Here is a 119,857-nt window from a genome sequence, read left to right on the forward strand (position 1 = left end):
GGTTAGCTGAGGCATATTGGGCAGGGCTGGAAGCTCTACAGTGAAATAAGACAACAATCACTAACCAAAACAGCAATGGACAAGGCATATTGACATTAGGGAGAGTCATGCATAGCTGAGTGACCATAGGGTCCAATGAGTAGCTGGACAGGCTGGAGACACGGCGATTCAGACAGCTAGCGGGCCGGGGTTAGCAGGCTAGCAGAAGTGCCTTCGAGGGACGTTGCGATGGAAGAAGACTATTGTAGCCCCCTTTGTGTGGTTACGACGGCAGACCAGTCGTGATGGATCAGCAGGGGTCCGTGTAGTAAAAGGGTCCAGGCCAATTGGCAAAATTAGGTACAGTAGCCCAAGAAATTGACTGACAGACCACTTCAGCTAACAGCCCTCTATGCTCTAGACAGCTAGCGGGCCACGACTAGCAGGCTAGCAGATGGGCATTCAGGGGACGTCGAAGGAGGCTGTTGAAAAACCCCCTCGGGCGGATTACGTCAGTAGTCCAGTCGTGATGGATCGGCGGGGCTCTGTATCGGCAATAAAAGGAGTCCAGGCCATTTGGCAAAATAGGTATTGTAGCCCAAGGAGTGGCCTAGCATAGGTTAGCTCCAGGCTAATTGGTGCTTGCTTCGGGACAGAGACATTAGCCAGGAGAAGCCAATCAGATAGCAGCTAGCTAGCTGCGATGATCCAGGTGAAGAGGTTCAGAGCTTGCGGCAGGAATCTGGTGATATGGAGAAAAAGGAGTCCGATAAACTCTGGGTTGAATCATGCTGTGCAGACTGGCAGGAGTTGTCCGGGCTAAAGCTTAGCTGTTGACTGCTAACAGTGGCTAGCTGACTACTGGCTTTGGGGTTCCGGTTCGAAATGAAAGAAAACAGCAGATCCATACCACATTGGGTGAGGCGGGTTGCAGGAGAGTATGTTGAAGTTGGGATTAAGAAAACTATTTATATGCAAAGAAAAAAGATAAAAATATATAAAAAGATATACATAAAGATATATACACGGAACACGACAAGACGAATACAAAAGACACCTGACCGGTAAGGGCTTGAGTTATTGGCTCTTCACAAGCAGAATAATACATCTGTAGCTTTTAACAGCAATGAAACTAGGTGTTGGCTTATGATCAGGCTGAAAGAGAAATCCCTCTTGTACATGTAACAATTCAAAACACTTTATGTGTATGCAAAGATGATGAAGATAACTAACCAAAGATAGGACAGAAGGGGCTTTTACAATGGGAATGATAACTAACCAAAGATAGGACAGAAGGGGCTTTTACAATGGGAATGATAACTAACCAAAGATAGGACAGAAGGGGCTTTTAAAATGGGAATGGTAACTAACCAAAGATAGGACAGAAGGGGCTTTTACAATGGGAATGTTTTACGTAGCAATTATTATTTTGCAAACTGCATAGAGGGACACAGTAATAAACACTGTACTGGCCACATCTCCAGTGAATCAGACTTGTGGTTCATGAAGAAGATTATTTTGAAATCCAACATGGCAGAAAATCTAATGTGGCGGACCTAATGGGTCCTGGAGGCAAATGTGTTCCTTATGATGATAAACACTGATATTCCAAGTTTCGTGGTTGTACTGTACATCAAACAGGGCGCGAGGCTGAGCGTTAGACTTTGAATGCTTATTACAGAGCAGTTTTTTGTCTCACCCTAACTCTAGAAGAAAGTGTGGGACAAATGGCTTAGCAACCATGTGAAACTTTATCAATTCATAAAAGCTCTTCAGATGAATTATTATTTGAAATATTGTCCACAATAATGTCTATATTAAATTGTTTTAGTGTCACGCTCACTGTCTTCAAACTCCCTGTCATAGATGAGCCAAGGCACAGCATGCATGTAAGTCCACATCTTTTAATAAAGTGAAACTTCCATAAAAAAAACAAGTAAACAGAAACCAAACGTGACGCAACCGTGGCGCACAAACACACACGGAAAATAAATAATTACCCACAACATTAGGTGGGAAAAAGGCTGCCTAAGTATGATTCCCAATCAGAGACAACGATAGACAGCTGCCTCTGATTGGGAACCACACTCGGCCAAAAACAAAGAAATAGAAAACATAGAATGCCCACCCAAATCACACCCTGACCTAACCAAATAGAGAAATAAAACGTCTCTCTAGGGTCAGGGCATGACATTTAGCTTTAAGATAATGTTCATAGTGAACAAATACTGTTTTTAGTTCATCTTTAAATTGATGGCAAGTTTTTCTGAATTAGCTCGCAAACTAAACCAACAAGAATTTGGGCTAATAATGTAGTCAGCAAACCACCACAGAACAGGACAAACAAAAATGCACACAACCATTCCCTCATTCACTCAACAGATTTTAGATCTTAAAATAGATTTACACACAGGCTACCGGGACTCTGAGATACCAACTTTGAGACATTGAAAGTATACACTGAGTGTATGAAACATTAGGAATACCTGCTCTTTCCATGACAGACTGACCAGGTGAAAGCTATGATCCCTTATTGATGCCATTTGTCAAATTCACTTCAATCAGTGTAGACGAAGAGGAGGAAACAGGTTAAAGAAGGATTTGTATGCATTGAGACAATTGAGACATGGATTGTGTATGTGTGCCATTGAGAGGGTGAATGGGAAAGACAAAAAATGTAAGTGCCTTTAAATGGGGTATGGTAGTAGGTGCCAGGCACAACAATTTGTGTCAACAACTGCAATGCTGCTGTGTTTTTCACACTCAACAGTTTCTTGTTTGTATCAAGAATGGTCCACCATTCAAAGGACATTCAAACATCTTGAAATAACTGTGGGAAGCACTGGAGTCAACATCGGCCAGCATCCCTGTGGAATGCTTTCGCCACCTTGCAGTGTCATTGTGAATAAGAATTTGTTCATAACTGACTTGCATAGTTAATACAGGTTAAATAAAATAAATAATAATAACCATTTTACATTTCAACTTCAATTGGGTAGGGATGTCCCAAGGATCCCGGATAGCACTGACCAATTCGTGACTGAGATGAGCCAACAGCCTTTCAACATCCACTGGCCTGAGCCATGGAACAAATTCAAATAGAGGGGGCAAACTTATGTCTTTGCACCTCCACATTTTTAACCCAAAATTATAGTTTCACTTATATTTTAGCTTGTCTGTATAAAAAAATATCTCACCATTTTATAAATGGTTTATTTGCTCGATATGATTGCATTTTGCAACCCCGCTCCCCTGTCAGCCCAAGATGAATGCTTTTGGCCACTACATGCTCTGCTGTTTTGATTGGAGCAGCTAAAAACCACAAGTGTCTATTCTTTAATGAAAAAGCACCCGCGGCTGTATCACATCACATCCGGATGTGATTGGGAGTTAAACAAATCTATCTGGTTCGTCAATGACAGATGGAACAGACATGTTTAACTTTGATTCTATACAAGTAAAGGCAAAATAAAATCCAACTTATTACATGGAATGTGCATGGGCTTCATAATAGCACAAAACATCCTAAGGTTCTTTAACATTTAGAAAAAAAAATCTGCAAGAGCAACACAAAAAATGAAAAAAAAAATGAATATTTTAAGAGAAGCTGGGTTGGAGGAGGAGCTGGGTTGGAGAGGCCTATGCTGCCACCTATTGTAGTAACAGCTGAGGAGTAGGCATCCTGATAAATAAGAATACACCCTTTTGCATTATATCCCAGCTTACAGATCAAGAAGGGTGTTTTCTCATTTAGAATTGTACCTTACATGGGCAAAAATATACATTGATTTAATTGTATAAACCCCCAGGGACAAACCTGGCCTTCTTAGAATTCGAGCTCCTGCATATTAGATCAATCCCAGACAGGAACTATTATTTTATCAGGTGTCCTAAATCAAGCGTTCAGAAAGTTAGACAGACATAGCAATAAAAACAAAAATTCAAGGAACCTCCAGAGGCTGAAATATTTAATCTCTACAAATATTTCACAGGACACATGGAGATTATTATTCCCAACTACAAAATACTACTCCTTCTTCTCTCAAAGTAAGAAAAACTGTTCAAGAATTGACTACAATTTATTTCCAAAAATGCACTCAACAATATACTGGGTTCTAAAATCCATGATATAGTGATATAGGATCATTCTCCTGTATCATGCTTAATTACACCAATACAAAATACACTTAGTGACAGAATATGAGGAATGAACAGAGCGCATCTTCAAGACCCGAAATTAAATATGTAAACAAAAATATAAAAACCTTTCTCATTACAAATGTAGACATAGAGGACAGAGAAAAGCTGACTCCAGACATAATTTGGCATGCTTTTACAGTGTACATTAGGGTGACAATCTCATACTCTAGAATCTGAGATAATTATTTATTTTTCTTAAATATGAACTTAAATCTCAATTTCTGCCTAAAATGATACCCAAATCGAATTGACTGTAGCTCAGGATCTGAAGCAGAGTTGCAAAGAAAAAGCCATATCTCAGACTGACCAATACAAATATAAGGCTAAGATGGGCAAAAGAACACAGACACTGGACAGAGGAACTCTGCCTAGAAGGCCAGCATCCCGGAGTCACCTCTTCACTGTTGACATTGAGACTGGACAGAGGAACTCTGCCTAGAAGGCCAGCATCCCGGAGTCACCTCTTCACTGTTAACATTGAGACTGGACAGAGGTACTCTGCCTAGAAGACCAGCATCCCGGAGTCGCCTCTTCACTGTTGACATTGAGACGGGTCTTTTGCGGGTACTATTTAATGAAGCTGCCAGCTGAGGACTTGTGAGGCATCTGTTTCTCAAACTAGACACTCTAATGTACTTGTCCTCTTGCTCAGTTGAGCACCGGGGCCTCCCACTCCTCTTTCTATTCTGGTTAAAGCCAGTTTGTGCTGTTCTGTGAAGGGAGTAGTACACAGATCTTCAGTTTTTTGGCAAATGCTTTCATGGAATAGCCTTCATTTCTCAGAACAAGAATAGACTGACGAGTTTCAGAAGAAAGTTATTTGTTTCATTATGAGCCTGTAATCGAACCCACAAATGCTGATGCTCCAGATACTCAACTACTCTAAAGAAGGCCAGTTTTATTGATTCTTTAATCAGAACAACAGTTTTAAGCTGTGCACATGATTACAAAGGGGTTTTCTAATGATCAATTAGCCTTTTAAAATGATAAACTTGGATTAGCTAACACAACGTGCCATTGGAACACAGGAGTGATAGTTTCTGATAATGGGCCTCTGTACGCCTATGTAGATATTCCATAAAACATTTCCAGCTACAATAGTCATTTACAACATTAACAATGTCTACACTGTATTTATGATCAATTTTATGTTATTTTAATGGACAAAACATGTGCTTTTCTTTCAAAAACAAGGACATTTGGCAGTGACCCCAAACTTTTGAACAGTAGTGTACATTGTCAAGTATTTCACACGTATTATCCAGATACTGACTGTTAGCACTTGGTGGTCTATAGCAGCTTCCCACAAGAATGGGCTTTAGGTGAGGTAGGTGAACCTGTAGACATATTACTTCAACAGTATTTAACATGAGATCCTTTCTAAGCTTTACAGGAATGTTTCTCTGAATATAGACTGTAACATTGCCCCTATTGGTATTTCACCATGTATTGCTACCACTGTATCATCAAAGGTATTATCTAAGTGAGTTTCAGAGATAATCAGAATATGAATATCACCGGTTACTATGTCACAGGTTATCGATTTCATGAACCTTGTTTCTTCCTCATCAATCTACACACAATACCACATAACAACAAAGCAAAACCAGGCTTTAGATTTTAAAAAACAAACAGAAATATCACATTTACATAAGCATTCAGAGCCTTTGCTCAGTACTTTGTTGATGCACCTTTGGCAGCGATTAGAGCCTCAAGCTTCTTGGGTATGACGCTACAAGTTTGGCACCCCTGTATTCAGAATGTTTATCCCATTGTTCTCTGCAGATCCATTCAAGCTCTGTCAGGTTGGATGGGGAGCATCACTGCCCAGCTATTTTCAGGTCCCTCCAGAGATGATCAATGGAAACAGGATGCACCTGAGCTCAATTTTGAGTATCATAGCGAAGGGTCTGAATACTTATGTAGATAAGGTATCAGTTTTTTGGTTTTAATACATTTGCAAACGTTTCTAAAAACTTGTTTTCGCTTTGTTATTATGAGGTTTTATTGTTTTGTTATTATGAGGTCAACCTGTTTTGAGTCCCACAGGGCTTGCCTGTTTTGCATGTTATTTTGGCATTAAAACGTGTCACATATCAGGTTGAAAACAATGTATTAATAAAGCTGTATACAAACATGGTTTCTTTTTAGTTTTCTTGAGTAAGGCAGCTCCAAATTGCAGGTGTTTCAGCCTAGCTCAGGCTTTCTGTGGTGGTGGGGCTACCAGCAGAAAATACGGAGCATTGCGCCGTGATTGGCTCAGTGTTTTGTCACTCAGGTGGATACAACGTCACCGCCACTTCTAAGGTTAGGACCTCAAAAATTCGAGTTACATTAGAAGTGCCCATGCAAGAAGGCTCAAGATCATTAGCCACAGATAAAATGACGTCAAATCACGTTATATGTACAGTAGCTTTGATTGGACTGATTATGTCAACATCATACTTTCAAAATCTTAGCTAGCAGTCATCATCATGAATCAAGTCGACAATCTACTGGCAAATCCTTTTTAATCCTTGTCATATGAATAGAAGTAATGAAGAGAAATTATAGATAAAACGGATCGGTGCTCATCGTCCATTGGACATAAACATTCCACAACAAGTTGAAAATCGCAAATTCAACAATGAGTGGTTTGGAAGGAATCAGTGACAGTGGCTGTGTGGTCCAAAACTGGGATTAAGGGGCTCTTTTCCTAGTTTAAAATGATAAACATTATTGGGCATACTGTCAATGAAGCTGTTAATTAATCAAAATTACTGATAGCCTCTTATCTGCTTGTTGTCCCCTTATGCCAAAGTTTGTACATCTCAATTGTCATTAATAACCACATTTGTTTAAGCAAGTCAGCCATAACAGCTATGTTTTTTTTAAGGCAGTAAATGAGGCTGAATGAACTGTTTCGCTGCCAGACAAAGCTCTGCTGATAGCCAGGTGTAGCAGTGGTAAGATGTTGGGACTGCTGTTGGGACGGCTTTATGTAGGTCCTAACAGGTTGCGGTGTGCATCCCACTTGTTTAACTTTTTTTGCTCCACCAAGATTTACATGCTAAAATCTCCACTGGGTGTTGTCTGTAGATTGATACGGTAAAACATTTATTTAACCCATTTTAGCATAAGGCTGTAACATAATCACATGTGGAAAAAGGGAAAGGGTCTAAATACTTTCCAAATGCACTGTATGTTAATGTGGGCAATTTATAGAAGTTTTCTGGGAGACTTGATTGTTGTTATTGCTTTACTGGGAAGCTTATCAGAAGTAGACATGCCAATGTTATTTATGTTTGAGCTGATAGTGTAGGGTGAGCTGCACACAGTGGACTTCCTACTAGGGCACAATGCCTCAGTGCTAACAGTATAACTGGTTCATAGGCACATGATAGTTGTAGGATCGACAGAGGCATTCAGGGGAGTTTAAGGGGCATAAATGAGGTTACTTACATTGTGACTGCCAACGCCCCTGGGATAATGTACATTTGTTGCAGCATTACGACAACTCAGAGACACAATGGTAGGGATTACCTGAGCTGGGCTTGGGTCATTGATAAGTAATTGTCTCAACGCAGCCTTGAAATGCGTGGACAGAGTCCAGGAGCCAAGATGATTTGGATGGACTCTGACATTTCCAGAAAGTGTCAAAGTTATCTATAAAAGGTATTCCAACAAAGCTACAGTAATCTTTTAGCCAGATTTTTAATGCCAGTAGCATCTTTCAGCCAGGTGTGTAATGCCAGTAGCATCTTTTAGCCAGGTGTGTAATGCCAGTAGCATATTTTAACCAGGTGTGTAATGCCAGTAGCATTTAGCTACTGCCAGTAGCATATTTTAGCCAGGTGTGTAATGCCAGTAGCATTTAGCTACTGCCAGTAGCATCTTTTAGCCAGTTGTGTAATGCCAGTAGCATTTAGCTACTACCAGTAGCATCTTTTAGCCAGGTGTGTGTGTGTAATGCCAGTAGCATCTTTTAGCTAGGTGTGTAATGCCAGTAGCATTTAGCTACTGCCAGTAGAATCTTTTAGCCAGGTGTGTAATGCCAGTAGCATTTAGCTACTGCCAGTAGCATCTTTTAGACACGTGTGTAATGCCAGTAGCATCTTTTAGCTAGGTGTGTAATGCCAGTAGCATTTAGCTACTGCCAGTAGCATCTTTTAGCCAGGTGTGTAATGCCAGTAGCATTTAGCTACTGCCAGTAGCATCTTTTAGCCAGGTGTGTAATGCCAGTAGCATTTAGCTACTGCCAGTAGCATCTTTTAGCCAGGTGTGTAATGCCAGTAGAATTTAGCTACTGCCAGTAGCATATTTTAACCAGGTGTGTAATGCCAGTAGCATTTAGCTACTGCCAGTAGCATCTTTTAGCCAGTTGTGTAATGCCAGTAGCATTTAGCTACTACCAGTAGCATCTTTTAGCCAGGTGTGTAATGCCAGTAGCATCTTTTAGCTAGGTGTGTAATGCCAGTAGCATTTAGCTACTGCCAGTAGCATCTTTTAGCCAGGTGTGTAATGCCAGTAGCATTTAGCTACTGCCAGTAGCATCTTTTAGCCAGGTGTGTAATGCCAGTAGCATCTTTTAGCTAGGTGTGTAATGCCAGTAGCATTTAGCTACTGCCAGTAGCATCTTTTAGCCAGGTGTGTAATGCCAGTAGCATTTAGCTACTGCCAGTAGCATCTTTTAGCCAGGTGTGTAATGCCAGTAGCATTTAGCTACTGCCAGTAGCATCTTTTAGCCAGGTGTGTAATGCCAGTAGAATTTAGCTACTGCCAGTAGAATCTTTTAGCCAGGTGTGTAATGCCAGTAGCATCTTTTAGCTAGGTGTGTAATGCCAGTAGCATTTAGCTACTGCCAGTAGCATCTTTTAACCAGGTGTGTAATGCCAGTAGCATTTAGCTACTGCCAGTAGCATCTTTTAGCCAGGTGTGTAATGCCAGTAGCATTTAGCTACTGCCAGTAGCATCTTTTAGCCAGGTCTGTCATGCCAATCTTTCATACCTGCAGCACAATGATGGTACTGGACATTAAATAATTGACAGCTTTTTGGAATCTTTCAGAGATAGAATCAGGTCTTTAACTGGCTGCAATTTATAGAAAATGCCCAAACTTTGGAGATTTCTCTAAATGGTACACTGTGACAAATCCAGAACCAGCCATAGCCTTATTTCCACTGTAGAACAGGAATTACGTCGAAATTGCTCTCTGGTTGGCACCTGACGGTAACATCTTCAGAGATAACTAAAACACAGGAAAAGTTCTAAAATCAGGGAGTGGAGCATTGGAATAAAGCAACAATATAGCATCAACCATTTATTTTACAGATTCAGTTACATCATGAACAATTATGTTTCCATCTTCAGCTCAAGGTACATGTTCCAGAGAAGCTCTGGTACACAGTCCCTATAACCAGACATAAATTCAAATTATATAAATATACTGAACAAAAATATAAATGCAACATGCAACAATTTCAACGATTTTACTGAGTTACAGTTCATATAAAAGGAAATCAGTCAATTGAAATACACATATGCACAAAAAGCTTATTTCTCTCAAATGTAAAAATTTGTTTACATCCCTGTTAGTGAGCATTTCTCCTTTGCTAATATAATCCATCCACCTGACAGGTGTGGCATATCAATAAGCTGATTAAACAGCATGATCATTACAGAGGTGCACCTCGTGCTGGAGACAATAAAAGGCCACTCTAAAATGTGCAATTTTGTCACAGATGTCTCAAGTTTTGAGGGGGTGTGCAATTGGCATGCTGACTGCAGGAATGTCCACCAGAGCTGTTGCCAGAGGATGTAGTGTTACTTTCTCTACCATAAGCCGCCTCCAACGTTGTTTTAGATAATTGTGCAGTACGTCCAACCGGCCTCAAAACGGTAGAGCACGTGTATGGCTTTGTGTGGGGGCGAGCGGTTCACTGATGCCAACGTTGTGAACAGAGTGCCCCATGGTGGTGGTGGGGTTATGGTATGGGCAGGCATAAGCTACAGACAACGAACATAATTGCATTTTATCGATGGCAATTTGAAAGCACAGAGATACTGTGACGAGATCTTGTCGTGCCATTCATCCACCTCTATCACCTCATGCTTCAGCATGATAACGCACGGCCCCATGTCGCAAGAATCTGTACACAATTCCTGGAAGTGGAAAATGTCCCAGTTTTTCCATGGCCTGCATACTCTCCAGACATGTCACCCATTGAGCATGTTTGGGATGCACTGGTTCGATGTGTACGACAGTGTGTTCCAGTTCCCACCAATATCCAGAAACTTTTGACAGCCATTGAAGAGGAGTGGGACAACATTCCACATGCCACAATCAACAGCCTGATCAACTCTATGCGAAGGAGATGTGTCGCACTGCATGAGGCAAATGGTGACTGGCACTGACTGGTTTTTGGATCCATGCCCCTACCATTTTTTAAAGTATCTGTGACCAACAGACCAACATATCTGTGAAATCCATAGATTAGGGCCTAATGAATTTATTTCAATTGACTGAGTCCCTTATATGAACTGTAACGCAGTAAAATCTTTGAAATTGTTACATGTTGCATTGTATATTTTTGTTCAGTGTATTATATTAATAATATTATATTAATAATAATACTGTCCATTGACTTCTATAATCAATTTAAACAAATGAATCAACAACATGGGTTTTGGTACTGCTTAGATCTCTTTTGACTTTGCTGAAACCCCCTTTCTTTTGGAGTTTGTGTGGCAAAGGAGTTCCTATCCTGAGTTGTCTCTTCTATACTTCTCTGACAGAGAACATGCCTCTGATCTGACATCTAGGGTTACAAACACAGCAAAACCACTAATTGGGAAAAAAAGAAAGTGTTACTCTATCTACCTCTCTCTTTGACTAAATACAAAGAAAAAAGACCTGACTGACAATTTTAGGATGTCTCTGAAATCTTAACTGGTCAATTGAGCTTTTCCTTCGTAAAAACGAGATTATTTAGCTCCAAACTGAAATAGGCTTTATTTGGCTGTAGGATGTTAGTGATGAACATTACCATCTTCTGGTACAGCATGTGAAGTCTCTCTGCTGAACTACTAACACTGAGACTCTGTGTTTGTACATTTGGCTAATTTCCTAAATAATTATGTAGTACAGTAAGCAGACCCCCATCATGTATTGCAATGCTGATAAGCTTATTATTTTCTGAATTTGTGTATTTTTTACACTTTTGAGCTATATTCTTATTAGTTTTTAGGCGTATTGTGTGTTCAATTTGTGCTCGCCTCTCACTCCTTCCTTCCCTTAATCTCTGTCCCTCTCTCTCTGTAAAGTCAGTCTTATCTGCTAGGCTTGTGGCCAGCGGTGTTGTTCAGCAGGTTTTCATCAAGGATCTCTCTGTACTTTGCTCCGTTCATCTTTGCCTCGATCCTGACTAGTCTCCCAGTCCCTGCAGCTGAAAAACATCCCCACAGCATAATGCTGCCACCACCATGCTTCATCATAGGGATAGTGCCAGGTTTCCTCCAGAAGTGACACTTGGCATTCAAGCCAAAGAGTTAAATCTTGGTTTCATCAGACCAGAGAATCTTGTTTCTTGAGCTCTGTCAGACCATCAGGTTCTTGGTCATCTCCCGGACCAAGGCCTTTCTCCCCCAATTGCTCAGTTTGGGGGTGCAGGTCAGGCTGCCTTCTGAGAATCCGTAGGCGAGCGAGTAAACTCCCACTGCCCTCCGTTAACCTGGCTAGCATACAATCATTGGAAAATAAAATTGATGACCTACGATTACGATTACCCTACCAACAGGACATTAAAAACTGTAATATCTTATGTTCCACAGAGTCGTGGCTGAATGACAACATGGATAATATAGAGCTGGTGGGATTTTCCATGCACCGGCAGAACAGAGAAGAAGCTACGTCTGGTAAGACAAGGGGTGGGGGTGTGTGTCTGTTTGTCAATAACAGCTGGTGCGCAATGTCTAATATTAAAGAATTCTCTAGGTATTGACCGCCTGAGGTAGAGTACCATATGATAAGCTGTAGACCACACTACCTACCAAGAGAGTTCTCATCTATATTATTCGTAGCTGTGTATTTACCACCACAGACCGATGCTGGCACTAAGACCGCACATAACACACTCTGTAAGAAAACAAGAAAACAAATAAGAAAACAAGAAAATGCTCATCCAGAAGTGGCATTCCTAGTGGCCAGGGACTTTAATGCAGGCAAACTTAAATCAGTTTTACCAAATTTTTACCAGCATGTCACATGTGCAACCAGAAGAAAAAAATTCTCCATTTGGCAAATCTGACCATTCTAGCAAAGTGTCAATACAGGATTAAGATTGAATTCTACTACACCGGCTGCGACGCTTATCAGGTGTGACAGGGCTTGAAAACTAGAACGGACTACAAAGGGAAACTCAGACTTAAGCTGCCCAGTGACGCGAGCCTACCAGACGAGCTAAATGCCTTTTATGCTCACTTCGAGGCAACCAACACTGAAGCATGCACGAGAGCACCAGCTATTCTGGATGACTGTGTGATAACCCTCTCGGTAGCCGATGTGAGCAAGACCTTTAAACAGGTCAAAATTCACAAAGCCACGGGGACAGACAGATTACCAGGGCATGCGAGGACGAACTGGCAAGTGTCTTCACTGACATTTTCAACCTCTCCCTGACCGAGTCTGTAATACTTACATGTTTGAAGCAGACCACCATATCCCATGTGCCCAAGGAAGTGAAGGTAACCTGCCTAAATGATTACCGCCCCGTAGCACTCACGTCAGTAGCCATGAAGTTCTTTGAAAGGCTGGTCATGGCTCACATCAACAGCATCCTTCTGGATACCAGAGCCCTTGTGTTGTCTTAAGGGTTAAAAATGACTCGCCACTATGTTAAACAGCAGAGAAAACCCCTAAATGATATTTAATTCAACTTGAAATTTGTTGACTTTTCCTAGAGTGACCCCAACATTAGAAAAAGTGAAACATTGCCTTTGTTCATATTTCCATGAAAGCTGTACACCACCAGGGTACAAAGATTGTCTTAGGGTCATTTTTGACCTGGCAGTTATACAATCATTTACACACCACAAAAACCACAAAGACACACACACACACAATGAAAAATTGAGATTATGTGTGCTACTGATTGAACTCAGCCAGCAGCTCCTGAAGAGGAAGATCACCATAGTTGTCACAGTTAGAAACAACAAGCCTGAGCTCCCTCCTGCACTCCTCGCAACAAGGGGGATCAAAGCCTTCACCCCCACCACCACTCTAGTTTCTTACCTCCCAAAGAGGAACAAGAATGTGGTCCTCCTGAGCACTGCACAAAGCAGCTGAGTTCAGTGATCGTGAGGTCAGGAAGCCAGCCATCATCCTCGACCACATACTCAACAAAGGGGGCACAGACAACCTGTAAAAGGTGATTGGAACTTACAGCTGCAGGAGGATGATTGCCCGCTGGTCCCTGGCCCTGGTCATCTTCCATAACATCATTGATGTGTCCTCATACAATTCCTTTGTGATATGGAACAAGATCAACCCTACCTGGATGTCTGATAAGCAGAACAAGAGGAGGGTGTTCCTGGAGCAGCTGGGAAAGGCACTTGTAATCCCACACATTCAAAGAAGGGAGTGCCTCCCCCACACAGCAGCCTCTGCAGCGCTTATGAAAGCTGTTCAGGGGGCTGAATCTTGTCCTGATTCACCAGAGGCTGCAGCTGGGGTAGGCAAGAGGAGGAGATGCCAATTCTGCCCCCCAAAGAAGAACTGTAAAACAAATACTATGTGCTGCACATATGAGAAATACATCTGCAAAGTTCATGCACACACACTTGTATACTGTCCTACATGTGCTAATTAGAGTTGATTGATTTATGTTCTTCATGTTTTTGTTTTGTATCTATTATCTTATTTTATTCTTATTTATTGTTGTTATTTATAAGACTAGTATTTTGTAGTTGAATTCCTCATTGTACAGTATTTAAGAATATATCACTATGTTGCCAAAAAAGTTCAAGACTGTTATTGTTTCCCTTCAATAAAATGTCTTCAAAACTACTTTCTGCACATTTCTGCTACTTACATAAAAAAATGTGTTTACACCTATGCAGTACCTTTAGTAATAATAATAAACCTCTACTTTAGTAAAGCAAACAATTATGACAGGTGTATTGTAATAAAAAGAGTGGTGTCCACTGATTAAATGCAGTCTATCTGCATTGTGTACAGGGAAAACCCAAATATTTACAAAGTTTGTAATGAATGGCATGTTCTTTCTTCATGCAAAATAGATGTGGGGGTTAAAATCCAATTAAGCTGCTTTATTTTAGGGTTTTAGTGAAGGCAGGTTATTTTTTAACCTTAGGACAAGGGGAGTATACAAAATGTTAAGACTACACAAGGGCTAGACTCACTCCAATTCGCATACCGCCCCAACAGATGACGCAATCTCAATCGCACTCCACACTGCCCTTTCCCACCTGGGCAAAAGGAACACCTATGTGAGAATGCTGTTCATTGACTACAGGTCAGCGTTCAACACCATAGTGCCTATGAAGCTCATCACTAAGCTAAGGACCCTGGGACTAAACACCTCCCTCTGCAACTGGACTTCCTGACGGGCCACCCCCAGGTGGTAAGGGTAGGCAACAACACATCTGTCATTTGAATCCTCAACACTGGGGCCCCTCAGAGGTGTGTGCTTAGTCCCCTCTTGTACTCCCTGTTCACCCACGACTGCATTGCCAAACACGACTCCAACACCATCATTAAGTTTCCTGACGACAACAATGAGACAGCCTATAGGGAGGAGGCCAGAGAACTCTGTGCCGTGCCAGGACAACAACCTCTCCCTCAATGTGAGCAAGACAAAAGAGCTGATCGTGGACTACAGGAAAAGGCGGGCCGAACATGCCCCCATTAAGATTGATGGGGCTGTAGTGGAGCAGGTTGAGAGTTTCAAGTTCCTTGGTGTCCACATCATCAATGAACTATCATGGTCCAAACACACCAGGACAGTCATGAAGATGACACGACAAAACATTTTCCCCCTCAGGAGACCGAAAAGATTTGGCATGGGTCCCCAGATCCTCAAAAAGTTCTACAGCTACACCATCGAGAGCATCCTGACCAGTTGCATCACCACCTGGTATGGCAACTGCTCCGCATCTGACCGTAAGGCACTAGGTGCTCCTCTACTGGTCTTCTGCTTACCTCTTTAAATTAAGTATCTGTATCTATGACAAAGAGGAGTGCATGGGGTCCCAGAGGACACAGTGACACACTGTGCACAATCTCCTTTTGAACCAGCTCGATGGTGTTTTCTATAGGGCTGTATCGCCACTAGCCTGATGCATCGACCACAGTGACCTGCCCCCTAACACATTCTCTTGTCCCTTGACAAACTGGGCAGTTCTCTACAGTATTGAGTAGTGAAATTGAATGCTTCACGGGATGCTGTTTCCTACCGCACTCTTCCTACAATACCTGGAGCCTAGAACCACAATACTCTCTGAGAGATGAGGAATATCACCTAAACAAGGGAGGGAGTTGACCAAAATGAACATTAGTTTTAGATTGTTGAACTTCAAATCAATTTCAATCAATTTGTTATATGCGCCGAATACAACAAGTGTAGACTTTAAACGTGAAATGCTTACCAAAATATTTACCAAGTAGACTAAAATAAAAAGTAATAATAAAAAGTAAGACAATAAGAATAACGAGGCTATATACAGGGGGCACCGGTACCGAGTCAAATTGTCCGGTGGCGATTTTCTTAATTGTTCAGCAGTCTTATGGCTTGGGAGTAGAAGCTGTTGAGTAGCCTTTTGGTCCTAGACTTGGTGCTCCGCTACTGCTTGCCGTGCGGGAGCAGAGAAACCAGTCTATAACTTGCCAGTATCAGTCAGATACTGGCAAGTTACCAGTATCAGTCAGATAAATATCTGATTCAATAAAATAAAACATATTTTTGACATCTCACCACCTGATCTGGTTTGCATCCTCTTCCACCACTCATTTGATCTTTTGTTTTCTTCCTACTTTTTCTCTTCAACTTCCTGTAAAATCATTCTGTCGATTTCATAATGTTGGCCTCTGTTTCTTTCCACCATCTTCTTTATCTTCTTGAGCAGCTTTGTGACTTGAGTGCCATTACCGCTTTTCTGATTGTTGAAGACCTGACACCTCTGAAGAGCCTCCCCTTTACTGTCAACGTACTGCTCAATGGATGTCAGCTCGTCTCCTTTAGTGTACAGCACTATTGTGTGACACCAGACTCGCTCACTGAGAAGCTCCAAGTGCTCCTCTGCTACTCTTCAGAATTTCTCATAGAAGTTCTCTAAGTTCACATCAATGAATAGAAGGAAAGTATGGAGTCCTGGAGTACACCGAGACACACTGCACGCAATGTCTATTTTCACAGTGACCTGCCTTGCTGCTACTCTTCCCTTTCTCTTCACACACATAAGCGTTGCCCCCGAGTTAAAGGTTGCGCCTGTGTTAAAAGCCTCTCTGCCGAGAATGGTCTCTTCCCAACTTGTCTCGTCCCCAGCAGCTCAATCTTCAGTTCTGAAGGAAGGAGAGACAGAAATTATATACATAAATCTCACAAAATAAACTATAAGAATAGTTTCATAAATCAAGTAATCTCATTTACAAATGTTAAGATACTTTAGGACAAATTTTCTCACGACCTCTACAGGCCAGAATGCTGAATAAAATGACAGTTGACCAGTTGTCTGTTTGGTTGGTCCTTTTTGCAGGTAGAAATGTGCGACAAAATATCCACAAATTAGTGTAGTCAACTCGACCTTAAGTCTGCTGGTCTGTATAGCGTTTGCATTTCCGTTTTTTATTTTCAATACTGTTGCAAATCAAACGTGACAAACACTTGTGTAATATGGCTGAGCCTAACAGTCGACTACATTCGGTTACATTTCATTATTGTTTACACATTGTGCATCGCGTGCAATGCGGCAACAGATTGAAAATGCAAGTGACCGAATTTACCGGCGCCACAAACAGTAAACAACGCTTTCCTGTGGATACCCTACCTCCACCTCCTACCGTCAAAAGGACCAACAGCATGTTCAACCGGCAAAGTAAGTATAAATATACTTTTATTCAACATTCTGCCTTGTAGAGACTATTTCGTCTTTTTTACAGCGACTTCTTTCAGACTGATAGTCATGGAGTAACCATGGTAACAGTCTGATATTTAAGCAACTCCATACTCTTTCACTGTTCTACAAAAAAAACGTTTTTGTCTCGATCATTACTGAGATTGGGGGAATTCCATCCTCTGTCAGCCAATGATCTATCTACAGTGACTTCAGAATGTACTCACACCACTTGACCTTTTCCACATTTTGTTATGTTACAGTCTGAATTTAAACTGGATTAAATTTAGATTTTTTTTTGTCACTGTTCTACACACAATACCACAATGTCAAAGAAATTATATATATTTTTCCCGAAATGTTTACAAATTAATTTAAAAGGAAAAGCTGAAATGTCTTGTCAATAATTATTCAAGGACTTTGTTATGGCACGCCTAAATAAGCTCAGGAGAAAAAAGTTGCTTAACAAATCGCATAATAAGTTGTATGGACTCACTCTGTGTGCAATAATAGTGTTTAACATGATTTTTGAATGACTACTTCATCTCTGTACATCACACGTACAATTATCTGTAAGGTCCCTCAGTCAATTAGTTAATTTCAAACACAGATTCAACCACAAAGACCAGGGAGGTTTTCCAATGTTTCGCAAAGAAGGTCACATATTTGTAGATGGGTAAAAAAAAATAAAAAGCAGACACTGAATACCCCTTTGAGCATGGTGAAGTTATTAATTACACTTTGGATGATGTATCAATACACCCAGTCACCACAAAAACACAGACTCAGGGATTTCACCATGAGGCCAATGGTGACTTTAAAACAGTTACATAGTTTAATGGCTGGGATAGGAGAAAACTGAAGATGGACCAATAACATTGTAGTTATTCCACAATACTAACCTAATTGACAGAGTGAAAAGAAGAAAGACTGTAGAGAATAAAAATATTCTGTTTGCAACCAGGCACTAAAGTAATATTGCAAAAAATCCACTTTTTGTCATGAATACAAAATGTTATGTTTGGGGCAAATACAATATTTTCAAGCATAGTGGTGGCTGCATCGTGTTATGGGTATGCTTGTAATCGTTAAGGACTGGGAAGTTGTTCAGGATAAAAACAAAACAGAATGGAACTAAGCACCGGAGAAAATCCTAGAGGAAAACCTGGTTCAGTTTACACCAGTTTGCACCAGACACTGGAAGATTAATTCACCTTACAGCAGGACAATAACCAAAAACACAATGCCAAATTAACACTGGAGTTGCTTACCAAGACAACATTGAATGTTCCTGAGTGGCCTGGTTACAGTTTTGACTTGAAAATCTGTGACAAGACTTGAAAATGGTTGTCTATATAATCAACAACCGATTTGACAGGTCTTGAAGAATTTAGAAATTAATAAATGGGTAAATGTTGCACAATCCATTTGTGAAAAGCTCTTAGAGACTTACCAAGAAAGACTCACTATAACTGCTGCCTAAAGTGCTTCTACAAAGTCTTGACTCAGGGGTGTGAACATATGTAAATGAGATATTTCTGTATTTCATTTTCAATACATTTTCAATAAAATCGCCTGCATATAAGTTACCCTTGTTTATTGAGGTGACAAGACATGTGTGCCCATTGACTAATTGGAACGTTATCTCAGGCTGAATGATGCTGGGGATACTTCAGTAGTGGAATGGTTAGTTGTCTGGTTGTGAAGGAGAGTCTCTGAACGGGCTGTCACAAACAGACCTGCTCTTAGATCTTTCCAAAGCCTAATTGACCTGTGGGTGGAGTTTTTTATGTTGAATGTGGCAAAAATCATGCAGGTTATTATTCCTTCATATTCCTTTAGAAGTCGGGTAGGATGATAACGTGGCCGATAGTAACTCTGGGTGGTTGGCTGGGATTACGGTCTAGGGCAAGCCTAGAAGGAGATAAGGAGAGTGACGGAACCGGTGAGGGTGTTCTCAAGATAACTAGAGCTAACTTGGAGTGTAGGTCATAGACTACGACTAAGAAGCGCTAAAGTTTTTGCCAACTCTGTAAAACATCAACTCCGTCAGAGTGCTAAAAGATCTGATAGAATGGTTATGTTTTTATTAATAATTTTCCATATTTTACTAATGTTTGTATTGAACTTTTGTTTTTAGAGGCAAAAACAAGTCTGTTTTGAGTATTTGTCAACTCTGTCATTGGCTTGTCAACTCCATCAATAATGGCTAACCTCCATTGAATGGTAATCACCATTCAGCAACATATACTATTTGCTGTGCTAGACCTAAGGGATAATGTTTGCTTTATAAGTGTTGTTTTATGTTCTAAATCTAAAAAAACATGACAAAATGCTAACACATTTAGCACTCGAGCCTTTAATAGTGCTAAAATAAAATTAAAATAAGCTTGGAGATTTTTATTACATATTTCAATAATCTCATGTTATAATTAAACAATCAATGCCTTTAAACACTTTTTGGAGAATAATTGTACAAATGAAATACCTTTTCTGGTGGCTGACAGAGTCGACATAAATAGCCCCAATGTTTTTTTTTTAAATGGTTGTTCCTTTACATGGTGTGATAGCGGATACTTCGGTCTATCAAAATATATATCTCTAATTTTGTTAAGACAAATATTTGAGATTGTACCTTCTTTCAAGAATCCCTGAGCTCTAAAACAGCAATATTTTCTCTCAGTCTCATTGCAAAATAGCATGAGATTGGCTACAAAACTGCACATTTTCCCCTTTGCTCCATGGCAACAGAAAATATGTATACAAAAATAAATACAAATAATAATTGTTCTTTTTTTGTGTTGGGGGGGCTTGCTCGAACCTCGCGAAACTGCGCTAAAGCACTGATGTTCATAATACAATCTGTATGAGGAACTAATTGATACATTTTTTAAAAAGATGATAGCTCTGCATTATAAGAAAATAAGTAAAGCACAGGTTAATATTCATTTGACAGGTTTGCAAAAATGATCTTCCTTTGTGTTGCTTCAAGTTAAGGAAGGTTTGAAAGATACAGCGCAAAGTTCATTTCTCCCTCATAGCTACACGATATAGGTTTAACCAGTCAAATGAGAGGAGTCTCTCATGAAAAGATACTGTACCTATGCCTAAGACATATAACTTGAAATAAGAACGCACACCTGATAGACATAGACTAGTCAATAGAAAAAAACTGTGAAACAAATGTTGTTGTTTTGTATCACAATGACTTTGCTGGAGTTCCTATCCTGAGTGGACTCTTCTGTACTACTCTGAGAGAGACATGCCTTTAGTCTGACATCTAGTGATACAAACACGGCAAAACAACTAACTGGGAAGAAAAAGTGGTATTCTGTCTTCCTCTCTTTTTATCTACAGCTAAACACAAAGATAAAATGACCAGATTGACAATTTTAGGATGTCTCTGAAATCTTAAGAAAAAAATCACCACTGGTCAGTAAAAGCTTGTGCTTGGTAAATAAGATTCTTGAGTTGAGCTTCAAACTGAAAAATACTTTTCTCAGGCTGTAAGAAGGTTACATGGGTAAACATTGTCACTGTCTGGTGTGTTGGGGAAGTACACAGTATGAAGTCCCCCTTCTAAAATTACATTTGGCTCATTTGGCAAAAACGAATTGTGAGGTGTGGTAAGAAGATCACATAATTTATTGCAATGCTGATCTACTGATTATTTTCTGAAATTGAGTCTTTTTCACACTTTTGAGCTGTATGTGCACTGAACATTTGAGGCTTAATGTGTGTTCTATTTGTCCCTCCCTCCCTCCCTCCCTCCCTCCCTCTCTATAAAGTCAGTCTTACCTGCTGGGCTTGTGGCAAGAGGTCTTGTTGGTAGAGCAGAAAAAAAAGAGAAGAAGACAGGTGGGAGGAAGGAAGAGGCAGAGCAGAGAGGGAGAGGAAGGAAGAGGCAGAGCAGAGAGGGGGAAGGGAGAGGCAGAGCAGAGAGGGGGAATGAAGAGGCAGAGCAGAGAGGGGGAATGAAGAGGCAGAGCAGAGAGGGGGAATGAAGAGGCAGAGCAGAGAGGGGGGAATGAAGAGGCAGAGCAGAGAGGGGGAATGAAGAGGCAGAGCAGAGAGGGGGGAATGAAGAGGCAGAGCAGAGAGGGGGAATGAAGAGGCAGAGCAGAGAGGGGGGAATGAAGAGGCAGAGCAGAGAGGGGGAATGAAGAGGCAGAGCAGAGAGGGGGAATGAAGAGGCAGAGCAGAGAGGGGGAAGGAAGAGGCAGAGCAGAGAGGGGGAAGGAAGAGGCAGAGCAGAGAGGGGGAATGAAGAGGCAGAGCAGAGAGGGGGAAGGGAGAGGCAGAGCAGAGAGGGGGGAAGGGAGAGGCAGAGCAGAGAGGGGGAAGGGAGAGGCAGAGCAGAGAGGGGGAAGGGAGAGGCAGAGCAGAGAGGGGGGAAGGGAGAGGCAGAGCAGAGAGGGGGGAAGGGAGAGGCAGAGCAGAGAGGGGGGAGAGTAGAGAGGGGGGAAGAGGCAGAGCAGAGAGGGGGGAAGAGGCAGAGCAGAGAGGGGGGAGAGAGGCAGAGCAGAGAGGGGGAGAAAGAGGCAGAGCAGAGAGGGGGAGGAAGGAAGAGGCAGAGCAGAGAGGGGGAATGAAGAGGCAGAGTAGAGAGGGGGAATGAAGAGGCAGAGCAGAGAGGGGGGAATGAAGAGGCAGAGCAGAGAGGGGGGAATGAAGAGGCAGAGCAGAGAGGGGGAAGGAAGAGGCAGAGCAGAGAGGGGGGAATGAAGAGGCAGAGCAGAGAGGGGGGAATGAAGAGGCAGAGCAGAGAGGGGGGAATGAAGAGGCAGAGCAGAGAGGGGGAAATGAAGAGGCAGAGCAGAGAGGGGGAAGGAAGAGGCAGAGCAGAGAGGGGGAAGGAAGAGGCAGAGCAGAGAGGGGGGAATGAAGAGGCAGAGCAGAGAGGGGGGAAGGGAGAGGCAGAGCAGAGAGGGGGGAAGGGAGAGGCAGAGCAGAGAGGGGGAAGAGTAGAGAGGGGGGAAGAGGCAGAGCAGAGAGGGGGGGAAGAGGCAGAGCAGAGAGGGGGAGAGGCAGAGCAGAGAGGGGGGAGAAAGAGGCAGAGCAGAGAGGGGAGGAAGGAAGAGGCAGAGCAGAGAGGGGGTGAGAGGCAGAGTAGAGAGGGGGGGGAGGAAGAGGCAGCATAACGAATTACACGTTTGTTAGGGCTAAAACTGTTAGCCCTCAGAGGTGTGAAATAACATGTATGACTGGGGGATATTAACACTTTCAGCTAGAAAGGAGGGGAAAGAACAAGCACAAAATGTAATCATTTCAATCAAAGTATTTTCTTACATCTTTTGGAGTATTTATGTACCTTTCTCCATGTAATAATGATGGATTACATAACATTTAAATAGTGCTTTTCACATGGTTTTCCAAGTACCTAACCTGAGTGATGCACGGCAGCCATTTTGTGCTAGAATGGGCCATGTATCCACCTGCTCCTCTCTGAATATTGTGGATGGGTGGATGATGGATGAGAGTAAGCAGCAAGCTCCACGAGCTCCTTGACCCTTACCTTTAACATTCGGAATTAATGCTTAAACCTAACCTTCAAAATCTCTCTGCCTCTCCCTCTCTGCCTCTCCCTCTCTCCCTCTCTGCCTCTCCCTCTCTGCCTCTCCCTCTCTGCCTCTCCCTCCCTACATTGCTCTTTAAACCTGCATCTCTCTGGTTGAGGAACGGTCCATTCTCTCTCCTCTTCCTCCCTGTCTTCTATAGCGCATCTGGATTGCATAATTCAAAAAGCTATTTTATCACTGAGAATTGAATTTGTATGAATGAAGCAGACTGAATGACACACACACACACACACACACACACACACACACACACACACACACACACACACACACACACACACACACACACACACACACACACACACATATAAGAAGGTTACATGGGTAAACATTGTCACCTGCTGGTGTGTTGGGGAAGTACACAGTATGAAGTCCCTCTTCTAAGTCCCCCCTTTGTAATTTTATTTGGCTATTTTGTGAAAAATAATTGTGGAATGCGGTAAGAAGATTACATCATTTATTGCAATACTGATCAACTGATTATGTCCCCCAGCTCTCCACCTCTCTGTCACAGCTGGCAGGGACAGCCCCGGTCCAAACATAACCAGAAACCCAGAGAGAACACGTCTTATACAGTCAGTTATGATAATTCATGGTAATAACCCGAGTCTCCAGCATATCAAATTGTCAGTTCTCCCAATTAATGTCACCACTCTGGGAGTACATTTAGCAGGCAGAGGAAAGAACAGTCACCTGTTTTGGCAACCTGAGCCTCACCACAGCAGACAGAGAGACAGATGTTTACCTACACCTGAAAACCTACCAAACAATGATTTACATGATTTTAACTTAAACCTATCCTATGCATTATATAATATTTGTGTATGATGATACGTTATGTAATAAAGCTTGTCAATAAGGAACCATAGAACAGGTTAACATTTAATCCATTGTTGAGGCTCTTGTAGGTACACACTAAAGCCATGTTAAAGTGAGGGAGTCGAGAAGAGTTGCAGAGTTTGAGGGGTATCTATAGATCAGATCTTTACTGGCCACATGTCCAAATACCTCCATGCCTCCACTCAGTTACCCAACTCTACCTAACTGGACTCAGGGGTAGACGTAACAGAGTAAATGTAAATCCGAGACACTCCAGTTGGTATGACATGTTCCCAAACCTTAAACCTTTAACATAACCATTCGGAATGAATGCCTGAACTTAACCTTTGAAATCTGACGTTTATGGACAAACCTCAGATTCTGCAGTGAGACTGTGAGAGCTTGTTGCTCTCTCTGTCTGAGGAAGGGTCCATTCTCTCTCATTTTCCCCCTTTCATCTCTGTCTTCTAAAGCCTCTTTCTCTGGATAGCATAATTAAAAGAGCCATTTTATCACTGAGAATTGAATTTGTATGAATGTTGCAGACTGAATGACACACACACACACACACACAAACACATCTTGTATAACTAACACAATTCAGTCCCATTCAAAATTCTATTTTCCCTAACCCCTAAACCTAACCCTAACCCCAAAACTTAACCCTGACCCTGACCCTAAACCTAAACCTAGCTCCTAACCCTTCCATAACCATAAACCTAATTCTAACCGTAACCCTAAACCCCTAGAAATAGCATTTGACCTTGTGGGGACTAACAAAATGTCCACAGTTTTGTTTGTTTACCATTCTTGTGAGAACTTCTGGTCCCAAAAAATATAGTTAAATGCATCCACACACACAGACGCACACACACACGCATGCACGCACGCACGACACACACAGGAATAATTGCCTCTCTGCGATCTTCCCTCCAGTCTTTGCTGTCACCATCACCAAATGGACAATAAAATAATAGTCTACAGTGTGGTTCTCCAGTATGTGGCTGTCAGAGAGTTACACTATTGTGTAAATAGACAATATTTTATACAGACAAGTGAATACATTATTACCTGTCAATACAGCATAATCATATTGAGAAACCACTACAAAAATGTACATTAATTATAATTCACATTTCCTTTTGGTGTAGGATTATTTTCCTGCTGTAGCAAACTGGTTCAAATTAAGATCCTACATCTGTAATTAGTCTAGGCTGGAGGGTTCCTTCCTCTGCCTCTGAGATTCATGTGATGCTAGTCATCTGCCCCTGCTTACCAAACGTGTGTGTGTGAAGCAGGAGACAGTTAACTCTACTGTATTTGGTGAAATATAGTCAGTTGATGGCGAGACTCTCCTCCCACACTCAGAACTCAAAGTCCTCTGAGTAATCCATGTGCAAACCACAATATTTCAGGCTAGTTTGCATTCATGTGTGCATGGTTGTGCATGGTTGTGTGTGAGAACATGTGTGTGATCTCCAACAACCCATTCTGGTCTTCAAACTGTATCCATCAGAAATCCTACTGGACATCCTACTGGCTCTTTACAGGCTATCCAACTGGTCCAGTTGACTTGGTTGATTTAAAGTGTTGGATTCAGCTCCTGCATTGGGCACACACAGTATATTGATTATACTAATTTCTGCCGGCCAAACCCTCCCTGACCAGGACGACGCTGGGCCAATTGTGCGTCGCCCCATGGACCTCCCGGTCATGGCCGGCTGCGACAGAGCCTGGGCTCGAACCCAGAATCGCTGGTGGCACAGCTAGCACAGCGATGCAGTGCCTTAGACCGCTGCGCCACCCAGGAGGCCCATCTCTGTTTGTTTATTAAATAGTAAACCCCCACTTTGATGCCAGCAGCTCCCTGGAATAGATTTACATTTACTGTTAAGTTCTTCTCCTAACCCAGCACTCTGTGTGTTTGTGTATGTTTCTGTATGTGTGTACACTCTGTAATGAAGGACACAGCCAATCTAATCAGTCTAAAGAATGTTCCAGGCTGAGCTCCTGGCAGTTGTTCCATGCTGGAATAGATTTACATTTTCTGTTATGTTCATCTCCTCATCCAGCACTGTGTGTGTGTGTGTGAGAGAGAGACTACATTTCATTCATGTGTTTATTTGTGTTTCAATGGATTGTGCTGTTGTAAATACAGTATAAGACCACATTACTGATCCTAATTCTATTTTGTTATTTATATGAACTAACAATGGTGATTCTAAATAGAGAATATAATGGACTATTCTGGGATAGAGAGCTGCTTTAAGAGCTGACCTTCCGGCCCTAATAATTATGTCATGAGCATAACCTTCTTTCTGCACTAATGACGACCTTAGCAAACAAGATGGATTGCTGTGATTTTCTATAAGGTACATTATTATTTGCGTCAGTTCCATCAATATCAGGAAACTGAGACCATGAGATGACTTGGGTTTCCTAGGCTGTGCACACATATTTAATGCAAGATCATACCTGTGCATTTAATTTGGCTGTGTCTCAAGTCATATGACACCTTATTCCTAGGGGGAAGTAATGCACTATATGAGGTATGGCAGATTTTCCCTTTGTGACCCACTACCCGTGGTGGAAAGTAGTTTAAAAGGACACCTCCCCCAGAGAGGGTCAGATAGCTCCCAACACCTTCTCTGTTCATTCAGGAACTAAGGTGGCTGTGGAGGGTAAAATGAAATTAGGTCGTTGAGGAAGGTGAGGTAGCTGTGGAGGGTGAGGTGGCTGTGGAGGGTGAGGTGGCTGTGGAGGGTGAGGTGGCTGTGGAGGGTAAAATGAAATTAGGTGGCTGTGGAGGGTAAAATTAAATTAGGTGGCTGTGGAGGGTGAGGTGGCTGTGGAGGGTAAAATTAAATTAGGTCGTTGAGGAAGGTGAGGTAGCTGTGGAGGGTGAGGTGGCTGTGGAGGGTAAAATGAGATTAGATCGGTGAGGTAGCTATGGAGCGAGAGGTGGAAGGTGAGGTAGCTATGGAGCGAGAGGTGGAAGGTGAGGTAGCTATGGAGCGAGAGGTGGAAGGTGAGGTAGTTGAGAGATGGTTGTGTTGATAATTTACCAGCAGAGGCGACGTAACAATGCACCGATGCAGATCAGTTATGTAGAACATGAAAACATAACAAAAATAGCCACTGACATACTTACTGTAGGTGGAGAGGAGAGGAGGAAAACATCACTTCTGCCCCCCCCTCCCTCCTCCTCTCCCTTCCAGACAGTCTTGCCTATGGGGACTGTTGCTAGTTACATTTTGAGGGATTTGTGTTAATTCCACTGCAAGCCAATAATATAATTAATCCTATAAGCATCAGCGGGCCTTTGTTACCCTACTTCCTGTTTTCTGGCCTCATTCCGGTCAGGAACTCTGATCCTGACATCTGAACCCTCAGCACCATTGCCATCAGTTACAAAACAATCTTATGCACCGCAAAGACCACTGTTCACACCGGTACACCTCCATTGAGAGGTTCAACACGTCCCGGAGTTATTCAATACTTTCATGTCTGAATGTCTATTAAATGTTGTTGGTTGGTTGTCCAATAGACAGTACCAGGTGAATATAGACAGAGGCAGGCACAGAAGAGTAGTCCTGTGTTGGCATCAAACATCTGGGGCCATATGGGCATAACCATGCCAATGGAATGCAGACAAGCCTGAATCAGATGCTGGGAGTTCGTATCTGTCTGAGGAATGTCCACTATGTTAAAGCAACATGAGCTCTACAGATAATTCAGAATTGTATTTTTCCTAGCTCTCCGTTCAAGCTCAGGTTTGGTGACCACTCACGGTTCTACAGACATAGTGAATGATTGTATGTCTCCTTTCAGTGGCCTTGTAAGTCATGACCACAATACAGTCTTACTGTCCTACCAAACAGCTCTCATGTATGACCATTCACATTAGCCAGCTGAGCTGAAGCCTAGATGTTAGGTTTTAAGGGTTAACCTGGGTATTCAGGTATCAGGGAAGGTTACTCATAAGGTGAGGATTGCTCAGGGAGCTACCCCTGCTACATTCACACGTCACTGAGCTCCCCACTCAATACTCATAGATGCTGACTCACACACACACTGCTGAAATGGGCTGTAGTGGAGCCGGTTGAGAGTTTCAAGTTCCTTGGTGTCCACATCACCAGCGAACTATCATGGTCCAAACACACCAAGACAGTTGTGAAGAAGGCAAGACAAAACCTTTTCGCCCTCAGGAGACTGGAAAGATTTGGCATGGGTCCCCAGTTCCTCAAAAAGTTCTACAGCTGCACCATTGAGAGCATCCTGACTGGTTGCATCACTGCCTGGTGTTACGAATCCCTTTTGGCCCGACAGTCTAGGGGGGATGGTAATGAGACCCGTAACATAACTCATGCAAATTATAATTGTGACAAAGTAAAAGTGTGAACGAAATAACCACGACAACTGAAATTATACCGTCAAACTCAGGGTTTATTGTAAAACACACGGTAATGGGGGGGAGCAGGAAAAGGGGCTGAGCTGGACCCAAGGAAAGAAACAATAAGCATCCAAAACACCCCTAAGCTAGACTAGCCTATTTTAACAGCTAACTAACTAACCAAAAATACAGTGGGTGGTCCACCCAGTTCTAACTAGTGTATTTAACAAAGTCTACCTACGGGTAGTGTATGCCCATGGGCGACTTGTCGTGGTTTCCCCTTTTCCCACCAGCAAACAAACAAACACCATAATCAAAAACAATACTCACAGGAGATGACAAAGTGATTTGGAGTTGCTCAAACAAAAGAGAGGTTTAATACACAAAGAGAGAGTGAAACACAGAGATCTACATACATGGCATTTACAGAGAGATTGAGCTCTAGAGCAAACAATTGATGGGGTTTTTAAACCAAGGGAAAGGAACTGTGATAGGGTAGGAAACAGGAGGAGGTGTGTCTTCTGATTGATGATTGATTGTTGATTGATTGGGGAGTGATGATTTTCACCTGTGAGGGGAGAAGGAGAGAAAAGAACACAGGATACACACACAGGATACTTGTATCCGTAACACCTGGTATGGCAACTGCTCGGCATCTGACCGTATGGCGCTATAGAGGGTAGTGCGTACGGCCCAGTACATCACTGGGGCCAAGCTTACTGCCATCCAGGACCTATATAATAGGCGTTGTCAGAGGAAAGCCCATAAAATTGTCAAACTCCAGTCATCAAGACATAGACTGTTCTCTCTGCTCCCGCACGGCAAGCTGTACCGGAGCACCAAGACTAGGACCAAAAGGTTCCTTAACAGCTTCTACCCCCAAGCCATAAGACTGCTGCTGTTTATCATCTATACATAGTCACTTCACCCCTACCTACGTGAACATGTTCACCCCTACCTACATCTAACCTGAACCCCTGCACACTGACTCGGTATATATACCCCCTGTATATAACCTTGTTGTTTTATATTTTTTTTATTACATGTTTTACTTTAGTTTATTTGGTAAATATTTTCTTAACTCTTCTTGAACTCCACTGTTGGTTAAGGGCTCGTAAGTAAGCATTTCATGGTAAGGTCTACACTTCTTGTATTCGGCTCATGTGATTAATAAAGTTTGATTTGAAATGGCTCTTCTAGATGATATGTCATTACAACTATCCCCAGTTCAAAAATGTGTATTTATTTTACCTTTATTTAAGAAGAAATTCTTATTTTCAATGACGGCCGAGGAACAGTGGGTTAAACAACAGATTTGTACCTTGGGGATCTGAACTTGCAACCTTTCGGTTACCAGTCCAACGCTCTAACCACTAGGCTACCCTGTCGCCCCGCCAGTCAATTGTCACCATGTTCAAATAGTTCTCTCTCCTGTCACACACACACACACACACACACACACACACACACACACACACACACACACACACACACACACACACACACACACACACACACACACACACACACACACACACACACAAGGAGGCATATTGAATTAGCTGATTAAAGTGAGAATCATGTCAACACTGCAGGGCTGGCTGAGGAAGGCTTGTGCTATGCTGAGCTGTGATTGGCTGTTGCTATAACAATGAGGGAGGGGGAGAGAGAGGTAGGGGGGCGGAGAGAGAGGCTGATTATAAAACCCTCCATATAGCTCTCTCTTTTCCTCTGGGGATTTTCTCTTCAGGTTTTCTTTTTCCTTTTTTCAGGCAGCGGAGTGATTGCATGCAGGAGGACAGAGGGTTTGAGTCGTGCGCTGTCAGAGGGGAAGACTGGAGTTGTTGTCTCTCTCTACCATTCTCTCTCTGTTTCTCGCTCTGGTCTGCGTCTTCAGCCTGCTCCGTCAGAATAACATTAAGGCACACAGACACACCTGGGAAGTCTTTGGACACCGTGAACAGAAGGAGAGCGGCTTCTGTTTCCTTTAGCAGACAACCTCTTCACTCCTGTAAGTACAACTGTTGCTGCTCTCGGTCTTTATCCCTCCCTCACTCTAGATCTTTCTCTGTATATCTCTCTCTCTGTCTCTCTCGCTCTCTTTCTATCTATTTCTGTCTCCTTACTTTGTCTTTCTATTTATCCCCCCTCTCTCACCCCTTCCCCCCTCCTCTATGTCTCTGTGATTGTGCTGGTCTGGGACATGTCATCCTGACTATGATTGATCAGAACCAAAAAGGTGACATCAGGTTTAGACTGACCCTTGGACAGTTCTAAGGGCATCTTCTCTACTGTGCTATGGACCATGCTCTGTTTTTACATATCTGGAACTTTGTGTGTTTCAGTTAATCCTGGTCACTCTGTGTTTGACTCCCGCAGTATTTTATTGTCAGAAATATTATTGTGGGAAGTGTGTGGGAAGTGTGTGGGAAGTGTGTGGGAAGTGTGTGTGTGTGTGTGTGTGTGTGTGTGTGTGTGTGTGTGTGTGTGTGTGTGTGTGTGTGTGTGTGTGTGTGTGTGTGTGTACAGTGAGTTCAAAAAGTTTTGGGACAGTGACACATTTTCTTTTTGGCTCTGTACTTGAGCACTTTGGAACGATACAATGACTATGAAGTGAAAGTGCAGACTGTCAGCTTTAATTTGAGGGTATTTTCAGCAATATCGGGAGAACTGTTTAGAAATTATAGCACTTTTTGTACATAGTCCCTTCATTTTAGGGGACCAAAGGTATTATGTTCACTTACACAGTAAAGTACCAGCCAGAAGTTTGGACACATCTACTGAAGGGTTTTTCTTTATTTTTACTATTTTCTACATTGTAGAAGAATAGTGAAGACATCAAAACTATGAAATAACACATGGAATCATGTAGTAACCAAGTGTTAAACAAATCAAAATATATTTTAGATTCTTCAAGGTAGCCACCATTAGCCTTAATGACAGCTTTGCACACTCTTGCCATTCTCTCAACCAGCTTCATGAGGTAGTCACCTGGAATGCATTTCAACAGGTGTGCCTTGTTAAAAGTGAATTTGTGGAATTTCTTTCCTTCTTAATGTGTTTGTGCCAATCAGTTGTGTTGTGACAAGGTAGGGGTGATATACAATTTCTAGAACTTTCAAGGTTTCTTCATTGCAGTCGCAAAAACCATCAAGCGCTATGATGAAACTGGCTCTCATGAGGACCACAACAGGAAAGGAGGACCAGAGATACCTCTGCAGCAGAGGATAACGTCATTAAAGTTAACTGCACCTCAGATTGCAGCCCAGATAAATACTTCACAGAGTTCAAGTAACAGACACATCTCAACATTGACTGTTCAGAGGAGACTGCTGAAGATATTTCTGATGAAACCACTACTAAAGGACACCAATAAGAAGAAGAGACTTGGTTGGAAAACGAGCAACGGACATTAGACCAGTGGAAATCTGTCCTTTGGTCTGATGATTTGAGATTTTTGGTTCCAACTGCCGTGTCTTTGTTAGACGCAGATTAGGTGAACGGATGATCTCTGCATGTGTAGTTCCCACTGTGAAGCATGGAGGAGGAGGTGTGATGGTGTGGGGGTGCTTTGCTGCGGACACTGTAGGTGATTTATTTAGAATTAAAGACACACTTAACCATCATGGCTACCACAGCATTCTGCAGAGATACGCCATCCCATCTGGTTTGCACTTGTGGGACTAACATTAGTTTTTCAACAGGACAATGACCCAAAACACTCCTCCAGGCTGTGTAAGGGCTATTTAACCAAGAAGGAGAGTGATGGAGTGCTGCATCAGATGACCTGGCCTCCACAAATACCCGATCTGAACCCAATTGAGATGGTTTGGGATGAGTTGGACTGCAGAGTGAAGGAAAAGCAGCCAACAAGTGCTCAGCATATGTGGGAACTCCTTCAAGACTGTTGGAAAAGCATTCCTCATGAAGCTGGTTGAGAGAATGCCAAGAGTGTGCAAAGCTGTCATCTAGGCAAAGGGTGGCTACTTTGAAGAATCTCAAATATAAAATATATTTTGATTCGTTTAACTTTTTTGGTTACTACTTGATTCCATATGTTATTTCATAGTTGATGTCTTCACTATTATTCTACATTGTAGCAAATAGTAAAAATAAAGAAAAACCCTGTAATGAGTAGGTGTGTCTAAACTTAGGACTGCTACTAATATATATATATATATATATTATATTATATATATATAATATACAGTGCCTTGCGAAAGTATTCGGTCCCCTTGAACTTTGCGACCTTTTGCCACATTTCAGGCTTCAAACATAAAGATTTAAAACTGTATTTTTTTGTGAAGAATCAACAACAAGTGGGACACAATCATGAAGTGGAACGACATTTATTGGATATTTCAATCTTTTTTAACAAATCAAAAACTGAAAAATTGGGCGTGCAAAATTATTCAGCCCCTTTACTTTCAGTGTAGCAAACTCTCTCCAGAAGTTCAGTGAGGATCTCTGAATGATCCAATGTTGACCTAAATGACTAATGATGATAAATACAATCCACCTGTGTGTAATCAAGTCTCCGTATAAATGCACCTGCACTGTGATAGTCTCAGAGGTCCGTTAAAAGCGCAGAGAGCATCACGAAGAACAAGGAACACACCAGGCAGGTCCGAGATACTGTTGTGAAGAAGTTTAAAGCCGGATTTGGATACAAAAAGATTTCCCAAGCTTTAAACATCCCAAGGAGCACTGTGCAAGCGATAATATTGAAATGGAAGGAGTATCAGACCACTGCAAATCTACCAAGACCTGGCCGTCCCTCTAAACTTTCAGCTCATACAAGGAGAAGACTGATCAGAGATGCAGCCAAGAGGCCCATGATCACTCTGGATGAACTGCAGAGATCTACAGCTGAGGTGGGAGACTCTGTCCATAGGACAACAATCAGTCGTATATTGCACAAATCTGGCCTTTATGGAAGAGTGGCAAGAAGAAAGCCATTTCTTAAAGATATCCATAAAAGTGTCATTTAAAGTTTGCCACAAGCCACCTGGGAGACACACCAAACATGTGGAAGAAGGTGCTCTGGTCAGATGAAACCAAAATTGAACTTTTTGGCAACAATGCAAAACATTATGTTTGGCGTAAAAGCAACACAGCTCATCACCCTGAACACACCATCCCCACTGTCAAACATGGTGGTGGCAGCATCATGGTTTGGGCCTGCTTTTCTTCAGCAGGGACAGGGAAGATGGTTACAATTGATGGGAAGATGGATGGAGCCAAATACAGGACCATTCTGGAAGAAAACCTGATGGAGTCTGCAAAAGACCTGAGACTGGGACGGAGATTTGTCTTCCAACAAGACAATGATCCAAAACATAAAGCAACATCTACAATGGAATGGTTCAAAAATAAACATATCCAGGTGTTAGAATGGCCAAGTCAAAGTCCAGACCTGAATCCAATCGAGAATCTGTGGAAAGAACTGAAAACTGCTGTTCACAAATGCTCTCCATCCAACCTCACTGAGCTCGAGCTGTTTTGCAAGGAGGAATGGGAAAAAATGTCAGTCTCTCGATGTGCAAAACTGATAGAGACATACCCCAAGCGACTTACAGCTGTAATCGCAGCAAAAGGTGGCGCTACAAAGTATTAACTTAAGGGGGCTGAATAATTTTGCACGGCCAATTTTTCAGTTTTTGATTTGTTAAAAAAGTTTGAAATATCCAATAAATGTCGTTCCACTTCATGATTGTGTCCCACTTGTTGTTGATTCTTCACAAAAAAATACAGTTTTATATCTTTATGTTTGAAGCCTGAAATGTGGCAAAAGGTCGCAAAGTTCAAGAGGGCCGAATACTTTCGCAAGGCACTGTATATACTGAACAAAAATATAAACGAGACAATTTCAAAGATTTTACTGAGTTACAGTTCATATAAGGAAATCAGTCAATTGAAATAAATTTAGTAGACCCTAATCTATGAATTTCACATGACTAAGCAGAGGCACAGCCATGGGTGGGCCTGAGAGGACATAGGCCTACCCACTGGGTGGGCCCCACAAAAGGGCTTTATTACAGACAGAAATACTCCTCAGTTTCATCAGCTGTCCGAGTGGCTGGTTTCAGACGATCCCACAGGTGAAGAAGCCGGATGTGGAGGTCCTAGGCTGCGTGGTACCTGTGGTGTGCGGTTGTGAGGATGGATGGATGTACTGCCAAATTCTCTAAAACGACATTTGGTAGCACACGGTGCACCTGTGTAATGATCATGCTGTTTAATCAGCTTCTTGATATGCCACACCTGTCAGATGGATGGATTATCTTGGCAATGGAGAAATATTCACTAACAGAGATGTAAAACACATTTGTGACAGACCACCTCGATTAGGTCTTTTGTAGCAACATTTGAAATGGTGTTTTTTACATTGGATAAAAGTAGAGACTAAGAGCTAGAAAATGGTATATCATACACTGCAGTTGAGGAACAATTGGAAAGTAATTCTGCTTTGAAAGTTCACACCTACTTAAGCCTGAGCCCCACCCATCTCTTTAAGGCCATGTGAATGGCAGGAAGCACCAGTGACTAGATCAATAAAAACATTCCTTGGTGTCCACATCACCAACAAACTAACATGATTCAAGCACACCATGGCAGTCGTGAAGTGGGCACAACAAAACCTATACCCCCTCAGGCGACCAAAAATATTTGTCATGGGTGCTCAGATCTTCAAAAGGTTCTACAGCTGCACCATCGAGAGCACCATCGAGAGCATCCTGACAGGTTGCATCACTGCCTGGTATGGCAACTGATCGGTCTCCAACCACAAGGCACTACAGAGGGTAGTGCGAATGGCCCAGTACATCACTGGGGCCAAGATTCCTGCTATCCAGGACCTCTATACCAGGCGGTGTCAGAGGAAAGCTCTGAAAATTGTCAAAGACTCCAGTCACCCTAGTCATAGACTGCTCTCTCTGCTACCACACGGCAAGCGGTACCGGGAGCGCCAAGTCTAGGTCCAAGAAGCTTCTAAACAGCTTCTACCCCCAAGCCATATGACTTCTGAACATCTAGTCAAATGGCTACCCAGACTATTCACATTGCGCCCCCTCCCCTCTCCACACCACTTCTGTGTTGTCATGTATACATAGTCACTTTAATTAACTCTACCTACATGTACATACTACATACTAACCGGCGCCCCCGCACATTGACTCTGTACCGGCACACCCCTGTACATAATTTTTTACTGCTCCTCTTTAATTACTTGTTACTTTTATCTCTTATTCTTATCCATATTCTTTTAAACTGCACTGTCGGCTAGGGGCTCGTAAGTAAGCATTTCACCTGTTGTATTCGGCGCATGTGACTAATAAAATATTATTTGACGTGGTAAACACACACTATATCAAACAAAATCTATGTTTATTTGTCACATGCACAGGATACAGAAGGTGTAAACGGTGCACTGACATGGTTACTTGCATAGTAGCAATATCAAAACAGAAAGTGTCCAGATAAAACTATTTTATAATTATTAGATGGTTACCCGACACCCTTTTCTAAATTGATGGGTCATGTGTTGGAAATGCGCTAACCCCCCCAGCCACATCTAGCTGAGTGGATGGGTCACTATAGTCTAGACATGTACACATATTCATGAAATACAATAGATGGACGTAATCACCCCCAGACACACCTGGCTAATGTGATGGGTCATGTAATAATAGGGCCAAAGTGGAGTCTTTTGTTTAGATCAAAGAACCGGCATAATCAATGAACCAGCATAATCCAATCCCTGTAGTATGAATCTGCAGGTAGCTAAAGCTCCTGTTAAATTCAGGGCATCAATGTTGTTGAGACAATTAGCAAAACTTGTGTAGTTCTCGATGGCTAACGTTATATCTTTCAAAAACGGCACTATAGAAAGTACTATCAACACGTACTGAACAGGTCATGTTACAGACAGAAGCGTGCTACAAGGCAGACCAACTCTCTAGGTTTATTCCTAGGTTCTGGCCTTTCTAGGGAGTTTTTCCTAGCCACCGTGCCTCTACACCTGCATTGCTTGCTGTTTGGGGTTTTAGGCTGGGTTTCTGTACAGCACTTTGAGATATTAGTTGATGTAAGAAGGGCTTTATAAATACATTTGATTTGATTTGAATCCAAACTCATCTCCCGTCGGCAGTGTATCAAATACTTGTTCTCCCCACTGTGTGTGTATATACAGTGGGGAGAACAAGTATTTGATACACTGCCGATTTTGCAGGTTTTCCTACTTACAAAGCATGTAGAGGTCTGTAATTTTTTATCATAGGTACACTTCAACTGTGAGAGACGTGATCTAAAACAAAAATCCAGAAAATCACATTGTATGATTTTTAAGTAATTCATTTGCATTTATTGCATGCAATAAGTATTTGATACATCAGAAAAGCATAACTTAATATTTGGTATAGAAACCTTTGTTTGCAATTACAGAGATCATATGTTTCCTGTAGTTCTTGACCAGGTTTGCACACACTGCAGCAGGGATTTTGGCCCACTCCTCCATACAGACCTTCTCCAGATCCTTCAGGTTTCGGGGCTGTCACTGGGCAATACGGACTTTCAGCTCCCTCCAAAGATTTTCTATTGGGTTCAGGTCTGGAGACTGGCAAGGCCACTCCAGGACCTTGAGATGCTTCTTATGGAGCCACTCCATAGTTTACCCTGGCTGTGTGTTTCAGGTCGTTGTCATGCTGGAAGACCCAGCCACGACCCATCTTCAATGCTCTTACTGAGGGAAGGAGATTGTTGGCCAAGATCTCGCGAAACATGGCCCCATCCATCCTCCCCTCAATACGGTGCAGTCGTCCTGTCCCCTTTGCAGAAAAGCATCCCCAAAGAATGATGTTTCCACCTCCATGCTTCACGGTTGGGATGGTGTTCTTGGGGTTGTATTCATCCTTCTTCTTCCTCCAAACACGGCGATTAGAGTTTAGACCAAAAAGCTTTATTTTTGTCTCATCAGATCACATGACCTTCTCCCATTCCTCCTCTGGATCATCCAGATGGTCATTGGCAAACTTCAGACGAGCCTGGACATGCAGTGGCTTGAGCAGGGGGACCTTGCGTGCGCTGCAGGATTTTAATCCATGACGGCGTAGTGTGTTATTAATGGTTTTCTCTGAGACTGTGGTCCCAGCTCTCTTCAGGTCATTGACCAGGTCCTGCCGTGTAGTTCTGGGCTGATCCCTCACCTTCCTCATGATCATTGATGCCCCACGAGGTGAGATCTTGTATGGAGCCCCAGACCAAGGGTGATTGACCGTCATCTTGAACTTCTTCCATTTTATAATAATTGTGCCAACAGCTGTTGCCTTCTCACCAAGCTGCTTGCCTATTGTCCTGTAGCCCATCCCAGCCTTGGGCAGGTCTACAATTTTATCCCTGATGTCCTTACACAGTTGTCTGGTCTTGGCCATTGTGGAGAGGTTGGAGTCTGTTTGATTGAGTGTGTGGACAGGTGTCTTTTATACAGGTAACGAGTTCAAACAGGTGCAGTTAATACAGGTAATGAGTGGAGAACAGGAGGGATTCTTAAAGAAAAACTAACAGGTCTGTGAGAGCCGTAATTCTTACTGGTTGGTAGGTGATCAAATACTTATTGCATGCAATAAAATGCTAATTAATGACTTAAAAATCATACAATGTGATTTTCTGGATTTTTGTTTTAGATTCCGTCTCTCACAGTTGAAGTGTACCTATGATAAAAATTACAGACCTCAACATGCTTTCTAAGTAGGGAAACCTGCAAAATCGGCAGTGTATCAAATACTTGTTCTCCCCACTGTATATATATATATATATACATATATATATACATATATATATATATATACATATATATATATATAGTGTGTGTGTGCATCTATCCATCTATGTCCTTAATCAGTATAAAGGAGGACATATTGCTTACTTGTTGAGCAAAATCAAAGCTGTAATACATCCTGATGTCTTTGCTTGTTGGTTCAGTAGGGACCCCCAGAGACAACTGCAGGTCTTGACAGGTGGCCTTGCAGTCAGCAACCATCTTCTGGTAGATAGACCGCTCACTGATTGGAGCCGTTAGACCATTCTCCTTGTATGACTGGTGGAGGAGAGTGAAGCATGTTCTACTGATGCTAAAAGACAAATTCCAGATACAAATATTTTAGCATTATTATACAATAGATAGCCGTAATCACCGTCGGACACACCTGGCTAACTTGATGGGCCATGGGATCATCTGGCGAAGTGGAGTCTTTTGTTTTAGACATGTAGCTAGCTAGCTAAACAATTAACCAAAATCCCAATCCATAGAGTATTAGCAATACAAACCGATTGTCATAGCTAGTTAAAGTTAACAAAATAGGTTAAGATAAGGCTAAGATAAGGCTATAACTAGCAATGCAAATGGCTTTGAGATAATATTACTCCACAGATCATACACGTAATGTTAGCTAGCGAGCCAGCCACCTAACATCAGCTAGCTAGCTAACAGTAAGCTTTATCTTGCAATGAAAACAACTTTCTGACAAAATTAGAAACGTATAACATCTGAAACTGTAGCTAGACTCTTGCCCGTATGTATACATGAATGAACTCTTCACGACAGACTGCAACCCCTTTCATTAAATAACACGTCCTGTGTCGTTTCCATTTTGTTTGTACAGCTTGCTTGGCTCATTGTGTCATGTCACTCTGGTTCACATTGTCTGATTCATTTTCAGAGTCAGAGAGAGCCTGCATGATTCGGTCGTCCTCCTGAAAGTAGTACATCACAAGTTCTTCCCACTGATAGCGGGAAGCGCCTGATAAGCACCTAGACATATAGCGGCCTAGACATGTAGCGCTATCGACTAGCCTGATAGTTCAGGGCAGCAATGTTATTGAGAGCAGTAGCAACACATTTGCACTTCTCCATGGCTAACATTATATCTTTAGAAAAAACTGCAGTTGAAAGGATTATCTACTCATAACGAGCATCTCATTATATAGACAGAAGATGCTATACGGCAGACCAATCCGAAACTCATCTCCCGCCGTATCCAGCCCATTCATTATCTCAGCCAGTCATGGCTAGCGGAAAGGTTCTTGTCTTTTTCTGAGGCTAAACCAACTAGGCTTGTAATGTAACAACTTCACTCGTATTTACAGATGGCATACAGGTTTGTTATTAAGGCACATGAAAGTTCAAATGTTGAAGAAGGCATTTCTGCCAAAAAACGCATTTTGATAAAAAATAAATGTTCAAACGCCTCTCCTGTGAAGGTAGTGACTTGCGACATATGCCTAGTTTGCTGAAATGAGTCACATTTGTGCATAACATTTGAGAGACATTTTTGGGGGGTTTGTTTGAAAACTTTCTGGGATCTTTTACTTCATCTCATGAAACAAGGCCCAGTGTTCATTGGCTGTGTGTATGTGTGTGTGTGTCACCTGCACTGACTCTGATTACAAGCAGGCAGTTGATTTGTGTCATGTTGGGTTGTATGGGGCACATTACACTATTTACATAACTCACGTCCTATTGTTGGCTCTGACTCATCGAACACCCTCAAACCCGTTGTTAATCATGTTAATATGAAGCAAGAGCCACGGCATAGAGAAACAATGGGCCTGGATTCTTCAAAAAAATACCACGGATATAAATACACTCACTGGGAATACAATCAAGCGCAGATTTATACACACATGCTAAGCCACACACCAAGCTGGTATCATTGTGTGTGCGGAAAAGCGTGTGTGTTTCAGTCAAACTTCTCACCTCTCCCACTACAAGATGTCCAGGCTCAAAAGTGATTCCCTTGGTGTGAGAGAGAGAGAGAGAGAGAGAGAGAGAGAGAGAGAGAGAGAGAGAGAGAGAGAGAGAGAGAGAGAGAGAGAGAACTGATCTGTTTCCCAAAACCATCGTTATCAAATCAAATTTATTTATATAGCCCTTCGTACATCAGCTGATATCTCAAAGTGCTGTACAGAAACCCAGCCTAAAACCCCAAACAGCAAGCAATGCAGGTGTAGAAGCACGGTGGCTAGGAAAAACTCCCTAGAAAGGCCAAAACCTAGGAAGAAACCTAGAGAGGAACCAGGCTATGTGGGGTGGCCAGTCCTCTTCTGGCTGTGCCGGGTGGAGATTATAACAGAACATGGCCAAGATGTTCAAATGTTCATAAATGACCAGCATGGTCGAATAATAATAAGGCAGAACAGTTGAAACTGGAGCAGCAGCATGGCCAGGTGGACTGGGGACAGCAAGGAGTCATCATGTCAGGTAGTCCTGGGGCATGGTCCTAGGGCTCAGGTCAGTTGAAACTGGAACAGCAGCATGGCCAGGTGGACTGGGGACAGCAAGGAGTCATCATGTCAGGTAGTCCTGGAGCTCAGGTCCTAGGGCTCGGGTCCTCCGAGAGAGAGAAAGAAAGAGAGAAGGAGAGAATTAGAGAATGCACACTTAGATTCACACAGGACACCGAATAGGACAGGAGAAGTACTCCAGATATAACAAACTGACCCCAGCCCCCCGACACATAAACTACTGCAGCATAAATACTGGAGGCTGAGACAGGAGGGGTCAGGAGACACTGTGGCCCCATCCGAGGTCACCCCCGGACAGGGCCAAACAGGAAGGATATAAAAAAATATATTTACACAGGTCAAAAAGAAAACAAAGATGATGTACTTTCCAGAAGAGAGAGAAAGGTGTGTGTGTTAGGTCTGTTTGAGTGGTGCAGCGGGTAGACTAGCTGAGGCCTGTTCCAGGAAGGCCAGGGGTCCAGGTGGAGGGAGAGAGAGGTGTGTTAACACTCGTAATCTTTTATTTATTTATTTCACCTTTATTTAACCAGGTAGGCAAGTTGAGAACAAGTTCTCATTTGCAATTGCGACCTGGCCAAGATAAAGCATAGCAATTCGACACATACAACAACACAGAGTTACACATGGAATAAACAAAACATACAGTCAATAATAGAGTAGAATAATATAATTTATGCTATGAAATCCTGAGAATTTATTAGGGCAATTCCCCCTCATATCAAATAGCTGGCAAAACAATCCAAGCAATGATGGCATGGCCTATGCCCCCATGGAGGCAGAGCTGCTGCTGCTAGCAGACACTAATGGGCAGAGAAGTAAGTAACTGAACAGCTTGTTTTGAACTATATCTTTTTTCAACGGGAAAATGTACACATTTACCACACTTTTATGAGCATTTAAAACATAATGGTGGGGCGCCACCCTTAACACCCTAATTGGTGGGCTGCCGCTGATTTAAATACATTTCATGTTCAATCAGTTGAGTTATATTTTGCTACTTGTAGGCTACTGTCTGTAATTTGTCTCAATATACTTCACGATGTGTAACAACATGTGCATAATAATGTGCCAAATCTTGATTTAGGGTAAGCATTAGAATAACCAGCCTCAATATTTGCAGCCATAGATGATATCTTTCCAGGAGATGATCCGTCATCAGTATTGTGGAATGATTCTAAAGTTAAGGTAAGCTTTCAATGGAGAAAGCTGATCCGAGCGCAGCTTGCCTTTCTTTTCATCCTATCAGCATCGACACATGCCTCAAAGACACATTTAGCGAACGTTCTCTCTGGGTGGTGTTTTGGGAAACGAATGTTACATTTTTGCCTGTTGTAGGAAAGATGCTGTGTTAAAACACTAGTAAGCCTAAGTTCCATCGCTATCGGGGAACCGGGCCCAGGTGTCTAAGCCAAGGTCAGTCTGACATTATCAACCAACTCAGTGGAACTGTGATCAAACACCATGCTAAATCCAGTGATCTCTCCCTCACTCTCCTGGGAGTGTGCTTGAGGTTAGAGGAGGAAGGGGAATACCTGCACACTGTATAGATACAACAGAGACACTAATGCAGCTCAACAGGAACAGTCAGCACATATGAGCTTTCATGAAAGAATAATAGCCTTAACCCTTACCCCCCCCAGCTGCAGCAAATCATGTGCTCCTCAGAGGCCCTGGCAGAGACAGCAGATCAGGTGTGCTGCTCATAACAACAGCCATGTAATTCACATAACCCTTGCAGTCTGCATGGGGTCAACTTTATTCCAGAACAATCAGTCATTTACACCTGAAAGCTACAGTGTTTTCACAGAAACCATCCGCCTGATGTCTTCTGCCTTGAGAAAAATATGTCTTAATCCGATGAGGTGTTTTCACATTTTCACATCCAGACACATAGTTGTTTATAGTAAGAGCTTCTAGTCTTCCAGCTTTATAGTCATGTTCAGTGACTTCTAATGAGATGCACACAGAAACTTATCTGAGGCAACAAATTCTCCACAATGATCATTGCAGTGACTTCTTCATCTTTGGCACTCTTGCACAATCACACTTTTTGATAATAAGGATCTTTGTGCTAATTGTCTCTTTCTGTTTTTTTCCCCTCTGAGTGGTGAAGTGAACTGTTGAGACCTCTGCCTGCTGGTCTGGTAGACTGTATTCTAATCTGGCTGGCTGTTCTGAGGCTGTCTGATGAGGTGATTTTAGATAATTGCCAGCTTGGTTCTCCAGAAGCTAACTCTAGCTGGGTAAGAGCTCATTAAAGACACTGGTTGTGTCCGAATACGCATACTACATTCTTAAACCGCATACTATTTACTCATCATCGCACACTATTTATCACGTACTGTTTAGTCAAAAGTATACAGTATGCCATGGCGGTAACGAAGTATGGGCTCCTAATTGGCTGAGTAGGTGTGATTTTTCCAAATTCAACAAACATGTAGTTGTTGAGCCAGCCAAATAATAAAGTCTGAATTGAATAGGAATGGATCTATAGGCCTACTCAGGTTGGTTATAGGCAGACTATCACATTCGACATACAGTGCCTTCAGAAGGTATTCATACCCCTTGACTTATGCCACATTCTGCTGTTATACTGCCTGAATTCAAAATGTATTCAATTGTTGTTTTTTCACCCATCTATAAACAGTACCCCATAATGACAAAGTGAAAACATGTTTATAGAAATGTTTGCATATTTATTGAAAATGAAATTCAGAAATATCTAATATATACTGAACAAAAATATAAACGCAATATGCAACAATTTCAAAGATTTTACTGAATTACAGTTCATATATGGAAATCAGTAAATAAATTCATTAGGCCCTAATCTATGGACTTGATGTGACTGGGAATACAGATATGCATCTGTTGGTCACAGAAACCTTTAAAAACAAAAGGTAGGGGCGTGGATCAGAAAACCAGTCAGTATTTGGTTTGACTGCCATTTGCTTCATGCAGCATGACACTCCTTCGCATAGAGTTGATTAGGCTGTTGATTGTGGCCTGTGGAATGTTGTCACTCCTCTTCAATGGCTGTGCAAAGTTGCTAGGTATTGGCTGGAACTGGAACATGCTGTCGTATGAGTATTTACACCCGAGTCAATACATGTTAGAATCACCTTTGGCAGCGATTACAGCTGTCTTTCTGGGTAAGTCTCTAAGAGCTTTGCACACCTGGATTGTACTACATTTGCACATTATTATTTAAAAAATGCTTCAAGCTCTGTCAAGTTAGTTGTTGATTATTGCTAGACAGCCATTTTCAAGTCTTCCTATACATTTTCCAGCTGATTTAAATCAAAACTGTAACTAGGCCACTCAGGAACATTCAATGCTGTCTTGGTAAGCAATTTCAGTGTATATTTGGCCATGTGTTTTGGGTTAATGTCCTGCTGAAAGGTGAATTTGTCTCCTAATGTCTGTTGGAAAGCAGATTGAACCAGGTTCACTCAAGGATTTTGCCTATGCTTAGCTCTATTCCATTTATTTTTATCCTAGAAAACTCCCTAGTACTTGCCAATGACAAGCTTACCCATAACATGATGCAGCCACCACCATGCTTAAAAATATGAGGTGGTACTCAGTCATGTGTTGTGTTTGCCCCTAAACATGCCTCAAACATAACACTTTTGTATTCAGGACAAAGTAAATTTATTTTACAATTTGGCCTATGCCTGCCTCTGGAGGCTCTGCAATTGCATCACACCCTCCATATGGAGCCTCCGACGACATTTTCTAATCAAGCATAAACTGTCTTTTAGCACTAGCGCTGAAACCTGTAGTGGCGGTCACTCCTCAACCATGATATGAGTAATGTTGATTTTTTGGTCTGAGGCACAGACGTATGGGCGAAAGGCCAGCAGTCAGCGCTAACCTTCTCTGGCCTCTATTTCTCTCACACACACACACACACACACACACACACACACACACACACACAGTGTTAGGTTATTGATTGTGAGAGAGCTGGGGGACAGATCGTAATAGGCAATTTGAGAGTACTCTGACATAAGGGCCAGATAAAACCATCAACAGAACCAATACGTCACCACTCAGCTGTCCAGGACATGATTACTTCACTTACAACTGATCACATTCAAATGGTCAGGCCGGTGACATCATCAATGACAATCAGTACCGTTTAGATGGCCAGGCTGTGACATCATGAATACTTTATGAAAGAGAATTGTTCAGCTAACTTAAGGCATTCCCACTGCCAGCCATTGTTATATTTGGGTCATTGTTGATTTTTTTTTTTACCATTATGATAATACTCCTACTGGTGGCATAATGTTAACACCAATGATGGTAACACTAATCTAATTTGAGTTCATGGCTCAACTTACCCCAAGGCAAACATTGACTATATTAGCCAACACAGCTACAATGATGCACTTTCATGCTAGGTTTAGGACCTCATATTCTAGCTTATAGAGACCAACTGATCTACTTTGATTGAGATACAAGCATCATGAAACCTATAATGCAATAAATTCCTTTGACATTGTGAAAATAATTTTTGAAACTAACTTGATTACCACTTTTTCTATGTGGTTTCTTCTTTCAGACTCCAAGAAATTATGACCTCTTCCTAAATCGTTGGTCACATTAATAATTGTGTGTATGATTTCCTAGAAACAAAGGGTGGCTCAAATAACCCTTTGGCTCAACTTATCCCACTCTCCCCTAGTTGGAATGCAAGCACACTGCTGAACATAACACGGGTACACATCATACCCAACTGTGTGTGTGGGCTTCAGAGCCATACTACTCATGATGACATCCCTAACATGTTCTTATCTGCTCTCTCCTGTGTGTGGTGGGACAGACAGATTGACAGATGTTGACTCTAAAGGCCCTATTCCCACTATTGAATAATGCAACCAAACCATACTACACTCTTGAATAATGCAAGAATTCACAAGTATGTGCAGACAATTAAAGGGTTTATCTCCTTGTCTGTAGGTTACACTCATTGCCTTTCAGCTTCAAGCCAAAATTACAGTTGCTAATAGCAGTCTTCATCAAGTAACAATAGACTAGACTATTAACCCTCTCATACGAATATAAAAGTACAGTAAGCCTACCATACAACATTACAACAAACCAAGCTTCATTTTTATCAACATCATGCAAATCATTGTGGTAAAAGCAAATTGTGAGTATTAGTGAATTCATTGCCACAAGCTGTTTTATATGGAAGATCATACCTGCCACAACAAAAAAATGTACTCATGATTTGTCAACGTGCACAATTAGTCTGATCAACTGTAGCCTACTGTTAACCACAGCTGCAGGTAGTCTAGAGAAACCACCTGGACCTGGCCAGTGCAAACGTAACGTCATATTTTTATAGCCTAAGCTATGTATTTATATCTTAAAATAAGCCCATTTATTTGTGTTCTGGAAAATGTGAACGTGATCAAATTTGGTTTATATTCAAACTTCGGCTGGCTGGTTACATAGGCCTTTTAAATGCAAAAGGATTGATTGACTGTATGAGTATATGTTTAAAGACAGATGCAAAGGCCTGAAACACTGCATACAGTGAGCTCAGCCCCGTTAGTTTTATTGTCCAATCGCAGTGGTTGTCTCTTTGTCCATGTAAAGGGTTTGTTTTCGTCTTCACTAGGAGCAGGAGTTTTTCCAGCCTCCTGAGCATAGTGAATGACACTCTGCAGTAATACCCTCTGCAGCACACTGCGGTCAACACAGCCAAGGTCGACATCGGATGTTCCAGGTGCAATCACATCACATGCATCTGCATAAGTACATGGACACACACACATACATACATACATATATATATACTTTTGCAGGCTCACAAACAGACATGCTCACACATATTTACAATATACACTTTTACAATATTTATACTTGCTAACATTGAGTGCACACAAAGCCCTTGTGATTACAAGCACAATATGACTATAAGCAAGAAGCAATTGACCAAACATGATAAGAAGTGTAACATAAATGACCCATTAAAGCTGTATGTTCAGGCCTGGAACACAATGTTTGCACTCTGATGTTGACCCAGCAGTGAGATATTTGTTTTTCACTCAGGCACATGGTTTACAGTAGGCCTTCTATTCAGAAAGAGAGAGCAAGAGAGACAGATACACAACAGACCAGAGGGGGAGAGACAGCGAGGGAGGACAAGAGAGAGACCAAAGAAAGGAGCATTTGTTTTATTACGAAGCATCACTGCCGCTGGCGAGAAAAATACAAAAGGTCATCTTTATTATTGTCTCACCACAGTTTAGGAGAGAGGGATGGTTGGGGAGGAGGGAGACAGCGGGGGAAAACTCCCACCATGCATTGTGCATCTCTAGAGTGCATGAGACACGTGACACTGTGATGTTGGACACATAACAACAGTCCCTATGGAACATGACCAGAGGAGAAACAACACAGCTCTTCACCATTGTACTTATTAATCTACAGTCACACACAATTACCACAACAGCCCTTTAGAATTAGAACATTTCATTAAAAGCAAATCAGTGCTTCCAATTCTCTCTGTTTTCTTTGTGCATAATCATTGTTTTATGTTCTGAGAGTAGCCTGCCTTTTTTTCTCTAGCACCTGGAAATAACCAACTTTCACAGGACAGCTCAGAGGCGGCATGTGTCTGCGTGAGCGCGTGTACATTGGTGCGTATGTGATCTGTACTCTGGTACATGGGGGACAGATGTTCAATGTTCCTGTGTGTGCCTTCTGTCTGCCGTCCATCTGCCGTCCTCTGGGGACATTCTCTGTTGGAGTGAGTTGTGCATGTTGCACATATGTGTAGAGACAGATTGTGTGTGTACTTGTTTTCCCACCTTATCAGGACCCCAGTGTCCTAACAATTCAAAAGTAAACTTTTATCATGTCCTGAATTTGTTCAAATGCTATTTTAAGATTAACCCTAACCTTAAAAAAAAACGTTAGAGTTAGATTAAGGAAAATATGATATTTAATGGTCAAACATTTTTACTCTCCAAAAAGTTCTGAGATTTCATGAAAATAAATGGAAATGTGTCTTCAGCATTTAACCCAATCCCTCTGAATCAGAGAGGTGCGGGGGGCTGTCTTAAATCAACATCCACGTCTTCGTCGCCCGGGGAACAGTGAGTTAACTGCCTTGCTCAGGCATTAAACAACAGATTTTTTAACTTGTCAGCTCGGGGATTCGATCCAGCAACCTTTTGGTTACTGGCACAACGCTCTAACCACTAGGCTCTGTGTGTGTGTGTGGCTATCGGCGGTTCCACAGGCAGCACTTGAATGACCAGTCTTTCAGTGCGTGTGAACTGTTGGTGCGAGAGTTAATATGACCAAAGGCCCAGCGTGATCCTTACTACTGCGCAGCTAGGCACACACACACTGCAGAAGAACAGTCTGTCCATAGTACAGTAGAAAGACACACACACATATTCATTATTCTTCCTGAATTTCATTTATAAAAATAAACACCAGTGCTCCATCTTTTCTCTTCTTCTCACACCCCCCTCGCATCACATGCCATTCCTGCTACATGTGCTTTTCATCTCTTTATAAACTCCTCTCTCATTTTGCAGAATTCCTAGAATGGACAAAGGCCATCAAACCATGTCAATGGAAACCCAATATGGCTGAGGTGGTATTCAGGATTGTGATGCATACTTGCCATGGGACATTGAACATCTATTTCAATTTTCTCATCCTCTCTTTTTCCAAGGAAATATCTGTCTGCGTGTGACTGTTGTCTCCTCTCTGGTGACCAGAGGTAATGTTATTATGTTGGAGTGGACAGAAAGTCTGCCAGGTTCATATGAAGTCATTTTAAAATCACACTCATCAGATTAGACTGCTGACACACTGGGTGGTAATGGCTTTTCCTACCACTCAGCCCAGAAACACATTTCAGCCTATTACAGGCTAGTTCAGGTGTGTATGAGCCAGAGAAGGAAAGGCACAGAGAAAGGCACAGAGAAAGGGACAGAGATGAGAGAAAGCGATGAGAGATGAGTCAGAGAGATCAGGGTAGCACCATTAAGGCCGTCTGTGTCCAGGAATGATCAGAGGGAATGAACGGCTGGACTGAGCACCCCAATACGACCAGATGCTCTTTGATAGTGTGACACACACACACACACACACACACACACACACACGAGACTAATAGAGAGTAGGAGACCATAGAAACCAGCCTTCACTGCTGCTCAGAGAAAGATGAGAGAATGATGAGGGAGCGAGAACGATTAGAGAGATGGCTAGAGAGAGATGTAATGAGTGTGAGGGGGGTATGGTTATATAAGGTATTGACACAGCAGTGTCTGGGTTGTGAACAAGAGGTGACTGTATTGATTAAATGCTATCCTGCTGTTTTTCTGCCTCATTATTCAATCCATCAGTGATCTGAGATTAGCGTCAACAACAGCCAGGGAACACCACACACAGAGTCTGCATCTTTGTCTCTCTGTTCCTGACCTCAACCAAAGACCACAAACCAATCACTGGCTGTTCTGTTTGGTGTGGAAGGGCATCCAGTGCACATTAGGTAAGGGAACATTGGCTCAGCAGAGGTCCGCCTGTGCAATGGGCTGGCAGGATGATACCATCCCTCAGTTATACAATTTATTCATTTAGCAGATGCTCTTTTCCAGAGAGATTTACAGTTAGCGCATTCATCTTAAGATAGCTAGATGGGCCAACCACATTTTTCCTTAATAAAGTAGCTTTCAGCAAAGTCAGAGCTAGTACGGGGGGAAAAAGTCAAGTGTTGGTTCACAAAAGGCATTTGGGGGGGATTAATTAAGATGCTCTTGGGAAGAGGTAGGGTTACAGATGGTTCCAACATTGGGGTGCCAGTACAGAGAAGAGCTTGGACTGGGCTGAGCGGGAGCTGTCCTCCCGTAGGGGTGGGAGGGCCAAGAGACCAGAGGTGGCAGAACTGAGTGCTCGGGTTGGGGTGTAGGGTTTGAGCATAGCCTGAAGGTAGGGAGGGGCAGGTCCTCTTGCTGCTCCGTAGGCAAGTGCCATAGTCTTGTAGTGGATGTGAGCTTCAACTGGAAGCCAGTGGAGTCGGTGGAGGAGTGGGGTGACATGAGAGAACTTGGGAAGGTTGAACACCAAGTGGGCTGCAGCATTCTGGATAAGTTGTAGGGGTTTGATGGCACAAGCAGGGAGCCCAGCCATCAGCGAATTTCAGTAGTCTAGACGGGAGTTGACTAGCGACTGGATTAGGACCTGTGTGAGGTAGGGTAGTACTCCATGGATATTGTAGAGCATTAACCTGCAGGAGTGAGTCACAACTTTTATGTTTTCAGAGAACAACAGGGTGTTGTGTAAGGTCACGCTAAGGTTCTTTGCACTCTGGGAGGGGGACACCGCAGAGTTGTCAGAGGTGATATAAATGTCTTGGAGCAGGCAGGTCATCCCTGGGAGGAAGCGCAGCTCTGTCTTGTCGAGGTTGAGCTTGGGTCATAGGATGAGGAAAGGGAGAAGAGTAGGGTCGAAGAGGCAGAATCAGGAGACAGAAGCATTTAACAGAAGGGAGAGATGATAGGATAGAAGAGGAAAGAGGGGGAGAGAGAGAGAGCAAAGATTGAGACAGTGCATTAACATCTGAGTAGGAGCTGAGTGAATAGGGTTGGAGAGGGAGACAAAAAGAAACAAAGTAGTGATCAAAGACCTGGGAACAAATTCTTATTTACAATGACGGCATAGGAACAGTGGGTTAACTGCCTTGTTCAGGGGCAGAACGACAGCTTTCTACCTTGTTAGCTCTGGATTTGATCTAGCAACCTTTCGGTTACTGGCCCAACACTCTGACCAATAGGCTACCTGCTGCCCCTAATATTAGTAGGCGAACAGCCTCTGGTAAAGATGAGGTCAAGCATATTGCCTGCCTGTGAGTGGGAGGGGACTGTGAAAGGGAGAGATCAAAAGAGGCAAGGAAGGGAAAGAGAGTTGGAAATAAATGAAGGCAGACATCAGGAGGTTGAAGTAGCCAAGTACGGCGAGTGGTAAGCCATCGCCAAGAAATGAGCTTATCAAGGGGTCAAGCTCATTGAGAAAATCTCGAAGGGCACCTGGTGGGCGATAGATGACAATGTCAAGCTTGAGGGGACAAGTGACAGCACAGAATTCAAATGAGGAGATGGACAGGTGAGTGAAAAAGAAAATATGATTGAAAATGTAGTGAGATTAAGAGAGAGCAGCTGGAGTAGCAGTGTTATCTGGGGTGATCCAGGTCTCCGTCAGGGCCAAAAAGTCAAGGAACTGAAGGGCAGCATAGACTGAGATGAACTCTGCCTTCTTGACCTCAGATTGTCAGTTCCAAACACTGACAGAGTCCAGGAATTCCACACAGGCTGTGCGCGCAGGGTACACTAAATGAGAAGGGTTGCAGCCAAGGGGTGTGGAGCAAATAACAAGGAAAGCGAGAGGGTGGTATGGAGCCTTCCTCAATTTTCCTTCCTCGAATAACTCCGCACAACAACGAGACCACCGCTGACACGGACACCGGTACACAGCTCCTGCTGAGAAAACAAAGGAGACTGAAGTACATTTATACGAATTGCCTTGCAGAGGTGAAGAGCACACATCCCGGTACTAATGACAAGTCATTTTTCCAACAACTGTTTTCAAATCGATTATTTCACTTATAATTCACTTTATCACAATTCCGGTGGGTCAGAAGTTTACATATACTAAGTTGACTGTGCCTTGAAACAGCTTGGAAAATTCCAGAAAATTATGACATGCCTTTAGAAGGTTCTGATAGGCTAATTGACATAATTTGAGTCAATTGGAGATGTACCTGTGGATGAATTTCATGGCCTACCTACATCTTTGCTCGACATCATGGGAAAATCTAAAGAAATCAGCCAAGACCTCAGAAAAAAATTGTAGACCACCACAAGTCTGGTTTCCAAACGTACGCAAGAATAAACACCATGGGACCACACAGCCGTCATACCGCTCAGGAATCAGACGCGTTCTGTCTCCAAGAGATGAACATACTTTGGTGTGAAAAGTGCAAATCAATCCCAGAACAACAGCAAAGGACATTGTGAAGATACTGGAGGAAACAGGTACAAAACTATCTATATCCACAGCAAAACGAGTCCTACATCGACATAACCTGAAAGGCCGCTCAGCAAGGAAGAAGCCACTGCTCCAAAACCGTCGTAAAAAAGCCAGACTACGGTTTGGAACTGCACATGGGGACAAAGATAGTACTTTTTGGAGGAATGTACTCTGGTCTGATGAAACAAAAATAGAACTGTTTGGCCATAATGACCATCGTTATGTTTGGAGGAAAAAGGGGGAGGCTTGCAAGCCGGAGAACACCATCCCAACCGTGAAGCATGGGGTGGCAGCATCCTGTTGTGGGGGTGCTTTGCTGCAGGAGGGACTGGTGCACTTCACAAAATAGATACAATCGTGAGGCAGGAAAAATATTTGGATATATTGAAGCAACATCAAGACCTCAGTCAGGAAGTTAAAGCTTGGTTGCAAATGGGTCTTCCAAATGTACATAGACCCCAATCATACTTCCAAAGTTGTGGCAAAATGGCTTAAGGACAAAGTCAAGGTATTGGAGTGGCCATCACAAAGCCCTGACCTCAATCGTATAGAAAATTTGTGGGCAGAACTGAAAAAGCATGTGCGAGCAAGGAGGCCTACAAACCTGACTCAGTTACACAAGCTCTGTCAGGAGGAATGGGCTAAAATTCACCCAACTTATTATGGGAAGCTTGTGGAAGGCTAACCGAAACGTTTGACCTAAGTTAAACAATTTAAAAGCAATGCTACCAAATACTAATCGAGTGTATGTAAACTTCTGACACACTGGGAATGTGATGAAAGAAAGAAAAGCTGAAATAAATGATTCTCTACTATTATTCTGACATTTCATATTCTTAAAATAAAGTGGTGATCCTAACTGACCGAAGACTGGGAATTTTTACTTGGATTAAATGTCAGAAATTGTGAAAAACTGAGTTTAAATGTATTTGGCTAAGGTGTATTTAAACTTCCACCTTCAAATGTATGTCCACTTAAGGCTAGGTGTCCCACTAGCGGGACACCTGTCGACATCCGGTGAAATTGGAGAGCGCGCAGTTCAAATAAATCATTTTTTTAAAGCGCTGTCCGGGTTAGAGAGGGCTTGGCCGGTAAGGGATATCTTTGACTCATCGTGCACCAGCGACTCCTGTGGCGGGCCGGGCGCAGTGCACGCTAACGAAGGTTGCCAGGTGCACGGTGTTTCCTCCGACACATTGGTGCGGCTGGCTTCTGGGTTGGATGCGTGCTGTGTTAAGAAGCAGTGCGGCTTGGTTGGGTTGTGTTTCGGAGGACGCATGACTTTCAACCTTCGTCTCTCCCGAGCCCGTACAGGAGTTGTAGCGATGAGACAAGATAGTAGCTACTAAACAATTGGATACCACGAAATTGAGGAGAAAAGGGAAAAAAATAAATCACTTACCTTTTGAAAATCTTCCTCTGATATGCAATCCAAAAGGGTTCCAGCTACAACATGCATGTTTTGTTAGATAAAATCCTTCTTTATATCCCAAAAACTCTGTTTAGTTGGAGCCATCGATTTGAGTAATCCACTCTTTAAACATGCAGACAAAAGGAAGCCAAAAAGATACCGCTAAACTTTGTTAAAACAAGTCACACAGACTGATTTCCAATTGTGACTCCCAGTACCAAAACTCAAAATTCTTCCTCGTTTGGGAAGAAACAAGCCTGAAACCTTGAACAGAGACTGTTGACATCTAGTGGAAGCCATGGGAATTGCAATCTGGGAGCTGGAATTGCATAGGACCCATAGCTTTTCATTGTACGAGCATGGGATCTCAAAAAAAAAAATCTGGTTGGTTTTTCTTTGGATTTTCTCCTACCATATCAATTATGTTATAGTCGCATACAGTATTTTAACATTTCTACAAACGTCAAGATCTTTTCTATCCAATGGTACCAATTATATGCATATCCTTGCTTCTGAGCCTGAGTAACAGGCAGTTTATTTTGGGCACGTCAGTCAGGAGGAAATTCTGAAAAAAGGACCTTAACATTAATAACTTCTTAGGGTTAACATATCATGTGTTATACAAATTTGGAATAATACGCGTTTCTAAGCAAATCACAATACCCACAATTCAGTGATTTCAGGTTGTGGAGGACTGCCCCGTGGAGGTTCAAAGAGGAAGGCATCCGATCAGCCAACATCAGCGCAGCAGAATAGAGCTAGCTAGCTTTCAGAATATACTGACAAGACATTCCAAAGCATTGACAAAATATAAGCTGGCTCATTAATTAATGAGTTCGTGCTGCTAGGCGACCTAAACTGGAACATGCTTAACACCCCAGCCATCCTACAATCTAAACTTGATGCCCTGAATCTCACACAAATTATCAATGAACCTACCAGGTACCTCCCCAAAGCCTTAAACACGGGCACCCTCATAGATATCATCCTAACCAACTTCCCCTCTAAATACACCTCTGCTGTCTTCAACCAAGATCTCAGCGATCACTGCCTCATTGCCTGCATCTGTAATGGGTCAGCGGTCAAACGAGCTCCACTCATCACTGTAAAACGCTCCCTGAAACACTTCTGCGAGCAGGCCTTTCTAAATCGACCTGGCCGGGGTATCCTGGAAGGATATTGATCTCATCCCGTCAGTAGAGGATGCCTGGATATTTTTTAAAAATGCCTTCCAAACCATCTTAAATAAACATGCCCCATTCAAGAAATTTAGAACCAGGAACAGATATAGCCCTTGGTTCTCCCCAGACCTGACTGCCCTTAACCAACACAAAAACATCCTATGGCGTTCTGCATTAGCATCGAACAGCCCCCGTGATATGCAGCTGTTCAGGGAAGCTAGAAACCATTATACACAGGCAGTTAGAAAAGCCAAGGCTAGCTTTTTCAAGCAGAAATTTGCTTCCTGCAACACTAACTCAAAAAGTTCTGGGACACTGTAAAGTCCATGGAGAATAAGAACACCTCCTCCCAGCTGCCCACTGCACTGAAGATAGGAAACACTGTCACCACTGATAAATCCACCATAATTGAGAATTTCAATAAGCATTTTTCTACGGCTGGCCATGCTTTCCACCTGGCTACTCCTACCCCGGTCAACAGCACTGCACCCCCAACAGCAACTCGCCCAAGCCTTCTCCATTTCTCCTTCTCCCAAATCCATTCAGCTGATGTTCTGAAAGAGCTGCAAAATCTGGACCCCTACAAATCAGCCGGGCTAGACAATCTGGACCCTTTCTTTCTAAAATTATCTGCCGAAATTGTTGCCACCCCTATTACTAGCCTGTTCAACCTCTCTTTCGTGTCGTCTGAGATTCCCAAAGATTGGAAAGCAGCTGCGGTCATCCCCCTCTTCAAAGGGGGGACACTCTTGACCCAAACTGCTACAGACCTATATCTATCCTACCGTGCCTTTCTAAGGTCTTCGAAAGCCAAGTCAACAAACAGATTACCGACCATTTCGAATCTCACCATACCTTCTCTGCTATGCAATCTGGTTTCAGAGCTGGTCATGGGTGCACCTCAGCCACGCTCAAGGTCCTAAACGATATCTTAACCGCCATCGATAAGAAACATTACTGTGCAGCCGTATTCATTGATCTGGCCAAGGCTTTCGACTCTGTCAATCACCACATCCTCATCGGCAGACTCGACAGCCTTGGTTTCTCAAATGATTGCCTCGCCTGGTTCACCAACTACTTCTCTGATAGAGTTCAGTGTGTCAAATCGGAGGGTCTGCTGTCCGGACCTCTGGCGGTCTCTATGGGGGTGCCACAGGGTTCAATTCTTGGACCGACTCTCTTCTCTGTATACATCAATGAGGTCGCTCTTGCTGCTGGTGAGTCTCTGATCCACCTCTACGCAGACGACACCATTCTGTATACTTCCGGCCCTTCTTTGGACACTGTGTTAACAACCCTCCAGGCAAGCTTCAATGCCATACAACTCTCCTTCCGTGGCCTCCAATTGCTCTTAAATACAAGTAAAACTAAATGCATGCTCTTCAACCGATCGCTACCTGCACCTAACCGCCCGTCCAACATCACTACTCTGGACGGCTCTGACTTAGAATACGTGGACAACTACAAATACTTAGGTGTCTGGTTAGACTGTAAACTCTCCTTCCAGAACCATATCAAACATCTCCAATCCAAAGTTAAATCTAGAATTGGCTTCCTATTTCGCAACAAAGCATCCTTCACTCATGCTGCCAAACATACCCTTGTAAAACTGACCATCCTACCAATCCTCGACTTTGGCGATGTCATTTACAAAATAGCCTCCAATACCCTACTCAACAAATTGGATGCAGTCTATCACAGTGCAATCCGTTTTGTCACCAAAGCCCCATATACTACCCACCATTGCGACCTGTACGCTCTCGTTGGCTGGCCCTCGCTTCATACTCGTCGCCAAACCCACTGGCTCCATGTCATCTACAAGACCCTGCTAGGTAAAGTCCCCCCTTATCTCAGCTCGCTGGTCACCATAGCATCTCCCACCTGTAGCACACGCTCCAGCAGGTATATCTCTCTAGTCACCCCCAAAACCAATTCTTTCTTTGGCCGCCTCTCCTTCCAGTTCTCTGCTGCCAACGACTGGAACGAACTACAAAAATCTCTGAAACTGGAAACACTTACCTCCCTCACTAGCTTTAAGCACCAACTGTCAGAGCAGCTCACAGATTACTGCACCTGTACATAGCCCACCTATAATTTAGCCCAAACAACTACCTCTTTCCCAACTGTATTTAATTTTTATTTATTTATTTATTTAGCTCCTTTGCACCCCATTATTTTTATTTCTACTTTGCACATTCTTCCATTGCAAAACTACCATTCCAGTGTTTTACTTGCTATATTGTATTTACTTTGCCACCATGGCCTTTTTTGCCTTTACCTCCCTTCTCACCTCATTTGCTCACATTGTATATAGACTTGTTTATACTGTATTATTGACTGTATGTTTGTTTTACTCCATGTGTAACTCTGTGTCGTATCTGTCAAACTGCTTTGCTTTATCTTGGCCAGGTCGCAATTGTAAATGAGAACTTGTTCTCAACTTGCCTACCTGGTTAAATAAAGGTAAAATAAAAAAATAAAAAAATTAAATGTCTATGTGATTTGTAACTTTGCAGGCTGACATTAGCTTCATTAGGTTACGTTAGCTAACCTTTAGCTAGCTAGTTAACCAACGACCACAGAGGTAAACCAACTGTTTTCTATTTAGAGTTTAGCTAAAAGAAATCCAGGTTAGCAGGCAATATTAATCTAGGGAAATTGTCACTTCTCTTGCGTTCATTGCACGCAGTCAGGCTATATGCAACAGTTTGGGCCGCCTGGCTCATTGCGAACTAATTTGCCAGAATTTTACGAAATTATGCCATAACATTGAAGGTTGTGCAATGTAACATGAATATTTAGACTGATGGATGCCACCCATTAGATAAAATACGGAACGGTTCCGTATTTCACTGAAAGAATAAATGTCTTGAATTCAAGATGATAGGTCATTAATATGGTCGAATCCGGAAACTAAGGCTTGCATTTCTGTGTGTTATGTTATAATTAAGTCTATGATATGATAGAGCAGTCTGACTGAGCGATGGTAGGCACCAGCAGGATCATAAGCATTAATTCAAACAGCACTTTCATGCGTTTTGCCAGCAGCTCTGCTGTTTATGACTTCAAGCCTATCAATTCCCGAGATTAGGCTGGTGTAATGATGTGATGTGAAATGGCTAGCTAGTTAGCGGAGTGCGCACTAATAGCGTTTCAAACGTCACTCGCTCTGGGAGTAGTTATTCCCCTTGCTCTGCATGGGTAACGCTGCTTCAAGGGTGGCTGTTGTCGTGGTGTTCCTGGTTCGAGCCCAGGTAGGAGCGAGGAGAGGTACGGAAGCTATACTGTTACACTGGCAATATTAAAGTGCCTATAAGAACATCCAATAGTCAAAGGTATATGAAATACAAATGGTAGAGAGAGAAATAGTCCTATAATTCCTATAATAACTACAACCTAAAACTTCTTACCTGGGAGTATTGAAGACTCATGTTAAAAGGATCCACCAACTTTCATATGTTCTCATGTTCTGAGCAAGGAACTTAAACGTTGGCTTTCTTACATGGCACATATTGCACTTTTACTTTCTTCTCCACCACTTTGTTTTTGCATTATCTAAACTAAATTGAACATGTTTCATTATTTATTTGAGGCTATATTGATTTTATTGATGTATTATATTAAGTTAAATTAAGTGTTCATTCAGTATTGTTGTAATTGTCATTATTACAAATACATTTTAAAAATCGGCCGATTAATCAGTATCGGCTTTTTTTGTCCTCCAATAATCGGTATCGGTGTTGAAAAATCATAATCGGTAGACCTCTAGTGCATAATTATGTCAAACACCCTCATCATCATGTAAGTAGACCCACCCCCAAATAGTGTCTAGTGGTGAAGTTTCCCTTTAAAGTAGATGGCCCTAGCTAGCAAAAAGACAGTACTAGACAACAGATGAAGACAAATTATACTTACCACTCCTGGAGATATCAGGAGTAATAACAACAAAGAAGTTACATATTCACTTTCCTCTGTTCAGACAGTCTAATCGTTATTCTTTTTCACCCAAGGGGTTATGGTTAGTGGTGGTTGAAATTATATTGTAATGAAACAGCAGGGAGCAGGTCTCGAACCCTCGACCTTTGGGCCCGAGGTCCGGCGCGCTATCGACTGTGCCGCAAAAGCATGCTCGTGCGGCAGGGTCGATTTCCGCACTTATAAACCCAGGGTCGTTACAATATAAATGTGGTTGTAGAGTTGGACTCTTCTACTGTAAAAGAGTAAAGGACATGGTGTTGTTTGAGTAACTTTGCTTTGGTTCTGAAAACTTGTAGCTCCTGGGCTAATGCTTTGGCTTTACCTCAGTGGGCTAACATGGCTTGGAGTAATACAGAAAAACAGGGTTCAATACCCAGTCATTTCCCTACACGTATGCCTTGTCTGACTGTCTCGCGCTCTCTTCATCAGGTACTGCTCCTCTGCAACATTAACAAGATGAAGAACTTTAAGCGACGTTTCTCTCTGTCCGTCCCTCGCACCGAAACCATAGAGGAGAACGAGTTCACCGAGCAAATCAACCAGCTCAACATCCAACACACTCAGGGTAAGACCTTTAACTCTACCCAACAATGCCCAATGACACATCAATTCTGTCCTTGTCTCCAGTGGGTCTTGCTGCTATGAGCGTTGCTAAGGAATGACCAGTCCCTTTCACAGCGTATTGGGACTATATTTAGACACAGGAAGCTCAAAGTCCTGATCCCAGATCTTACATTACTCCCTCCATTCATTCATGGATCAGGCCATTCTTGGATCCGTTTATAATCAAACCACCAGCCCAGTCATCTCTGTACCAGCCCCACTTAGTCTCCACAGCCTGATTAGTAGCACTGATTTCCGGCTGGGCTGAGGGAAGGCTGGGGGTTAGAAGAGGTTAAGACACATTTATACAAGCTCTGAGTGGAGAGATGGAGATGTGAAGGAGAAAGAGAGGTGTGAGAGTGTAATAGGGGATGCCAGGAGCCGAGGCTGATTAGCAGGGTTCAAGACACATTTATACAAGCAAATCTCCCTCGCTGTGGTCTACTGGGTCACACCCATCCTCTAATCTAGCACCAGTCTGCCCTGCAGCAGTGATATAAAACAATATTCACAATATTGATTATTATTATTTTAATTATATCAATATTGTAAATCTCCAAAGTGAGCTTTGGCAAAATGTACATTTTTACGTCATGCCAATAGAGCAAATTGAGAAGAAATTCAAAACCTTTTAAACAGTGTGTTCTTGGTGTTCATGCTGTTCACCATTTCTCATGCAGTTCACCATTTCTCATGCTGTTCACCATTTCTCATGCTGTTCACCATTTCTCATGCTGTTCACCATTTCTCATGCTGTTCACCATTTCTCATGCTGTTCACCATTTCTCATGCAGTTCACCATTTCTCATGCAGTTCACCATTTCTCATGCTGTTCACCATTTCTCATGCAGTTCACCATTTCTCATGCAGTTCACCATTTCTCATGCAGTTCACCATTTCTCATGCAGTTCACCATTTCTCATGCAGTTCACCATTTCTCATGCACACTTGACACAGCAACACTTGACACAGCAACACTTGACCTCATAGTTACTTCTCTCACTATTGAGGCAGCTAACCTTGTACAGAAGTTTAGTTTATTAGGATCCCCATTAGCTGGTACATGTGCAGCAGCTACTACTCCTGGGTTCCACATAAAATACATGTACATGAAAGATTACAGAACAGTTTTAGACAAGAACAACATGGAGCACACTGGGATTCAGAATAGAGGTCTGGATGGATGGGAATGTAGCGTTGTGTGATGCCAGCCGTCATCAGCTGTCTGGGGGAAGCAGCTGTGTCTGATCTAACCCCAGAGAGTCCTGTACCCCCTGATGCAGAGAGAACTCAAGGTCTGAGTGAGTGAGTGAGAGTGATAAAGTGTTAATAGGCTCTCTGTCAATCCAGACATTCTGCCCTTCACAACCCCTTCTTCCATCACAGCCTATTTCAGACAATAACTGAACAAAAATGTCAAAGTAATCCTTGATTTGAATCAGGGCAATGCTGTCCAACTGTCTGTCCATGTTTGGAGACAGACTTGGCTCACATTTTTCCCAGGATTAACCACATTCTCTGGATGTCCCTTTCAACTCCTAATGAGGTTGGGATACATCAGCAACAGACCTTCAAATAATGTTTTTTTTTCATGTTAAAATATAGTTCAATTCAATTCCCTGACACTTAAATACCATAACACACAATAAGTTGGTCACATCAGAGGAGCTGTCTTTACAGTGGTCACATTTATTGCAAAAAAAGAGAATAACACAATCAGCTCGCAGATCAGAATTACCATCTAGGTTCGTTAGGGAAGTTTTATCAACATAATATCCCCTTCAGTAGCCCTTCTCAGCTGGTAAGCAGCTAAATCAAACTTAAAATGACAAAGAAAAGTCAGTCACACCTGAATTAGGCTGATTAATTCAGGATTATATCCCACAGGCTAACAATCTCAGACATGCACACACACCGCACATCTACAGTGTTACAGCTAACCTAATGAGACATCCCAAATCAGTTTGGATTAGCACACAAGCCTAACACAATTACCACTCCACTACTGCAGGGCTAGCTGTGTGTGTGTGTGTGTGTGTGTGTGTGTGTGTGTGTGTGTGTGTGTGTGTGTGTGTACCAGGGAGGCCACCCGCCTGCCACTGCCAGTCTAATCTTTAAGTCAATCTAATACCTAGTTAATATCTAGTACAGCTTCTCAATTAAATCATCATTTTTGATATTCTAACAAGTGTACTGATGGAAAGATAAATCTAATCAAATCAGTTCAGATGATTACATCAATCACTGTCATACTAACTTTTAACAGAGCCAGCCAGAGAAGAATGGATGTAGAAACCTATTAGTAGCCTACAACGCCGTAGAAACCTATTAGTAGCCTACAACGCCGTAGAAACCTATTAGTAGCCTACAACGCCGTAGAAACCTATTAGTAGCCTACAACGCCGTAGAAACCTATTAGTAGCCTACAACGCCGTAGAAACCTATTAGTAGCCTACAACGCCGTAGAAACCTATTAGTAGCCTACAACGCCGTAGAAACCTATTAGTAGCCTACAACGCCGTAGAAACCTATTAGTAGCCTACAACGCCGTAGAAACCTATTAGTAGCCTACAACCATAAGTTTCATTAGAAATCACATGTAGTGAGGAACCTAAAGTCAGCAGACAGTTCAGGCTTCATTTGAACAAACCTAATGCAATAGTAAATCTAAGGGCTCCATTTGAACAAACCTAATGCATTAGTAAATCTAAGGGCTCATTTTAACAAACCTAATGCATTAGTAAATCTAAGGGCTCATTTTAACAAACCTAATGCAATAGTAAATCTAAGGGCTCATTTTAACAAACCTAATGCATTAGTAAATCTAAGGGCTCATTTTAACAAACCTAATGCAATAGTAAATCTAAGGGCTCCATTTTAACAAACCTAATGCAATAGTAAATCTAAGGGCTCCATTTTAACAAACCTAATGCATTAGTAAATCTAAGGGCTCATTTTAACAAACCTAATGCATTAGTAAATCTAAGCACAGGCGGTAGCACTATAGGTCCAGGGGTGAGTCCGAAATATTTGTAGCTATTTTCACTCATAATTCTATAACATTAATAATAAAACACAGCAGACTATGGAGGTTTTTACACACATCCAAACTTTTCACAGTAGCTGGAAAAAGATCCAATATGCAGCACCAGTCAAAAGTTTGGACACACCTACTCATTCCAGGGTTTTTCTTTATTTTTACCATTTTCTATATTGTAGAATAATAGTGAAGACATCAAAACTATGAAATAACACATATGGAATTATGTATTAACCAAATTTTTTTTAAATCAAAATAGATTTGAGATTCTTCAAAGTAGCCACCCTTTGCCTTGACAGCTTTGCACACTCTTGGCATTCTCTCAACCAGCTTCCAGTTTTATTTTTGAATATATTTTTTATTTATTTCACCTTTATTTAACCAGGTAGGCAAGTTGAGAACAAGTTCTCATTTACAATTGCGACCTGGCCAAGATAAAGCAAAGGAGTTCGACACATACAACGACACAGAGTTACACATGGAGTAAAACAAACATACAGTCAATAATACAGTATAAACAGTCTATATACGATGTGAGCAAATGAGGTGAGATAAGGGAGGTAAAGGCATAAAAAGGCCATGGTGGCAAAGTAAATACAATATAGCAAGTAAAACACTGGAATGGTAGATTTGCAGTGGAAGAATGTGCAAAGTAGAAATAAAAATAATGGGGTGCAAAGGAGCTAAATAAATAAATAAAATAAATACAGTAGGGAAAGAGGTAGTTGTTTGGGCTAAATTATAGGTGGGCTATGTACAGGTGCAGTAATCTGTGAGCTGCTCTGACAGTTGGTGCTTAAAGCTAGTGAGGGAGATAAGTGTTTCCAGTTTCAGAGATTTTTGTAGTTCGTTCCAGTCATTGGCAGCAGAGAACTGGAAGGCGAGGCGGCCAAAGAAGGAATTGGTTTTGGGGGTGACCAGAGAGATATACCTGCTGGAGCGCGTGCTACAGGTGGGTGATGCTATGGTGACCAGCGAGCTGAAATAAGGGGGGACTTTACCTAGCAGGGTCTTGTAGATGACATGGAGCCAGTGGGTTTGGCGACGAGTATGAAGCGAGGGCCAGCCAACGAGACCATACAGGTCGCAATGGTGGGTAGTATATGGGGCTTTGGTGACAAAACGGATGGCACTGCATCCAATTTGTTGAGTAGGGTATTGGAGGCTATTTTGTAAATGACATCGCCGAAGTCAAGGATTGGTAGTATGGTCAGTTTTACAAGGATATGTTTGGCAGCATGAGTGAAGGATGCTTTGTTGCAAAATAGGAAGCCTATTCTAGATATAACTTTGGATTGGAGATGTTTGATGTGGGTCTGGAAGGAGAGTTTACAGTCTAACCAGACACCTAGGTATTTGTAGTTGTCCACGTATTCTAAGTCAGAGCCGTCCAGAGTAGTGATGTTGGACAGGCAGGCAGGTGCAGGCAGCGATCAGTTGAAGAGCATGCATTTAGTTTTACTTGTATTTAAGAGCAATTGGAGACCACGGAAGGAGAGTTGTATGGGATTGAAGCTTGCCTGGAGGGTTGTTAACACAGTGTCCAAAGAAGGGCCAGAAGTATACAGAATGGTGTTGTCTGCGTAGAGGTGGATCAGAGACTCACCAGCAGCAAGAGCGACATCATTGATGTATACAGAGAAGAGAGTCGGTCCAAGAATTGAACCCTGTGGCACCCCCATAGAGACTGCCAGAGGTTTTATTTTATTTATTTATTTTACCTTAATTTAACCAGGTAGGCAAGTTGAGAACAAGTTCTCATTTACAATTGATCCGGACAGCAGACCCTCCGATTTGACACACTGAACTCTATCAGAGAAGTAGTTGGTGAACCAGGCAAGGCAATAATTTGAGAAACCAAGGCTGTCGAGTCTGCCGATGAGGATGTGGTGATTGACAGAGTAGAAAGCCTTGGCCAGATCAATGAATACGGCTGCACAGTAATGTTTCTTATCGATGGCAGTTAAGATATCATTTAGGACCTTGAGCGTGGCTGAGGTGCACCCATGACCAGCTCTGAAAACAGATTGCATAGCAGAGAAGGTATGCAGAGATTCGAAATGGTTGGTAATCTGTTTGTTGACTTGGCTTCGAAGACCCTTAGAAAGGCAGGGTAGGATAGATATAGGTCTGTAGCAGTTTGGGTCAAGAGTGTCCCCCCCTTTGAAGAGGGGGATGACCGCAGCTGCTTTCCAATCTTTGGGAATCTCAGACGACATGAAAGAGAGGTTGAACAGGCTAGTAATAGGGGTGGCAACAATTTCGGCAGATAATTTTAGAAAGAAGGGGTCCAGATTGTCTAGCCCGGCTGATTTGTAGGGGTCCAAATTTTGCAGCTCTTTCAGAACATCAGCTGACTGGATTTGGGAGAAGGAGACATGGGGAAGGCTTGGGCAAGTTGCTGTGGGGGGTGCAGTGCTGTTGACCGGGGTAGGATTAGCCAGGTGGAAAGCATGGCCAGCCGTAGAAAAATGCTTATTGAAATACTCAATTATAGTGGATTTATCAGTGTGACAGTATTTCCTATCTTCAGTGCAGTGGGCAACCGGGAGGAGGTGTTCTTATTCTCCATGGACTTTACAGTGTCCCAGAACTTTTTTGAGTTAGTTTTGCAGGAAGCAAATTTCTAACTGCCTGTGTATAATGGTTTCTAGCTTCCCTGAACAGCTGCATATCACGGGGGCTGTTCGTTGCTAATGCAGAACACCATAGGATGTTTTTGTGTTGGTTAAGGGCAGTCAGGCCTGGGGAGAACCAAGGGATATATCTGTTCCTGGTTCTAAATTTCTTGAATGGGTCATGCTTATTTAAGATGGTTAGGAAGGCATTTAAAAAAAATATCCAGGCATCCTCTACTGACGGGATGAGATCAATATCCTTCCAGGATACCCCGGCCAGGTCAATTAGAAAGGCCTGCTCGCTGAAGTGTTTCAGGGAGCGTTTGACAGTGATGAGTGGAGGTCGTTTGACCGCTGACCCATTCCGGATGCAGGCAATGAGGCAGTGATCGCTGAGATCTTGGTTGAAGACAGCAGAGGTGTATTTAGAGGGCAAGTTGGTTAGGATGATATCTATGAGGGTGCCCATGCTTAAGGCTTTGGGGAGGTACCTGGTAGGTTCATTGATAATTTGTGTGAGATTGAGAGCATTAAGCTTAGATTGTAGGATGGCTGGAGTGTTAAGCATGTTCCAGTTTAGGTCGCCTAGCAGCACGAGCTCTGAAGATAGATGGGGAGCAATCAGTTCACATATGGTGTCCAGAGCACAGCTGGGGGCAGAGGTTGGTCTATAGCAGGCGGCAACGGTGAGAGACTTGTTTTTAGAGAGGTGTATTTTTAAAAGTAGAAGTTCAAATTGTTTGGGTACAGACCTGGATAGTAGGACAGCCTGCAGAGTTCTATCTTTGCAGTAGATTACAACACCGCCCCCTTTGGCAGTTCTATCTTGTCTGAAAATGTTGTAGTTTGGGATGAAAATTTCAGAATTTTTGGTGGTCTTCCTAAGTCAGGATTCAGACACAGCTAGAACATCCGGGTTGGCAGAGTGTGCTAAAGCAGTGAATACAACAAACTTAGGGAGGAGGATTCTAATGTTAACATGCATGAAACCAAGGCTATTGCGGTTACAGAAGTCATCAAAAGAGAGCGCCTGGGGAATAGGAGTGGAGCTAGGCACTGCAGGGCCTGGATTCACCTCTACATCACCAGAGGAACAGAGGAGGAGTAGGATAAGGGTACGGCTAAAAGCAATAAGAATTGGTAGTCTAGAACAGAGAGTAAAAGGAGGTTTCTGGGGGCGATAAAATAGCTTCAAGGTATAATGTACAGAAAAAGGTATGGTAGGATGTGAATACAGTGGAGGTAAACCTAGGTATTGAGTGATGATGAGAGAGATATTATCTCTAGAAACATCATTGAAACCAGGAGATGTCATCACATGTGTGGGTGGTGGAACTAATAGGTTAGATAAGGTATAGTGAGCAGGACTAGAGGCTCTACAGTGAAATAAGCCAATAAACACTAACCAGAACAGCATGAACAGCATTTATGAAGATAATCCAACACATTCACACATCTCCAGAATGTGTACAATGCATCCAACGTTGTCACCATAAAACCAGGAAGGTGAATCATACTATTTAATATATATTTAACTAGTCAGTTAAGAACAAATTCTTAATTTCAATGACAGCCTAGGAACAGTGGGTTAACTGCCTTGTTCAGGGGCAGAATGACAGATATTTACCTTGTCAGCTCAGGGATTCAATCTAGCAACCTTTCAGTTACTAGTCCAATGCTCTAACCACTAGGATACCTGCCGCCCCAATGAGATAGGTTGTAATAAAATTAAACTGAAAAACAAGCAAATACATGTAAAATGTAATGATTTAATCGACAGGATAAAAATACACGCATTGCTGTTTGAAATGGAAAACAACCCATTTTTTTACAGGTTACAGTTTTCAGATAACTTCTAAATACGAGGTTCCCTGGTATTCAGAGGTACTCATCTCTCGTTTCATGATGGGCATGGACACGTAGCCTACATCATGGAGGGGGTTTTAATCACGTCCAAAACGGGACCTACATGGCTAAAATCATGTGGGCTTCCCATCTGAGCGCAAGCGAGCTGATATAAGACAGGCGAATTGCCGAACATGGCATTATGGCTGGAAAATGATATAAGACATTATGACGAAATTGACATGACGAAATTGCAAACTAACATACGTTTGACACGAAAGCCGCCTTAACGCCAGCAAGAAATAGAGCCCTTCATGTCTTTGTCCACTTCTCCAATGATTGTGTTTCCTAACTTGCCATGTGAGAGCCTGCCCTTTACTACATCATTCACTTCTATAGATATACATCTCCCATCTCAGACAGGATCGGACTACAACATTGTGTGTGTGCATGTCTCACCTGACCTGGCCCCAATTAAGAGCAGACAGATCAAAGGGTTGCTGTAACTGTGATATTTAAATGATGAGCCAAACAGGCTCCCTTTCTTTCTTTCTCTCTCTCTCTCTCTCTCTCTCTCTGTGCCCACTCACAGCAGGAATATTAATCAAACGTAGAACCATTCATCTATTGCCACTTCATTCCATCCAAATCCCCCTCTCTCTCCTTTGTTGATCTCTCTATCGCTCTTTTGTCACATCTGTTTTTGTCACCTTATTTTTCTAAACACTGAGAGCTACTTGCCTCCTAACTTTTAGCTCAACTCAAATCTAACATCTAAATCTACATCATCACCTGCATAGATGTACACCCAAAAATGGTCTCTGTGTGAGTCTCTGTGTATGTAGGAGTAGCCAGGGCTTTTTAATTTCCACTAATAACAGGCTGTGATACTGTATCTGTCAGAGAGAATAAGTAGACAGAGAGGGATACAGACAGCGAGCGAGAGCTCACTGAGCACACACTGGTTGAAACCATCCTCGACTAACCTGTGCCCTCGCACACTGACCGGTACCCCCTGCATATAGCCTCCACACCGACTCTGTACCGGTACCCCCTGCATATAGCCTCCACACAGACTCTGTACCGGTACCCCCTGCATATAGCCTCCACACCGACTCTGTACCGGTACCCCCTGCATATAGCCTCCACACCGACTCTGTACCGGTACCCCTGCATATAGCCTCCACACCGACTCTGTACCGGTACCCCTGCATATAGCCTCCACACCGACTCTGTACCGGTACCCCTGCATATAGCCTCCACACCGACTCTGTACCGGTACCCCCTGTATATAGCCTCCACACCGACTCTGTACCGGTACCCCCTGTATATAGCCTCCACACCGACTCTGTACCGGTACCCCCTGTATATAGCCTCCACACCGACTCTGTACCGGTACCCCCTGTATATAGCCTCCACACCGACTCTGTACCGGTACCCCCTGTATATAGCCTCCACACCGACTCTGTACCGGTACCCCCTGTATATAGCCTCCACACCGACTCTGTACCGGTACCCCCTGTATATAGCCTCCATACCGACTCTGTACCGGTACCCCTGTATATAGCCTCCACACCGACTCTGTACCGGTACCCCCTGTATATAGCCTCCACACTGACTCTGTACCCCCTGTATATAGCCTCCACACTGACTCTGTACCGGTACCCCCTGTATATAGCCTCCACACTGACTCTGTACCGGTACCCCCTGTATATAGCCTCCACACTGACTCTGTACCGGTACCCCCTGTATATAGCCTCCACACTGACTCTGTACCGGTACCCCCTGTACACTTTTTCTAAACTGCATTGTTGGTTAAGGGCTTGTAAGTAAGCATTTCACTGTAAGGTCTACACCTGTTGTATTCAGCGCATGTGACACATTGATTTGATGTTATCACTTCATTTCAATGAAATGACGTTGAATAGTCATTGAGTTGATGTCTTTGCCTTCTGAGAGAGAGAGGATATCTCCCTCCGTTTAGCCACATGCTCACACGCTTTTGTTAACAATCAGTGTCCCCATGGAAACACGGAGTTAAAGAGCTCACCGCAGTCTACATCAAACACCCCGAGAGGCAGCGGGCTGAACACACATACACAGAGGTGTCAGTCGATGCGATGGAACAGACATATCCACTCCAAACACATCCAACAGCAGCTAGACCAACAACCCATTCACACACAGGATCAAACCAAGGCTGAAACACAAGCTGTTCAGAGGACTGTAAACACATGCACATATTTCCACACTGTAGCTGATGCAGCCTTGTGTAGTGTCTGAATGAGTGCTGTGTCTTTTTTATTTGTAAAGTGTAATTGTCCACTCAATCTGCTGTGTACAACACTGAAGAGAGGATGTTCAAGCAAGCCTGTCCGTGTGTGTTTAAGGCTACAATATGGAGTATTTCTCAGCACCTGTGTGTTAAATGTTTTCCATAACTCTAAAGAGTGTGTTCTCCCTCTCCGTCTGACCTGCAGCACTGACTCCAGACAGCCTGACCCTGCCGTCGCTGCACCCTGAGGCCAGTCCCAGTCCAGTGAGCCCTGAGCCAGCCACGCCCGGAGCACAGTCCCCCTCCCAGCTCCAGTACCGCAGCAAAGCACCCCACCGACACTTCTCTATGGTGGTGAGACAGGGAGGGAGAGTTGGGGAGAAGGAGAAATAGGAACGTTTAGAAATGATAAAGTTCACATTGACATGCCAATTAGTATAGTCTAGCTCACAACACCAAAGTGGTTCCAATCTGAGAGGAACTGCTATACTGAGAGGGACACTAAAGCAAATGTAGCCTCCTGTACAAATGTAGGTCAAACCTTACTTGAAGGGGGTATACATAAGACATTCATTTACAAAACCAGTTATTACACCTTTATAATATAAGAGCTACTGACTGGGTTCCTCTCCTCCCTCTCAAAACGGAGTGGTCATAACTTCCTCTCAGCCTCAGAGCAGCAGCAGCTGCTACACAGCCCACAGGGAATTACAAGCCATCGTCTGAATGTTCTTTCTTTTCCACATAACCCGCCGGGCCAGACACCTTTAGTTCGAAAATTCAGCCATCTTACTTTTCAACAAAAATAACTGCAAAGAGCGACAGTCACAAACACGTGTTTGTGCATGCACACACACACACACACACACACCCTGGGGAAATTCACATACACACAAACACCTTATTTCAGACAGTTCCAGAAGTGTGGTGCAGAGGGGGAAGTGTGAGATAGATAGTCACTCACAGGAGAAACTGTGTCATAGGGTGGAAGAACAGATTAACAGAAGAGGATTGATTCGTCTTGTCCTACATTAAGACAGGTCTGCATTCAGAACCACAGACAGAATAGAAACACAAACAGAAGATGACTTTCTCAAACTAATGATTGTCTAATCATCCCTAGCTTTAAGTAGACACAATCACTCCTTACCTCTACACTGTAAAAACCGATCACAACATTAACCTAAAACTAACCCTACAAATAGCACTGTTGGCCATTTGGAAAGTCAGTCAATCATTTAGCATTACATAATAATACTGTTAGCAATACTCTTTGGATACTATGAGATTAGAAAGGTTCAGAGTTCAGAAGCACAGTTGAAAAATATATGGCACATGGAAATTGAGAAAGGATGGGCTACGGAGATAGGCGGGGTGGGCTACGGAGATAGGTGGGGTGGGCTACGGAGATAGGCGGGGTGGGTTACAGAGATAGGCGGGGTGGGCTACGGAGATAGGCGGGGTGGGCTACGGAGATAGGCAGGGTGGGCTACGGAGATAGGCGGGGTGGGCTACGGAGATAGGCGGGGTGGGCTACAGAGATAGGCGGGGTGGGCTACGGAGATAGGCGGGGTGGGCTACGGAGATAGGCGGGGTGGGCTACGGAGATAGGCGGGGTGGGCTACGGAGATAGGCGGGGTGGGCTACGGAGATAGGCGGGGTGGGCTACGGAGATAGGCGGGGTGGGCTACGGAGATAGGCGGGGTGGGCTACGGAGATAGGCGGGGTGGGCTACGGAGATAGGCGGGGTGGGCTACGGAGATAGGCGGGGTGGGCTACGGAGATAGGCGGGGTGGGCTACGGAGATAGGCGGGGTTGGATTAACAGCACATGATCTGTAATAGTTAGGACCAAAAATACCATATATGTGTAGATCAAACTATATTGTGTGTCATTTAATACGGTGTATAGAAGTACCATGTATGTGAAAGTTATAATGTGTATGTAAAAAAATTGCATTTATTTTAGTAAAACAAAGTCCTCCAAAGAGGGTGGTGGATGGAGGAATAAATAATAACAATAACAACAACAATAATAAACCTGTTCTGGTCCAATGTGTCATGTGAGAATATTGCCCATTTATGATGTGTGTATTTGCACAAATAATGATTGTGTGAGTGTTGCATATCGATGACTGATTGATTCTCTGCAGGATGTGAGTAAGCGTATGTCTCTGCCCATGGACATCAGCCTGCCTCCAGAGATCCTCAAAAAGCTGCAGATGCAGAGAGAAATGGAGAATGAGAACAACTCTCCTCCCTGCAAACCCCTCAGCCGCATGTCCCGACGGGCTTCACTGGTTAGTACCCCTATACCCTAATACAGTTGTTCCCAATCTTTTTCAGTTACTGTACTACCAAGTGAATTTTGCTCTGCCTGGAGTATACCTGAAGAACCCCCTCATTTGAATTTTACCAGTAGGCCTATGGTCTCATGAGTCTTCAAGTACCCCTTGTGGATAGACCAAGTACCCCAACTGGTCCTAGTACCCCTTGTTGGGAACAACTGCTCTAATACCCTAACCCAAACCCCTCAGCTACATGTCACTACAGGCTTCACTGGTTAGTATCACATACCTCAAACCCCTATATACCCATACCGCAATACACCCATACCCCTAAACACCCTAAATCAATCCACTCAGACACGTCGTGACAGTCATCACTGTTCAGTACCCTGTACCCCTTTACACCCATACTGCAGTACCCTAATACACGCATACCCTAATACCCTAAATCAAACCCCTCAGCCGCATGTCCCAGCGGGCTTTACTGGTCAGTAGACTATCCCCTGTACCCAACACCATATGGTCATAACCTTACATACAGTGCCATGAACAAGTATTTTCCCCTTTATACATTTCTCAGATTTGACATGTTTTTTTTATACTGAATGTTAGAGCTTCAACCCAAACCTGAGTGAAAAAATAACAACAATGACATACTTTTTTCATTTAATTGATAAACAAAGTTATGCAACACCCAATTCCCCTGTGTGAAAAAGTAATTGCCCCCTTACACTCAATAACTGGCTGTGCCACCTTTAGCTGCAATGACTGCAACCAAACACTTCCTGTAGTTGTTGATCAGTCTCTCACGACGCTGTGGAGGGATTTTGTCCCACTCTCCCATGCAGAACTGCTTTAACTAGTGACATTTCTGGGGTTTTAATCATGAACTGCTCATTTCAAGTCCTCCCACAACATCTCAATTGGGATTAGGCCTGGATTTTGACTAGGCCGTTCCAAAACTTAAAATGTGTTGCTTTTTAGCCATTTTCACGTAGACTTGATTGTATCTTTTGGATCGTCTTGGTCCTGAGGCAGCAAAGCATCCCCAAACTATCATATGACCAACATGCTTGACTGTTGGTATGAGGTTCTTACTGTGGAATGCAGTGTTTGTTTTTCATCAGGCATAATGGGACCCATGGCATCCAAAAAGTTACACGTTTCAATAATCTGTCCATAAAACAGAGTCTTGATCATCCAGATGCTTCCAGGTGCTTTTTGGCAAACTTGAGTCAACTTTTTGGACGGCATGGGTCCCATTATGCCCGGCGAGAACCAAACACTGAATTCTACACTAAGACCCTCATACCAGCATTCAAGTGTAGTGGTGGTAGTGTGATGATTTGGGGATGCTTTGCTGCCTCAGGACCTGGACGACTTTCCTTAATAGAAGGAATCATGAATTCTGCTCTGTATCAGAGAATTCTACAAGAGAATGTCAGGCCATCTGTCAAAGTCCAGACCTAATCCCAATTGAGATGTTGTGGCAGGACTTGAAATGAGCAGCTTATGCTTGAAAACTCACAAATGTTGCTGATCTACAGCAGTTCTGCAAGCAAGAGTGGGCAAAAAATTGGCACAAACAGCTATTGAGCGTAAGGGGGCAATTATTTTCTCACAAAGGAGGAATTGAGTGTTGCATAACTTTATGCTACCTTGTGTATTTTTCCATACAGTCTGACATTGGCTTTGGAAAGCTGGAGACGTACGTGAAACTGGGAAAACTGGGAGAGGTAAGAATGTCGCTATGGTTACGTGCTTTCAGCTGCAGTTTAAGGCACACATCCAGCTGTTTTAATAGTTGCTGGATACAGAGCAATTAGAATGGTTGAAACTAAAGGTGTGTGGGTATACCCAGTGTAGCTATTCAGTGTGTGGATTTTCACCTTCTATTTAACCATGTGGTAATTAGCATTGGGGGGGAATTGTCACATGGAACGTGGGGTTGGTTGTCCCTATGAACTCCATTATAACCATATATTAATTGGGGACATTGCCACTGCCAGTATACAATAAATCCCAAGCTCTTTTGTGCTGTTGCTATAAAGACCTCCCTTACCAGTAAACACAAACACTTTTGGCCGACATATCAAAATGTCTTGGGAATATGTAGTGTGGAGAGCGTTTACACAGAGGAAAGACGTCACCGAGACACCAGAAAATAATGTTGATGCCTGGCCGACGTATAAACAATGTAGAATTTAGAATGTAGATATTCTAAATACATCGGAGACGTCTTGCCAATTTGCAAACGATGTCTAAACGGCATCTTCCCGATGCATCATGTATACATCCGTTGAGGAATCTGCTCCATCTGGGTTTGTTGCCGCACACATTGTTTCTGACACACACCCACACAAACCTACTCAAAATGTCATATGGTGTTCTCAAGTCATAAAATGCTGAATTTTGTTTGATCAAAGAAAGGCTTGGCTATTTCTAAGACTATGTATGCTATAGTGCTTCTTTTCCTGTTCCAAAAGGAATAAGCTACTAACAAACACTGTGACAACCAACTATACACTGGTTGTCACAAGTGTACAGAGTGTGTTTGATTGCTTATAACTCCATGTTGGAATAAGATGAGGATAAAAATGGTCCCCATTTCAACCCAAGGCCTTTCTTTCTATAATGTTGAAGAGAGTCTTGTAAGATATACTGGTGCTGAGAACTACACGAGAGTAAAACGTGTGACAACCAACCCCGGTCTCCCCTACTGCATACCTAGTTCTACATAGCAATATTAGATTGATTTATAGAACTGGTGTGTGTAGTCTCTCACACAGTGGCTACTTATCTGTTGTCTCAGACTGTACTCATGAACCCTGAGTTACTGTTAGTGCAGAGGAGCAGTCAGACTAAATAGGCTACATCTGTCCTAGTCATGCTCAGTCATTAGGGTCAACAACTGGGCTACATCTGTCCTAGTCATGCTCAGTCATTAGGGTCAACAACTGGGCTACATCTGTCCTAGTCATGCTCAGTCATTAGGGTCAACAACTGGGCTACATCTCATAACAGAAAGTTGTCCCCTGGGCCTCCCGGGTGGCGCAGTGGTTAAGGGTGCTGTACTGCAGCGCCAGCTGTGTCATCAGAGTCCCTGGGTTCGCGCCCAGGCTCTGTCGTAAACCGGCCGCGACCGGGAGGTCCATGGGGCGACGCACAATTGGCCTAGCTTCGTCCGGGTTAGGGAGGGCTTGGTCGGTAGGGATGTCCTTGTCTCATCGCGCACCAACGACTCCTGTGGCGGGCCGGGCGCAGTGCGCGCTAACCAAGGTTGCCAGGTGCACGGTGTATCCTCAGACACATTGGTGCGGCTGGCTTCCGGGTTGGATGCGCGCTGTGTTAAGAAGCAGTGGGTTGTGTATCGGAGGACACATGACTTTCAACCTTCGTCTTTCCCGAGCCCGTACGGGAGTTGTAGAGATAGTAGCTACTACAACAATTGGATACCACGAAACTGGGGAGAAAAAGGGGTAAAAAATTCAAAAAAAAAAAAAAGAAAGTTGTCCCCTCCCACCTGTCCTCAGTCACTCCGTTTCACAATAGCTGGATAGGTGTAAGCAATCCCTGTATTCCCTGTATTTAGTTTCCTTCATATTGCGGTATATTGAAACCTATGCAGTCCTGCCAGATCTGTGGAGGAGTGAACATGGAAGACAGCAGGGTGGGCGCAGTGTTCTGGAATGGCATGCAGTCTAGGTCGAGGGGGCGGGGGTTAGTTTACTGTAAAAACATGTCCTAACAGAACTATTGTCTGGTCAACTATGACTGCTCATCTACATAAATCAAATCAAATTTATTTATATAGCCCTTCGTACATCAGCTGATATCTCAAAGTGCTGTACAGAAACCCAGCCTAAAACCCCAAACAGCAAGCAATGCAGGTGTAGAAGCACGGTGGCTAGGAAAAACTCCCTAGAAAGGCCAAAACCTAGGAAGAAACCTAGAGAGGAACCAGGCTGAGGGGTGGCCAGTCCTCTTCTGGCTGTGCCGGGTGGAGATTATAGCCAAGATGTTCAAATGTTCATAAATGGCCAGCATGGTCAAATAATAATAAGGCAGAACAGTTGAAACTGGAGCAGCAGCACGGCCAGTTGGACTGGGGACAGCAAGGAGTCATCATGTCAGGTAGTCCTGGGGCATGGTCCTAGGGCTCAAGTCCTCCGAGAGAGAGAGAGAGAAAGAGAGAATTAGAGAACGCACACTTAGATTCACACAAGACACCGAATAGGACAGGAGAGGTACTCCAGATATAACAAACTGACCCTAGCCCCCCGACACATAAACTACTGCAGCATAAATACTGGAGGCTGAGACAGGAGGGGTCAGGAGACACTGTGGCCCCATCCGAGGACACCCCCGGACAGGGCCAAACAGGAAGGACATAACAAGGTGCTCATGTTTAAAATACCTTACATCCTGCCATGAGACAAGCCAGTGTTTCAAAAAAAGAGACAGCAATGACAAAAGATACCTGGTAGCCAAACAAACCTTCTTTATAAAGTTAGGGCTAAGGTTATGGGGTATGGTTAGTATTAGGGCTAAGGTTATGGGTTATGGTTCGTGTTAGGGATAAGGTTATGGGGTATGGTTCGTGTTAGGGATAAGGTTATGGGGTATGGTTCGTGTTAGGGATAAGGTTATGGGGTATGGTTCGTGTTAGGGATAAGGTTATGGGGTAGGGTTTGTGTTAGGGATAAGGTTATGGGGTAGGGTTTGTGTTTGTGTTAGGGATAAGGTTATGGGGTAGGGTTTGTGTTTGTGTTAGGGCTAAGGTTATGGGGTATGGTTAGTGTTAGGGCTAAGGTTATGGGGTATGGTTAGTATTAGGGCTAAGGTTATGGGGTATGGTTAGTATTAGGGCTAAGGTTATGGGGTATGGTTAGTATTAGGGCTAAGGTTATGGGGTATGGTTAGTATTAGGGCTAAGGTTATGGGGTATGGTTAGTATTAGGGCTAAGGTTATGGGGTATGGTTAGTATTAGGGCTAAGGTTATGGGGTATGGTTAAGGTATTAGGGCTAAGGTTATGGGGGGTATGGTTAGTATTAGGGCTAAGGTTATGGGGTATGGTTAGTATTAGGGCTAAGGTTATGGGGTATGGTTAGTATTAGGGCTAAGGTTATGGGGTATGGTTAGTATTAGGGCTAAGGTTATGGGGTATGGTTAGTATTAGGGCTAAGGTTATGGGGTATGGTTAGTATTAGGGCTAAGGTTATGGGGTATGGTTAGTATTAGGGCTAAGGTTATGGGGTATGGTTAGTATTAGGGCTAAGGTTATGGGGTATGGTTAGTATTAGGGCTAAGGTTATGGGGTATGGTTAGTATTAGGGCTAAGGTTATGGGGTATGGTTAGTATTAGGGCTAAGGTTATGGGGTATGGTTAGTATTAGGGCTAAGGTTATGGGGTATGGTTAGTATTAGGGCTAAGGTTATGGGGTATGGTTAGTATTAGGGCTAAGGTTATGGGGTATGGTTAGTATTAGGGCTAAGGTTATGGGGTATGGTTAGTATTAGGGCTAAGGTTATGGGGTATGGTTAGTATTAGGGCTAAGGTTATGGGGTATGGTTAGTATTAGGGCTAAGGTTATGGGGTATGGTTAGTATTAGGGCTAAGGTTATGGGGTATGGTTAGTATTAGGGCTAAGGTTATGGGGTATGGTTAGTATTAGGGCTAAGGTTATGGGGTATGGTTAGTATTAGGGCTAAGGTTATGGGGTATGGTTAGTATTAGGGCTAAGGTTATGGGGTATGGTTAGTATTAGGGCTAAGGTTATGGGGTATGGTTCGTATTAGGGCTAAGGTTATGGGGTATGGTTCGTATTAGGGCTAAGGTTATGGGGTATGGTTCGTGTTAGGGATAAGGTTATGGGGTATGGTTCGTGTTAGGGATAAGGTTATGGGGTATGGTTAGTGTTAGGGCTAAGGTTATGGGGTATGGTTAGTATTAGGGCTAAGGTTATGGGGTATGGTTAGTATTGGGGATAAGGTTATGGGGTAGGGTTCGTGTTAGGGATAAGGTTATGGGGTATGGTTCATGTTAGGGGTAAGGTTATGGGGTAGGGTTCGTGTTAGGGATAAGGTTATGGGGTAGGGTTAATGTTATGGGGTAGGGATAGTGTTAGGGTTAATGTTATGGGGTAGGGTTAATGTTATGGGGTAGGGTTAATGTTATGGGGTAGGGTTAATGTTATGGGGTAGGGTTAATGTTATGGGGTAGGGTTAATGGTATGGGGTAGGGTTAATGTTATGGGGTAGGGTTATGGTTATGGGGTAGGGTTATGGTTATGGGGTAGGGTTATGGTTATGGGGTAGGGTTATGGTTATGGGGTAGGGTTATGGTTATGGGGTAGGGTTAGGGTTATGGGGTAGGGTTAGGGTTAATGCTATGGGGTAGGGTTAGGGTTAATGCTATGGGGTAGGGTTAGTGTTAGGGATAAGGTTATGGGTTAGGCTCAGTAGTCAGGGTTAGACATTTGGCATGGCCATAAAGTGATGACCATTGTATATGTAAAAAACTGATGTGATTTACTAATTATTCCCGTTTCCTATTTCCTGTTTCAATTACTTCCTGTTCCTGTGTAGGGGACATATGCCACGGTGTTTAAGGGGCGGAGCAAACTGACGGAAAACCTGGTGGCGCTGAAAGAGATTAGGTTAGAGCACGAGGAGGGAGCGCCCTGTACAGCTATCAGGGAAGGTAAAAACACACAGCACCCTATACAACCATAGTCTCGGAAATGCCCAGGCCTAGAGCTACAGTGGTAGGTCTGGGAATGATGTTGGATTTGGAGGACGCTCTTCACACAGACAACTCCCCCAACAAATCACGAGTGGGTGCTTAAAAATAATCCCCTCGGAAACATGACAGAGGTGGACACACAATATGGACGAAGATAGCTAGGTTAGTTTTATCCACAGCCAGTCAGTGGTTGTAAGCTTGTAACACGTCATAGCGCATGCAAACGACTCGCTTGCAGAATACACTCGTGGAAAATATCCTCGGCAAGCTCCATCTAGCTAGCTGCTGGAAACGTTTACGGCAGGGCCCTGGGCTGATTTTCTGGCGTCCAACTCCACCCATTCCTCTCTTCCAAACTGACGGCGGTCTAAGTACAGACGTGTATGCTGGAACGTTGGTACATTGTGGGAGGCATCACGTCCATCTAGAGAGACTAATACAACCATCAAACCTCTCCTAACCTCTTCTCACCCCTCCTCACAAAACACATACTGTACCAACAGGGTTTTTGTCTCAGATTTACTACAGTAGCTTTTCAGAAGAACTCAGGAGCAGAACACTACCACCCAGTGGCACTAAAATGTCATTAGGATGTCCTCACTCCTCCAGAGCAGCATCCAACCATTTTCTCTGTGCGTCTCTGCAGTGTCTCTACTGAAGAACCTAAAACATGCCAACATTGTCACGCTGCATGACATCATACACACAGAACGCTCCCTCACTCTAGTCTTTGAGTACCTGGTGAGTAGTACACACCTTTCAAATACTTCATGATCAGTATAATAACCTGTGTTAAATCTGCTTGTTTTACTTACAAGTTAAAGTTCTGAAAATGTGTGCATGTGTGTCTCTCAGGACAGTGATCTGAAACAGTACCTGGAGAACTGTGGAAACCTCATGTGCATGAACAATGTCAAGGTTAGTCCAGCCTACTGAACACCGTTAATCATCATCAGACAGAGACGTTATGGCTTCCCTCTCTCTGCCCCCTCTCTCCTTCCCTCTCTCTGCCCCCTCTCCTTCCCTCTCTGCCCCCTCTCCTTCCCTCTCTCTGCCCCCTCTCCTTCCCTCTCTCTGCCCCCTCTCCTTCTCTCTCTCCTTCTCTCTCTGCCCCCTCTCCTTCTCTCTCTCTGCCCCCTCTCCTTCTCTCTCTCTGCCCCCTCTCCTTCTCTCTCTCTGTCCCCTCTCCTTCTCTCTCTCTGTAGATCTTTATGTTCCAGTTGTTACGTGGTCTGTCCTACTGCCATAAGAGGAAGATCCTTCACAGAGACCTCAAACCTCAGAACCTGCTCATCAATGACAAGGGAGAGCTCAAACTAGCAGACTTCGGTATGACACACACACACACACACACACAGATAGTCTCACCATACAGATACACTGACATTGGTAACCTAGTAACAGATCTTCCTCTATATTATCTAGGGCTGGGACGATACCATCGCGTTACTCTTTAGTATCGTGTCAAGGAAAGAAAAACCGTGTTAACTTCTTTAGGAAAACTGCCCTAATGTTAGAAACAAACAGCAGTATGTTGTCATCCAGAGTAATTTATTTATTTTCCAAGCTATAGCACACATTCATTTACCTACAGATTGTTTTTAAAAGGACCAAAGAGTTTGGTCTGCTTCCTGTTTTTATTCTTGGCATACAAACAAAAATTGCAAAATTGGTATTGCCCCAGCCCTAATATTATCTCTAACCTTTTCAACAAGTATCCTGCATGTAGATAGAAGACCAGATCAGTAGATAAAATGCTCCCTCTTTGAGATCCAGCTCATGACTGTTTGATTGGTCAGGTCTGGCCCGGGCCAAGTCTGTGCCAACTAAGACCTACTCCAACGAGGTGGTGACTCTATGGTACCGCCCCCCTGAAGTACTGCTGGGTACCACAGAGTACTCTACACCCATCGACATGTGGTGAGTACATTCCACACGCATATGTGAGCGTGCACACACACACCTCCATTCTGACTCACAGAGACAGAGGCATTTCAACAAACCTACTCAGTGTCACATAGTTTAAAACCCCTTAAGGATCGGCCTCTTTTTTTCCAATTTTCGACTAAAATGACATACCCAAATCTAATTGCCTGTAGCTCAGGCCCTAAAGCAAGGATATACATTTTCTTGGTACCATTTAAAAGGAAACACTTTGCAGTTTGTGGAAATGTGAAAGGAATGTAGGAGAATAACACAATAGATCTGGTAAAAGATACTATTTTTTCTACCATCATCTTTGAAATGCAAGAGAAAGGCCATCATGTATTATTCCAGCCCAGGTGCAATTTAGATTTTGGCCACTATATGGCAGCAGTGTGTGTGCAAAGTTTTAGACCGATCCAATGAACCATTGCATCCATGTTCAAAATGTTGTACCAAGACTGCCCAAACGTGCCTAATTTGCTTATTGATAACTGTTCATGTTCAAAACTGTACACAGTCTCATCAAGCAATAGCATGGTATTCTTTCACTGTAATAGCTACTGTAAATTGGACAGTGCAGTTAGATTAACAAGAATTTAAGTTTACTGCCAATATCAGATATGTCTACGTCCTGGGAAATGTTCTTGTTACTTACAACCTCATGCTAATTGCATTAGCCTACGTAAGCTCAATCATCCAGCAGGGGACCCACCGATCCTGAAGAAGTTTTAACCTTCATTAACACTACCAGAGTGAAAACCTAAATGAGGGAGAACATGTTTTGATTAGATATGTTTACCACACTAGGAATCATCACAGCAACATAGCTAAGCTGTTCCTTTACTTAACTCGCATGTAAGCCACCACTCTTGATGTGAGCAATCACCATGGTGATCATTTCTGCATCACATTAACCTTGAATCTCCAAAGGCTATTATCCAGCAACACAACAATACAGAACCTTTCATAAACTCATTTGCAAAACACTCCTTTCATCAGTGGATGGGTCTCCATCGGCGCAGACACCCTCAGTGATAAACAAAGGGAAGCAGTGTACTCTGACACCCTGCCTCTTACACAGGCCTACTCGTGATCCCTACACACAGTCTTTGATGTGTGTCTGTGTCTCTGTTCTACCGACGAACCTCTTGCTGTGTGTGTGTGCAGGGGTGGGGCAGATTAGTGTGTGTGGACATTTTTAACTATACTTATGTGGACCAGATGTCCCCATAAGAATAGTAAACAAACCCCCAAAAAAGGAAAAAGGCTATTTCTAAGGGGTTTATGTTTAGAATTAGTGTTAGGGGTTAAAGGTTATATTTAGGAGTTCGGTTGAGGGTTAAGGTTGGGGAAAATAGGATTTTGAACGGGAGTCAATTGTGTGTCCCCACAAGTTTAGCAAAACAAGACTGTGTGTGTGCATGCTGGCTCCCATGTGATGTAATGTTATGATTCCATCAGTGTGTGTGTGTGTGTGTGTGTGTGTGTGTCTCTCCAGGGGTTTGTTATTTCCATGGAGACACTGCCAGAAGGGACCGTTTACACGGTCCCAGAACCCACGGGACTGAGTGTCCTCAATTTATCAAGCAAGATATTGAGCCCTGCACATGTCTCCTTGCTTTATGAAGGGTTATCCTTTGTGCCTACAACTCAGTGCAACGATTTCGATGTTAAGGTTGACATGTTCAAGTTAAGAAACATCCGTTTAAGGGAATACTTTAGCTCCCCTAATCATGATGTTTCTACTGAACAAGTAGGTTGCTCACCTGCAGGTACTCTATTGAGACATATTGCAGACTTGTTGAAAAATATGTTCATCTCCTTAAGAACAAACAGGAGTACATATATTTCCATAATTTATCTAAGGATGAAAAACAAGCTTTGCTTGATTTACAATCCGTTATGTCAGTCCTTATCAGCAGGGGGGTAAGGGTGGGTTGGATGTACTCATGGATAGGACTGTTTATGTATAGGAGTGTCAGACAACTGCTTGACAACACCTTTTTACAAGAAACTCAGAAATTACCCTACTTCCCAATTTCAGAACATGATCTTTACCGTCTTAGATGGGTATTTATGTTCTGGTCAGATAACCAAAAAAGAACATAACCTTTTGGCTATTCAACACTTAAAATTGCTACTTTTTATTCTTTGCCGAAATTACACAAGAATGTTACAAAACCTCCAGGGGCCCTATTGCAGCAGGCATTGATGCAGAAACGGCACCTTTATTAATTTTTGTTGACTTTTTGATTAGACCACTTGCAGAACAGCTCCCCTCCTTGGTAAAGGACACCAGCAGTATGATCTCTATCATTGAATCTCTTGATCCTCTTCCTGAGAATACTTTGTTAGTTACTTTTGATGTTGAGTTATTATACATTAATATTCCACACGAGGGCGGTATTGAAGCTATGGAACATTTTCTTCTGCAACGTGATACCTTTCAGTGCATGCTTTATAACATTGGCTGAAATAGGTGTGTGTGTGTGTGTGTGTGTGTGTGTGTGTGTGTGTGTGTGTGTGTACTATTTCATGTTTCATTATTTCTTTATTCAGACGAAGGGTACTGCTATGGGATCCCCCATGGCTCCTAACCATGCTAATTTGTATGTGGGTTACATGGAGAAACAGTCCATTTTCAACCCTCTCAAAAATACTTTCTTGCCGAACATCATTATTTGGCAACGGCATATTGATGGAGGGGTGATGCCAAAGAGCTCCAGGCATTCCATGCTTTTCTTAAATCTTGTTCTGATCATCTGAGATTTACTATGCAATCTGACACGCGTCAAATCAATTTCTTGATCTTCTATGAGGATAATGTTCTATACACTGATCTTTACAGGAAACCTACTGATCCTAACAGTTTGTTGAGGGCTGATAGTTGTCACCCGATTCCCTTGAAAAACAGTTTGCTCTACAGCCAATTCTGTCCAATCAAAAGAATTAGCAAAACACGAATCACATTTCGACAGAAAGTGACGCAAAAAAAATGAAAGTAGAGGGGGTACAAAAATGGTCAGATTAATACTGCCATTGAGAAAATTCAAAACAAACCGAGACATGATCTTTTTCAAGGACAGTCTCGCAAAAAGAAGCATTCTTGCGTTCTAACTACCCGCTATTCAAAGTGCTCTGAACAAATTAAGGAAATCGTTCACAAATATTGTCACATTCTAAGATCCGATGACAGTATCGGTAATGCGTTTTCGACCCTCCTTTGATCATATTCTTGCGGGGCAGAAATCTCAGAGATTAACTGGTAAATGCAGATCCTTCAAAACACCCCCAAACAGGGATACAGATCCAAATCAAAGGTGTTATCACGTGCTCCACTAAGGCAGTTATCTTATAACTTGTCCTTGTGATAAAAATTGTGGGTAAAACAAAGCGCGAATTAAAAGTACGAATCGCGGAGCATCGTAGCACCATTAGGTGCAAAAACTCGACTTACCCAGTTGCAGCCCACTTTCTGGAAGCAAACCACTCGAATTCGTCCCTACGTTATATCGGCATCGAACATGTCACCCTCCCTAGGAGAGGGGGTGACCAAAACAATTTGTTAAAACAAGAGGCTGCCTGGATCTTTCATTTAAAGACCCTTGCTCCCTTCGGACTCAATGTAGACATTGATCTGAAGACTTTCTTGTGATTGGCTATTGTAAATGTTTGTAGTCCCATGTGGCTGAATTGTATCTATGATCGTATGCTATCCATTTATGTTTTTGGAATGTTATTTTTATATCTGAAGATTAACCAATGATATCAGGCCACACCCGGCCATGATTACAGACACCTGTGTGTGTCCTTCGACACTATATAAAACTAGTGACCCACAGTGTTTGTCATTATACCCTGATGAAGACAGCACTTCTGTCGAAACGTTGGTTATTAGGTTATTACATTATTGCATCTGAGCTCCTAGTGTGCGGCTCTCCTTTAATTTTTCAAGACACTACCACCATTACCACCTCCCTTCAGGCATCAGTCTCCAAAGATCAATTTGGCTGTGTTTGTGAGCAGCAAATCCATGATGCATCATGGGTAAATGGTGACTGACTGACCTACAAATAATACTGAGTATTTATTTATGACGCAAGGTGATTTGTAGATCAGTCTTGACTCAACTTTAAAGTCGGCTGCAATGTCAAACGTTCCCCTTCACTTTCCATTTAAATCATGTGTGTCTGTGCTTTCTGTGTTAAAAGGGGCGTGGGATGTATTCTATTTGAGATGGCGACGGGTCGTCCCATGTTCCCCGGCTCCACAGTGAAGGAGGAGCTGCACTTAGTCTTCAGACTCATTGGTAATTATATTCTTTCATTTACACCACAGGGAGCCATCTTGCTGGGGTAAGTAGTGAGGATTCAAATACATACAGACATAGAATATGAAGAATGACCCTCTCCCGTCTCTCTCAGGTACACCAACCGAGGACAGCTGGCCAGGTATCTCCAATAATGATGAGTTCAGATCCTACATGTTCTCCCAGTACAGACCTCAACCACTCATCAACCACGTGCCCAGGTTACACAACCACAATAAGACCACTTACCAACCACTTGCTCATGTAACATAAATCACAACTAAACAAGTACTGTGTTTCTTCTCCAGGCTGGATAGTGAGGGGATTGACATGCTTACTGCTCTACTCCTGGTAAGAAACCACTCCTACACCAACCTGTAACCACTAGTGTTGTATACCAAACCGCTATTCTGGTTTTAAGTGTGTATCTCTGTGTTATTTCAGTATGACACTAGGACCAGAGTCTCGGCTGAAGCATCTCTTAGACACCCCTACTTCCTCAGCCTGGGAGAGAACATCCACAGCCTCGTAGACAGTAAGACACACACAGATGTATTTGACATCAGTCATGTGCTGGGGATGATGTATTACGTGGCAATTTGTTCTGTGCATTATCTGCAGAAAACAGCATTGACCAATATTTCTCACCCCCCACCTTAGCCTCCTCAGTGTTTTCCCTCAGAGAGATTCAACTGCAGAAAGACCCAGGCCACCGCAGCTCAGTGTTCCAGCCTCCAGGTACATTCTCAACACAGTGCAACACATATTATGTCCATAAACCATCACAACAATACGAAACGACTACTGGAAATAAACCATGTTCAGTCATGTCATGCCCGTGTTCTCGTTACCAAACCCAGGTCATGTTCAGTCATGTCATGCCCGTGTTCTCTTTACCAAACCCAGGTCGAGGAAAGAACAGAAGACAGAGCATATTCTAAAGGATGACCAGCCAGAGGGGTGCAGACCGGGAGAGTCTATTCTAAGAAAGCCTCAAGGAGGAATCGGATTTGAAGACAAACACACACCAATCCCCCCCATACAAACACAATACAAACATGGAGGTCATATCCAGAGCCCTATACTACGAATGTAGTTTGAGGAGTTAGCGAGGTCTCCTCTGAGTTCAACTTGGGTAACTGGTACCACGAAAGTGTCTCACCTTTTAGCCAGGTACATTTTTATGTCAACTAACCCTTCAGATCTAACCTGCTCTGTGCCAGTCTAACTAAATGACATTTAAGTGTCTGAGCCACGAGTTAAGGACCAATGAAATCAGATTCCCTCTCCCTCAAAGATTGCATCATCCACATCATTTGAGGAAGACAACTGATTAAATATTTTATTAGTCAAATGTTTGCGTGTAAAAAATCCTAATGTTAAAATACCTATCACATTTTATTAATGACAAATGCATTTGAAACATCACACACAGTAAAAATGTTGTATGACTTTATAAAAGTATTTTATTGATGGAGTGGGGAGAAAATGTGCTCATGCATTGATAACCACACCAAAGAAAGAAATCAAAACGTCACTTCTGAAAGTCGATTTCAAATAATATCCTGCTGAATTTTGATTTTGGCACAAATGAAAATGTGGCACTGACTTGCCCATGAATTGACGTTTCAACATTGTCTCAATGAAGAGTTTGGGGTTCGACTAGTCACATGCACGCACAGTTACAAACCTGCTAGGGTTTAGCGGCAGGCGGACGAGCAATATCCACCGTTGTAGAACGGTTGAAGCCCGAGCTGGAATTGGAAGCTAGCTTCAAAAAACACTGAGTAGATAGATCTAGTTTGCATCATAGTATACCCCTCTGGTCAACCTCAAAGGTCTTTCCTGGTTAAATAAAAGTTAGATGAACAAACATATCTGATCCCCTCACGCTCCCGACAACAGAGAATGGATACAGACAGGGTTTCTGAGAATGAGCTTGCACTGCACCTCAAAAGGTTTGGAGATTAGGTCCCTCACTCCATACAGATCCTATTAAATTGCTAAAAGGAGCTATGTCATAAACCCTCAAAGTTCCAGAATGGGATGATAATGGCAGCTATTTTGGTCAGGGAGAAATCCAAAACAGTCTAATTGGAATGAATGGCAGTAGAGGCATAATCTTGATTTTACTTATGCAAGAAAATAAAAGACGTGGTTTAGCAGAAATTGTGTAAAACATTGTCATATAATTATACCGTTTATGGGGATTTTTAAAAAACCATTTCTCTATAAATAGCCTATAGAATGAATATATATTATATAAACAGACAATAAATGTCTAAATTATTGATTCCTTCAAAAGCTATATGTGTTATGATACAAAATCAGTACTTGTTGCATTTGCAACTTGTCAGGGTATGGCTATTGATTGACAGCATTGTTTGTATGGAATGTTGGCATATTGGCAGTTAATTTGACAAAATATTGGAATCATTCCACTTAAAATGGTTGGCTAGTTAGATAAACATACTGTGCAGATAATCTTCAAATTCATTGTTTTACACTATCTTATCACAGAACTGGCTTATCAACTCCCTTGCCAAAATGGCTGACCTTTTATACCATCATAAGAAGGTTAATTTCCATTCTCTGATGCGCAGTCGGGCATCAACCATAAAATGAATGTTCAAAACAATAGTGACGAAATGTGCAACCCATGAATATTAGCATTCTACTGTCATGTTAGTAACACTGGATTCCCACTGCTGATTCTGGGGACTGACCAGGAACTCTCTCCCATTCTCCTACTCAGTAACCTCCCCTCAGCCCCATGCAGACATCCAAGCCAACCAATCACTCTGCATGTTTCACTGACCTCTTCTCTTTTCGCAATTTCTACTTCTCCCTTTCCATTCCTTCTGTCCATGCCTACCGTGAATCTGCTAAAAGCTGTCTGCCCAGCACTTTCACATCTGATGAAGTAAAGGAGACAAGGAAAAGAAGCCACTTTAGACTAATGAGATGCAGTTAGCTTTACCGCACATGGGAGAAGAAGCCAATACTCTTATAGAGCTACCTTTCCATGTGTCCTTTGCTTTCTCACCCCCAAACTGAAAGAATTGAAGAGGTGAAAGCAATATGGTGGACACTGTCAGTGGTCATGAAGGAAAGAAGGTGAGAGTGAAGCCATGTAAAATCGTTGGGATCCACTGGGAGAGATGGTGATGTGTGTTACACTTTAAAACTTCCCCTCTCTTTTAGCAACCCATGAGGCAGAAGTATTATTGTATGTGTTTTGTGGTAAATTAAGATATTTTAAGTACTGTAATGAAAGGAAATATGTATTTTAACAGATGTTTTCATGTTCTTTCTCAGTGAATTTTATGCCAGATGAAACAAGAGAGGACTCTATTAAATGACTGTAGATGTCTAAATGTTTTATAAAAGACAAGTATATTAAGATTTTGTATGAAATGTGATATTCTTGTGTGATTTGTTTACTGCGCTATCATTAAAACCAGAAACTGAATGTATTGTGACCGCCAAGAAGCCAAAAGTGATCGAATAAGAAATAACAAATAAATGAATACATTATATCTCTCTGTACTACATTGACTAGCTCTCATTCAGTACTAATACAGTATACAATACATTCTGAGTGTCTTCCAATATGATTGAAAAGAAAGAGAACATTTGAAGTGTTCAACAGGCCTTGCCACAATTCCCAATATGTCTTTAATACCACTTTGGCTATCTAATCATCCTTATTTTGTCACTTATGATCCTTTGTATGATATTGACTAATCTACATCTTGAGACCATGAGGACCGACAGGTGGCGCTAGATCCACGACAGAGGCCAAATAGACAGGTCTACAGATATATTTCATAAAGAGATCCAGAAAATGTAGTCATCCATACAAATGCATTACACGGAAAATAACGTGTAATCATGACACTTCACATCGCCGTGGAAGATGCCCTAGTCTCCTACACTGCGGCACAGTTAACTGATGGACATCGGTTTCCAGGGGAGGGCACTGCTAGTTCGACAGGTTTATCAGCGTGACGTGACTGGAAGGCAAATAAAAGTTTATCAACTCTCCTTAACAACCATATATGCTAGCCATATGCAGGCATCCCAACTTTGCCAGTCCACTTAAACAAACGTCAAGGGTTGTGTTGTCGGCGCGCTTAAAGATTCCTTAAAACCTTCCTCCCAATGAAACCATAACCTGCTCCAGCGTTTATCACGCAACCCACTAGCAACAACGAGATGATGTTAGTAGATGATCGTGTCTGGGCTCTGTTCAAGGGACACTGGCAGCACACACTGACTTACTGGAGCGTGTTCTTCAGTTTCGGGCTGTGTATCGCGTTCCTGGGGCCGACCATCCTGGACCTGAGGTGTCAGACTCAGTCCACTCTGCAGGAGATCACTTGGGTCTTCTTCGCCCAACAGCTCTTCCTCATGCTGGGTAGCGCCCTGGGAGGACTCTTCAAGAAGACGTGAGTGAAAGCTGTCTGGTTTTGACTAGATGGTATACAGTTAATGTCAGAATTTACTTCTCGTAGCAGGTAAGGATAATTTACATAGGTTCGAGGAATTCGGTTAAGGTTAGGCTAGCCCAGGGTTTCCCAAACTCGGCCCTGGTCCCCCCTCCCTGGGTGCACGTTTGGATTTTTGACACAGCTGATTCAAATAACCAACTCCTCATCCAGCTTTGATTACTTGAATCAGCCTTGTAGTTAGTGCTAGGGAAAAAACAACAAATTGCACCCAGTTTCTGATGAACTCCACCAATGGAGTTGAGCAGAGACCATGCTTTGTAGAACTCAGCTTGGACTACATTCACCCCAAGTCAATACTTACAATAATTGTACTATGAAACGCTTACCTTGTACCTATGTTTGTCCTCTGTAGTGTTATGATTAGTTTACTGAAATCCATACTTTTTAATAAAACCTTAATCAAATACAACCAGACTATATTCTTGTTGCCATCTTAGAGCAGCAGCAATGAGCAAACAGTCATTGGTTGATTTGATTGTTTATTTTAAAAGTATATATTTCAGCAAACAAAGGCACGCACGCAAATAGAGGACAAACATAGGTACAAGGTAAGCATTTAATTATTTACATTTTTGGAAGTATTGACCTTGGGCAAATCGATGTAGTCGGAGCTGAATTCCACAAAGCCTGGCCTCTGCTGAACTCCAACGGAACCTTGTTCATCATGGAGTTGAGTTGTCAGCTAGGTTTATGCAGGTACAGACTGGGACCAGAAACTGCCCAGCATCTATTACACACCTGCCCTTTTATGTTGAGGCCCCCATTATTAGCCAAATAATAATTTATGCAGGCTCAATAGGCTAAAGATGGCCCAGCGGATCTGACATTTACCATCAGAACTGCTCTATGACAAAGATGGCCTCAAACTCAGCTCTGGACCTCGAAGCCAGTTCCACTGCTTTTTCTTCTTCTCATTGTTCCTCTCTAATCATGAACTGATTTAGATTTGGGACACCAGGTGGGTGCAATTAATTATCAGGTAGAACAGGAAACCAGCAGGCTCTGGACCTCATAGGGTAAGAGTTGAATTCCCCTGGTCCTATAATATTGATAAGACAGTGACCACTCTAACAATGGAAATGCGTCCTCAAAGATGGGAGGAGGCGAGATCAGGTGGGACCATTCTAGCCAATGAGAGCAGATATGCTTGTAACAGGCCATAGAGATAGATAGAGGGGTGATCTTTATCTGTGTCATTTTAGCTTCTGTGACAGCGCTATAATGGACCCTTTGTGTCCGGAAGTAATTTAGCCATTTATTGTAGTCATTGCGCACTGTAGAGTTGCTATTTTCTTGAGTTTTCACGTGTCAATTAACTTGTGATATTACTGGAATGCTCATTATACAATGATCAAAAATATAAACACAACATGTAAAGTGTTGTTTTCATGAACAGAAATAAAGGATCCCAAAAAATGTCCATACGCACAAAAAGCTTTGTTCTCTCATTTTGTGGACAGATTTGTTTACATCCCTGTTAGTAAGCACCTTGCTAAATTGTCTGATACCAGCCACCCAAACAGCTGATGAAACTGTGGCTTTGCACAACTGAAGAATGTCTGCACAAACGGTCAGAAACCGTCTCGGAAGCTCATCTGTATGCTCGCCATCCTCACCAGGGTCTTAACCTGATTGCAGTTCGGCGTCACAATCTACTTCAGTAGACAAATGCTCACTTTCGATGGCCACTGGCTCGCTGGAGAAGTGTGCTATTCACGGATGAATCCCGGTTTCAACTGTACCGGCCAGATGGCAGACAGCATGTGTGGCATTGTGTGGACGAGTGGTTTGCTGATGTCAACCTTGTGAACAGAGTGCCCCATGGTGGTGGTGGGGTTATGGTATGGGCAGGAAGGCATAAGCTATGGACAAGGAACACAATAGCATTTTACTGATGGCAATTTGAATGCACAGAGATACAGTGATGAGATCCTGAGGCCCATTGTCATTCCATTAATCCGCCATCACCTCATGTTTCAGCATGATAATGCCCTGCCCCATGTCGAAAGGATCTGTACCCAATTCCTGGAAGCTGAAAATGTCAGCTGAAAATGCCAGTTCTTCGATGATATAGTTATTTCAATCAAATGAAAGCATACGTTTGTTTTTTTTTAACCAGGAATAATGAGAAGAAAGCCAAGATCAGACTGTTACCGTACTCATTCATTCAGGCTCTCTACAAAAAACTTGTTACAGGCCACGGTCAGCGCAACAACCAAGATGACAAACTCCTGAAAGTCCACTTCGCCGTCTTTGTTTTCATCCAGATCACTCATGATCTTCTCTACCATAGGGTCCTTACTTGCCGCCAGGAAGTCACTCACCAGACATTGAGCATGTTTAGGATGCTCTGGATTGACATGTATGACAGCGTGTTCCAGTTCCTGCCAATATCTTGCAACTTCGCACAGTCATTGAAGAGGAATTGGACAACATTCCACAGGCCACAATCAACAGCCTGATCAACTCTATGCGAAGGAGGATGTGTCGCGCTGCATGACTGGTTTTTTGATTCACCCCCCTTCCTTCTATTACGGTATCTGTGACCAACACATGCATATCTGTTACCCTAGTCATGTGAAATCCATAGATTAGGGTCTAATTTATTTCAATTGACTGACTCCCTTATATGAACTGTAACTCAGTAAATCTTTGAATTGAATGAAATTGTTTCATGTTGCATTTCATATTTTTGTTAAGTGAATTAATAGTCTGATTTAATCCACAAATATGATAGTCCGTTTAAAAAAGGTTAAGGCAGCGGTTCCCAAACTAGGGGTCGCGACCCCATGTGGCTTTGCCTGATATAAATCCAGAAAAAAAACAAAATATATATTATAATATCGTCTTTGTATCTCAATCATTGTACTGTGGTTAACCTTAACATTAAATTCAACCAGAGAGCACCCTTAGATCATGGGTAAAAGCTGCACTTGACCATTACACTTGAATCATTCCCACAGTGAATGGCTAGGCTTGCTACGCTATGAAACCACACACTATCGCAGAACACTTCTATATTACCGGCCGGCGGCCGCAATTGATATGGTGAAAAAAATGTGTGGGGAGACACAGAAACTCACATCAATACCTTTGTCAGATAACTGTTAAACAAATAATTTATGCTATTGCTAGCAATCAAGAGGAAACTCTGACTGAACGACTCAAACTCCCCAGTTTACGCTCTCCAAATGGACGTTAGCTGTGAGGGCCGAGATGCCCATGCAATGACTTATGTTCGGTATACCTGTCGATGCCAACAAGGCCTTGAGCCTGGCTGAGTGTGAATCTCAGTGATGTTCATGAATTGGAAAGTTCAGTATTTTGCTCTCTCACCACCCCAGAATATAACAAATGATTTCCCTCTGACAACTGGAAATATTGTTCCTATACTAATTACGTTTGTTTGAACCACATGTATCTGTCTGTCCTTGTGACCTTCACATATCTCCAGTCCAATAGTTCTGCTCCGATATGTTTCCTGAGCTACTGCCACATGACTGGTGTTTAAATACACATACACCTGTATCAGAGCTGAAGAGATAGGAGAGAGAGAAAATGGTGAGAAGAGCGCGAGAGACGTGGGGGAGGGAGAGACCTAGAAAAAAAGAGATTTACATTCTGTTTTTAATTGCAGCTTGTTGAACAGAACATTACTACTGAGGCCACTACACAGTTAGTGGAAAGTTGGCAATGCAGCAGTGTAGATAAGGCGTCTCCTGCTGTACACAAGGTGCCTCAGGGGGTCTGATAAACCAGGTAAATAAATGGCTCTTACCTAGGTATTGGGTCAAGGTGACATTCCAGCTACAATACTGCCCACGTTAGCAAAGCTGGAAAAACAGTCCCTCATTTGCCCCTCCATGGAGTTGCCTCTAGCACCGGGCTAAGGCCAGAGAGGGGGCAAAAGAGGTCTTGGTCCCGTCGCTTCCTGGATGGCAGACCAGATGAGACTGCAAGTGGAGAGAGAGGGTCAGTAAGGGTGCTCAATTCAATCAAACAGAGGGAGCTATAAATTGTTGTTAAATGAAAACAGTTCTTTCCCAAAAGCCACTATTACCCAAAAGAGTGCTCTAATATCCTCTCTCCCCCCCCCACCCCTTTCCAGGCTCCGCTGCTCCCTCTCAGCTCTCTTCGTCTCCAGTCTTGTCATCTCCGTGGTGTTTGCCATCATCCCACTTTGCCACCATGTGCTGATGCTGGCTGTTGCCATGGCGATATCTGGCACGGCAATGGGGGTGATTGACACTATCGCTAACCTGCAGCTGGTGAAGCTCTACCAGAAAGACTCAGCCATTTTCCTACAGGTCAGGGAGAGGCAGGAGGAAGGGATGGGGGGGAGGAGAAAGTAATGGGGGTCAGGGGTATTTTGATCACAAATTATGCAAAGATGATTCAAAGAACAGGTGGTCATTTTCTCTCCTTCTCCCACCATACCCCCCTCCATTTTCCTTTCTTTCTCTCCCATTCCTCCCTGTCTTCTACCCAGGTCCTGCATTTCTTCATAGGGCTGGGAGCGTTGGTCAGTCCCCTGGTAGCAGACCCATTCCTGTCGGAGGGGAGTTGTGTTCTGGGGGGGAACATGACAGCCAACTCCTCCACTGACCTCCATCACCTCCGCAGCTACCTGGCAGGTAAGGGGACAACCCCTCTGCACAACGTATCCCACCACTACCACCTCCACACAGAGGGCATCATCACCACCAATGTGTCCTACGCATTCTGGATCATGGCTCTTATCAATGTAAGTGTATGAACACTTTGTTAGCAGTTGGATTGTGGTGATGTGGCTGTTGGTTGGTGTTGTAGGTTGATACTGTAGCTGCAGGTTAGCAGTAGCGACTGGTACATTTGAATAGCAAAACAAAAGGGAGATTGTTCTGCAGGGCAGGCTTCCTCGATCACTGAAATGGCTCTTTTGCATAGACCGTAACGAGGGAGTCACAGAGAGAGACGTGTTTTATTTTTTACAACTGCGTGCGTGTTCTCTCTAGCTGCCTGTACCAGTAGCAGTGTATGTGTTGATGTATCGTGAGAGGCTGTTCCCCTGCTCGAACCACAGCCCACGTCTACTGGACAAGGAGAAAAACTCACAGAAGGACCACAATATCCAGGGTAAGACCACCCCTTACCCAACTCAGGGTAAGCCTCACAATGCTCCCCTCACACCTCCACAGATCCTGTGTTAAACCCTCCCACACATTCACACAACCCGAAGAAAGACCCCCTCAAATATATACAATGGCTGCCAGGGTAGAATCCCATACAGCCCCATCTCCAAATGTCTCACCAACTAAAACATGGCTAGTGCTGGGCTGGAATAAAAGCCTGCACAACTTGTAGCGCTACAGGTGTGGGGTTGAAGACCCCTAAACTAAACCTTCCTGTGCTGTCTATCCAGGTCACGGCGGTTTGTTTGGCTGCTGTAACTATGCTGATGTGAAGGATCGCCCTGCCTCCTATTTCCTCCTCTACATTCTGGGCGGAGCCGTGCTCTTCATCACTGACGGCATAATAGTGAGACTGAACCTTGCCCCCCCAACACACACACGACTGTTAGTGCTAACTATCACCATCAGCCTTCTAACATACAGATGTTGTTCTCTTACATAGGGTTCTTACACAGGATTCATTTACACCTACGCAGTGTCTCCTCCCCTCTCTCTGCCTCACAAGACGGCAGGCTGTCTGACCAGTGTGTTCTGGGCATCTGTCACCGCGGGCAGACTGGCGTCTATATATCTGTCATACAGATACACACAACAACAACTCATCTCGGTCAGCCTGGTACGGACACACACTTGTGTTTTTGCATACTGTATGAGTAGTGAAGTGAAACCGCTTTTAAAACAGATGTTATTTGAGAGATGATGAAATATTTGATGGGTGTTTTTAAAACAGTCCAGTGGATGGCTTTCTTGCACACACACAGTATACACACACACAATGCATCCATGCACACGTGAAGAGCAAGAAACGCAATTTGAATTCAAATAGTCATACATATCTGCATCAATGTTATTTTGTGTCATGCGAAATGCATAGCAGGCATATAGATGCTTAACAAGTCTATAGATTACAGGTGGTAGATATGCTGATGTCCTTACAACATTTAGGGAAAAAGGCATGGACATGATATGACCATGTGAAAATAAATAATTTACCTCCACTGTCCTGCGCTCCTTCCCTCTCTGTGTTTCAGGCAGGGATGATGGTGGTGCAGTGTCTGCTGTTGATCCTGTACTCCAGCCCTGTGTTCCTCTTCATGGGGACGTGTGTGTTAGGCCTCTTCATCAGCAGTGTGTTCCCCTGCATGGTGGCCCTCACAGAAGACATGGTCAACTATAAAGGTATGTGCGCACACACACAGTAAGAAAGCTTGTATTTAAATGTTAAAGTGTCCTCTCCCTATCTTAGGGTGTGCCACTACTGTCCTGGTGACCAGTGCTGGTACAGGAGAGATGGTGCTGCAGCTTCTCACAGGACAGGTAAGGAACTCAGGGGGTTACTGCTCTGTGAATAGGCTAGCCTGTGTTCTCTAGGTGTAATGAGTCTTTCTCTCTTCAGTTGATCCACAGTAAAGGCAGTTATAGTTTCATGTTGGTTGGTATGATATCATCCTGCATCGGATTCACAGTATTCCTGGGCCTAATCTACATCCAGCATCTACACAGGAGCTCCCAAGCAGGTACACACTCACACATACATCAACAGGTTGTGAGAAAACTATTTGTCAACTAAATCTCAAATCATATTTATTTCCCTCCACAGCCACTAGTAAGGAAATCGCCATGACAGAGAAGCCTTCAAGTGAGTAATGGAGAGGCCGTGAGGATGAATCAACGAAAAGAGAGGACTGTTTAAACAAATGACGGAAAAACAGAAATGACCCAAATGTTTAAAATGGCTGGAGGAAAGACAGTCCAATGTTAGACTTCAGTCCCTCTGCTCCTTTCATCCAGCTCTCAACACCCAGACAATCAAGTTAAACACAAAGACTACCCCCCCAGATCAAACAAACTGATTGATTCAGCTGGCCTTACATACCAAATACATCTTCCAATTTATCATTCTAAGCAGTATTTGAGTGGAGACAGTATTGTATGTTTTTCAACTGGGAAATGTTTTATGCACTACCTGGAGAGTAGATGTTAACTTGTTCATGTCTTTTTAAATGCTCTCTGACCCATGACACAGTGTAAAGCCATGAACAGGTGGAGACCAAAGCTTCCTCCATTGGCATGCTGTTTATTCAAACTCAACGGCAGCTGGTGTCCTGCTGGATCCTTACTGCTCCATGTCTTATAGATCTTTCATGTAGACAGTGACCCGTGTGACTCCAGTGGAGTGGTCACATGAGGACAGATGGTGTTGCTATGTGAGCAAGGTGTGGTGGTTAGTTACCTCGTAAAACTCACTAGATTAGGAAAACAAGTCTTGTGGGGACATACTTCCAAATCTAGTCTTCAGAGGCTAAGGAACAGACAAACAGGGTGACTAGAGCAAGGTTTTTTTAATAGTCTTCTGTTAAACGTTTCCTATTTCACCTCAAACACAAACAGCTTGTAAACATTTGAAAAGCATTGAACAAATAATTTACAGAAGTGAACAAAACAAGAACGATAGAAGCAAATGTACTGGTTTTATAATTGAATTGTGATTCAAATAAAAACAATTGTTAAAATGTAAAATGCGTTTTTTTTCTCTCACAGAAATATCCACTAGGTGTAATGCTGGGTTGAATAGGGTCTAATGAATGAAACCTGAATCAGAATGATCACACCTACCTTCATCTACAATATGGCTGCCTATTCAGAGGTTGTCTTTATCAAAACTGGTCATATTATAGAACTCTGACTACTGTATCAAGTTAACAAATCTAACTCTTTAGAAAATACACATTTGTAATAGGGCTTAACTAAAGGGACTCTGCCACTTTAAGAGGCATTAGGATTTTAATTGAAGCAATCAGCAGTTGAAATGATAAAGCGGTGACTCACCCTTTTTTCAGTAAAAAGCTGAGGATGGGGCTGGAGAAATGTAAGCACTCCAATTCAGATGGATGCGAGGACTATATCAAAACTAGTTTTAAACATGTTTTGAGGCTATATAGTGTTTGTTTACATTTACTTTTTTTTCAAACACGAGTAAAACAAGCTTATTCTGGGTTCTGTTGGCCAGGAGATTTGAACTAAGCTCATGAACCATTAAGTTATATTCTTCAAGAATCAATAGGTACATATTTGTAAGTCAAATGGATGTAGCAACTGCTGATTGCCCCTTTAAAGACGCACTTCCTTAGAATAAACATTTTAAATGTAATCTTTAGATTTGCAATATTAAAGTATTTTGTGCATAGTTTTACTGTTGATTTGGGAAAATAAATGTACAGAATTCATTTACAACTATAATTAGGGTTAATATAGATTTTTCAAACACAGGAAAAAAAGTTATTTAAAACAAAGGACAAATCCAATACGACAGGTACCCTATTGTTCTAAGTGCCAATGTTGACACACACACACACACACAATATTAAAGTCCAATGCATCAGTTTCTCAACATCAAATATTTTATGGGCAACAATTACCTTACTGATTGTTTAATAAAATGTGTCAAAAAGCAACAAAAATAGCAATATCTCAATCAATAATTTTGCTAGGACTGTCAGGGAGTGGTCTGAGTGGGGAGGGGGAAACTGAAAAGGAGTTAGGTTTGGAATTGTTTCTTATTGGTCTATTAACTAATTTACCGCATGGTGTCGCCATAGAAGGCCAAAACTCCATCCCACCAAAACGGGCTTAAATTTCAGGCAGTCTTTTCAAACAGCTCTTAAACAGAAAGGCATTATCATTTTCACAATATCATTTTTCACAATTTCATTATTCTACCAACCTCTGGATGGATGGATAAAAACACATGAAATCAAGTCTGACTGCACTGGGCCTTTAACAATATCAAAATACTTAACAAAGACGGATTTAAGTTTCCCTCTGTAAGGCTTTGATTTGCAAATAGTCAATGTCATCATCACTTCCCAACACTGAGTAAAGAAAACCCACGGAAAAAACTAAATCAAACAAGACATCAGCGTTAAAAACAGATTACAGAACAGCATTGAGCCTAGCATCTGGCCATATTACAAAAACACATTACAATTCAGTCGGGGGGGTAAATGGAATTCAGCTGAAGTAAATACACACTTTTGTTATTTGATTGTCTTATTTACTTGTCAGATACAGAGGGAAAGGGAGCTTTGATTGTGTGCTGAAAATGTCTTAGTTGTGCAAAATCGAGCTTAGCAGAATCACTCTAAACAGGATTCTGGTACATTAAAACCTCATTCATTTTCCTGATTCACAGGACTTGCAAATGTGGGTGACCATATTCCATACTTAAAGCTGGAATCCTTAATTGTGAAACAGCCACGTCCGTTTGCGATATTAGAACATAGAAGTTACTGCAAACAGTTTTTTCCCCCCTCGGACATCACTGTACGCACGATAGAAGACCTATGTCCTGCATTTTATTTCTCAGCTCGGCCAGAATAATAACAACAACAATAGTGGTGTGGCCAGGGGCACGGATTCCATCTTTAAGGCAACTGTCATTAAAATCAAAATAACTATACAAACCTGTTCTAAAACATGAATCATACAAAGAAAATGTGTTAAGTCACAAACCATATTGCTTTGTGTCATACTTTGAACGCCCTGTGTGGGTTTTCTCCCAGTAGCCTGGGTACCAGACTGGTTATGCCTTCAACCATGCCACATCAGTGCCCTTCCCAAAGTCTTGGCAAGGTGACATGTTGGCAAAGCAGAAACAGACCGACACCAACCAGGCTATTCACTGGCCATGTCATGGGAATGGCTGTTTCACCCCCATCTGTTAGTTCAATGGGAGAGGAAACATACTGTACATAGGAGAGTAGACATTAGACAAGTAAAGGACTGGTAGAAATCTAGAATACTTACACTCTGTATTCTAGTACTTCACCAAATACTGTTGTAGTGCTCTGTTGAAGTTTGCGCCCAGGGAGACCAGGGCAGTGGGGAGGAGGGTAGAGAGTGGACAGGGGAGGGGATGGCTGTTCCCACACTCCTCAGGTTTGGCTTTAGAGGTTTAAGGCACCACGTTAACATGGCTGATTCTTATGGAGCAACCTTACAGGTTAGTGACAAACTCCTCTGCCATCCAACAATTCAATTCTATCAGAGTCCAGATGTGATTTCCCTTCACACATTTCATGTTTTCCTTATAGCTTCACAACAGAAATGCACAGCCTTAGGGTTAGTTTATGGCGAGGATCCTTATTTGCTCAATCTCCACAAGGTTAGTAGTTATTTGGCAAAGGAGGTGATATTAATCTGTCCAACTATCTGAGGCGGCAGGGTTGTTTATAAGTTAGGAATGTGGTTAAGGCTAGGTTTTAGGTTGGGGTTACAGTAAGGGTTATGGCTTCTCATAAATTGACCTACAGGCATAGGGCCTTTTTGCATACATAAATTCAATATCTTCCAAGCATCACACATGCATAAGTCCCATAAATATGCGTGTTTTTCTCTGGGAGAGACTGAAGTGGTTTGGCTCTGTTCTGATTTGGCTGCCTGTATACTGGTCTAAGTGAGAGAATTACAGTAAGGACTTCATTAAATAGCACATTTTGTTATGGCAAAAGACCATGACACACCGAAGAGAGCAGAGTCACGACCTCACACTGCTTCACTTATACTGGCAGGCCTCACACTGCTTCACTTATACTGGCAGGCCTCACACTGCTTTATATATACTGGCAGGCCTCACACTGCTTCACTTATACTGGCAGGCCTCACACTGCTTCACTTATACTGGCAGGCCTCGCACTGCTTTGTATATACTGGCAGGCCTCGCACTGCTTTATATATACTGGCAGGCCTCGCACTGCTTTATATATACTGGCAGGCCTCGCACCGCTTTGTATATACTGGCAGGCCTCACACCGCTTTGTATATACTGGCAGGCCTCACACCGCTTTGTATATACTGGCAGGCCTCACACCGCTTTATATATACTGGCAGGCCTCACACCGCTTTATATATACTGGCAAGCCTCGCACTGCTTTATATATACTGGCAGGCCTCACACCGCTTTATATATACTGGCAGGCCTCACACCGCTTTGTATATACTGGCAGGCCTCACACCGCTTTCTATATACTGGCAGGCCTCACACCGCTTTCTATATACTGGCAGGCCTCACACCGCTTTATATATAATGGCAAGCCTCGCACTGCTTTATATATACTGGCAGGCCTCGCACTGCTTCATACAGTTGAAGTCGGAAGTTTACATACAGGTTGGAGTCATTAACTAGTTTTTCAACCACTCCACAAATTTCTTGTTAACAAACTATAGTTTTGGTAAGTCGGTTAGGACAAGTCATTTTTCCAGCAATTGTTTACAGACAGTGACGTATAAGTGAAATAATCTATCACAATTCCAGTGGGTCAGAGGATTACATACACTAAGTTGACTGTGCCTCGAAACAGCTTGGAAAATTCCAGAAAATGATGTCATGGCTTTAGAAGCTTCTGATAGGCTAATTGACATAATTTGAGTCAATTGGATGTATTTCAAGGCCTACCTTCAAACTCAGTGACTCTTTGCTTGACATCTTGGGAAAATATAAAGAAATCAGCAAAGACCTCAAATTGTAGACCTCCACAAGTCTGGTTCATCCTTGGGAGCAATTTCCAAACGCCTGAAGGTACCACGTTCATCTGTACAAACAAAAGTACGCAAGTATAAACACCATGGGACCACGCAGTCCTCATACCGTTCAGTATGGAGACGCGTTCTGTCTCCTAGAGATGAATGTACTTTGGTGAGAAAAGTGCAAATCCCAGAACAGCAGCAAAGGACCTTGTGAAGATGCTGGAATAAACAGGTACAAAGGTATCTATATCCACAGTAAAACAAGTCCTATATCGACATAACCTGAAAGGCCGCTCAGCAAAGAAGAAGCCACTGCTCCAAAACCGGCATAAAAAAGCCAGACTACGGTTTGCAACTGCACATGGGGACAAAGATAGTACTTTTTGGAGGAATGTACTCTGGTCTGATGAAACAAAAATAGAACTGTTTGGCCATAATGACCATCGTTATGTTTGGAGGAAAAAGGGAGAGGCTTGCTAGCCGAAAAAACACCATCCCAACCGTGAAGCACGGGGGTGGCAGCATCATGTTGTGGGGGTGCTTTACTGCAGGAGGGACTGGTGCACTTCACAAAATAGATGGCACGAAAATTATGTGGATAAATTGAAGCAACATCTCAGGAAGTTAAAGCTTGGTCGCAAATGGGTCTTCCAGATGGACAAAGACCCCAAGCATACTTCCAAAGTTGTGGCAAAATGGCTTAAGGACAAAGTCAAGGTATTTGAGTGTCCATCAAAACCCTGACCTCAATCCCACAGAAAAATTGAGGGCAGAACTGAAAAAGCGTGTACGAGCAAGGAGGCCTACAAACCTGACTCAGTTACACCAGCTCTGTCAGGAGGAATGGGCCAAAATTCTCCCAACTTATTGTGGGAAGCTTGTGGAAGGCTACCCGAAACGTTTGACCCAAGTTAAACAATTTAAAGGCAATGCTACCAAATACTAATTGGGTGTATGTAAACTTCTGACCCACTGGGAATATGATGAAAGAAATAAAAAGCAGAAATAAATCTCTTATTCTGACATTTCACATTCTTACAATAAAGTGGTGATCCTAACTGACCTAAGACAGAATTTTAGCTAGGATTAAATGTCAGGAATTGTGAAACTTAGTTCAAATGTATTTGAACTAAGGTATGTAAACTTCTGACTTCAACTGTATATACTGGCATGTAGATGAGGGGATTGACAGTTAAGGGAAAAGTAGAGTTGGTGTTGGCAAGCATTTTCCATCTAAGAGAGCCGGTGAGGAGAAACATTAAGGTTAGCTGGTTAAAACACGTTAAAAACATAACTAATAACTGGGAAATGATCCATTAAAAAACATCTAAAAACTGAGTTGGGAATTGACAACACACCATCAAACAGTTTGTTGTGTGAAGTTCCACAAGTGTGAAGTTCCACAAAAAGAATAGAAGGAAACTATGAAGGTTCAAATAGAAAGAAAAAGGTCTGTAATCCCTTTGGTCTCAGAGCGGAGACACAATTGGCTGTTCAGGTAAAGTGATGCACATTTCTGACTGGTCAGCATCAAATCACTAGTCTTTGCAGCACCGGTTACCATGGCAATTCCTAAAAATACTTCTTTAGAAGAGGTGTCAATGGAGACCTGAAGATGGCAAGTTAAAAGAACAGGAAGTGTTCAAGGAATCAAGATGTGTGCGTGTTGGAAACCTCTAACCGTCTCAGTCCCTCCTGGCAGTGGATGGTACTCATTTATCCAAATCATCAACCCCCATGTCTCCTGTGTCTGTTTGGGAGTGTGCGGATAGAGCAGAAGTAGGGCCTCTGCGTCTGGGGGCTCCACAGGTTCCAAGGGTAAGGTCACTTATGTCTTATGGGAGTCTGGAGTGAGGGGTCCGGGGGTGTTGGTCCCATCCAGACTGTGTGTGGGGATATGGAAATGAGGGGTGAGCACTGAGGGGAACTGAAAGAGAACACAAGAGAACACAGAACAACTTCAATGGGTCATATAGAGCAGAATTTGGGTCAAAAATAGAAGATACAGTATAGAGCAGAGACACAGAGACAGAACAGGCTCGAGCAGGAACCAACGAGGACAGAAAGCGTGATGAGAGAAAGACACTGAAGTGCAGAAAGGGATGAGAGAGGATTGCGATGAGAGAGAGGGGTGTGTTCTGACCTGGAACAGGGTGTGTGCTCCCTGCTGGCGGCGGGTGGCAGGGCTGAGGGGAGCCACCGGACTGAGCGTGCTCCAGAAGTGGATGTTAGACAGCAGTGGACTGGGGGTCAGCAACAGAGTGGGCGTCTGTAAACACACACACACACACTAGTAGTTAGGAGAAAGACAGAAACAATGTCAGGAAAAAAACTTAAAACATACTCAAATTGCCATTTGGGAATATCTCAAAATTATCACCAATTGGTACAAAAATATTCTCAATGCTGAAATTAGAGCTGTAAGTGATAGTATTTTAATTGAAAACAACATTCTCTTTTGTATCCATAATGGAGGTTTTGATTGTTTACCAGCAGCCCAAGGCAAAGCCAACCCAGATGAGAAGCTGGCCAGGGGCTGGCTCCAACGGAGCCATCTCATGACCGCAGTAGCATAGATGTTAACCCACAGAGGGAAAATCTGAGAGAATAATGAGACCATTGTCAGGTCCTGCTGATATAATCTAATATTATGATCACAACAGGAACATGTGGTCAAACGACCAACATCCCATTGACAGGCCAAAGGAATGACAACAGCTGTTGTCTTGGCATATCAGTTCAGTCAGAGAGGAAGTGTGTTCAATAAAACTACAACACTGCTGCCATCTGCTGGGGAAAAACTATCAATGACCTTTGTTTACATGTCACCTCATCCCTAATCGTAAATGTATCTTCTCCTAATCAAGAATACATCTTAAACAATACTGTGAGTGTGGAGTGTAAAGATTGTGGAAGAATGTGTGTGTGTGTGTCTCACCTGTAGCAGTGCTGGCGTGAGAGAGGCGGTGGGTAGTGAGGGGCTGTAGAGGTTCATAGGTGAAAGGTCAGAGGCAGTGACCACCAGTGTAGGAGTGGAAAGCTCCAGGACTTTAGGAGGCTTGCGGGCCTTGCCCCCTGTGATATGGCCACTCACACACACTGGAGACAAACTCATCTCCCTATTCCCTCCCTTGTCCCCGTTTCCTCCACATACCTCACCACTTGACACATGGCCAGAACTCTGCACCTGACAGAGAAAGGGAGAGAGAATGAGGAAGCACACAGTCAGTTGAATCACAGAAAGCAAAAACATGAATGATAAATCCATCTTCATGTTGAGTAATCTACATCTCAGTGGATTGGACAAAGATGGACTCCATGTCGCAGAAGGTGTGTGTGCACATTATTCTTACCGCCTGTATCTGAATCTCTGTAGGTTGGGAGGAGATGGACTCGATGTCACTGTCAATCACCAGCTCCTGGGTGGAGTCCGGCACCATGCTGGGGGAGGGACTCCGAGAGGGCAACTTTGATAAACTGAAACTATGCAGGATTCGAAGATTCGAGGATTCCAAGGTCTTGGCTTGCTCAAACGCGTACACAGCCTGAGGCAGGAGGGTGGAGTGTGTCCTCACTACATCATCTATGGGAGGCGGGACTTGGAGAGGGTACAATGGCGGATTGGATGTTTCTATAGTAACCTGAGGTGGTGGAGGGCTTCTCTTGGGAGGGGTGGTCCCAAACTTGATGACTGACGGCGATGGCATTGGCTGAGAGGGTGGGTCTTGGGCCCGGGTATTGGACTTCCTGTCGGCCATCTTGTCTCCGGGGTTCTCCATCTTGATGGACTTGAACAGCTGCCGTCCATTTTGCAGCGAGGTGAGGGTGAACGAGGTGTACAGACCAGAGTGGATGTAGTCATTACGGTTGGACGGCTTAGTACTGGACCCCCGTGTCGCTGTCACACCTTCACTCCTGTCCCCACCCTCATCATCTCTGGATGTGTTGTCCCCCCTCTCTGAGAGGGGCAGGCCACCCCCTACACCCCCCTCCCCATCGGGCCGAACAGAGGCATCCCCTTTCAGAATGTCTGGGTATGAGACAAAGCGGTACACAAACTTCTGCCCGTTCACCTTCTTAATGATGTTCTACAGGAGAAAACAAGGAGAGGGATGTTACATTGTGGAGAAAAACTAGACAGCTGAACGAAAGACAGACAGACACTCTCCTCCCTTTGACTGTCTTTTCTCCCTCTCTTACAAAAACAGCCCACAGAGTAACTTCTGCGTGGGAATGTTCCATCCTTCCTGTCTGTGCCAAACAAACAGCCAATCAGGCCTGTCGTGCTCGGTCTTCAGCTAAACACAACTCCCCACCCCACCCACTGACAGATGCAGACTGTCTTTAGGCCAAACCACAGAGAGAGTGGGCAAGATACACAGCAACCGAGCAGTACTCTGAAGGACTGGTGCTGGGTGGTGACATGTCACAGGAGTGCTTAACCACAAAGAATTCCTTGCCCACAGCTCTACCCAGCCTAGCACTAAACTAAACCTAGGGCCCTATAAAATCCGCAATGCTGAGAACGCGAACGGAATCTAGACACTAAAATAGAATTCAACAGTATTCAAAAAATGTACTGAACTTACAAGGAAATCAACTAAATGTATTGAACTTATAACTTCCTGAAGAGGCAACGCGGGAATGCCTGTGTGCGTGTTTGTCTACCACTGTGTAGCTGTTAGCGATGATGCTAATGATAACAGTCTACTGATAGGTGGAAAGGCATTCCCAAAAACCTTCTATTAAATGTTAACTACAAAGTAACCTATGCCTACATAGCAGAATTATTATTTGCATCAACCCAGTTGCGATTTATTTAGCAAACATATATGCGCTACAGAAACACTGCCAACCAAACAAGTCTCTTGCTGGTGTGTACATGAATTAAAGGGTATCTACACCCAAAAATGAAAATGTCTTAGTGGTCTCCTTATGTGGTTTAAGCATTGTTGTAAACTTAGAACACCCAACTTTGTTGTTTTTCTATTTAAAAAGTGTGATTGAGAAGTCAGAAACCTGGACAAATCTGAAACTAAACGGAAAAATAAAACCGATTTTATAGGGCTCTATGAACCCTGGCCTCATTTTCTCAACTTGCCTCATCGATGGGCCCCTTGTCTATGCTAATGTGAGGTGTGTGTACCTTGTCATAGTAGTATCTCAGGGCTCTGCTAAGCTTGTCGTAGTTCATGTTGGGTTTGTTCTTCCTGGCGCCCCACAGCTTGGCCACCTCCTCCGCCTGCAGCAGCTTGAACTCGCCCTCCTCATTGGTCCAGCAGATCAGCTGATCATTGGTGGGGTCCAATAGGAGCTGGAGCAAGAACTGCCACAGGGTCACAGAGCTGTCCATGCTCCCCGCTACAGAGAAAAAGAGAGGGGATGAAGAAGACAGATAAGACATGCAGTGTCACCAACAGACAGTTATCAAACTGTTCAACTGCGACTACTCATAGCCTGATAGAGACCCCAATTCAGAATCTGCAGCCTCAGTCAACAAGCCTAACATACCTGCCTTTTTCTGCACTCAACGCGAAAGCAAAAAATTATAATTGGCACCAATGCTATCAGACAGCAATATAAGTGCCAGCATTTTCTAATCATCTAATAATACATTTCTGTTTGGAATTCAAGGTGATTTGAAGATCGGTGATTAAGCACAGCCTAGTGCCTTGGTCAGGCCTTTCATCTCAAACGTCCTTAAAACAGCGTTTTTTTTATTCAATCAGTCGTAACGACGACAAGCCGTTTTCTAAAAAACATTTGGAGAAATGCTGTACACATTCCGTCATTTGCTCCAAGACCTCTCCATCACGGTTGACAACTCCACGATGTCCCCCTCCCAGAGTGCAAATAACCTTGGCGTGACCCTGGACAATAGCCTGTCGTTCTCTACAAACATCAATGCAGTGACTCACTCCTGCAGGTTCATGAGTTCGACTCTAACTCACACGAGCAGAGCCATTTCCAGGCTCTTTTCATCTCCCTACTAGACTACTGCAACTCGCTGTTGGCTGGGCTCCCTGCTTGTGCCATTAAACCCCTGCAACTTATCCAGAACACTGCAGCCCGCCTGGTGTTCCACCTTCTCAAGTTCTCCCATGTCAACCTGCTCCTCCACTGGCATCCAGTCGAAGCTCGCATCCACTACAAGACCTTGAACACTTGATGTGCCCCAGCCCACCGAAACATTTTTGACTTGTAGAGGTGCAGATGACACTTGGAGGACAACAAAGGAGCAGGGAGCTTTGTGCTGTAGTCCTCAGCTGTGAACTTGGCAGTGAGCGAACACACAGGTTTTGAGAGGAGCGCTCTACTGTATAAATGTCATATATAGGAAGTAAGGGGGATGCTACTCCAGTCCAGGCCCATTAAATGGCAAGGTGGAGCCCACACCTATCCTGTCCCTTAAGATACCACAGGGATAGGGACAGGATTAGGTTTGTTTTCAAACTCAGGAACAACATTACATTTTCAAATGAAAAGTAATTGACAAGGAAAGCTCAAAACTGATTTAAATTGATTGGGCCTATAAATGCTAAACAGGAAAATTATACTACATTAATCTACGTAAAAAAAAAAAAAAAATCAATTTGTAACTGGCCTATCTGGCATCGATATGAGTCAGAAACAGTTATTCTTGTTTCATAATTGACAAAAAAAAGTCAGTCTTTTTTACATATTATTGGAGGACCAAAAAAAGCCTATACCGATTAAATCAGCAAATTTCATATATATATATAATGACAATTACAACAGTACTGAATGAACACTTATTTTAACTTAATATGTCAATAAAATCCATTTAGTCTCAAATAATGAAACATGTTCAATTTGGTTTAAATAATGCAAAAACAAAGTGTTGGAGAATAAAGTAAAAGTGCAATATGTGCCATGTAAAAAAAGCTAACGTTTAAGTTCCTTGCTCAGAACATGAGAACATATGAAAGCTGGTGGTTCCTTTTAACATGAGTCTTCAATATTCAAGAAGTAAGAAGTTTTAGAAGTTTTAGGTAAGAAGTTTTAGGTTGTAGTTATTATAGGACTATTTCTCTCTTTATCATTTGTATTTCATATACCTTTGACTATTGGATGTTCTAATAGGTACTTTAGTATTGCCAGCCTAATCTCGGGAGTTGAAAAGCTTGAAGTCATAAACAGTGCAATGCTTGAAGCATTGCGAAGAGCTGCTGGCAAACGCAGTAAAGTGCTGTTTGAATGAATGCCTGCTGCTGCCTACCATCGCTCAGTCAGACTGCTCTATCAAATCATAGACTTAATTAAAATATAGTAACACACAGAAATACGAGCCTTAGGTCACGAATATGGTCAAATCCGGAAACTATCATTGTGGCATCCACAAGTCTAAATATTGTTGTTACATTGCACAACCTTCAATGTTGTGTCATAATTACGTAAGATTCTGGCAAATTAGTTCGCAACGAGCCATGCGGCCCAAAATGTTGCATGTACCCTGACACTGCGTGCAATGAACGCAAGAGAAGTGACAATTTCCCTAGTTTAATATTGCCTACTAACATGAATTTATCTTAACTAAATATGCAGGTTTAAAACAATATACTTCGGTGTATTGATTTTAAGAAAGGCATTGATGTTTATGGTTAGGTACATTCGTGCCACGATTGCGCTTTTGTTAAATCATCCCCCATTTGGCGAAGTCTTTGTTTGGAAGAAATGGTCTCCACACAGTTCACAACGAGCTAGGCTGCCCAAACTGCTGCATATACCCTGACTCTGTTGCACAGAACGCAAGATAAGTGACAATTTCCCTAGTTAACTTCTTTAGGGGGTGTGGGGCAGTAGCGTCCCACCTGGCCAACATCTAGTGAAATTGCAGAGCGCCAAATTCAAAAACAGAAATACTCATTATAAAAATTCATAAAACATACAAGTGTTGTACATCGGTTTAAAGATTAACGTCTTGTTAATCCAACCACGGTGTCAGATTTCAAAAAGGCTTTAACAGTAAAACGCATACCATGCGAGTTACCAGCAAAGTAGAGGAGTTACAAGTCAGAAATAGCGATAAAATTAATCACTTACCTTTGATGATCTTCATATGGTTGCACTCACAAAACTCCCATTTACTCAATAAATGTTTGTTTTGTTCGATAAAGTCCCTCTTTTTATCCAAAAACCTCTGCTTTGATTGCGTGTTTTGTTCATTAATCCACGGGCTCAAAGGCAGTCACAACAGGCAGACAAAAAATCTGAAAAGTATTAGTAAAGTTCGTAGAAACATGTCAAACGATGTTTATAATCAACCCTCAGGTTGTTTTTAGTCATAATAATGAATAATATTTCAACCGGACAAAAGCTTCGTCAATATAAAAGGAAAACAAGGCACGCTCTCGGTCATGCACATGAAAAACCTCTGGGACACTGCATTGTCCACTCATTCAGAGTGGTCTGACTCCCTAATTTTTCAGAATACAAGCCTGAAACAATTTCTAAAGACTGTTGACATCTAGTGGAAGCCATAGGAAGTGCAAATCGAGTCCTACGTCAATGGAATCTGTATAGGCAGTAAATGGAAAACTAAAAACATTTTTAAAATCCCACTTCCTGGATGGATTTTCTCAGGTTTTCACCTGCCACTTCAGTTCTGTTGGACTCACAGACATTATTTTAACAGTTTTAGAAACTTTGGAGTGTTTTCTATTCAAATCTACGAATTATATGCATATCCCAGCTTCTGGGCCTGAGTAGCAGGCAGTTTACTTTGGGCACGCTTTTCACCCGGAGGTGAAAATAGTGCCCCCTACCCTATTGAGGTTTAAATAAATTCATGTTAGCAGGCAATATTAACAAAATATGCAGGTTTAAAAATATATACTTGTGTATTGATTTTAAGAAAGGCGTTGGATGTTTATGGTTAGGTACACATTGGTGCAACGACAGTGCTTTTTTCACGAATGTGCTTGTTAAAAATCACCCGTTTGGCGAAGTAAGCTGTGATTCAATGATAAATTAACAGGCACCACATTGATTATATGCAACGCAGGACAAGCTAGATAAACTACTAATATCATCAACCATGTGTAGTTAACTAGTGATTATGTTAAGATTGATTGTTTTTTATAAGATACGTTTAATGCTAGCTAGCACCTTACCGTGGCTCTTTGCTGCACTCGCATAACAGGTAATCAGCCTGCCACGCAGTCTCCTCATGGAGTGCAATGTAATCGGCCATGATCTGTGTCCAAAAATGCAGATTACCGATTGTTATGAAAACTTGAAATCGTCCCTAATTAATCGGCCATTTCGATTAATAGGTCGACCTCTAGTTGATAGTACATGTCAAAGCAAAAACCAAGCCGTGAGGTTGAAGGAAGTGTCCGTAGAGCTCCGAGACAGGATTGTGTCGAGGCACAGATCTGGGGAAGGGTACTAAAAAATGTCTGCAGCATTGAAGGTCCACAAGAACACAGAGGCCTCCATCATTCTTAAAGGGAGTAGTTTGGAACCACCAAGACTCTTCCTAAAGCTGGCCGCCCGTCCAAACTGTGCCATTCGGGTAAAAATGGGCCTTGGTCAGGGAGATGACCGAGAACCTGATGGTCACTCTGACACAGCTCCAGAGTTCCTCTGTGGGAGAACACCACTCCTCCAATCAGGCTTTTATGGTAGAGTGGCCAGACAGATGCCACTCCTCAGTAAAAGGCATGACAGCCCACATGGAGTTTGCCAAAAGGCACCCAAAAGACTCTCAGACCATGAGTAACAGAATCCTCAGGTCTGATGAAACCAAGACTGAACTATTTGGCCTGAATGCCAAGTGTCACATCTGGAGGAAACCAGGCACCATCCCTACGGTGAAGCATGGTGGTGGCAGCATCATGCTGTGGCAATGTTTTTCAGCGGCAGGGACTGGGAGACGAGCCAGGATCGATGGAAAGATGAACAAAGTAAAGTACAAAGAGATCCTTGATGAAAACCTGCTCCAGAGCGCTCAGGACCTCAGACTGGGGCGAAGATTCACCTTCCAACAGGCCAACAACCCTAAGCACACAGGCAAGACAATGCAGGAGTGGCTTCGGGACAAGTCTCGGAATGTCCTTGAGTTGCCCAGCCAGAGCCCGGACTTGAAACTGATCTAACATCTCTGGAGAGACCTGAAAATAGCTGTGCAGCGATGCTCCTCATCCAACCTGACAGAGCTTTAGAGGATCTGCAGAGAAGAATGGGAGAAACTCCACAAATATAGGTGTTGCAAGCTTGTAGCGCCATACCCAAGAAGACTAGAGGCTGTTGCCAATGGGGCTTTAACAAAGTACTGAGTATTCAGAAATGCTATCAGATCCCCAAATGAGTACATTTATAGTAGCAGTCTAAAGTTTGGACACACCTACTCATTCAAGGGTTTTTCTTTATTTTTATTTTTTTACAATTTTCTACATTGTAGAATAATAGTGAAGACCTCAAAACTATGGAATACTGTAGTAACAAAAAGTGTTAAATCAAAATATATTTTAAATTTGAGATTATGTATGTACGTACATTTGAAGTCAGAAGTTTATGTACACCTTAGCCAAATACATTTAAACTCAGTTTCACCATTTCTGACATTTAATCCAAGTAAAAATTCCCTGTCTTAGGTCAGTTAGGATCACCACTTTATTTTAATTATGTGAAATGTCAGAATAATAGAGAGAATGATTTATTTCACATTCACAGTGGGTCAGAAGTTTACATACATTAAATTAGTATTTGGTAGCATTGCCTTTAAAAATTGTTTAAACTTGGGTCAAATGTTTCAGGTAGCCTTCCACAAGCTTCCCACAATAAGTTGGGTGAATTTTGGCCCATTCCTCCTGACAGAGCTGGTGTAACTGAGTCAGGTTTGTTGGCCTCCTTGCTCGCACAAGCTTTTTCAGTTCTGACTACAAATGTTCTGTAGGATTGAGGTCAGGGCTTTGTGATGGCCAATCCAATACCTTGACTTCGTTGTCTTTAAGACATTTTGCCTCAACTTTGGAAGTATGCTTGGTGTCATTGTCCATTTGGAAGACCAATTTGCGACCAAGCTTTATCTTCCTGACTGATGTTTTGAGATGTGGCTTCAATAAATCCAGCAAAGCACCCCCAAATCATGATGCTGCCACCCCCGTGCTTCACGGTTGGGATGGTGTTCTTCGGCTTGCTAGCCTCCCCTTTTTTTCTCTAAACATAATGATGGTCATTATGGCCAAACAGTTCTATTTTTGTTTCATCAGACCAGAGGACATTTCTCCAAAAAGTACGATCTTTGTCCCCATGTGCAGTTGCAAACCGTAGTCCGGTTTTGGAGCAGTGGCTTTGTTCTTGCTGAGCGGCCTCGGTACATCCGAACATCACACCTGCAGGACAGATACAGGATGGCAACAACAACCGCCCGAGTTACACCAGGAATGCACAATCCATCCATCAGTGCTCAGACTGTCCGCAATAGGCCGAGAGAGGCTGGACTGAGAGAATGTAGGCCTGTTGTAAGGCAGATCCTCACCAGACATCACCGGCAACAACGTCACCTATGGGCACAAACCCACCGTCGCTGGACCAGACAGGGCTGGCAAAAAGTTATCTTCACTGACGAGTCACGGTTTTATCTCACCAGGGGTAATGGTCGGATTCGCATTTATTGTCGAAGGAATGAGCGTTACACCGAGGCCTGTACTCTAGAGCGGGATCGATTTGGAGGTTGAGGGTCCGTTATGGTCTGGGGCGGTGTGTCACAGCATCATCAGACTGAGCTTGTTGTCATTGCAGGCAATCTCAACGCTGTGCGTTACAGGAAAGACATCCTCCTTCCTCATGTGGTACTCTTCCTGCAGGCTCATCCTGACATGGCCCTCCAGCATGACAATGTCACCAGCCATACTGCTCGTTATGTGCGTGATTTCCTGCAAGACAGGAATGTCAGTGTTCTGCCATGGCCAGCGAAGAGCCTAGATCTCAATCCCATTGAGCACGTCTGGGACCTGTTGGATCAGAGGGTGAGGGCTAGGGCCATTCCCCCCAGAAATATCTGGGAACTTGCAGGTGCCTTGGTGGAAGAGTGGGGTAACATCTCACAGTAAGAACTGGCAAATCTGGTGCAGTCCATGAGGAGGAGATGCACTGCCGTACTTAATGCGGCACACCAGATACCGGTGACCACACCAGATACCGACTGTTACTTTTGGTTTTGACCCCCCCTTGTTCAGGGACACAATTTCTGTTAGCCACATGTCTGTGGAACTTGTTCAGTTTATGTCTCAGTTGTTGAATCTTATGTTCATACAAATATTTACACGTTAAGTTTGCGGAAAATAAATGCAGTTGACAGTGGGAGGACGTTTCTTTTTTTGTTGAGTTTAGCATTAGTTCCTTTCACCTCTATAGTGGCATCCAGCTTAAGCAAGGCCCAGCTCCACTTGTTTAACAAGCAACACCTCATTTTCACCCCCCCCCCCCACCCCACCCCACCTTTTCTCATCGGATCTACACGAATCATGAAGGTCACCTATTTTGGATTCAAAATGGCGAATTTTGTCAAAGGATGACTAGCTTGTAACCCAGCAAAATACTATGCCATTAAAGCTCAAACTACGCTAAACAGCACTGTCACAATAACCATGTATTCTTTGCAGCATAAGAGTGGACATTATGGGCATAGTTTTAGTTTGACTGTTTATTGGCCTAACATGCTGACCACACCACTCGCGTTGCAAAATAAAATGTACACATACATGTTATTCAATCATTGCCCCCAAACTCCTCGTGAGCATCTGCATGCCCAGGCCCTGAAACAGAAATTGCTTATATTTGTGATGCTCAACGCGCTGCATATCGGGCCTCTCCCATCTCCTCATTGGTTTTTAGGAGCATATACCCACGTGGGTGATTGAAAGATGAACTTAGGTCCACACTCCGGTAGGTTGTAGTAATGCTGTAAAGTTGGTTGCCAACCGCCTTATAAAGTCCAAAGAAGAAAGGCGCCTTAAGGGAGGAGAGATGACAAGAAACACATTTGGTTTACCGTTTTATATGTGGATTAATTGTCGGAGTTAAGGACCTTGTGCATTTCAGGTAAAATAACAACACAATGTTTACTTGGGATCCAGAGTGGCGCAGCAGTCTAATGCACTGCATCTCAGTGCAAGAGGCATCACTACAGTCCCTGGTTCGAATTGAGGCTGAATCACATCTGACCGTGATTGGGAGTCCCATAGGGCAGCGCACAATTGGCCCAGCATCGTCCGGGTTTGGCCGTCATTGTAAATAAGAATTTGTTCTTAACTGACTTGGCTAGTTAAATAAAGGTTCAATAAAAATACAAAAATTATATACCAGGACAAATTAGTTAGCAACAGCAAGCTAGCTAAATTGCCATACATGTGTAATGCTTTTTGACCTGTCCCCAAATTAATACAATTGGTTCTGAGTTTGTTTTGATATTTCTACCTGTGTCATGATTGCTTCTGGTGTGGGTGAACAAAATCAACATTCACGCGCGTCCAGTTCGGTCAGCATGTGGAACGAACTGCAAAAAATCACTGAAGCTGGAGACTCATATCTCACTCACTAGCTTTAAGCACCAGCTGTCAGAGCAGCTCACAGATCACTGCACCTGTACATAGCCCATCTGTAAACAGCCCATCTATCTACCTCATCCCCATACTGTATTTATTTATCTTGTTCCTTTGCACCCCAGTATCTCTACTTGCACATTCATCTTCTGCACATCTACTATTCCAGTGTTTAATTGCTATATTGTAATTACTTCACCACCATGGCCTATTTATTTCCTTATCTCCCTTATCTTACCTCATTTGCACTCACTGTATATAGACTTTTGTTTTATTTTTTTATACTGTATTATTGACTGTAGGTTTTGTTCATTCCATGTGTAACTCTGTTGTTGTATGTGTCGAATTGCTGTGCTTTATCTTGGTCAGGTCGCAGTTGCAAATGAGAACTTGTTCTCAACTAGCCTACCTGGTAAAATGTTTATTTTAATTTTAAATGTGTCATAAATACCAAAAAGCCTCTTACATCAGAACTGATAATGAGTATACATTTGTTGCACTCTGCATATATATTTTTTATTCAAGCAAGCAGGCCAGATCAGGTTGTGTAATGAACACTACCTACAGTGTGTGTGTGTGTGTGTGTGTGTGTGTGTGTGTGTGTGTAAGAGGCTTAGATGAAAAGTAAATCTGCCCTGACTCATCTATCCCTGACACACCCCCACTCACAATCCGTCTCATTCTCACGGTGTAAAACGGTACAGACTGGCTCACAGTGAGGCCACCAAGGGACACAAGATTATAGATATGATTAGAGCGTTTCTGATTATGTAACGAGGACGAAACAGCACTCAGCTAGGACCCACAGAGCAAAGAGCACAGACAGTGATGTCACTTGTAATATATGTTGCAGTTAAGTTGTCGTTTGGCCACCCAAACAATATCATAATATTATATAACAAAAATCACTAAGATATGGTGTAAAAATGTGATGCATAGTTAGCAGTTAGAAAAAAGTAATGTCAACAACTAACTGTTGGCTAGCTTTAAATCACAGACTCTGTGAAATGGCCATGTTGTAACGTTAGCTAACAGTTAACGCTAGCTGCACGAAATCAACCACTTGTTAGCTTGCCAAATGCTGATATTTTGGCTAGCTATGCATTTACCTAGATTGCAGCTAGTGCAATTACTTATATCATTAATTTCCCTACGTTGTCACATATCTTACAGTTTAGAGCAACTAGCTATCTAGGTTAACTGCAGTAGCTTACCTTACTAGTCGAGCTCGTTGAAAATTTGAGACACCCAGAAGTGTCGATACAACTCCCAAAACATGACAGAAAATGAGCTTGCTAGCTGAGTAGCAAATGGCTATCTAGTACGCCCTTTAAGTGAAAACTATAAAATTGCCATTTACATTTTTGGAAGGGAAAAATGTGTGCTAATCTTTAAGAACAGGAAATTAAACGCATGCTGAGATCACTTCCCCTTGTTTGCGTTCCATATGCGGGTTGTTTTCGGTCCCCGCTGTGGTTTTGAAGTGTCGTCGCGCCAACCACTTTTACTTTCAGCTACATTTGTCTCGACAAAAATGTTTACAACGATGCTTCACTTTTGCTGTTGACCGAAAAACACGTTACATGTTACATTATAATCTAATATCACAAGTTACATTGTAACAGGCAAGTTTGCAAAGACTTGACTGTTGTTGTCATGCCTCTGCTATGCTCGTCGCGAGAAGCATTCGCGCGTGGGAGGCATGGTGAGAAATATTGCGGCAACAGCTTCTTCTTCTTCTTTGTGTGAATTTCCGGGAGACTATATGCTGTGTTGCTTATTGTTGCATTCGCAGGTCGGAGTGCGGATTGCACGTTTAGGTCCCCCCCCAAAAGGGAATGGGAAAATCTTTCAATTGCACCTCCATCTAACCCTGCACCATCTAACCCTTACAAGCATTTCCTAGATCCTCACCAAACTGCAGATGTCACAAACAACAGGAATAGTATTTTTCATTTGATCTACCTCTACACTCAACACTAGCCCACTGATCACCCTGTTGAACAGCGCCCTGTTCCAGTGAGAAAGCACGCCACAGTTTGATCCCCGAGCTCAACAAGACAGACAGGGTATGCTCAGTCTCTCAATTGCCACTGGGTCTACATCTCACCAAACTGCAGGTGTCACAAACACGAGACATAGTTTCTTTATTTGATCTACCTCTACACTCAACACTACTGATCACCCCGTTGAACGGCACCCTGTTCCAGTGAGCAAAGCATGCCACAAATTGAGCCCCAAGCCAAGTGATGTGAAGCACTCGCTTCCTCTGGGCGAGGATGCACAAAATAATCTAAACAATTCCACTTCTTAAAACTTTCACAGATTTAACCATTCCCAGTTTGTCCTTTACCCAGCTTGACACAACATATGGGTTGGGCAAAATGCAGGAATCCACTCTTTACAAAAATCTCACTTCCACTGGTCCAACATCTTCTCCGGTAGGATTCACAGGGAAAATATTGGAAGTCTCTACCACACCTGTCGCCACAGGTAGGCCCCCTTCATCCTGGTCTGGCTCAACCTCAGAGCTCTCACCACTGCCGACCGACTCCATTTCGAGATCCTCAAGGTTCTCAAGAGAGCATGAAGAACTAAAGGTAAGTTTAAATGGTTTGTATTCAGGAGACAAAAGTACATACTCAGGAGTCGAAGGTGTGTACTCAGCAGACCAAGTTCTGAACTTAGCTTCATTCTTACGCTTTTGTGTCATCGCACCTCTTCCAGAAAAACCTTTACATTTTCTAGCTAGCTAGTTATGGCTCCATGCATTTGATTTCCTCAAATTTTACCCATATCTAGCTAACTATCTGGTTGTCTTCAGAGAAAGCTATGAACGAGACTACAGACACAAACTCACTTCCCTTGCAGCAACCGGGTGTGCCCAAATTAGCGCTGAAGGCTATTCGTTTTTTATGGGGGTTTTTTCTTCGTTTTTTTTTACAAGTTGTAAATTTGTGTTATGTCATTTATTTAATAATTGTGCATTCACAACAATATTTGTAATTTCGTAAATACCAGCATATGACTGGGTAAATACAAATTGTTGATACAAAATCGTATTTACAACTTAACAACTGGTAATTACCACTTTCCCACTTGGTTATGAACAAAGCATAAAAAAAGCTTATTTATTTCAGCCTTTCAGGTGTCCCCGTTATCCAGAAACACGAATCCAGGGGAGCCACATGTTCTGTTATAAAATAATAGGTTATAATAGGCTCTTTTCTGTTTGATAAGTGAATCTGACATGTAAAATGTGTTTATGCTTACATATGCTTTTGACAGTACAATGACAGTACTAAAAGGTCAGAGGTCAAACTAAATTCTGGACAACCTGCTCAACAAATACCCCATCTGACCATAGTGTGGCATCCTGGCACCAAATATTGATTTTATCGATCATCAGGTTTTCAAATGGGGAAAGAATGTACCCAATGTACTCAGTGTCTACTGTCCAGAGATGGATTGTATGCTGCCCCAGGAAAAGAAAAGGCTTTTTCTGTACCGTGGAGGTATCTGGGGTGTGGTATTCGAGTGTCTAACTCATACCTCTATTGATCAGATGCTTCAGTGGCTGTGGTGAACTTAAATTCAGCTACTTCCATGTCGTCGATATGTTTCATTATCACAAACTAGCCCCAAACAAAGTATACGGTCATAACAAGCATAATGTATGTAAAGGGAACTTGTATGAGACACAGTAATATAGGCTAGTATATTAGGTATATTATACCAAAACGGTGTAATTAATGTAATACTTTAGTAATGTTATGTTAGTTTAGCTAAGTCTGCGAGAGTGTGTTACCTGTGCAGTTCACAGTATTGAGGGCACTAGATGAATAATTATTAATAGAATAGTCATGCCAGATTGGAATTGCTGCATGACTGTACCCACGGATATTTACCAGATCAACAAAAAAATACTAGTTTACTATAGAATACTACAGTACCTACTGTAGAATTCTTTAGTAAACTGTAGAATCCTATACTCTACACTGTAGTATCCCTCGATCGTGTAGTGCTTACTGTAGGCTTTTGTAGTATACTGTAGAAAACTTTACTACAACACTATACTATCCCTTGATCAAGTGTAATACTTACTTGAGAATTTTCTAGTATACTATGGTAGAAAGAATATACCTATGGTGCCTTTATTATGTCATGAGACATTTTTACATCATGTGTGTTTCCGATCAAATAGCCTAAATGGCGCCGTAGCAAATACAAATTGCTTCGATGTAAATATGAAATAAAATGTTAACAAACACACCATATCTCTCAGTTCTATTACATTACATATTAGAGTCATTAGACAAAGGAGTCTTCTGTAAGGGGGAGTTTTGTTAAGCACTCTGAAGCTCAGTCTGAACATTAACACGCATTGCTTCAGCCACGGTTTGGAAGCAGAAGCACCTTATCTTTCATATCAGTGAGAAACAATAATAAATAAACCTTCAATTGATACTCACCTTTAAAATATTGGTGTTAGTGTTCCCACACACCCATTTCTCCATGTTACAGCACGTGTTTAGGGAAGGCAGAGTGACCCCCTGTGCTAATTAGTTATCTAACACTCTTTAAAAAAAAAAAGTTTTATATTTTTTATTATGAACACAACAAATAAAATAAAAAACAGAAATATACAAACAAGAGTACATAAACCTAACAGACAGAGAGGGGTATTACATATCAAGATTTATTTTCAATTTGTTAAATACTTTTATGGTGCGTATTGCTTTTTTGTTTTTACATTTACTGATCATTTCAAAATAATATTTACATTCTATCTTAAATAATGTGAAAAGGGGTTTGTTCTCTGCCCACTTCATTTTACAAATAATCTTCCATGAAAGATAAACAAATGAACAATTAAAGTTAAATCGGGGTCCATATCATTTGGTTCAAAATAAAACATAATATCAGAGTCTTTCAAATTAACATTAATAGTTGTCTCTTTTAAAATAAAATCTTCTAACTCACACCAAAATCTTCTGCCATAAGAGCAGTCCCAAAATAAATGGTCAAGAGTCTCTGGGTCACAATCACAAAATACACATTTGTTATCAATAGCTATTTTAAATCTGTGTATAATAAAGGTCTTTACAGGGTAGATGCTATGAATGAGTTTGTATGATACTTCTTTCACCTTATTTGATACACAATATTTACCAGATAACAACATGACTTTGTTCCAGTTCACTTGTCCTAGGGCTGCAGTCCAGTACATTTTAGCAGAGGGAATAGTAACATATTGACATAGTTTCCTTATATACATGTTATTACATTTATAGTTTAAAATGTCAATTCCTTCTAATTGTTTTGAGGCTACAAAATCCTCAACAGCTGCACTTGGAGTATTGTTATATTCTCCTAAAAGAAGAATAGCACCTTTAGGGACAGCTCTAACAACAATTTGATACTCCTCGGTAGTGAATGTAACATTGTGTGTTCTAATAAATTCTGTATAATCATATAATTGTCCATCATTATTCAATAATTGTTTAACCCAAATAATGTTGTTGTCAAACCAGTTCTGGAAAAACAAAGACTTGTTGTTGTATTTTATGTCTTTATTATTCCAGATTGTATACCTATGAGGGGGAAACATTGTGTTTGTACATGAGGTTCCAAGTTAGAAGTATTCGTTTTACCCACATCAAAGTTGCATTTGAGTAAGAATTCTAGACCACCAATTTGTTGGAATATTAAATTAGGGATGATATTCCAGATGCAATCCTTATATCGTAAATAGTTTTGTATCCATTTAATCTTAAATATTATATTAGAGGTTTTAAAATCCAGAGCATTCAACCCTCCCTCACCTTAGGTGCTACATATTACCACTTTTCTTAAATAATGAGGTTTATTCCTCCATATGAAGTTAAATAATTTAGTATCAACCATTTTAGTTACTGACAGAGGAACATCCAAGGCAAGGGAGGTATAAACTCATCTGGACCTTCAGATTTTGATAAAAGTACATGTCCAGATAAAGAAAGATCTCTTAATAACCAGGAGTTAAATCTCTTTCCAATTTTCTCTACAATAGGAGATACATTTAAGTTGGCCCTTTCTCTCTGATCTTTGCTAACTGTAATACCAAGATATGTGATCACATCTTTTACAGGGATATTACATACGGAGTTTAAGTCACATCTTTTCTCTACTGTAATAATTGACATTTCCTAATATTCAGAGATAAACCTGATACGTGTGTGAAGGCATTAATACACTCAATAGCTTTCTTGACTTCATTATGATATTTTTTTTAAATGGTGGTGTCGTCAGCCAATTGTGAACATTTTATCTCTTTGTCTTGTATCTGAATACCCCTAAAACTATCCTTATTTATATGAAGTGCCATAACTTGTGTGACCAATAAAAATAAGAAAGGAGAAATTGGGCATCCTTG

General features: G+C 42.6%; 3 protein-coding genes across 7 annotated transcripts; 2 read left to right on the plus strand and 1 right to left on the minus strand.

The window, feature by feature from the left end:
- The first annotated feature begins 29,798 nt into the window (after nt 1-29,798).
- Nucleotides 29,799-87,210, plus strand: LOC112218232 (cyclin-dependent kinase 18). 3 transcript variants are annotated; one of them, XM_042296424.1, is made up of 19 exons: nt 29,799-30,088; nt 47,946-48,004; nt 48,086-48,133; nt 48,762-48,907; nt 58,441-58,576; nt 68,598-68,746; nt 70,545-70,691; nt 72,359-72,415; nt 77,270-77,384; nt 78,073-78,167; nt 78,282-78,344; nt 78,632-78,755; nt 79,226-79,346; nt 83,564-83,661; nt 83,777-83,882; nt 83,970-84,012; nt 84,106-84,196; nt 84,322-84,399; nt 84,568-87,210. In XM_042296424.1, the coding sequence occupies exons 5-19, from the start codon at nt 58,468-58,470 to the stop codon at nt 84,600-84,602; spliced, it is 1,431 nt and encodes a 476-aa protein (XP_042152358.1). In that variant the 5' UTR covers nt 29,799-30,088; nt 47,946-48,004; nt 48,086-48,133; nt 48,762-48,907; nt 58,441-58,467; the 3' UTR covers nt 84,603-87,210. The 3 variants fall into 3 exon arrangements, with proteins under 3 accessions (XP_042152358.1, XP_042152351.1, XP_042152341.1); XM_042296417.1 differs by having other exon boundaries at nt 47,946-48,133; XM_042296407.1 differs by lacking the exons at nt 47,946-48,004; nt 48,086-48,133; nt 48,762-48,907 and having other exon boundaries at nt 29,800-30,088.
- A 405-nt stretch (nt 87,211-87,615) lies between these two features.
- mfsd4aa (major facilitator superfamily domain containing 4Aa) lies at nt 87,616-95,866 on the plus strand. The gene is made up of 10 exons (XM_024378851.2): nt 87,616-88,112; nt 92,284-92,482; nt 92,665-92,919; nt 93,170-93,290; nt 93,577-93,692; nt 93,789-93,962; nt 94,378-94,525; nt 94,593-94,663; nt 94,743-94,863; nt 94,947-95,866. Exons 1-10 carry the CDS (start codon nt 87,880-87,882, stop codon nt 94,991-94,993), a joined length of 1,485 nt encoding a protein of 494 aa, XP_024234619.1. The 5' UTR covers nt 87,616-87,879; the 3' UTR covers nt 94,994-95,866.
- A 5,057-nt stretch (nt 95,867-100,923) lies between these two features.
- LOC112218204 (ETS domain-containing protein Elk-4) lies at nt 100,924-115,167 on the minus strand. Of its 3 annotated transcripts, XR_006078717.1 has the most exons (7): nt 114,657-115,167; nt 105,018-105,232; nt 103,225-103,959; nt 102,810-103,058; nt 102,362-102,470; nt 102,015-102,140; nt 100,924-101,798 (listed from the first exon to the last, which is right to left on the minus strand). XR_006078717.1 is itself a non-coding variant. In XM_024378832.2 (6 exons), the coding sequence occupies exons 2-6, from the start codon at nt 105,222-105,224 to the stop codon at nt 101,700-101,702; spliced, it is 1,410 nt and encodes a 469-aa protein (XP_024234600.1). In that variant the 5' UTR covers nt 105,225-105,232; nt 114,657-115,166; the 3' UTR covers nt 100,924-101,699. The 3 variants fall into 3 exon arrangements, 2 of the variants coding, with proteins under 2 accessions (XP_024234600.1, XP_024234593.1); XM_024378832.2 differs by lacking the exon at nt 102,362-102,470 and having other exon boundaries at nt 102,810-103,052; nt 114,657-115,166; XM_024378825.2 differs by lacking the exon at nt 102,362-102,470 and having other exon boundaries at nt 114,657-115,165.
- Between the last annotated feature and the right edge of the window lie 4,690 nt (nt 115,168-119,857).

Source organism: Oncorhynchus tshawytscha, linkage group LG02, assembly GCF_018296145.1.
Source record: "Oncorhynchus tshawytscha isolate Ot180627B linkage group LG02, Otsh_v2.0, whole genome shotgun sequence".
Taxonomy (NCBI): domain Eukaryota; kingdom Metazoa; phylum Chordata; class Actinopteri; order Salmoniformes; family Salmonidae; genus Oncorhynchus; species Oncorhynchus tshawytscha.

Coding starts and splice junctions, on each gene's coding strand:
- LOC112218232 (XM_042296417.1), top strand. CDS start 58,468: ATGAAGAACTTTAAGCGACGTTTCTCTCTGTCCGTCCCTCGCACCGAA. Junction 72,416..77,269: donor AACTGGGAAAACTGGGAGAG/GTAAGAATGTCG, acceptor GTTCCTGTGTAG/GGGACATATGCCACGGTGTT. Junction 78,345..78,631: donor TGTGCATGAACAATGTCAAG/GTTAGTCCAGCC, acceptor CTCTCTCTGTAG/ATCTTTATGTTCCAGTTGTT.
- LOC112218204 (XM_024378825.2), bottom strand. CDS start 105,224: ATGGACAGCTCTGTGACCCTGTGGCAGTTCTTGCTCCAGCTCCTATTG. Junction 103,960..105,017: donor TGAGATACTACTATGACAAG/GTACACACACCT, acceptor TTTCTCCTGTAG/AACATCATTAAGAAGGTGAA. Junction 101,799..102,014: donor GAGCACACACCCTGTTCCAG/GTCAGAACACAC, acceptor GTTCTCTTTCAG/TTCCCCTCAGTGCTCACCCC.
- mfsd4aa (XM_024378851.2), top strand. CDS start 87,880: ATGATGTTAGTAGATGATCGTGTCTGGGCTCTGTTCAAGGGACACTGG. Junction 88,113..92,283: donor GGAGGACTCTTCAAGAAGAC/GTGAGTGAAAGC, acceptor ACCCCTTTCCAG/GCTCCGCTGCTCCCTCTCAG. Junction 92,483..92,664: donor ACTCAGCCATTTTCCTACAG/GTCAGGGAGAGG, acceptor TCTTCTACCCAG/GTCCTGCATTTCTTCATAGG.